Genomic DNA, 144179 nt, shown 5'->3' on the forward strand with positions numbered 1-144179 from the left:
GAATATATGCTCAGGGGTTTACTTAAATATATATTTTTTCATATCTATATAAAAGCCAGTGAGATGAACCAGTACAGTTAGTAATGTTCCTAAAATACTTAATCCCACATCATATTTCTGCCATACATAAGTTCGAGCAAGTAATTGTCCCTCAAGTCCAGTTCCCCTAGAAATTGTAATTGTAAATTTCGTTGTGCATGCACAATGACAATCAAAATGCTTATGCTTATGCTTAATGCCAGTTCACATATTCAAGTATATTCAAGTACATAACTTGATTTCTTGTTGGCAGTTGAATGGGTGAATAGAATCCACTAGATAGCATCACTTTTGAAGGGGTGTGACAAAATATGGGTATTCTATTTGTGGTAATTGATCTTTGACTGCACATGACACACATCATCATTTCTTTATATATCATTAAATGATGTATCAACATACTTCAGCCAGTCCATGGTGACCCTTCATGAAAGGCTGCTGTGAAAAGAAAATCCAGGTGGCAAACTGATCATATTTGAAGTTGTTTATATTATAAGACCTTTGGTTGGATATATCCTTCTTTTTTCAGTCTTAGAACATCTCCCTATTGCCCATGCATGTCCCATAATCCACAGCAGAGCCTGCTTTAGTGGGGGCGTCTTTCTTTTTTACCAATAAAATAGCTGGTTGGTTCCAGTACACAGGGCTTAAACTTGACAATCTCTGCATAGGAGAACAACGTAAGAGATAAGATATTATGGTGCTAAGTTGCTCAGCCCCCATGCTTCTTTGGAATACTGAATGTTCCTAGTTGTTCCTATAAATAGGGAAGGGTGTTCATACAAGGAAGGAAGGATGTAGAAACCACTATACCCTTGTTAACCCCATGTGCTCTCAGAACAAATAAAAGTGTTACCAGACTTCTCTTTGGTGTATCAGTTTTTGTTTTTTGTTTTGCACAAGAGAAAAGAATTTTTTAACTGGTTTGACTTTCTTATTCCAAAATCATATTTCACAGTTAATGATCTAAGTAGATTTGGAACAGCAGAGCAACATACAGAGTTACCCCAGTCTAAATCCATTGGGTTCACTGGAATTAACCTGGACTAACTCTGGCTGATTCCGCATGGGCCAAAAACAGTGGTGTGAAAATGGTGTGAAAACAGTATAAACCCTTTTACACCGTTTTAAACCCTTTTACACCATTTTCACACTGTTTTCACACCGCTGTTTTTGGCCCATGTGGAATGAGCCTCTGTTTAGGGTGGCACTGTTAATAACATGCTGGAATAGGAAAGCCCAGCCTGCCAGCCCTCTAAGAGATAATGTGCCAACGAAGAGTCTGATAATAGTTCAGTTCATTGGCCAAAGCCCCGCATAAATGATTTTGAAAGACTGCCTTTCAGCTCCTGTCTGTGAGCAAGAATAAGGACAGAATTTTTGCCTGATATCCTCCTCTGTTCTATGGATGGGGCTTGAAACCTTGGAGTTATTGCATCTTTTGGAAAGCTATTCCCTGATTTCTGATGAATATATTTTAAAGGAATTGTACTTAGTATCACAGTATTAGATTACAATCTGAAACCATATTAAAAATGGGGTGCAATCCAAAGTATGTTTAGGTTGCTTTAATCCCAAGGAAATTATTGGATTCTCCATTAGGGGACAGGTTGATTCATAAATTTCAGGAAGACACTTACCTGAATGATGAAGTGCAGGTGTGCAGCATAATTTTGCTGGCCAAGCATAGCATGATATTTGCAGAAAAATGTACCTCTTATACCTTGACTTCATTTTTTAAAAAATATACTTTTGTACTTTGAAAAATACAAAAGAATACCAAACCATCAAGTGATACTGCTGTGTATTTTTTGGGTCTTGCCAATCACAGGAATCAGCTTTCAAGGAATGGATGAAAGGAACAAGACCAATGTCCGCTATTTCATCCTGCTGGGATTTCCAACCTCCGCTGAGCTTCAGGTGCTGCTTTTCACCCTGTTCCTCTTGGCCTATCTCCTGACCCTCACTGAAAACCTGATCATCATTTTAGTCATCCGGCTCCACAGTAACCTCCACAAGCCCATGTACTTTTTCTTGTGCAACCTCTCCTTCCTGGAGATCTGGTACGTCACCATCATAGTTCCGAAAATGCTGGCTGATTTTCTCACACAAGATAAGCACATCTCCTTCCAGGGTTGCCTGACGCAGTTGTATTTTTTTGTAACCTTTGTGTGCAGCGAGTATATCCTTCTGGCTGTCATGGCCTATGACCGCTATCTGGCCATATGCAACCCGCTGCGTTACTCAACTATCATGACCAACACTTTCTGTGCACAGCTATGTGCAGGGTGTTGGACATGTGGCTTGATTACCTCTGCCATCAAGCTCAGCTTCATTGGCCAGCTGAAGTACTGTGATACTTACAAGATCAATCATTACTTCTGTGACATTTCACCCCTTTTGAATGTCTCCTGTACTGACTCCTCCCTGGCTGAGCTGGTAGATTTCATCTTGGCTCTTATGGTGATCATGGTCCCACTCTGCATTGTTGTGTTGTCATACGTCTACATTATTTCGACTGTATTGAAGATCCCTTCAGCACACGGCAGAAAGAAAGCCTTCTCTACTTGTAGCTCTCATCTGACAGTGGTGGTGCTGTTCTACTCTACCACACTCTTCACTTATGCACGGCCCAAAGCCATGTATGCCTACAACTCCAACAAATGGGTATCAGTGCTCTACACAGTTGTAGTGCCCCTTCTGAACCCTCTCATATACTGCCTAAGAAATAAAGAAGTCAAAGATGCCTTGAAGAAGACTCTGTCTTCCTAAAAACAGAGGCACAATTATTTGCATTTATGTTGTACTTATATTGCTTTATCAAAGACAGACATGAGTCTGGTGAATTCCTCTAGTCTTTTACATCAAAATTAATCCTCGAGTCTTTTACATCAAAATCCTCTAGTCTTTTACATCAAAATTAAGTGAAGTGAACCAAGGAGCTCTGGCAACATTTTTGACAATTGTGGTATAATCTTATTTGTTCCTGGTTGGCTGTTATCATTGTAATTATTAACTTTATGTTTATTCTTGTTTAAACAAAAAAATACAATGTTCTTACAATTATTGAGCATGAGGGGGAAAGGAAATCAGTTTTTGAAAATGATTGCATTCATTGTAGTTAAGTGTCCAACATGCTGATGATTAATAACATGTTTTAATGTTTTATTTATTTAGTTTCAAAGTGAGTAGTGGGGGTGGCACAGTTTTCAAATTGTAGAACAAGCCCTCTGGCTAACATCGTTATGGGAAGGGGAATTTCTCTTTTCTGAAATCCACTTTGCTAGATATAGTAATTCTCCTTGTTTTCTTGTTTCTCTTTTAAAAGTGACATGTCTTTGCACTCTGCTGTTGTTACCCAATGTAGTCTGGTCTGTTTCCTTTTTGTTAGCTGAAAACATACCTGCAATGCAGGAAGTGGGTAGAGGATCTCCACCAATTTTTACACATGTCACTTCCTGAAGAAATCTACCCAAAAGTCAGAACTTAAGGAGGAGGGTTACAATTTTATTTAAAGACTAAATATATATATATACACATGCAAGTTGAAACATACACACAGAGAGGTTTGAGAAGCCTTGAATATGAGAGGTGATCAATAGAGGAAATAGAGGAGGATGTTGAAGGAATGGTGATATTTACTGACTTAGAGGAGGTCCAAGGGAGCAAGGGACAGGGGCCAGTACTGCTCACAGAAAATGACGTAGGGTACAAGGATAAAGATCTGAGAGCAAAATGCCATTGATCTAGGAGGTCTAATTAGAAGGGGAAAAATTGATCCTCCGGCAATGATAAGGAACAAAGCAAAGTTCCATTCCCAGATACGGACAATGCTGTGGAGAAAACCTTGATTGGATTAAGATTTGGGAGCACCAAATCATAAATTTGGGCTGTTCTGATGAAATTAAGACTAGGGGCATTCCAAATCAGGATAAAGCTTGGAATGTTAAAAAAAAAACTTCCAGAAGGCTTTCTAATGGTTGGACAGGAGATTTAATATTAACATTTGGGAGAAAATGGTGCAGGATGATCTAGTCAGTTCACAGATGAAATTAGGGTGTGTGACTTTACAAGTTCTTTGTGCAGACTGAGCCAAGTGCAGTCTCAGGTTGGGTTGTTGTTATCCAGATCTGAGTGGCTGAACCTTCAGGGAAGGCATTGTCTAGTGCTAAACATACTTGATTCGGGATGGGGTTGGAAACTAATGTCATGTCAGGCAAACCCTGTTGATTTCAAAGCCCTTGAATTTAAATTTGAATCCATCTTACCCATAAGTCTGGGCTTGCATGCCTGTAACTACTTCCCTTGCAGCTGAATTATGTTACACACCACAAGGTGGTCCTGTAGTAGAATGATAGGAGTGTTTGGTAATAAATTGCCTGCTTCTGAGAATCTCCAGAGTGAAATTTTGTGAAACCTCCTGTCCCTCTTCTCTTTGAATTTCTCTGATTGAAAAAAAAAACATCCTGCAGATATTTTTTTAAAGATCTGTTTTGTTTTTTTTGTGTTCCCATAGCATGGAGAACACAAGTGTTGGCAGCCAAAACAGTTCTTTTTCTTGCCTGCTGGCCGATGGAGTTCTGGTCCCAAGGACACTGTTTTCTGCCGGTGCAGGAACAGCCTATCAATGAACCAGCTAAATCATTTGAATCCTTTCTTCCCTATCATTAATTTAATCTCAAACATCCTATCCAGCTTTTAAAGAACTATCAACCTACCCAGGTTTCTTTGTTTTATCATTCCAATGCTGAAGTTGAACAATTAGATTCCCTGGCAAATAATTTAGCTGCAAAAACTTGTTAACAGGGCTGAATATGAAAAGAGCAAGGGTATCATGGATGCGCCTTAAATATTACCGACTGGGTTCACATTTCTCTTAGATAAAACAAAAATGACCAAGGCCCCTTCCGCACACGCAAAATAATGCATTTTCAAACCACTTTCACAACTGTTTGCAAGTGGATTTTGCTATTCTACACATCTTCAAAGAGCACTGAAAGCAGTTTGAAAGTGCATTATTCTGCATGTGCGGAATGAGCCTAAGTTATTGAACAACCCTAATATCAAAATGTCTGACGCTGTAGCCACATTCTAATGTGTATTTTACATGATGTGCAATAGTGATGTGCAATCTTTCTACTGTAATTTAAATACATGATGGTTTTCATGCCTAATAAAGGCTTTTGATTGATTGATTGATTGATTGATTGATTGATTGATTGATTGATTGATTGATTGATTGATTGATTGATTGATTGATTGATTGATTGATTGATTGGTACACATTAAACTCTTTTGTCCCACACAATTTCCCCAAACAAAAAAGGCCCCCTGCCTTGGAGCATTTAAGCCCTCTTACAGAAAGAAGTTATATTAGTACAACTGGAAATACAGTCCAGATATATATTCTCTGATCTAATGAACAAGTGAAAAGAATACTGGCAATATGCTTTTCCTTATTGATTTATAAATAAATGTGACATAAATTAACTTTAAAAAGAATGAACACTGAGAACTTAAAAAAGAATGAATGGAGAGACCTGAAAGGACAAAATCCCAAGAGGAATCCATGATTTTAGCATTCTTCTTCTCTTTTTTTTGGAGTATTTGGGGCTCGTCTCTTGGGCTCATTCCGCACATGCAGAATAATGCACTTTCAAACTGCTTTCAGTGCTCTTTGAAGCTGTGCGGAATAGCAAAATCCACTTGCAAACAGTTGTGAAAGTGGTTTGAAAACATTAAACTCTTTTGTCCCACACAATTTCCCCAAACAAAAAAGGCCCCCTGCCTTGGAGCATTTAAGCCCTCTTACAGAAAGAAGTTATATTAGTACAACTGGAAATACAGTCCAGATATATATTCTCTGATCTAATGAACAAGTGAAAAGAATACTGGCAATATGCTTTTCCTTATTGATTTATAAATAAATGTGACATAAATTAACTTTAAAAAGAATGAACACTGAGAACTTAAAAAAGAATGAATGGAGAGACCTGAAAGGACAAAATCCCAAGAGGAATCCATGATTTTAGCATTCTTCTTCTCTTTTTTTGGGAGTATTTGGGGCTCGTCTCTTGGGCTCATTCCGCACATGCAGAATAATGCACTTTCAAACTGCTTTCAGTGCTCTTTGAAGCTGTGCGGAATAGCAAAATCCACTTGCAAACAGTTGTGAAAGTGGTTTGAAAACGCATTATTTTGCATGTGCGAAAGGGGCCTTAGATAAACAGACTTATGATGTGAGAGTAAGAAAGAAACCCCACAGATGGGCATAGAGTGTTAAAATAATTGATTATTAGTGAAAATATCCCACAGGCTTCTATGCAGAGATACAAGTTAGGTCTCCTGTGAACAGAAAAAAACACACCATTTAAATACCCTTCTTCATCACAATGCTACATTTTTTCCATGGCTTGAATTGTAAGGACTGAACACCATGAGGGGAAATTTTAGATTTCAGGGGAAAAATAAGGTGATATTTTGGAACAGATTGCTAGACTGACTTTAGAATAGTTTGGCAAAAATATATTGATTTTATGAAGCATTTGGACCTTCGAACATCATTTGATAGTAAGCTAGATAAAAAAAAATGTTTAAGATTTTGCTTTTGTTAATCTTAATTTTATTTTTCAATTGACACCTTGGTAGATTTTTTTTTGGTTCGTTTGTTTTTAATACTGTGGATGTTCCTTCTCCATTGACAGTAACTATGTGTGTGTGTTTGTGTATATATATTTAATGATAAAACATTCATCTTACAAATGGTTTCACTATGTTTTCTGTTTTATTGTTTAAATAAATATGCAAATGAATGTTGATAGCTGAACAATGCATAAAGAAAGGAAACCACAATCATCAGGGTATTGGAACATCTTCCTTAAAAAGTTAAGAGTTTGAGAACTATTTTTTTAAAAAAAATCAAAAACAGGAAGGACATACATTTAGAAAACTTTAAAAACACTAAAAACAGAAGCTTATTCCGCACATCCAGAATAATGCACTTTCAAACTGCTTTCAATGCTCTTTGAAGCTGTGCGGAATGGCAAAATCCACTTGCAAACAGTTGTGAAAGTGGCTTGAAAATGCATTATTTTGCGTGTGCGGAAGGGGCCAGAGAAATTATTTACCCAATGTACCACTGACTTATAAAGTTCACTGCCATCAGATGAGATGGGTCAGTGTAGATGGCTTTAAAATGGTATTAGAAAAAATTGTGGAAGATAGATGAAAAAGAAAAAGAAGAGTTTGGATTTATACCCTGCCTTTCTGTTCTGTAAGGAAACTCAAAGAGGCTTAGAAACCCCTTTTTCTTCGGCTGATTCCGCACATGCAAAATAATGCACTTTCAAGCTGCTTTCACAACTGTTTTTGCCATTCCGCACAGCTTCAAAGAGCCCTGAATGCAGCTTGAAAGTGCATTATTCTGCGTGTGCGGAATCAGCCTTCCTCTCCCAACAACAGAAGCTTGTGAGGTAGGCTGGGCTAATAGAGTTCTGAAGGACTGTGGCTAGCCCAAAGTCACCCAGCAGACTCTGTGTGCAAGAGCAGGGAAACAAATCCAGTTCACTAGATAAGAGTCCACCACTGAGGTGGAGAAGTGGAGAAGTGGAGAATCCAACCCAGTTCTTCAAAGGTTTATGCTAGATCTTTAAAAAAAAATGTTTAATGAAGCTCAATAATCATCCTTGGGTCCATCACTCTCTCACAGCCTAACTTATCACACTGATCTTAGGACAAAACCGTACGTTATTTTAAACACTTTCGATGAAAAAAAGTGATGAAACTGAGGGCCTTTCCCCACGTTTCCCTCGGCCACCGTCGCTGCACGCAATTCCCAGCACGCGGCATCCCTGGCCTTTGCAAGGGCCATGGGGGATGCCTACTCGCTGAAGTAGCGACAGCCCGGCACGGTGATGTCGGAGAGCTGACTGCGCTTCTTCTGGCTGCCCTCTGGAGTGAAGTTAACTGGGGACCCGGCTACTCTCACTCAAGAATAGCCTTGCAGCGCGGGGCTTAAGGTAAGTGGGGAAAGGCCCTCTAACAGAAAGGATATAGGGACATGCATAGTATTTGTCTGGGCTATCACAAAATCACATCTGATCATTAAATGTTCTATGGTCCCTGCAATAAATGTAAAACATACAGCATGTCAAATTCACCACTTGCTTTACAATATTAATGCTCTTTTCCTTTTCTTTCCTCTCCCTTTTCTTCTTCTCCGCAATTTCCCTGGCCAGAGATGTTGATATGGAATCCCACAACAGCAGTGTGGTAAAGGGTTTTATCATCCTGGGGTTTTCTGCTTCTCCTCTGCTTCGCATACTGTCATTTGTGCTGGTCTTGGCCACCTACATCCTCACAGTCACCGCCAATGTTATCATCATCTCAGTCATCAAGACAAACTGTAACCTGCAGCGCCCCATGTATTACTTCTTGGGTAATTTCTCCTTCATGGAGATCTGGTACACCACGTCTACTGTGCCCAAGATGCTGGAAAGTTTTCTGGTTGGTGGGAGTACTATTTCCGTGGCAGGCTGTATCTCCCAGCTCTATCTTTTCTTTGCCTTGGGCTCCACTGAATGTTTCTTGCTAGCGACTATGGCCTATGACCGCTACTTGGCTATCTGCCACCCTCTGCACTATCCATCACTTATGACTCTGCAGATAAGTATCTGGATGGTGGCAGCAGCCTGGGGGGCTGGATTCCTTGCTCCCTTGGTTCCTATTGTATTCATTTCTCAGCTTTCATTCTGTGGGCCTCAGGAAATTCACCATTTTTTCTGTGATGCTGGACCCCTGCTGAGACGGACATGTGGGGCTGCCTTTTTCAGCTCGACGCTGGTGACAGTCTTGGCCTCTATAGTCATCCTCAGCACCTGCTTGCTTACTGCCATTTCCTACACCTTCATCATCTTCACCATTTTCCGTATCCCTTCAGCCAATGGGAGGCAGAAGGCGTTTTCAACTTGTGGCTCTCACCTCACTGTAGTGGTCATTTACTATGCTACAGTCATTTTTATATATGTACGGCCCATCTCCCCTATTGCTTCTGAGCTGGACACAGTGGCATCGATGTTTTATGCCGTAGTCACCCCACTGCTGAATCCAGTGATTTACAGCCTAAGGAACAAGGAAGTGAAAGAAGCTCTGAAGAAGCTGGTGAACAGAAAGCAGGTGTTTGTGAAGAACATTGGAAGCATAATAATGGATGCATTGTACAGGAAAGAAATCATATACTCTTAGCTATTTTCAGAGGTGGGATCCAACCAGTGCTCACCACTTCTCTAGAAGTGGTGACTAATTTTTTCTGAGTGCCGAGAAGTGGTTACTAAAGCAACCTCCCTGCCCAATAGGGACTGGAGGCGCGTGTGTGCGGCGGCGCCACTGTTTGAATCCCACCACCATCGGAACCTGTAATTAAATTTTTTGGATCCCACCACTGGCTATTTTCATCACCCTTATGCAGCTACTGTTCCCAGAACCTTTCATAAAAACAGTGTCCCCTTCCGCACACGCAAAATAATGCGTTTTCAAACCACTTTCACAACTGTTTGCAAGTGGATTTTGCCATTCCGCACAGCTACAAAGAGCATTGAAAGCAGTTTGAAAGTCCATTATTCTGCATGTGCGGAATGAGCCTTTTTTTTGTGACATAGAACTAATTTCAGCTTATAGTGTAGGTAGCATCCTGCTAGCCCAGCCTCAACTGATCTTGGCATAAGTTGGAAATTTAAAAGGATCTTACCACCATGGTTAGTTCTTGTGTAGCAAACCACCAAGGAAGAAAGGCAATGTTATGCAGAGAAAGACAATGATAAATCACCTTTGTTCTAGTATTGCCTTGAAAATCTCATGATCCTGGGGCCAACCATGAGTTGGTGTCAACTTGATAGCACACAATTATTATTAATATGTTTGACTATACCACTGTGTACTGTTGGACTTGAATAAGCTTGATTTCCATCACTGGATGCCGGTCGCATCACTGCAAGGGTTTATGAAATCAGTGAAATTATTTACTTACTGATATGTTTTATTAAACGGAAAAAGTTATTTTGAGGTGATACAATATCTGTGTGGAGTGGCATTTAAAACTTCATCACGATGTTAATTGTCCATGATATTCATTAATGCATTCATTTAAGATTTAGTGTGCTATTTATTGGGAGTCTAGAAAGCTCAACATCAGAGGAAGAATAGTTGGTTTTTAGAGCCTCTTTTTCCAACTGAGGGTGGGACTGGTACTGCTTAGTGTCCCTGACCAAAATTAACGACACAACAGTCTTGTCCATGGGGTTATATTTTGGGCATAGCCAAACTGTTTTATTGACAAAGGATGAAAAGAAGCATGGGGTGCAGCATGGGAGCTGATCTGAACACTGGGCAGCCCAACTGCAGTCCCCCAGTGAAAACTTTCCCCCAACCCGCCTGTTGGAGGAAATTGTTAACCTTGTGCAGCAACCGTGGATCCCAGCTGGGTGGCAGGCCACTTTCTGGAGATCCATTTTGTGCAGGGCAGTGATAGTGGAACTCAGCTGGGTGGCAGGTCACTTTCTGAAGAACCATTTTGATTTCCCACTGTGGAGCTGTGGAGGCTTATCTGGTGAATTCAGATTAGCTTGTTCACTCCAACACGTGGCAGCTGGGTGACCTTGGGCTAGTCACAGTTCTTCTGAGCTTTTTCAGCCCCCCCCCCACCTCACAGGGTGTTTGTGGGGGGGGGGAGGGAAAGGAGATTGTCAGCCCCTTTGAGTCTCCTTACAGAAGGGGGGATATAAATCCAAATTCTTCTTCTTCTTCTTCTTCTTCTTCTTCTTCTTCTTCTTCTTCTTCTTCTTCTTCTTCTTCTTCTTCTTCTTCTTCTTCTTCTTCTTCTTCTTCTTCTTCTTCTTCTTCTTCTTCTTCTTCTTCTTCTTCTTCTTCTTCTTCTTCTTCAACATCCTTTCAACAGCTGCCCTGCAGTGGATAGCTTCAGGAGACTATTAAAAATGTTCTCAGTTGCAAAAACATTCAAGCTCAAGCAGTTTTAATAAGTTTATATTTAGGATACCTGTACACAAGAAAGGGTTCTATAGTGATATCAAAAGATGAAATTGTGGGATGTTTTCCTAAAATTAGAGCAATTGACAATTTCATTAACAATACCTTAATTGGAATCCTCTGTTTTCCCAATCTAATAACTTCTGAGTGTTTAGATTTATTCTGAGTTTGCTCCTTTCAGTTGTAGAGAATCTCTGTAGAACTTTGTTTCCATTATACAGGACTGTGCTTGGGAAAGTTTAAATTTGGAATACTTTATTCCAAATACTGGTCATCATTTGCTAAAGTAGTTGGAACAGTGCTGGTGCCCTTGGTAATGGGATACGATGCTTTTCTGAAGATGTCTGCAGTCTCTCCTGCATCCATGAGTAAATTGCATGTATTCCTCTAATGTGTGGGGTGTCAGATGCAGCAGTGGCGTAGTGGTTAAGAGCAGGTGCATTCTAATCTGGAGGAACTGGATTTGATTCCTTGCTCTGCCAACTGAGCTGTGGAGGCTTATCTGGGGAATTCAGATTAGCCTGTGCACTCCCACACACACCAGTTGGGTGACCTTGGGCTAGTCACAGTTCTTCTGAGTTCTCTCACCCCCACCTACCTCACAGGGTGTTTGCTGTGAGGGGGGAAGGGCAAGGAGATTGTAAGCCCCTTTGAGTCTCCTACAGGAGAGAAAGGGGGGATATAAATCCAAACTCCTCCTCCTCCTCCTCCTCTTCTTCTTCATCATCATCATCTTGGAGAGATAGATATTTATTATTACGGCCTTTTGGCCAGCCAATAGTTTAAAATCAGAGTACATGTGAATACATAGCACTCCACTTATACAAAAATATAATATAAATTAAAATCCATTATAAAATCTATTAATAAATAACATTAGCTTCAGGCATTATTACAGTCCTCATCACACAGTGCAGCTCTTTGTTTTAATAAGGAACTACGCTTGTTGTGCACCAGTATACAAATTTAGCAACTTTCTGTGAAATGGCAGAAACCACGATCTTCTAATAATATTCTTACAGAATTACTATTATCCTAGGAGTTATCTATGAATGGATATACATGGCGATGTTAACAATGGTTGGATCAACAGCTTCCCTTTCACCTTCATGTAACTTGCACATACAGTAAGATATGTGACATTGGAGTCTACTTCCCCTGAGCCACACACACAGGTTCTCCTGTGCCTTGGAGATATTTGGAATCGTCCCATCAGATTGGCTGACGGGAAGGCATCGAGAGCCGAGCCTAGAAAAGCCCATGACTTCTTGCTGATATGTTATGTACCAGATAGATAAGGTGCAGCTGAAATACCTATCCCATGATTTTAGTGGTTTATATAGAACAGGTAGCTTGGGAAAATCTGTTTGCATCTCAATGTCAGTAAGGCGTTGGTGGACCATACCCATTGCTCAGCTGCTTCCAAAATCTCTCAAAAAGTTGCATTGGATCAAGACCACACTGTCTAAGTTTTGATATAATCTTTTCTAGCCATCCAGGGTAGGGTGTTGCTGCCAATAATGAAGGCATTAATCCCTGGGGACAGGGAAAGAAGCACTTTAAGCCAGTATTTGATGGTTAATTTCCAAAAGATGGTCTCAACTTTGGCCATCCCCTGCTTCTGCTGCCTTAATACCTACATTGGCTGTACATTTGATTGTATTAAACAAGTTATCTCAGAAAAATCGATTAGGACTCTCTCCAATGGCACAAAATCTGGAAATGCATTGCCAATGGAGCACCATGGGATCAATTGGGCTAAGGCTTTGGCCTCGAGTCTAACCTGCACTTAGGATGTGAATCCGTTCCCCTGTGAGCAGAGAAAAAAACTTCAAGATTGACTGTGAACCTTCTTTGAGCAGATTGAATAACTGATTGTACACACATGGGCTGTGGGCTTCCCATTGATGGTATTGGTACACCACTCCTAGATATTTGAAACAATTTGTTTTGCTCTATCTGTTGCCCTTTCAGCTGCCATTTTAGATCTCTTGAGTTTGAGTGTTGCCAAGTGCACTATCTTGAGTCTTGAGTATAATTGATGTTTAACAGTTTCTTCTGTTGCACTTTTGAGGTCAAAATCCTCAGTGCTCTCTTCCAGTCCCACCCTTGTAAGAGATAATACCACTGCATCATCTGCATACATAAGAATGGCTATTCTTTGCTATTGGTAGGGAGTAAGGGAAGGTGCGTGGGTATCTGCCCTTGCTTGAGAAATGCAGTTATAAGTGTATTAACATAAGATGTTAAATAAATGAGAGAACTAGGAGACACCCTTGCCTCACCCCTTTCTGGGTAGGAGATGGGTGCTGTTAGCCTACCATCTATGTATAAACCTTATCCTCTGCACAGTTGTATTTTCTAGGTGTAACTTGATATTAATTAGATGGAGGAGGCCATTACCTATCAATATTAGTTTTCATTAGTTTTGTCCACCTAGCCCATTTCAGATGTGACATTATCCAGAAATGCAGCTCTAAGGTCAATGAGAAGGCTGCAAATAGAGAATCCTTTTTTAATATTTACATATTTTACTCCTATCAAATAGTTAGAGTATTAGGCACTGGTCCATTAAATCGACCGGCCTTTGCGGAAGCTCGCCTGTTCATCTGCCAATATATTTTTCCCTATCCATCCCATTCTAAAGTTTTGTACTCCAGATAATATTTTGAGTATAAAGCTTGCTCATTGACAGCATTAAGCAGAGCTAATTGGTCTATAATTAGCGGTTCTGTGGACAAACCTTTTAAAAAAATGGGAGCGATAGTTGCGGCATTCCAGTCTGATGGAATATGACCGGTGCTGCTATTAATATGGGAAAAAAAAGTTTGGCCAATATCAGTGCCCACCATTCTGCATTTGGATTTCCAGTAATTCTGAGTGGCATGGGGAGTCATTTTCCTGAAGGGCTTTACCCGCTTGCAGCTTTGAGATCATCGATTTAACTTCCTCTGAGTGTCACTGAGTGGCCACAAAGGGGTGTGTAGATTATGGCAAGATGTTGCCTTGTTTAGGGGCCTGCTGGTCTTTATAAAGATTAAAGAAAATATTTCTCCCAGGCATCCCCTGCAATTGAATACATGCCATCTTGAGGAGTTATGGAAGTTTTATTTAACTTTGTGATTAGACTCCAGAAAGTTCTGGAATCATTTGTTTTAGTCGCTCTTATTAAAGCCTGCCATTTGCCGTGGCTGTCTCTCCTTTTTTGTCTCTTATTAAGGCTTTATATGCTCTTTTCCCTTCTAATACTTGTGATTGTTCAATCAAGCCATCTTGAAAGTTGTTAAATAGTTTTAGAAGGTTATCTTTCGCTGATTTGCAATCATGATCGAACCAATGTTTGTTACGTGATTCTGGGTACAGGGTGTCTCTGCTATTCTTTGTAAGAAGGGGTTTAAGAGTTTGTACCAATTCCTCATAACCTCCCACCACTGACCCTTTATAGGCTTGTTCTAAGAACTTGTCTTTCATCAGTCTGCCAATATCTGGCTCATTCCGCACACGCAAAATAATGCACTTTCAAGCTGCTTTCACAACTGTTTTTGCCATTCCGCACAGCTTCAAAGAGCCCTGAAAGCAGCTTGAAGGTGCATTATTCTGCGTGTGCGGAATGAGCCTCTGAGTTAAACCACTCGGTAAATTGTTGTTCTAATTTGCTGTTCCATTTTATTCTCAGTTTATTTGACTCCACTGAGAGATTTAAATGTAGTTTCCTAGTGGGTCTCAGCTGTCCAGTTGTCATTTTCAACACCAGGGGAAAGTTGTCACTTTCTATCCTAGGGACAATAGTAAAGTGTCTAATTCTATTTAGAATTTCCTGTGAGCCCATCATATAATCAATAGTAGACACTTTTGTTCCAGACCAAAAAGTAAATTGCCCTGGGTAATCTCCTGGCTGGCTTCCATTCATGATAACTAAGTTATATTTGTTTGCTGTCTGGTATAAGCACATTCCAGCATAATTTATTGCTGAATCCAGATTGTTTCTCTGGGTGTATCTGCATGGTTTCTCATTGTGATACCAATGCATGCCCCATATCTCTCTAACAACCGTTCATCGTTCTGTCCCATTTTTGCGTTGAAATCACCTGCAATAACTATTTGGACTGTTGAGTAGTTCAATAGCAAAAAGCCTAGCATTTCATCTACCTTGGCCCACTTTTCCTCAACCTGTGCCTTAGATTGAGAAGGGGGGAGGTAGATGTCCACACAGAGAAAGCTAAATACCTTATTATATAATAACACCACTAGGGCCAATGGGCAGTGGCAGTCAATTCTTTTAACTTGCACCTGTAGACTGGTTGAGATGAATATTCCCAACCCTCCTGATGGTCTGCCTCCCCTTATGCTTGGTGTTGCTTCAGATGTTATAGAACAAAAATTAGGAATGTTGAAGGTATCAGTCATCCATGTCTCCTGTAAAAACAAAATGTCAGATTAGTTAAGAAAACTGATAACATTAGCATCTTGGGCCTTGGCATCTTGGAGAAGATTATCCTGTTCAGGCCTAAACACATCAGCCATGCAGCTAAAGTTGATGTTAAAATTTGAATCTCAGGCCATAACTGGCAGAGGCCGCTTCTGCATGGCCTCCGGTCGCCCCCACGCCGGCGAGAGTTCCGCCGGCGTGGGGGCGACGGCCCATTCGCATGAACGGGCCGAGCAGAGGCCGCCAGACGACCGGCGGCTCCACACGGAGCCGCCCTCCCCCCTTCTCCTTCCCACTTACGAAGTTCCCTGTCGTCGCCTGCTGCCCGTGGAAGCCCCGCCCACGCTGTCCTCCGACCCCTGGAGGTCGGAGGACAGCGTGGCAGCTCCTGACAGGCTGGCGCAAATAATGAAGGAAGAAGACTGGCGTCTTCCGGCTCGCGGCGGTTCGCGCCAGGAAGGCAGCTTCCTGCAAACAACAACCGCTGGGAGTTGTTGTTTGAAATGACGAGCCGCCCTGGGGAAAGGAAGCGAGTCAGGTCGCGGCTGCTCGTTGCAGCAGCAGGGCCGCAATGCGGCGACACAAGAGCCTTTTTGCGCCCAGGCGATAAGTAAAGCGGCCGTGCAGAGCGGCCAGAGAATGTGATACTTTCGGGACATTGTGCCTCACATGGAAACCAAAGAGTATAGGAAGTGAAACAGGCATATTGGTTGGACCAGAGATAAAATAAAAAAAAAGAACAACAAATGATGTGCTATTTTTAATGCAGAAGAATACCATTTATTTCTTTTCACGTTTCCTATTTCGGCATTAAAACAGAAGCACATGCGGCTATGTCGGTTTGTGAACTATTTCAGTATGAGGAAGCATGTATTACAATTCGTTAGGTGACCAGAATTTCCTGACCCACTTTCTCAGCTTCCTTCACCTCTTTGTTCGTAAACGGTATATTGGGGATTGATCGCCGAAGGTCATGACAGTGTAAGAAAAGGAGAACTTGCACGATGACCTTCATGGAGGTCTTCTGGAAGAATGCACAATCATTAAAGTGACATGAAAATGGATTTACAACAGAAGGTGGGAGGAGCAGGTTGAAAACGTCTTCTGTTTCCACTGTGGTTGTGGGGATTCTCAGGACTGATAGGATGCAAATGTAAGATGCTATGGTCAGCAGAAATGGGTAAAGTGAATATAGAACACAACAAAGGCTATCTGCATAATAGGGATATGTCACTACAAGCTAACTTGCTCAATTGGTACAAAATCACAGTAGAAATGGTCAATTCATTGAAGCCACAGTAGGTTAACTGTGACAGCCCTTATAACCACAACTGAGACTGAAAACAACCACTTATCAGAACCAGCTGCTAAAGAGATACATGCTTTATTTATTCATATGGAAGTGATATTGCAATGGTTTAAATAGCTAAATATCGGTCGTGAATTACAGATAGAGACAGAAGTTTCTGCAGTCACAGAAAGCCAAATATAACTGTAAAACAAACAAGCGAAGACATGGCTCTATTCCTGTCAGGAAGCTTGCTAGCATTCTGGGCGGGATGGTTGAGGTGTAACAAATCTCCAAAACAGGACAAGTTCCCCAGGAAGAAGTACGTAGGGATGTGAATGCCTGTCAGTCACAACTGCACAACTATAAGGAGATTCCCCATTACAGTAATGACATAGATGACCAAAAACGGGTGGAAGAAAGAATCTGCAGTCCAGGGTTATACCCAAAGCCTTGGGAGGATGACCTCTGTGATGACTGTTTGTGGATCAATGAGTTTACCTGCAGAGGTGAAAACATTATAATTATGCTTTGAATATTCATCCGCTGTGTGGAAGGTTTACTAGCATTGCAACCTTTAACTGGGATGCTCACAAAGGTATATAAGCAGTTTTAGTCGAACAAAGGTGTGGTTCATCAAAATTTTATATAACAGTTTTTGCGCAAAGCTAGTTTTTTTAGCCTGATAAAAAGTTGATCTGCAGCTGTGTGGGATAGGCTAGAGTTGAAAATGCCTACCTGCAGGGGAAGCTAGAGACTTTAGCCCTGTGGTTGCTACCTCCTCTAAATGGAGACAAATGAGACTCTTGGGGAGGATGGCACCTTTGGAGGGACGCAGTGATAGTAACTGCAGTTAGTGATGTTAGCCATCACTATGGCACAGCCTTCTGTGCATGGGTAGTGTGGTGGAGTTGTGTAATACTGTATTAGGTAGCAAGACTGTTGCAGCTGATATTTAATTTGGAGACTATTGTCATGTTACCACCATGTGGACCAGTTATTTGTGTGATATGCTTATCTCCAACTAAAACAGTCTATCCATAAGCTACAGCATTGAAATAAAACCTTTGGGAGGGGGGGGCAATTTTAGGAGGGCAGGAATGATCCATTCTCCTGGCCTAGATGTGGATACCTCTATCTCATCACATCTCAGAAGCTAAGAAGGGTGGACCCTGGAAGGTATTTGGAGTGAGACCACCAGGACTACCAAGGTCACTATGAAGGCAGGCAATGGCAAAACACCTCTGAAGTCTCTTGCCTTATAAACTGTGTGGGGTTACCATAAATCAGCTGTGACTTGACAGGAAAAAAAGGAAAGTCATATAGCATCTATTAAGCGTGGCAAAAGTACTTCATGTTGCGGGGTAAAACAGTAGTTACCGTCACCAGAAATAAATGTATAAACTGTTATGGGAGCAATTCACAGGTGAGGGGCACCGTTTTATGACACCTCTCATGTCCTTATCCATGTTAGCTAAAAGATCTTTCAAGGAACATTCCTCAAACCTTTTGTAATATTTATCAAATGGTAGTAATTCAACAAGGACTGTGTACGTAAACAATAAATATATCAGTAATTTCCGAAACTAAAATGAAAAAGAAATTCTCGACAGGCAATCTGGTTTGAATGCAATGGCATTTGTGGAAGAGTGCTGAAATTTTAGTGCTGCGTGTCCAGTCTTATGTAAACCTCCACTGAATATATCACAAGTCATAAATCTTTATCTCTTAAATGTATACTGCATTATCTGGGCTTTAGCCTGGATGTAGATATCTGTTTCATATGCTAGTCTAGTTATCTTCCTCCCCAAAATGTTAGATTTATAGTGAAAAAGGCAAACTCTATGCTGGGGATCATTAGGAAAGAGTGAGAATAAAACTGCAAAGATTGCCATGCCCATATATATATAAAAGCAGTGATGCGACCGCTTGCTTAATTACTGTGATTCTGGTCGCCGCATCTCAAAAGAATATTGAGGAGATAGAAAAGTGCAGAGAAAAGGGCAACAAGGATGATTCGAGGACTGGAGCACTTCCCTATGAGGAGAGGCTGCAGCGTTTGGGACTCTTTAGTTTGGAGAGAGGAGGCTGACTGGGGGGATATGATTAAGAGTCTATAAAAATTATGCATGGGGTAGAAAATGTTGACAGAGAGAAAGAATTTTACTCTCTTTCTCACAATACTAGGAGCAGAGGGCATACATTGAAAATGCTGGGGAAGAATTAGGACTAATAAAGGAAACACTTCTTCATAGCGATGTGATTTGGTGTTGAAATATGCTACTTACAGGAGGTGTGGTGATGACCCATAACCTGGATAACTTTAAAAGGAGGCTTGGACAGATTTATGGAGGAGAAGTTGATTTATGGCTACCAATCTTGATCCTCTTTGATCTGGGGTGCAAATGCCTTAGCGGTCAGGTGCTGGGCAACAGCGCCAGAAGGCCATTGCTTCATACATCCTGCATATGAGCTCCAAAAGGCACCTGGTGAGCCCTGCGAGTAGCAAAAGAGCTGGACTAGATGGGCTCTGGTCTGATCCAGCTGGCTTGTTCCTTATGCTCTTATGTTCTATCAAAATAAATATATATCTGGTGGAGTTGTCCTCTGCACTTGGCATCTTAAAGAGTTTCATTTTAAAATGCCTAACATTTCCAAATCTTTTTCCCTAAAGCTGTTATTTTAATTTCATTTGTTTTTTTAGGCTATATATGATGGGATTCAACAGTGGGGTTAGTGTGCTATACTGGATTTACATCAGTTTGTCCAGATTTCTGAGCGACTCAGAACTAGGATTCATGTGCGAAAAACCTGTGGAGTGGAAATAAATTGAGATTGCAAATGCTGTAGAGACCAGGTGCTCGGGAACTAACAACCTTGAAGAGCCATTGCTTTCACATCCTGCATGTGGGCTCCCAAGGCACCTGGTGGGCCACTGCGGAGTAGCAGGAGCTTGGACTAGATGGACTCTGGTCTGATCCAGGCTGCTTATGTTCTTATGTTCTTATAGTTGAAAGGAAATTTAGACCAGATTTCCAAGATTCAAGTCTAACGCGGAAATCTCCACCAGTGTGACCATAATAGTTTTTTAAAATGTGTGTATTTCCTTTGTTCTCCAAGGTGAAGAAACACTAGAAAAGATCAAGTGTGTACATAGATGCTTGTATCTACCTAAGCCATTTTACCAAATCTAACCAGCTGAAGAAATCAGCTAACAACTTGATTATCCCAATACATTTGGTCTGATGCTAGCCTCTTAATGAGATTCACGTTCATATTTTTGTCCAAATGCTTACCATTCATTGAGATGATAATCAAGTATGTGTATCAGTAACATGACAGGTTGATTCCTGGGAAGGAGAAATATTTTCTAATGTCTTGATGTCAGATGTTTTATAGTATACAAGGAAGTAACTTTGTCTCCTGTGTCAGACCTCATAGAATTCAAAATGATTTATGAGGGAATTAGCTGAAGAACTTTATCAACTATTCACCTACCATGCCAGGGGCAGCATCATGGCCTTCACTTGGACTACAGATCTAATGAGTGATCCTGAACACCAACCATTCAACTAAAGTGCTCTGCCTGACTTTACATTGTCCTGGAAATCCTGGAAAAAAACAAATAACACAAACAAAACAAACTCCCATTCTTCGATATATTTCTGGTGTTTCTGTCTCTTGAGGAAGTGGAAATATTTTTTTTTTTCAAATCAGAGAAGTCTAGAAAGAGTAAGATGGTCTCTGAGTTATTGATTGGATTCATATTAAGAGACCAATTTGATTGCTGCTGGTCTTAATGCACTCTCTATTATCAAGCCATCCACTGGTCTTTGGACTTTCTGTTATTTTTCTAGCATCAGCGTCGTGCAGGTACTTACCATTAAAGTTAGTAGACTTTCAAGGGAGATTCCTCCTATGGTGCCTTGCATTTATTATCAGTTCAACTACTGTGGTGCTGACTCAACAAAGCAGCAGTGGCTTCGCTCCAAACAGGGGATCATCTCATCTTAGGTTAAAAGGTCTCAGTTAAAAGGTTGTCTCTGTGTCATTCCCATGTAGGTCATTAGACCTCAGGCTGGACACAAGGGAAGATAGTCCTCAAATAATAATAATAATGAAAGTTTCCTAGCAATTCCACAAAACAAACAAACAAAACACAACCTCAAATTGTAGGCAGGTCCTCAGTCAGGAAAGAGAGAATGTCTACATATTTCAAGTACTTAGATTGAGATGTAAGCGATTCATTGACATAAGAATATCATTTACTTTTTTTTGTTTTCCTAGTTTCTATAGTTTCAACCCAACCCAGATTGGGGCTGGTGGAGAGGGATGACATGCTCCAGCACCTCCTTGCCCACCTCCAAAGAGGCTTTTGTGCCATGGGATGCTTGAAAATAGAAAACCCATAAAGGATATAGGACAGATTCCATCAGTGCTCAGGGTCTTGAGGGGCAGTAGAAGCTGACTAGATTGAATCTTCCCCTTGGCCCACCCTTGGACATGCCCCCCAAACATGCCAGTGTAGCTTTCTGTGTGCCAGTGGGCCTAAGGAAGGTCAGCAGCTTCTGGATCAGGTGCAGGTGGGCGATGCTTATCCAACATAAAGGGCGAGTAAAGAAAAAACAAAGTTAGTTCATACAGAGTATAGATCAACCCAGTGTTTCTCGTGACAGGTGAATAGGTCTCCTTGAGCAATTAAGATTATCGTATTTGTGACTCGAGTAGCTATGGAGATAGGAGTCATCAACTTTTTTTAAAAAAAATAGGGAACAATATCTATTGCCATCTATCTTATGCCATCTAAAAATATCTATATACCTTTTTTGAACTGAAAAGGTATCACTCAGGATTACAACCTGCCAAGAGTGAACATCCTGGGGCAAATGTTAGTAAAATGTCAGTAGGGAGAATCCACTGTGTCTCTTGCTACCTCCTAGTAGCATTTTCAAAAAAGATGAGGAGTAAAGGCTGGAAAACAATTGGATTTTCACTCTTCCTCCTGTCCAGAAGAAGAAGAGTTTGAATGTATATCCCCCCCCCTTTCTCTCCTGTAGAAGACTCAAAGGCAGTGATGGCGAACCTTTTTGAGACTGAGTGCCCAAATTGCAACCCAAACCCCACTTATTTATTGCAAAGTGCCAACCTGGCAATTTAGCCTGAATGCTGAGGTTTTGGTTCCCTCTTCCTCCGCCCCACCAGCTTGAGCAGGAGCCAGCCTGCTCTAGCCTCTAGCAAGTCCCTTGCGCACCGCTCTGTACCTCTCTAGCATTTCTGCCTCCTCTGTGCCCGCCCCCTCGGGCAGCAGTCATTTCAAGAGCACAGGCACCAGGCCCGCCAGTCGAGTCCTCCCTGCTCACTGCAGTGTGCGCATGTCGTGCTCAGTGGCCCAGGCAACTGTGTGTGTGTGTGTGTGGGGGGGTGATTTTCCACCCCCACATGACAAACTCTGTGTGCACGTGCCCACAGAGAGGGCTCTGAGTGCCACCTCTGGCACCCGTGCCATAGGTTCGCCATCACTGCTCAAAGGGGTTTACAATCTCCATTCCCTTCCCCCCTCACAACCAACACCCTGTGAGGTGGATGGAGCTGAGAGAGCTCTGAAAAGCTGTGACTAGCCCAAGGTCACCCAGCTGGCATGGGTTGGAGTGCACAGGCTAATCTGAATTCCCCAGATAAGCCTCCACAGCATAATCAAACCTGGTTCCTCCAGATTAGAATGCACCTGCTCTTAACCACTATGCCACTGCTGCTCCAGAGGGAAAAAAATGGTTAAAACATTCCATTCAAACACCGAGAGGGGATTCTTCATGATCATCATCCGCCTGGTGGTGCCTCAAAGGTGCAGTTTCCCCTTGTTGCATTTTCTAAAAAAAATATTAAAAGGGATATCTCAAAGCTGGTCAATTACACATTATTGCCACTATGGGGATGCCTTGGCCAGGGATAACACAAGTAAGCAGCAGTTCACAAATAGATGGAAGGCAACTGGATCAAGTATTTTTCAGAGGCCCATAGAAAATAGTTGGAAACCATGAAAAAAAAGATTAAGAAATAACACCAAGAAATCGGAAGGTAAGTATTTTATTTTGCCCTTTTCCTCTCCTTCCATCCTCCTTAATTCTGTAACGAATGGGAACTGGGTACTTGGATTCGGCTGAATTAAATGTTGTTGTTTTCTTTTTTCTGTTTGAAACCATCTTCATTCATTTGAATGAAGTTTAGAAGAAGTAAACCCATAGGGGATTTATAGATTGTGCTGAAGGTTAGAAGTAAAATATCAATGGGGAAATAATGCTCCGTAAATGGGGCGATTAAGGACTGAACCAGCGTTTTTTGGTGGTGAAAATGACAACTTGCTGTCTTTGTATTTTTGTAATCTCAGTCCACTTTCAAAATTTCAAGGATGACACACATGATTCTCACTTACTTTTTTTAATCAGTTGGGCACAATAAATGACAGACTCAAGGTTATGAAGTGATCTGTGAGGCTGAGCAGAGATTCAGTCCTAGGGCTTCCTCACACAAGAACAATACTTCAATTCCTCTACCACATTGTTTCAGTTTCTTATTACTTGATACATGAGAGGATAACATTGTTGGGTGGGGTGTTTGCCGTGTTTTCCTAAATTTAAGCATAATCTTGGGCCGTTTCCGCAAATGCAAGCGTGACGGCTGGGTCGGCAGCACCAGCCGACCGAAACATGCTTTGGACCGTCCCGCCGCGGACGGTCCTGGGAAGAGGCGGCAGCCGGCACTGCATGAAGCGCCAGGCGCCTGCGGCGCATTGACGCCGTCCTCTGGGCCTTCCGGGCAGTAGTGGCCGAGGCCTGGGGACATGCCCCCCCCCCTGGCCCTCTTGGCGCTACTGCTCGAAGCGGGCGCGGGGCAGAGGCGTCCTGATCTCCCAGCCTCGGCGGATGCCCAGGGACAAACCGTGAGTGTCGGGCGTGGGGGCGCCCGTGAAGCCGCTGCCGTTAATTTCGGGCAGCGGGCTTCATGGCGTACAGATTCCAAAAGAGCGCTTCTTGGCGTTCTCCAGGAATCACGACTGCTTGAACCAGTCACCCGGCGGGCAGCGGCGGAAGCGGCGCAGCTGGCGGCTGCAGCTCGCGCCGCCCGTCGCGAAATCAGCAGCCTGAGCGGCGTTTTACCGTCTCCAGGTCAGCCATTTTCGTCGCCGATCGCGGGAAGCGGCCCTGGCTTGCTGGGTGCTACAGAGCTTTTCAAATAGACTGTCACCAGTTTAACCAGCTTACATTTTGATTCCTATGCAGCACTGGGGGTGGAGGGGGGTGAGAATCCCACATTCTAAAAATAACATTTTAAAAAGTAGCCATAGGTACTTTGAAAAACATTTTTTTGGGAAAGCAAATGCTAATTTGGAAGGATTTTTTTCCTTTTCCATTTTTGTATATCATAGAAAAAACAAACAAGGCACTCTTTCAAACTAGCAATCTCTGCACTGAAAACCAAGAAATAAAAACTATCCTTTCAGAATACAAAGGATAGGGCTTGCTGTCTTTCTTGAAGAGGTTGTTCTTTGTTTCCATCACAGCATATACATTACTACAATCTCAGCATCAAGAAAGTAATTTCTTTGAACTTACTACCTTCTATAAGAAAAAATTGGGGAAAACTTTGCAGTGAAGGGAAAATTTACTTCAGACTGTTCAAGGGATCTCCTGTGGGTCAAATTTAAATTTGGAAGGTAATAGAGATGAGAGCAGAGTTACAGTTTGGTTTTGAAATCCATTCTAATCAGATTTTTCCAAAAATTTCTGGAAATTTACACATACTAAAACACCTACCCAGTTAGTTCAACTTTGTACGGTATGAAATATGAAGTTAATCACCTCAGATGGTCCGTACTGAGAACACAGAAATTTAAATTTTAAGACTGTTCAGCCAATCATTTTTCCAGTAAATAGTCTGAATTTGGTGGGGGGGGGGGAGTGTTACTTAGAATGCTTAAATGAATTATTAGATTTGACAAAATGTGGTTGAATTGGGTCAGTGTTGAAAGCACTTCATGGACTTGCTAAGAAATAACAAATGTCAAAAAGGACTGGCTCATGAGGTTCTTTGTGACATGACCAATGAATATGTAGTACATCTCCACTTTTAATGGAAACTGATGGAAATGCAAGTGCTTATGACAACATACAAATGTACATGGTTGACTAAGAGGTTGAACAATAAATTTCAGAACTGTTTTGTGATTTCTATAGGTTTATAAGTGGCTGATGAAGTTAAGAATTGTTTCCTTACTTGTTCAAGAAGGAGGAGAGGAAGCATGAAGAACACAAAGATGATTCAAGCTTGATAATTTATTGGTCTAAGTTAACAGCATCAGATATATTAAAATAAAGTGCCAATTGCCCAATTTAGGACTTATAAAAGAAGAGGGAGGGCTAATGAGGTTATTTATAAATGGTTATTTATAACAGCGCAAAAATAATGCTCTTCATTCATCTAGGGCAACAAGATGAAACATACTGAAATAAAGAACCAGACTGTCATTACAGAGTTCCTATTAGTTGGTCTAACAAATTCCTTTGAAATACAAACTCTTCTCTTGTGGGTATTCATATTAATATATGCTATGGCTCTAGCTGGCAATTCTCTCCTCATCTTTACCATATGGAGATGCAGGAAACTTCATACTCCTATGTACTTCTTGCTCCTCAATTTGTCCTTTGTAAATGTGTTCTCTATCTCCATTACAATTCCCAAACTTATCCAGACTCTTTTGGTCCATCATAAGAGCATCTCATTTTACGGCTGCATTGCACAGGCATATCTGTTCATCTGGGCTTTAGGAACTGAACTTCTCCTTCTATCGTTTATGGCATTTGACCGCTATGCTATGCTGCTATCTGCCATCCTTTGCAGTATACAGTCATTATGAGGAAAGAACTATGCATCGTGATGGCAGCAGGAGTGTGGGTTGCTGGGATGGTCAATTCAGCAGTTCATGCGGTACTTCTATTAGAGCTGTCATTTTGCAGCTCCAATGTCATCAACCACTTTTTCTGTGACTTACCACAACTTTTTAAGCTCTCTTGCTCTGACACCAGCCTTAATGAGACCATGACATTTGCCTCAGATGTGGTCTTTGGTATTGGTTGCTGTGGGTTGACCCTAACATCATATTGGTTTATTCTGAGAGCTATCTTCCGAATCCGCTCCACCGAAGGAAAGAAGAAAGCTTTCTCAACCTGTTCTTCCCACCTGATTGTTGTCAGTTTTTACTTTTCAGCTGTCATCTACACATATATCAGGCCAACCTCTGTATACTCTTTAGACAATGACAAGCTAGTCTCTCTGCTTTATTCTGTGGTAACCCCAGTTGTTAACCCCATCATATATTCCTTGAGAAACAAAGAGGTCAAGAAAGCACTCAAAACACTTATTGGAAGTGGTCAACTGCTTAACAGAATTGAAGACTGATGCACTAAAATCTCTAGAGCATACTTCAATACAGAATTGCAATACTTCAAAACAATTAAGTGAAAAAAAATGGAGCAAGGGAAAATCAAACTGATTCATTTTAGCTGATATGAAGAAGTATGTCCTATTTTAGTACTTGGGAATAGAGTTTATAGCATAAAATGCCTACATAGAATCAGTTACACTGGGCTTTTGGATTTGTGTCGAAGTCACAATTCATTAGAACATAAGAACATAAGAACAAGCCAGCTGGATCAGACCAAAGTCCATCTAGTCCAGCTCTGCTACTCGCAGTGGCCCACCAGGTGCCTTTGGGAGCTCACATGTAGGATGTGAACGCAATGGCCTTCATTCATCCGGCCCTTTCCACACATGCTGAATAATGCACTTTCAATCCACTTTCACAATTGTTTGCAAGGGGATTTGGCTATTCTGCACATCTGCAAAGTGCATTGAAAGCGGATTGAAAGTGCATTATTCGGCATGTGCGGAAGGGGTCATCCAACTCTTACAATTAATTGTTGGAAAAACTGTGATGAAAGCTGATCGTTGATAATTGATAGTATCAACTTCAAAGTTGATACTATACTAAAGCCTTTAGATTTCGGCTGTGTCTTCATTATCTTCCATATAATTATTCCCTTGTTTCCTTAATACTTTTAGTTAATCCCTGGTTTTCTCTGATTGAAAAGAAAATTGTATCTATTGGATTGTCTTTTAAATCACTCTACTCTCTTTCCTGTTCAGAAGCATAAAAACTATTCAAAAGCTGACTCTTAGATTGGGAATTTGCAGATTTATATCTAGCAGCTAAATGAACTTGTTCTCATACACAATATCTAATTCCACTTGATCAGGGTCGCATAGCCCATTACTTATATTTTCTAACTAACCCCTGCTCAAGGAGAACTTTCACAATTGCTAGATTTAATGTCATGCCATCTGCCCTACTAAATGGCAGATTTTATAACCTACAAAAATCTAAAAGCTTATGTAGCTGTAATACCAACATAGTTGAAATACTGGCTCACCAGCTATTACATTGCACTGGTTTTGCCAAAATTAGATCTAAATATGTTAATTTACATCCTCTCTTCCAACCTCAGTTAACAGATTTGATTAAATTATTTCTCCTGCTGAATAACTCTGGCCGTTTCCAATACCGAAGGTGGAAAGCGGCTGGAGTCAACGTTTCCTCGAGACGTACACCTCGACCAGCCGGCAACTAGGACGATCACGGACGGTCCTGGGGCTAACCGGGCACCCAGCTACGCGGAGTGCTGGTGCTGCCCAACCGATCCAGCGCAGGCGCAGGGTAAGCATGTCCCAGGCCTCAGCGGACGCGCCGGAGGCCCGGGGACAAGGTTAGTGCCAGGTGGGGGAGGCGCCGTGGAAGCTGCTGCCATTAAACCGGGCGGCTTCCGCGGCGTTTCCCAAAAAAAGAGCACTGGGAAGCTCTGGGGAAGCAAGCCAGGCTTCAGGCGAGGCGGCGGCGAGAAGGCGTACGGCTGCGTTGCGGCAGTTGCGCCTATTGCGGTGCAAATGGTGGCCTGGAGACGGCGTTTTTACCGTCTCCAGGCCACCATGTAATGCCCGTGCGGAAACGGCCTCTGATTCTGTTTTTTTTTGTGAAGAGGTTGTGAGCTTTGTTATAGAAATAATCCAGAGTCAGTAAGTCTGTGGTTACCGCCTTCAAAACGTTATTGTTTGTTGTGTTTTGTTGTTGTTGTTCTGTTCATCAAGAGAAGAACATAAATAAAAGGCTTTGCTTTTCTTTGCTTTGATACTGCATGTTTATCTAGAGTAAACGTGTACATCAACCCTACTTGTTGCTAGGTGTGACGTCAAATTTAAATCTTGCTTGGTCCAACAATCAGTAAAGGAGGATGAAAAAGTGAAAAGAATGCATTTATAATAATTTCTAAACCTCTTAATTACAGCATAAGTATCAAACTAATAATGCCTACAGCTGCATTAATTCATTTGGCTTGATACTATTTTAATATTTTGTAAATAGTTTTGTAAATAGTGTAATAGTTTTTGTTCAGACAATCTCTTTTCTTCTTTTTGGTTAAATATTGCAATTTTATTTATAAACTGCTTTCTTTCCATAGCTCTTTTTTGTCATTTGGAAAAAAAAGGAAAATAATTTGACTTGTTCCCTAAATGCCTATTGGCTACTAACAGAATAGTGCATACATTTTAAACTGTGGTAAAACAGATTTTTCATCTACCTGAGTTCATGTGCTTCATTTTCAGTTTCTTAAATGTATGACTTGTATTGTACTTCTCCTTTTGTCCCCTGACCATAAACAATTCCCAATTTTAGGACCTTTTTGGTAATTATTGTTATTATTAATGTAATCATTGTTATCTTTATTGTCATAGATTACAACTTGACATTGCTGAACTTGAATCATTCACAAATTCAGAAAAAATAGACACCTCAGGGCCAAATAGGAGCAGAGGATTCTTACCTTGCCTGCATTTTGTACTTGAAACCATTTCTCTCCTGTTTTAATCAAACTGGTTACATTTTGCACTGTACCTTAGCATCCTGACTCCCTTTGGGGGTGAGTTATGTCTGCCTAAGACAACCACAGTTTCCAAATTGAAAAAAGAGGCTGTAATTGAATCAGCTTCCTCCCACCTTCAGATACTCTCTGACTTAGTAACTAAGCCAAGTGACACAGTCATTAGCTTAGCTTTCCAAATACTTAATTTAATGGTTCTTTCTTGCCTTTCCTCCAGAAGACTAGTGCTTGCTTTGTCCTGGGAGATCAGGGTCACTCTGCATATCCTGAGAGCCTAATTCTTCCTATAAATAGACCCTTCTCCAAGAACCTAATATTCTCTGGATATCTGTCTGTCTAGTCAATATTATCCCCAATGTATTGCTTCTTCTACTACTATTGGAGTTTAGTGCAGATCACTGGACTCTGTTTCTCAGACAACTCCTCTGAAAGATATGATAAATATTGCCTTAATTTCCCCAAACTTTCTGCTTTTCCACACAACACTATCTAAATCCTAGCCCTGTGTGAACTCTGCTGCTTTGATTATTGTATGTTTATACATTATTATTTTACCTTAATAAAATTGTTAAACTTTTACCTCATTCTCCTGTGAATTTCTTACAGGGACTCATCTCCATAAAAGTTGGCAACAAAGATTTTAATCTTTCCAGACCTTTCATTAAGCCAGGTCTGCCCCTTGCTAATTCCCCACTCCAAGAGGGAACAGAACCCATCAGTTTGGGGAACACCATGTTGTAGAGGCCCCTTCCGCATGGAGGCAGAAGGGGTTGGGTCGGCGTAATGAACGCTGACCCGAAGAGCTAAGGACCCGTCCATGGGCGGTATATCCCAGAGCTGCTGGGATAGCGGCACCGTCGCAGTGCGAGGCGCCTCGGCCCGACCCACCTCTTCCCCGTCCTTCCCCACTTTCACCTGCGTCAGCCGTCGTTGGCCCACTGTCCTCCGTGGAGCCATGCTCCTCAGACGCTGCCCTCCGACCTCCAGGGGTCGGAGGACAGCGAGGGAGGGCCTTCGGAGGCCAGCAGGGCGACGACGGCGACGAGGTGAGTGGGGAAGGACGGGGACAACAGCGCATTCCTGGTGGTGCCATTCCTGGGGGAGGGGGAAGGGAGCCAGGTCGGCGCTGCTGTGTTTTGGCAGCGCCGCCTGTGCGAATGGCTCCCTGGGGATGGCGTTTTTGCCGTCCCCAGGGCGTCGTTATTGGCCCGTGCAGAAAGGGCCTCAGAGAGAACAGGGCAGTGAAGGCAGATGATGTCCTTTACATTGTATGAGACTTCCAGTACAACCGTGCTGGGGCAGGCATGAACATCAGCACTGATCCTCTGACTCTGTGCTGCTCTGCTTGTTGCAGTGTGGGAACTTCCAAGTGCTTCGTGAATATCTTCAGTTTTAAGAGCACCCAGAGTTCCCAAGCTCTTTCTTTCTTTCTTTCTTTCTTTCTTTCTTTCTTTCTTTCTTTCTTTCTTTCTTTCTTTCTTTCTTTCTTTCTTTCTTACAAAATCCCTCTCTCCTTATATGTGTGGGTGTGCATAAAATGACATCAAGCTTCACCCAACTTAAGATGATTCCATAAGGTTTTAGGGCAAGTGAGAAGCAGAGTGGGTTTGTCATTGCCTTTTGTTTGCAAAGTCCTTCCTGGTGGTCTTTCATTCAAGCACCATCTCTGCATAGTTTCCAAGATCTGATGACATCTGGCTATACTGCACCATTCCACCACCCTCTCTAAAGCAATCACAAATATATGAAAGGAAAAAAACACTTGTTGTGCAAATTAATAAATTAATTTTTTTTAAAAAAATCTATTTTGCTTCTAATCACATTTAGAGTTTAGGGGGGCTCTCCTTTTTCTGTGTTTGTATTTTTGTTTTAAGCAGTAACCAGAACCATCTTCTTAAAGCAGGGATCTCTGCTTTAAGATTACATGCTAGGGTATAGTGGCGGGGGGGGGGGGGGTTAAGCACAAATCTTTTTGCCTTTTAAAATTTCTATGTTTGTTGTGTTTTGTTGCTGTTGTTCTATGTATGCCAATAAAGGCTTTGCTTTGCTTTGCTTTCCTTTGCTTTGTTTTAAGCACAAATCCCCTTAAAGTGACATGGTTGTAAAAAAACCCCTAACAGTATATTGCTTGGTTCTGCCATTTCTTCTTCCCAAGTTCCCTTTGATTGTAAGTCCTTCTCCAATCTTTTTTGGCAAAGAAGAATTGCTCTCAAAAAGTGACAGGCATCTGGAAGGCATCTGCTGTTTTTCTTCTTTTGGGGGGAGTTTGCGGCAAAGCCTTGTTTTTCCTTCTCCACCCCAGATGCTTGTTCTCCCCTACCACCTTTCTGTCCCTATGTTTTTGGATCTTTACAACATCATATGGCTCAGGCAGATTACTGCTTGGATGAAACTTCCTCAGCTGAAAGCTTCTGGAGTGGTTTCACTCCAACATCCAGGTCATGAGTCCATCGAAATGTGCTTCCTACGGCAACTGCCTGTCAGGCCTGTGCCATGCTTGGTCTGGCAGCTCGCAGGTACACAGCCTTGGAGCAACTATGAACATCGCCCAAGGCTATGGGACATCTGTCATTCACTCACAAGTAAACTAGCGATAGTGCTTAACTTCTACTTCTTATCTGCCTTCCTGAAGGAGTAGCCTGCCTGTCCCAAAAACAATGTCTCTTTCTCACTGTTCTTTCACATGCTGATATTATGGGAATGCAAGGGGGGGGGGTTCTGGGGTGAGTCAAACTGTAACTTACAGGTATATACTTGGGGTCAGAGAGCCAAACCTCAGTTTCAGCTGTCTGGCCATTGGGCTGACACAGTTCTAATAAAACTCTTGAACCATTCTTGAGACTTGTTATTGACTGGGGTAACAGACCCTTATACTGCCCCATCCTCTAAGTGAGTACAAGCTGAGGATGGAATCAAGAATAAGGGCAGACCAAGATTGCAGGAAGAGTGTCAGGGCTGCAGACTCAGATGAAGTCTGATAATGTGAAAAGAAGAGTCTACTTCCTTTCCTCAACTTTCAAAATGAGTTGAAGCGTTGACTGTCTTCGGACATTTCCGCACGGCCAAAAAACAGTGCCCTAGGGATGGAAAAAACACTGTCCCAGGGGTGCTGTTCGCACAGGAGTCCTCGCCCCGCACATTCTCGCCCCCCAAGCGATGCAAAGACACCACTTTCAAACTCGCTCGAGGGGCGAGGTTTTTGGAATATGCCAGCTTCCACTCGTTGCTAAGCAAACAGCAGCGGATGGAAGTCAGTGTATTCCCTGTGCCACTCCTAAATGGCTTCTTACCTTTTCCTGGCTTCTGTCACTCTGAGGAGGCCACGGGACATGCCTCATGGCCTCCGTCGCTGCAGCCGTTGCTGTGGCTTATGGAGGCATGTCCCCTGGCCTCCTCAGAGCAATGGAAGCCAGGACAAGGTAAGAAGCTGTTTGGGGGGGCTGTGTGGCTGTGCGGGGCCTGCTCCACCAGCTGCGCAGCCCGTGGGGCCGTTTGTGCGAATGGCCCCAGGGCTTGCATCCGCATGAATCATGCTGATGCAGCCCTGCAAATCTGGCTGTGCAGAAACAGCCTCAATCTCTATATACACAAAATCCTACAGTGTCACTTCCATGGCCACAATTTTGACTCCGCTCCAGAATTTAATTGTACTTAATTAGAAGATACTGTACATTTATATGTCTTGTACTTTCTCTTTTTTTCTGGAAAGTCATATATATATATATATATATATATATATATATATATATATATATATATATATATATATATATATATATATACTATATATATATATCTATCACTATATATATATATATATATATATATATATATATATATATATATATATATATATATATATATATATATATATATTTCTTTTTGTGATTTTCTTGTGGCTAATTTTTTCCTCGTTTCTCTGGATAGTGCACTAGTTATTTACTATGTTTATCAATTTTATCAGCTGTTATCAATTTCCTATTTTAGAACTGTGTAATCACCCTAGCTTTTTTATTGGCCTAGTGCCGTGGTGGTAAACCTTTGGCACTCCAGATGTTATGGACTACAATTCCCATCAGCCAATTGGCCATGCTGGCAGGTGCTGATGGGAATTGTAGTCCATAACATCTGGAGTGCCAAAGGTTCGCCACCACGGGCCTAATGGAACATTTCATTGGCCTAGTGGAATATCCAAATTACACATATTCTGTCCTCCTTAGGTGATGATTATTATGTTAGAGTCTCTATAGAATTTTTGCCCAATGGATTAATACCTACTTTAAAGACACATTTGGAAACACCTCATTTCATTGCACATTTGTCAAATAAGAAACCAGATGATTTGGCTTTCAGTTGGGTGGAAATGGTCATCAGTAACATCACTGTTATCACCGTCTGTCAAATTTACTGAGCATGACCACTGATGCTTTTCAGAAGAAGAGGTACTATAAATAAACAAAAACTGAATATTACTTCCTGAGAAACAGGAACTGAGGTGAGTTTTTTATTTTTCCTTCTTTTTGAATTTAGGTAGACAAATAGTCAGCAGAAGTTTACCTTGGTGTAGGATTTCAAAATATTGCAGATTATAGATTGCATCCTAAAGGCTTTTCCATTGAAGAAAGAGGAAAGGGAAGGCCCCTTTTGACCTCTGCAAACATTCTGCCAGGAGTGTCAATGGGGGCTACCTATCTATTCCTATAGATGCACAGAAAACGTTATAAAGATATCCAGAAAACAGACCTTACATCAGAAGAGAACAAAGCAGTAGGTGTTGAGTTAAACTAAGATCAGGGAAAACCAGGTTGGCAACCTCACTCTGCCATGAAAATTTGTTGGGACAATCACACATTCTCAGCCTAACCTTCCTCGTAAAGTTGTTATGAGGATAAAATGGAGAGAAGGATGATTTCAGATACTTTGGTTCCTCATTATGGAGAAAGGTAAATATAAATGTTGTTTTAAAAAGCAGTTAAAACCTTGGGTAAAAAGAAAAATTTCTGCATGGTGCCTAAAATACAGTATGGTAGTCCAATGCAGAGCATGCAGCATAGGAGAGATATGATCCCTATCACCAAACCCCATTAAGGGTTTCACAGTATCTTATTATTTATTTATTCATTTATTCATTCATTCATTTGTTTGTTTTACTTAATATACTGCCCACTCCTGAAGGGCTCTTGGATTTTGGATCAATTAAAATGGTTGTTTCTTTTTCAAAAGGAGTCCCACGTCAAGCACATTACTTACTAGATTATTTGGTGAAAGGTTTTGACTACAACTAGATACACTATTGTTTTTATGTTTGCAAAAGATTATGGTACATTGTGAGGACATGTTTTGAATAAAATATCAGTAAAAGGTTACTTTAGGACCTAGACGATTTTATGCCTGGCTTGTAAGCAAACTCCAATCCCACAGTATTGGTAAAGTGCTTTTCCATATTGGACATGATAATTTTTTTGCGGGGGGGGGGGGGGTCAACCTACGGAGACCTTCACCATTCAGTGAACTCTCATGCCCCGAATCTTGTCATTTCTTGTTGCAGACAGATGTGAAGAGCTCTTTACTGCTGATAAAAAACACCACACCATTGCTGGAATAAATTGGGCCGCAGCCCTTTTTATTGCCTGAAAGTATAAGAAGCTGGACGAGCAAGAGGAACACATCCTAGCCATCGGGGCAGCACCCTTGCTGAGCCCGGAACCATTCCCAATCTGTATTGGGGAATGGGACAGGAAGTTACTGGATGTCACCTGGGCACAAACACATTCGTGACACCCCTTCCTGCCGGGGGTAGTGGGCTCGCTTGCAAAGGCTCCATGGCTTGCACCATGAACCTGCCCCCCCCCAAAACCTCTTAATGACGTCCCCAACTGTGGAGAGGTCCAGCTCGCAGGCTCGGCCTCTCCATAAAGGATGTGATCCTCTGCCGAAACCCGCCAAGGCTGCGGCAAAATATGCATAAGAACAATAACAGCATAACTACAACATTTGAAAACATGGGAAGGGAGGGTGGGTCGTTCAGATTTTCCTCGGCCGATTAGGAGAGGCCACGGCAACCAAGGCAACATGGGAAGGGAGGGTGGGTCATTCAGATTTTCCTAGGCCGATTAGGAGAGGCCAAGGCAACCACGTGTTGCCTTTTATAGGCATGCACACCCCTATGGTGAAGTGCACAGGCCCCTGATACATGACTTGGGTTCTCTTCTCGAGCCCCTTAGATGGTGCGTGTGCACATGTCTAAAGGGATGGTGATTTTGCTGCCTGTCTCCTCTCCTGTCGCAGCTATGGCCCCCGGTGCATCTGGGGCCATGATTTATGAACTTCAAAGTATTGTCTCAACTGCCTTCATCCATAGTTTATGCTCCCCATCCCAATCTTTTACTTATTGTGCAAACATTTGTCGATGTAAGAGTTTTCTTCTAACAACTGAAGTACTCTTTTCACAGATTTATTGCCTAGGTCACCAGTGGTGGAATCATCAAAATGAAGAACCATTCTGCAATTCAAGAGTTCATTTTGGTAGGACTTTCCAGTTCTCCTGAATATAACATGTTTATCTTTGGGGCCTTTTCCTCCCTTTATGCAGCTGCTCTGGTAGGCAACATCCTCATCATCCTTGCCATCAGCCTCTGTAGCAAACTACACACCCCCATGTATTTCCTGTTGATCAACTTGTCCGTAATAAACGTGTGTTCTATCTCCACTACCATTCCCAAAATGCTACAGAGTATTTTGGCTCAAAGAAAGACCATCCCGTTTTCAGGCTGCATTGTGCAGGTGTATCTTTTCACTTGGGCCCTGGGGACTGAGCTTCTTCTTCTTGCCTTCATGGCTTTTGACCGTTATGCAGCTATCTGCCAGCCTTTGCATTACGCAGTCATCATGAGGAAAGATGTCTGCACTGGAGTCATGACTGCACTCTGGCTTTTTGGGGCAATAAATTCTTCAGTTCACACTGGGCTTGTACTCCAGCTGGATTTCTGTGACTCTAACATTATCAATCACTTCTTCTGCGAGCTGCCCCCAATGCTCAAGATTTCCTGCTCAGACACCAGTTTGAATGAAATCATGGTGTTTGCAGCTTCCGTCATCATTGCAATGGGTAGCTGTGGGTTGACTTTGACTTCCTATTGGTTTATCTTGAGAGCTATTGTCAAAATACGTTCTACTGAAGGGAAGAAGAAAGCCTTCTCAACATGCTCTTCGCATCTCTTGGTTGTCACTTTTTACTACTCCACCATCATCTATACTTTTCTTCGGCCTGCCTCAGCCTATTCCCTTGAAGAAGACAAAGTGATAGCTATCCTTTACTCTGTAGTTACCCCCATCCTTAACCCACTTATATATTCTTTAAGAAATACTGATGTGAAAGAGGCTCTCACCAAGCTGATAAGCAAATGTTGGAACTTCAAGAACAGTTAATTCTTACCTGTTTCCTGTCCAGAACTTTGTTTGTTGGCAATGTATCATAGAATAATTTGCTTATGTAAACCTGAGTGCAACATTAAAACAGCTAAACCTAAAGGCTTGAAATATTGTATATAAGAATATGGCTGATTCCCCACAGTCAATTAATTGCGTGATACTCACACGAAATATCAAGGATTCAGGAAGAACTCCCCACTGCCTGATAGACGAACAAGGATTCATCCTGGTTCTGGCGCTCATTCTCCCCCTTATCCGGCATCTTTGCCAAACCTGCTTGAAAGTACGACTTTTTTAAAAAAAACATGTCTTCAATCCAGTTGGCAGAGGAGGATCAGTGGTCTAATCCTGGTTCAAATTTCCTGCCATGGGGTGTGACGCAAATGCCTTACAACCAATCAGTGTGCCTGGTGCTGTTATCGCAAGAGCACAAAAGAACGATAACCAACCAGAAACTTGGATGGGGGAGACGTGCTGACGTGTTGACATCATAACGTAAGCATGTTTTTGCAGGAGAAAAAAAAAAGGTCCTGTCCCAACACAGCAAAACAACCAATCAGGAGAGACCCACCAAGCTGATCACGTGGTAGTGGGGATTGTTACATTTCTTGAATCCGAGACAGGCCTAGATGTCTTCACTGGAAAGAGGCTGTGGTGGGGAGGTTGAAATCTCGATGAAAAGGTGCAGTTTATTTTGAAACTTGATTTAATATAGATTGAATTTTCCAGTGGGGATTTGGCCCAGGATGACTACAATGTGAATTGGATTTAACCGGTTTTTCTAATGACATCATTGAAAGAAGGGATCCCCTTTGACTATCAAATAAGATTAAAAGAGTAGTGGTTTTTTTGTGGGGTCCTATGCTGTGATATTATAATTCATTTTAATAGATGTCTATACACAAATGTTGGGTTTTTGTCTTCATTAGTAGAATTATCTGCCTTCTCGGTGAGAACCAGTGTTGTCTGTTGGTCAGAGTACAGGACTGGGGCTGAACAAAATTCACATTCAGATCCTCAGTCTGCCATGAAGTTCACTGGATGACCTTGGGCTAGTCATGCTCTCCTTCCTCAACATAATCCACAGCATTGTTGGTAAAATACAATGGAGAAGGAAGAACCACTTGAGCGTCCCCTGAGCTTACTGAAGGAAGGATACAATTAAAATGAACTATGCAGATGCATTTTTTTCATCAAGAATTCTCACTTTGGGGAAGACTAAAATCTGGCAGGCTAATGTAGAAAACAAATATTGCGCTGGATGCTTGGTCTGACCCAGCAAACCTTTTCTTATGCGCATATGTTCATGGTCTAATAGAGGCAAATAGCCACAAGGTGGCACATAGACGTCAATTAAGGCCCCTTCCACACATGCAGAATAATACACTTTCAATGGTTTGCAAGTGGATTTTGCTGTTCCACACAGTATAATCCAGCTTCAAGATGCATTAAAAGTGGATTGAAAGTGCATTATTCTGCATGCGCGGAAGGGACCCTGGTCACAGCTTCACCACGCATCTACTCCAAGTTACAGTTACTGGATTCCCAAATCTGTTGGGCTTGCTTCCATTTCTTATGCTTTACTGCCACCACATGTTCAGCCTGATTCAATGCACTGATTCCAACTGTTCCATCTCTGCCCCCAGGTGAACCCTATTACTTTCTGAACTTAAGCCACTAAAATGGGAAGCAGATCAGTTCTGCCAGAAGGAAAAGTTTACGAATGTCAACATTCTTCCCAGCATAAAACTGTGCTCCTGCCTGGGTTTTTTCACTTATTCATGCTGATGTTATCTCTTCTCTCAGACTCGTTCCACACATGCAGAATAATGCCCTTTCGAGCTGCTTTCAGTGCTCTTGGAAGCTGTGCGGAATGGCAAAATCCACTTGCAAACAGTGGTGAAAGTGGTTTGAAAACGCATTATTTTGCCTGTGCGGAAGGGACCTCAGCCACAGTTGGACTCATTTTTGTATGAGGGGCTCCACTCACTAATTCAGGAGCTCCAAAATTTAATAGTCTTTTGAATACTGAGTGAGAAATTCTGTCTCCTGCTAACAGGGTTGCAGCAAGACCAGATGTAGCAACAACAAGAGTGATCATCTTTTTTTTATAGCAAGGTGTAGTCAAAACTAGGTTAAGAATAAACACCATGCTCCACCCTTATCACTAATGGGAAGGCAGAAAAGGATGAATCAATGTATGGCTCTTGTGGCCTTTTCTTATAGGCCCAGGGTAATGCTGCTTGCCACTTTGGGGTGAGGAAGGAAATTTCCTCCAGGACCAGTCGGTCAAGGAGGTGTTTTGCCTTCCTTTGGGCATAAAGGTCACTGAGGAAATGGGAGAAAGTAGCTATGAATTTCCTGGGTTGTGCAGGGGTTAGATTAGTGTGTGGTTTTAGACAGAATGGTAGTAGTGCCTTCCAAAGGTGACAGTAGTTTTAACATCTAGCCCCAAGCATGATCAGTCTGCTTGGGAGAGAATGCCTGATCCACTTGTATCACACTAGCCCTTAAAACCTTCACACATTAAAACAATCTTAACTCTGATGTGCGCAGTTTAATATACACAGCGCGCCCAGACCTATTTGCCTCCAAATGGTATCAACTTCTCAAATCAACAATTTTTCTCAATAGGTTTATTACTGGAAGATCTCTGTATGCTGACACCCAGAGAAATTTTCCAAACCTTGAAAAGTAAACTTCTAGAACAGGAATATCATATCTTGTTGGGGCAAGCAAATAAATCATGCTCACCCCTCTCTGTCGGAATAATACCGGAACAGGGGCACATAGCCAAATATCTTGAATTATTAACTGAACCCCAACAGAGATGGATTATCACAAGGGGCAGATCCAATACCTTCCCATCGGCCATTACGAAGGGTCGCTACTTATCCATACCTCTTCAGGATCGGGTTTGTCCACACTGTAAAAAGCAAGTGGAGACTCTTGCTCACATTATACTTGACTGTCCAAGATATGTGGGCATTAGGATTTTCTCTCCCAGGTTGGCCCTAGACAAATCTGAATGCGACTCTGACTGTTCTGTTGTGGAGCTTCTGTTAAACAACACAGATGTCATGCTCTTGGAAAAAGTAGCAAAATTCCTTTTACAAGTGACCGAACTTTCTAAGTAATGTATACTGCTATATAGTCTTCCTGTCTGCGCTTTGAATGTACTCTTGATTTGTATTTCAAAAATGTCTGGCAATGCTCTAGAACCTATATTTAAATGCCAAATAAAGGTTAAAACAATCTTATTCATGGTATGATTTCTGAGGGTGGCAACTCAAAAAACAACATGTGCATCTGTACTTGGACTTGGCAACAATAATAAAGACATTTGTGTAAGTCATGGTTAAATTATTGCTATTCCTTTCATGTCAGGGAATCCCTCTGGAAAACTGAAACCTCAGCATGTGGAGAAACCTGTCTATAGGCCCGGCGATCACACCTACAGAGCTTTGTGATGAACAATGATGCCCAGAGAGCTGAAAATGTCTTTTGCTAACTGCATGGAGACGTTTGCCAAAGGAGTTTCACTCAATTGCAGTGGAATGTTAATGCAAACATTCCTTTAGTTTATGGCCACCTAATGGAATTAAAGAAAGGAACTATTTGCTGTACACAAGGGACACAATTAAATGACCTGACACCCGTACCATTCCAATCTCCCTTCTAAATTCACACTGGAGCTGCTGATTCTGCTGGGTGTTTTGCTCACCCATGTTCAATTAATGAAACTCATTTTAATTTTTAATCACCCTCACTGGGATCTCTTCTCAGAGGTTGACACTGCTCCTATGTGGATTTTTGAATAATGGTTCCCTGTGGGCTCTATTAGGATTTCATGTAACTTTGTTTCTAAACTTGCCTTTAATTTCTCGAGCAGGAGAAATTAATGCTTTCTGGGATTCCAGCCAGTTTACAGTCCTTAAAATGAATATCAATTAATTAACAAATTGTGAACATAGAAGGTAGCTTAATTGCTGGAAAATAGAGGAGTTTTACCAATGATTTTCAAATTTGCATGGGCTGTGCTATAGCTGGCCAAAGCCTGTGACCTAGTTGTAACCATACAGAAACCCCTAGGACTTTAAATGGGATTCTCCTGCTGCAAAGTGTCTCCACTTGAGCTGATCCACTATTTTACCAATCCATTCTCTCCATGAAAATGGAGGTTGCTCTCTGCTGCCTGCTTTTGTGTGTCATCTGGGGTCTAACATTATTTTGCTGGACCATGTAAATGTCATGTAGATTTTACAAGTCTACTGTTCCAGCAATAGCCTGGCAGTGTTAAAATAATAATAAGTTACAGTGACTATGGCACAAACCAGCTTAGGTTGTCCCAATGGTAATCAGCACCCTGGCTGCCATTCCAAAAATGCAAGGGAAGTACTTGAAACATCTTCAAAGGGACAAAATCAACATCTGTCAGATTCAGAAGGCAGCCCAGCTGGGATCCATACAAATACTATGTCAATACATTAGAACTTCCTAGGTGTCTGGGTCGTGGTGGGATATAGCAGGTTCACACCACTTTGGCAGAACCGGTTGTTAAAATTGTGCTTGTAAACAACCAGTTGTTAAATTATTTGAATCCCACCACTGCATCTGGGTGAGGCTCCAATTGTAATGAAAGGCCAACAACCCACTAAAGTACTGACAGCTGTGATGATGATAATAATAATAAATGTTCTTAAACATAAACATAAACATAAACATAATGATGATGATGATGATGATGATGATGATGATGATGATGATGATGATGATGATAATAATAATAATAATAATAATAATAATAATAATAATAATAATAATAATAATAATTGTTCTTCTGAAGAGTGGGAAGAACTGCTATTGGGTGGACAGGGGAAGGCAAAGGAGTGAGGAAAAAACCAATGCAAGCCAAATGCATGCTGTCTCCCTTCACTTTCCCTGCCAAGGGAGAGAAAAAGTTGCACTTTCAGAGGTTTCTGAAATGACGAAGATTATCTGATCTGTGACACTGTGAGTTCAGGAGAGGGAAAAACATGTGCATTATGGAGAATGTAACCTGAAAGGAATTTACAGTCAATGAGAAGGTGACCACAAGCATTTAAATGGCCTTAAACAACTTCTGACTTTCTCTGTTGGCCTTCCTCTTCCCCTCCCCCAATTAAAAGGGCAATGCAGAATTAGCTGGCAACATTGTTTTACCATAGGCCCTTTCTTCATGGGTCAAAAAACAAAGGTTAAGGGTGGGATAAAACCTGGGTTGGGGGAAACTTCGCATGGATCCTGCTCCTGAAGCGAGTCTGATCCACGTTCCCCCTCAACCTGGGTTCATGGGACAGCCAGCCATGCAAACGGCCCGTGGTTATGCCAGGTTGGTTTATTCCAGCTGCAATCCAGCCTATATTTGCTGTGCAGAAAGGGCCATAGTGTTTACAGCTATTCCTTTGCAGGCATGAAAGAAATCCAGAAGTGATGTCACACATCGACATCTTCCCCCCACCCCAATGTACTTGTCTCATTTCCACTGTAAAGTCTTCAGCTAGTTTCCAGTCCCTGGTCACCTAACAGCAACTCTAGTTGATCAGCATAGTTTGAAACTTAATGCTGACCTACAATGGGGTGATAGTGATGATGCCATGTTCCTCCCCATGTACATGCTATGAGAAATGAGGCACAAAAACACTGCAGTGATACGGTTGCTCACTTGCTGGTAGCCTTAGTGAGCATCACTCACAATCAAAAGGAGAGTGACGGGGAAAATACTGGTTAAGTATATCAGCTTAAGTCTCATGACTTTTATATGGGTCAGGTGTACAATAATGCCATTTTGAACAGTAATATCTATGCCTATGAAAAGCACGTTGGAAATCACATAATTTCTTAGAGTTGTAGAATAATCAGAAACCCAGTGTACATAAAAGCCAAAAACATATTTTGGGTAGATACTTGGGGTTGTTTCTTTTTTCTACTTCAATCTTAATAAGGGAAATGGCATGGGAGAAGGGAGTAGGGGTGTAAATACCTATTTCTCTACAAAAAAACCCCTATTTACAAAAAAATACAAATCAATATTCACAGTCATCCGTCCCTACAAGTCTTCAAATATTCCTCAGAGACCCAGTGTGGTATAGTGGTTAAGGGCAGATGGGCTCTAATCTGGAGAACTGGGTTTGATTCCCAAGTACTCCACATGAACAGCAGACTCTTATCTGGTGAACTGGATTTGTTTCCCCAGTCTTCCACATGAAGCCTGTTGGGTAACTGTGGGCTAGTCACCGTCCTTCAGAACTCTTCACCTACCTCACAAGGTATCTGCTGTGGAAAGAGGAAGGAAAAAAAGAGTTTGTAAGCTGCCTTGAGATTCCTCACAGGAGAGGAAGGCAGCACATAAATCCAAACTCTTCTTCTTCTTTGGAAAAAAATGGTACCAGAATTAAGAACTGCTCATGATTTCCCTTTATCCCAATAAGTATAGTCTATTGGTATGTGCTTTGTTGCTTTTTTAAATGGATTGCCCTAATTTTTGTTCATTGTCTTGAACCTCTGACTAAGGCAGAAAGGGGGCCTTAAAAATGCTCTAAATAAATAAATACATAACACATACTTCATGTAAGGCCAAATGATTCACAAGAGAATTCCAGCTTCATGCACAGATTGTGTCTGTATACTTGGATAGAATCACTGCTGGAGTGGACAAGTGGCATGCGTGCTACTGTACTATTTTTTATCATTGCAGAAGTAGGAACAGAAGAAGACGGTTGTGGCCATTCCAGGTGGGGTGGGAAAAGGGAATCAGGGAGGCTATAATCACTGTAGACTGTAATTTGCCATTCCTTTAACTGCTGAGTTGTGTGACACATGAATGGGAATATCACTGCACAAAAGTGGAGAGAAAATGTGCTGAGACATCCACCCGCAAAGACAAACAAAATGCAAGGGGTGGTTGACGTCAATATAACAATTTCTTTTTTTTTGTCAAACTTTAACCAGTGTTACCAGTTTTATGTTTTAACTGAATGAAATAGGATCTTTACTTAGAGCTGGATTTCATGCTGAAAGAGTTTCCTTGCTAACAGCTCCCTTCGGGCCCCATTAGAGTTACAGAAACTTCATTTCCTGTGGAGATTTTTATTCCTGGAGAGACCAATCACTGTCTCAGTGTTTCTGGCCCTCACGGGAGTCACTGAAGTGATTTCTGTGGACCTCATCATGACAAATTCTCAGAAGGGTCATTAGTTAACAAGGAATATTGAAGACGAAAAATCACCTGGGAAGAACCGCATTTTGTTGACACCTAGGCAATCCTCCCCATGTGACTAATTGGCAAAAGAAAAAAAATCTCTTTTTTGTAAGGAGTTACAACTAAGATGAAGTGCTAATGAAGCAGGCTATAATGATTTGGATTCTATATTTTTTTTAATCTTTGAATTATTATGTGCCATAACAGTTGCTAACTTATACAAAATATTGTTGAAACAGAAGATGTATTCAATGAAGCTAGTAAATCTATCTTTACAAGAGTACAAATGCTTGCATCAGGTCAGGCCTGGGGTTATTTCTGAATTACAATTTATCTTCAGACCATAGACAATGGAGAAAATGGAAGCTTCAGAGGGTAGACTCTGTGGGGTATCGTAGACTCTAGATGAAATCCCTCCCATAATTCCCCTCCACACTCTCTACCCTCAGATCTCCAGGAATTTCTTGTGCTACAGCCAATGAAATATAGTGGTTAGCAGTGATGGACTCCAATCTGGAGGACCAGGTTCGATTCCTTGCTTTTCCATGTGGAGTCTGCTGGGTGATCTTGGGCCAGTTTTGGCTCTCTTAGCACTCTCTCAGCCCACACAGAGGCAGGCAATGGCAAACCATCTTTGAAAATCTCATCTGGAAAACCCTATGGTGTTGCCATAAGTCCATCACTTTCCACTACCAGAGCTGGCAACTCTAGGAGCAATCCACCAATCCTTCATGACAACTGTTCTGTCTATCATGTAATGGCACACAGCATTCATTATTTATGTATTTTGCTATATCAAATGCTTTGAAGAAGGTCATATTTCAATATCTGGTTATGTTCAGCTAAGGAAACTCAGCTAGTTAGTGCTGAGAAAGAGCAGACTGAGAGGACTGCCGTTCAAATTTGTCAGTAACCAGTGGTTTGAATTGTTACATGGCATTTTTTCGTATTCTTTTTTAGGTAGTAGCAGCCAATGTATGAAATAATCATCTTGAAAAATAAACCATATGTACGTATTTTCTGATCTTGTAGCCCTCCAAATCATGTTCTGGAACATCCCTAGAACAATCAAACTCCACTCATTGTCAAAAATGGAAAGGAGCCAGTCAGCACCTTACAATTTGTTTTAACTTGCTGGTAGTCATTTAACTCAAAAGTGCCCTGACACTGCAAAAGTATTTACAATATTTACAGACTTTGTTTAAAAAATTGTGAGTGCACATTCATGACACAAGCACCAGGTGGAAGCAGAGGACAAACCATGGGACGTGGAAACATATAGCTACATCAATTCAGTTGTTGACATCAAGATGCCATGTAAAATGCAACTATCAAATAAAATACTTGTTGCAGTTCACAGTGAATGGTTCTTACTAGACTATCTGAATTACTGTTGTTTCATCTTACCTACCAAACCTATTGTGAAGAATTCTGCTCCATTTTGGCTTGTTTTACCAATGGAGCTCACAGTTATGAAACTTTTTGTTATATTTGTCCTTGTTTTTGTTAACACACTAGTTATGTGAATGCTTTCATTCGCTGCCCCCATACATACTTCTGCCTTCCTAGGCTCTGGCAAAGCGCGCCCCAGGCTTCAGCCTGGCGGCGCCATTGCAGCAGGGGAGGAAGGAGTGGAAAGCCTCCCCTGCCTGCCGGCCGGCCGAAGCAGTCACGTGGCCGGGTACCGGCATGTGACTGGGGCCAGGCAGCCTATAAGAGGCTGCGCCAGCAGGGACCGTCCTCTTTTGAGGCCGACAGCAGCAAAGGCCCTCCCTTCCCTCCCATTTTGAATGGTTATTGGGGTTTATTTATTGTTATGCTTTGTCGCAGTTCACTAGGCGGTGTGGGCATAAGAGCACATCCTATTTTGGGAAGGCAGTAGCTTGCATGCCGGTCCTTCCCACGGGGGCCTCCATATGAGGTCCGCGGTGGCGATAGAGCTCGTGAAGGCAAGTCTTGGGGCCACACTGAGAGCTTGCTGCCTGGCAGGAAGGGGTGTCACAAAATGGGTTTGCGTCCACGTAGCACCTAGTAACTTCCTGTGCCAGTTCCCTCGGGGGATGTGCCGGACAGGGGTTCTGTCTGAAGGGCCTAAGGGGTCAGCTTGGGCTGCCCTATAACCAGGTTCAGTGGCTTGCTACCTGGGGGTCAGGATGTGCTCTGTTATGCTCGCCCAGCTTCAAGGTTATAGTATATGTTAAATAAATTGGGCTGCGGCCGATTTCTTTTCCAACAAAAAGATGTGTCCTGGTCATTATTGGAACGAGTCTCCACACATCCGCATGCAATGCATTAGGGCACCCACTGTGGTTATGTGATGCTTCTAATTTTTTAATGGCTGTTTTATGAATGGGCTGGGACATTTATAGCTCAGACAGGATTCCTGTGGTGTTTGGTGGTGGGTGATTTGTTGGTTCACTTTCAAAGCTCATACTGGCATTCAAAGAGTTGAGGGAACAGTGTGGCAGGGATGTGATTGCCTTTGGTAAACAACTAATAAAATAACATAGCTCTTATACTTGTTTACTAATGCTATTGAGCTCTAAAGCCGAAAGCAGACAGCACTACACAGAGACGTGAACCATTTTTACATCCAACTTCTTTCTGCAAAACTCATTGTGAGTACCAAATTTATTCAAGTAAAGAAAATGTCTTCCATCATTTTTCTAAACCAACTAACTTAAACAGGGTAAGAAGGTTGTAACTGTGCTTACAATGGTTACTGTTGTATATTCCATATTGGGCTTGAAACGAGACAAAAAAAATGGCCCTCAGGGGATATAAGCAGGCACTGCTTTTCTTGAAAATGTTCACTCTCTGAGGGCCAATCTTAGCTCTTTGTGCCTGCTCTGGACAGCAGCTGCAAAAAGATGAACAAACATTTCTTCTGTAGCTTTGTGAATGTGGCAAGGTCCTGTAATTTAAAAAAATGCAAAACAAAACATGGTAATTAATTTATCCTCTTGGACCAAGCATTCCAATATGTGATTTGCAAAACTTTGGATACCTGACGGTAATATCACATTGGCAAGGCCTTAAATATTGTTTATTTGGATACTCCTTAGCAGCTGAGCCAGTAGCCAAATACATGTTAAGACAGAGTCTCTTTGCAGTTGGCCATAGCATTGACCCAGTTAGTCTGATATATTGTATTCCAACGGGAACTTATTCTCCAAACTTTCAAAGCTGAAAGTCTTTTCCTTCTAGTTGTTCTGCCTGGGGTCATTGAGCTAGAAATTCCAGAGACTGAATCTGGAAATTGTCCATGCCAAGCTTGTTCTCTGACAGAAGACAGCACAATGTTCATCATGTTGCCAGGAATGCAGAACTACTGCTCTAGCTAATACAAAGAAAAAAGAATAACTGATTTTGTCACAGAATGTCCTTTTTATTGCTTCTGGTGCTGCTGCAGCTTCCTTGTGTGGACTGCAGGAAAGTGTTGACTATGTGTATACTCAAAAATGATTTTTCCAATTTCTATCCATATTGCAAACCAGGTGATTATATCATTGGGGGCATTCTGTCTCAGTTCAAGTCCACACCCACCATGGAGACCTACAAGAAACTCCCAAAGTCTCCACGAATGACTTCTGGCATGTAAGTGGGTCTATTTCTCATAAGATCAAGCCATCAATGGGGTGGGGGTGAGAATCCAGCTAGCTTTTTCACTCAGTCTCCCCTTGATGCTACAACTTCTATCCTACATGGATTTGTCCATGCTGGTCTTATGATCTCTAGAATACGCTTGATGGAGGGGTGAAAAGGACCTATCCTCTCCTTTTTTTCAAGCAGAAAAGCTGGTTGGATCTCACCCATGATATAAAATAATGCAATATAATGTAAATTGAGACTTGCTTTTCATGTTTTGTGTATTTTAATGGACTGTCTTGGTTATACAGAAGCACTGAAATGAGAAATGCAAACTTATAATGAGGAGACTGGACATAATGATGAAACAACAGTCTCTCCAGACAAATTTGAAATATGTATTTCTTTACTTATTTCTTTAGAATATTTAGAATATTTCTGTGTTGCCTCTTCAAAGACCACTTATAGGCATCTTACAATTATAATATTGGTTATAATATATACATACCGCATTTATCTTAAGCTTCTCAGGACCCAAGTGTTTATTACTTCAATACAGTTAAGGTTCTTCATTCACATGTAATACAAAAATGTAATAACCATTTAAAAATACCTTCTTCTGCTTCATTCTAAGACTCATTTTATTGCTGAACTTTTATGGTGGACAAGCATTCCATCCCACTGATCACTGGTTCTAGCAGTCAGCCATGCTTCATTTACCTGCCCATTTCTTTCCCTACTTTCTGCTGCAAGCATTCAATTCCTCCTCCATCAACTGAGTGTCATTTGTTTATTTACAACATGCATATTCCACTTTTCTCCCAGTCATTAAAAACTAGCTTAAGTCTCACACTACAGAAATATAAAAGGAGTTATTCTCTTCTAATCATAGAATCATAGAGTTGGAAGAGACCACAAGGGCCATCAAGTCCAACCTCCTGCCATGCAGGAAGATACAATCAAAGCACTCCTGACAGATGGCCATCCAGTCTCTGTTTAAAAGCCTTCAAAGAAAGAGACTCCACCACATTCCAAGGCAGTGTATTCTACTGTTGAACAGTCCTTAATGTCAGGAAATTCTTCCTAATGTTAGGTGGAATCTCTTTTCCTGTACTTTGAATCTATTACTCCACATCCTAGTCTCTGGAGCAGCAAAAAAAGCTTGCTCCATCTTCAATATGACATCACTTCAAATATTCCAGCATATCTATCATGCTATCCCTTAACATTCTCTTGGAATTCAGACCTTTTACCATTTTGGTTGCCCTCTTTTGGTCCTGAACCAGCTTGTCAATACCCTTCCTAAATTGCAGTGCCCAAACTGAACACAGTATTCCAGGTGAGGTCTGACCATTGCAGAATAGAGTGACACCATTACATCCCTCAGTCTAGACATTATACTTCTGTTGATGAAACCCAGAATTGCATTGGCTTTCTTAACTGCCACATCACACTGCTGACTCATGTTCAGTTTGTGGTCTACTAAGATTCCCAAATCCATCTCACATGTACTGTTGTCAATCTGGTGTCACCCATCCTAAATCTGTGCATTTCTTTTTTTTTCTGGCTAAGTATAGTATCTTAGATTTATCTCTGTTGAAGTTCATTTTGTTAGTTTTGGCCCAGCTTTCTAATTTGTTTTAGTCAAATCCCTTTACCTAATTTTGTCCTAAATGATTGGATCCAGTCAACTATCTTGCTGGTAGAAGAAAGATTCTCTTTGATATCTTAAAATTCTATGCTGGGGATCAAGTGAACAGCAGAAGCAAAAGCCATGTGGGACAAGGGATGGAGTAAAAATGCAAATGTGCAAAGAATGAATGGATGGATGGATGGATGGATGGATGGATGGATGGATGGATGGATGGATGGATGGATGGATGGATGGATGGATGGATGGATGGATGGATGGATGGATGGATGGACCCAGCCCTACATATGCTGTAGTGTGTATACTGAAGTCTAGCAGAACAAATAACTAAAGATATGATGAAATCTCATTGCAGAATGCAGACCAAGAACTACCAGCATGTCCAGGCCCTGGTTTTTGCTGTTAATGAAATCAATGAGAACCACTTGCTTTTACCAAACATATCCCTGGGATTCTGCATATATGAGAATACTTTTGATTTAAGGAAGACCTACGAGACAACTCTGGCTGTTCCCTCAACCCAGTTCACAATGCTTCCAAATTACAAGTGTGATCAGAAAGACAAACTGTTGGCTGTTATAGGAGGAATAGATTCACAAACATCTGTTCAGATTGCTAATGTCTTACACCACTACAAAATTCCACAGGTAGGAAAGCTCCCTTTACTTTCCCAGTTTATCTGAACTAATTAATCCAATCCTGGCTACCAAGAACCATCACATCTTCCCTGAGATTCTATCTGATCCCTCATGTTAAGAAGAAAAGATATGTAGGACGCTTGATCAAAACAGGGCCAGGACAGTGCAGCGAATCACGATCAATGTTGAATTAGGATTCCAGAGATACATATTCTTCAACAATACACTGCAGAGATAAACATGCTTCATGCATTCAAGCATGGCACTGACAGGACATCCCTTCAAAGCTGAATTAATTGCACAGAGTTACTGTGAGGACACAACTGAAGAGACAAGAACCACATAGGCTGCTCCTGGGCTCCCTGGATTACTAGATAAAAAGACATGAAATCGGTATGGGCAAAAGTGAGATCCAGCGCTTGGTTCAGTTCCACAGAGCCTTTGAGAAGCAGATTTTCTGCCAGGCTGAAGGCTGAGGGCAGTGACAGTGGCAGAAGGCATCTTGGCCTTCCCTGGTGGGCCTTTCTAGTGCTTTTATCACCTGCTTGCTGTATCCCTTGTTGCTGTGGTTATTGCTGCTTACTCACCCCTATGACAAGAGGGTTATTATTAGGACATCATCTTTTATTTCAGATAAGTTGTTAATTGAGGTTTTCTATTGTTCTGTGATTTTTATGTCTTTATAGGTGATTATGGGGTTAGCGTCTGCTAGCGGAAAAATAATTGTATCATAAGCATAAGCATTTATTGTCATTGTGCACGCACAACGCAATTTACAGCAGCATTCCTCGATGCACACAATTTCAGACTCATACCCCATCCTCACATTCCCCTTCCTCCACCCATCACTACACAGCCCCAAACACATCAACACAAAGCCCTGGAGTTCAGCATCGCCACAGCTCTAGAGTAGAAGCTGTCTCTAAGCCTCTTTGTCCTGGTTTTGATAGACCTGTATCATCTGCCAGATGGTAACAGTTCAAAAAGAGAGTGTGCTGGATGAGACAGATCTCTCAGAATATTTTGGGCTTTCTTTAGGCTTCGGGAATTATAGAGTTCTTCCAAGGAGGGGAGAGGGCAGCCGATAATCCTCTGTGCAGTAGTGATCACCCTTTGGAACGCCTTCCTATCCGCCACTGTGCAACTGGAGAACCATACACAGGTGCAGTAGGTTAAGACACTCTCTATAGCACAGCGGTAAAAGGACACCAGGAGTTTTCCATTCAGTTGTTGTTTCCTTAACAGTCTAAGACAGTACAGTCTTTGCTGGGCCTTCTTAACCACCGTGGCAGTCTGTACACCCCAGATCAGAATCTGAAGTTAAATTTTGATTCATAAAGCATGTTGGTATAAATTTAATACAGTGGACAGGATAACATACCATCTTTTACCACAGGTTCTCCACAAACACTTAGTCAACAAGATACTGGTATACAGAAATAATGATCAATAAATACATTTGATGGAATTGTTTGAAAGTGCAGTTGAGGAAAAGCCACTTGGATACTTTGTTTTGTTAATTTTTATCAAATAACTTGAATCTCCGGTGTCCTTTTGTTTAACAAATGAAACAGTGGGGAAATTTTAGATTACTCAATTGAAGAACTATCAATCCAAGCATCATTTTTGAATACCCAGTTTCTTAGATCAAAACCTTGTGCTAAGGTTCTGAGTAGGTCATGCGGGATGGAATAGTAAGCCTGAATATTTTTATAACAGGAAGATCAAAAATGTATTATGATGTGTTCTGAAAGGAATTGCAACATTAACCACAGAGTATTCATTCATGATTTTTACCTCCTCAGATCTCCATATCTTTCTTTTTTAGTTAGCTTATGGTCCATTTGACCACTTACTCAAGGATAAACACAGGTTTCCTTCCCTCTATGTGATGGCACCAGACAATGTTTTCCAGTACGTGGCTATAACACAATTACTCTTGCATTTTATGTGGACATGGATTGGAATCATTGTTCCAGATAATGACAGCGCTCACATGTTTCGGCAGACCTTGGAGCAAGTCTTCACCCAGAATGGCATTTGTATTGAATTCACAGAAACCATTCCAATCTTGACCATGGACTTCAAAGGCCTGGCCCTTACAAAACGAATTGAATCTGTGAGCAAAACCCTCACACAGGGGAGAGCAAATGTGATCGTTCTTTCTGGGGACTCCCATTCCCTTTTTGAGTTTAGACTCCTATTGGCTTCGTATTTACAATGGTCAATGAAGCCCATAGGAAAAGTTTGGATTTCCTCAACTGACTGTGATATCACCTCCCTAAAATCTCAGAATGTCATGGAGCTGTTGAGCTTCAATGGGACCCTGTCTTTTGCAACTCAAATTAGTGAAATTCTGGGATTCAGGGAGTTCCTCCACACCTTGAGCCCTCATCGTACCTTTACTGATATTTTCATACGTCCTTTCTGGAAGGAAGCATTTGCCTGTGTGTTTGGAAGGGTTGGCTCTGCAATCCCAAAGAAGCTAAAATACTGCACAGGTGAGGAAAAGCTCGACACCTTGCCAAGTTCTGTATTTGAAATGAGCATGACTAGTCAGAGCTACAACATTTACACTGCCGTTTATACCATTGCTCTAGCGTTCCATTCTATGTACATTTGGAGAACCAAAAGCATGTTGACACTGGGCAGAGCACACTTGGAGCCTTGGGATATGTCACCATGGCAGGTATTGTTTTTTCCTGAAAATCTGGGTAGCCAACAGGTGTGATGGATGCTCCTAGAAGTATTTAGTATGCTTTTGACATTTTTTTTACACAGGAAATGGAGGGGGCTGTAAGAAGAAGGACAGCTGGCCAAGACCAAGGGCACTTTCGCACATGCAGAATAATGTATTTTCAATGCATTTCCACAATTATTTGAAAGTGGATTTTGCTATTTTGCACAGTCAAATCCAGCTTCAAAGTGCATTGAAAGTGGATTGAAAGTACATTATTCTGCATGCACAAAAGTGCCCTGAGAGAAAAAATAACCTGACTGGATCTAACCTTTGGGTGTGTGGGTGTGTGTGTGTGTGTGTGTGTGTGTGTATGATTTGAGCAAACTAGTGTAGGGAGTGTGATTTGAGCAAACTAGGAAAAAATTAAGCATCCCTGCACTGTAAATTTATCCCAAACTTTTCTTTTTTAAAAAAATTAAAAGGTTGAATTTTAATTAATTTGTCCATGTCCCTTATCAAGTTAAGCATCAGCTTATGAGTTGTTTTAACTCCACATTCCCAGTTGTTTCCTCCTTTCTGGTTTTTCTCACTTTTCTCTACTGAAAGGAGTCTTAACATTACCTACCCTCCCTTCCCTCACAAAAGGCACTTTGAAAGGTATGTGGGGCTAATGAATTAGTTATGAGTGGTATATGTATCTTAGGCCGTTTCCGCACGGGTGGAATATTCGCACAGGGGGCGCAGCTGCATCGCAGCCGCGCCGCCCTCGCCCTGCCCGCCCGCCCGCCCGCTGCGAACGGCAGCAACTTCCCGGCGCTTCCCTCCCATCCCCTCGCTTCCCTTACCTGCTCTCCGGCCCTCCAGCGTGTCACCAGGGCCCGGGGACACGGCCCCCTGCTCTGCGTCCCGGAAGCAGGCGCGCAGGGCAGGGGAGGCGTGTCCCCAGGCCCCGGCGACGCGCCGGAGGGCCGGAGAGCAGGTAAGGCAACTGGGCGACGGCGCCCAGCGGTGCCGTCTCCCCGGTTCTTTCTGGGACCGGTCCCAGCGTCGTCGGGTCGGCGTCAAGTACGCCGACCCAGCCGCTTCCGCATTCGTGCGGAAACGGCCTTAGTTTGTTTTCTTAAGCCACAGTGTCACATCAAATTATGATAGTTACAACAATGTATCCAAATACTGTATCCAAGTCATTAGAGGGGCCCTTTTTTCACCAGCATGAAAGCTAAGAGGACCCAACCCCACTGTTGCTTCAGACAATGACAAAAGGCTGGCAAAATTTTTGCAAGACGCCATAAAGCTGCATCAAAACAAAACCGGGAGATAAATTGTCATTTACTTTTCCTATTTGTGCCTTGTGGTTATGGCTTGCTCTTGGTCTTATTTTGGAACGTTTCATATGCCCATAAAGGTTTCTGTCTGTCAAGAATGACAAGGACTTGGATCTTGCAAACAAGTTCTGAGCATGCTAGATAATCACTGCTATGAAGTATATTTCCTCTTGTGATAGCATTTCCATTTGCACAAGAGCTCAATGAAAACCATTGACCTTGTGCAATTGCAAATGCTGGAATGCAATAAAATGCATTTCTTTGGCAGAGACTACTTAATGCATATGGAACTTATTCATAGGATCAAAGCCACACAGAACCCCAAATAATGACATTGTAAAATTTATTATACAATATGGGAAACAATCGTTGGTTGCTATATTGCAGGAAAGCAATAATGATTCTCAAGAAAAGGAGCTTTATAAACCATCACCCTCATGGCATATTTAAAATGTTGCTATTATTTTCTTATATTTTAGCTCCATCCATTTTTGGAGAAAGCACTTTCTACAGGGAAAAATGAATCAACAACTCAATATGATATTGTAAACTGGGTATTGTTCCCAAATCTGTCCTTTAACCAAGTGAAAGTGGGAAGAATGGACTTTGCAACTCCTGGAAATCATCACAATTACAATATTGATGAGAGTGCCATAGTATGGAACACTGTATTTAATCAGGTGGGCATCACACATTCTTTGGACTTCATTTAATAGGAATGTATCTTTTTGACTGTGGAATATCAGTTCTCTTTTGTCTAGTTAATTCTTGTAGTGAAACTGCTACCATAATATAGAATATTGCAAAATAACAAAAGAAACAATCCTAAAACCATAGAACATTCCAAGTTCTGAAACTCCCACCCCAACCTCCCTCAAAGATAGGCAGAATATAGAGGACACCTCAAGGTCCACCCCCCATTTCAGTAGGGGGAATCAGCCAAATGCCGGATGAAGGAACTGGTCTTTGCCAGGTGCCAAAACTTCAAGAAAGTAGGTACCAGATGGGTCTCTAGTGTGAGGGCATTCCACAGTGCAGGGGGCCACTGTTGAGAAGGCACTCCAGGTTGCCTCCACCTCCTCTTGTTTGAAAGGGGCAGGACAGTTAGGTGGGCCACCCCCTCCAACCTCAGTATCTGAGCAGAAATATATGATTGTCTTTATTATTAGACTGTTCCGTATTCTTGTCTTTATTATTAGACCACTCCACATTCTTTGTGCACTGAAAGATGTCATCCTGGTCACAGAAAGATGCAACAAGAAGAACAGCCAGTTTGCTGTTACGAGTGTGTTCCATGTCCTGAAGGGACAGTTTCTGATGAAATGGGTAATATATTTCAAAATAATGACCGTAATTTGTTTTATATAAATCATAAAGACTCATCACTGTCGGTAACAGTTACACAGCCAACTTAGGTCCAAAAAGTATGGCAGGCATAGGATTGGTAAACAAGCATACATATATCACTTGAATCCTCTGGACATTGGCAGGGTCATAAATTCATGCAGGCCTCTTCTGAGAATTATAGTGCACAGCCAAGTGAAATATAGGAAGCATAGGATGCTCTGAGCCCACCAATCATGTCTACGTATCAAAAGCTTTGCCAGAGATCTCCTTTAATTGTATGGGTTAATGATTCAGAACTTTGATTGCTAGTTGGGATATGCCACCGGTTGTGATTTTCCAAATACTTGCACTGCTTTTTTTTTCCTATTGCATCTCCTTGGTCATTGCAAGAAGCTAAGGCACCATTAAGCCATGCATCTGGACTTCATTGTTTGCTCTCATGGCAGAAGGATCTCAATTTTTTGTCTGAGACACTGTCATAGTAGACAACAGTAATCTTATTCTGACCAAATCACTGTCATAGTAGACGAAGTGAGCTATTCCACACCGTGCAAGCCAGAATCACATGTTAATATATGTTAATCTCATGACAAGATTTCTTATCTGTATTCATATGCTAAGAATCCCCTTGCATATGGCTTAGGTTGTTGTTTGTGGTTTGCATTCCTCATCTATTAATGACCAATAGGGTTGGCCTGCACATGAGCATATACTGCTTGAAGTCTCTAGTGTTAATTATACTTGATGGACTGAAAGAACAAACTGTTTGAACTTGGTTTGGGTAGGAAGGGAATATGTGGTTTTGTTCTGTGATATACCTGTAATTCATACATCCAAAACATTATGAGATATTGGCAGTGTTCAGATATGTAACCCAGCTTATTTTATTTATTTATTTATTTATTTATTAGATTTTTATACCGCCCTATCCCCGAGGGGCTCCGGGCGGTGTACAACAATAAACATAATAAAATGGCAAAATCTTTAAAAGCTGCGATAAAACAGTAAAAGCTAAGTCTTATAAATACAATACAATAAAATACAATAAAAATACAATAATAAATATAATACAATAAAAATACAATAATAAATATAAATGGCATCCAGCTGCTCCGTATTTGAAATCCTCTCCCCAAAAGGGAGGAATGGCAGGTCCCAGATGTAGAGGGCCATGAGGCAGAGGGCCATGAAAGGGGGAGGCACCATCAGCGGCCGGTTCCTCCAAAGGCCCGGCGGAACAGCTCCGTCTTGCAGGCCCTGCGGAACTCACCAAGGTCCCGCAGGGCCCGGACAGTTGGAGGAAGAGCGTTCCACCAGGCCGGGGTTAGAGCCGTGAAGGCCCTGGCCTGTGTGGAGGCCAGCCGCATCACCGAGGGGCCAGGGACCACAAGTAGGTTGGCCTCAACTGATCGAAGAGGCCGTACAAGGACATATGGGGTGATGCGGTCTCGAAGATACGATGGTCCCAAGCCGCGTAAGGCCTTAAAGGTCAACACCAACACCTTGAAGATGATCCGGAACTCTACTGGGAGCCAATGCAGCTGACGCAGCACAGGCTGGATGTGTTCCCAGGTGGCGCTGCCAGTGAGCAAACGCGCCGCTGCATGCTGCACCAGTTTTAGTCTCCGGATCAAACGCAAGGGAAGGCCCGCGTAGAGCGAGTTACAATAGTCTAATCTGGAGATGACCGTTGCATGGATCACTGTGGCTAGATCCGCTTGGGAGAGGAAGGGGGCCAGCCGCTGGGCTTGGCGAAGATGGAAAAAGGCAACCAGGGTTATATGGGCCACCTGGGTCTCCATTGAGAGAGACGAATCCAGGTGGACCCCCAGGCTGCGCATGGAGGGGGTCGGCGCCAATATGGCCCCCTCCCACACCGGCGGCTGAAAAGTCCCACCTCCCCCTTCACAGCCAAGCCAGAGGATCTCCGTCTTTGATGGATTCAGTTTTAACCTGCTCTGTCGCAACCAACCAGCAACCGCCTCCATACAATGCTATAGAGCCGCAGGGGCGGCGGCTGCTCTCCCCTCCATCAACAGAATGAGCTGAGTGTCATCTGCAGATTGATGACAGATCAGCCCAAAACTCCATACCAGCTGAGCAAGGGGTCGCATGTAGATATTAAATAACAGCGGGGATAATAATGCCCCCTGGGGTACACCGCACTGAAGCGGGCACTTCCGGGAGGCCTGATCCCCGCACCTCACTTGCTGATTCCGACCCCGGAGAAACGAGACAATCCACTGAAGGACAGTGCCCCGTACTCCGGAGGCGGCCAGGCGGTGGGTCAAAAGGTCATGGTCGACCACATCAAACGCTGCGGTAAGGTCTAGCAATACCAGCAGCGCCAATCCACCTTGGTCAAGCTGAATATGGAGTGTGTCTGTGATGGCAACGAGAACAGTCTCCGTCCCATGCCCAGCACGGAAGCCAGACTGGAAGGGGTCGAAAGCCGATGCGTCATCCAGGAAACCTTGAAGCTGCTCCAACACCACTCTCTCAATTACCTTCCCCAGAAACGAAAGATTCGAGATGGGGTGGTAATTGGCCAGATCACTTGGATCTAATGATGGTCTTTTTAAGAGTGGGTGGACCACTGCCTCCTTCAACCCATCCGGGAAGACTCCTTGCTCAAGGGAGCCATTGATTATACTCAACAGATGGGGTCGTAACTCCGCCCGGCAGGTTTTCACAAGCCAGGACGGGCACGGATCCAGAGGACAGGTAGTAGGTCTAACAGCAGCTAAGGTTCTGTCGATAGCGGCTTCAGAGAGCAGGGAAAACTGGGCCAAACAAGGGCCTGAAGACGGCAAGGGAGTCTCCAGTTCACTAATTGTAGCCAACGTGGGTGGAAGGTCATGGCGGAGCGACGCGACCTTGTCCGCAAAAAAGCTCATAAATGCCTCACAGCTAATACTCAATTGAGGATTTGAAGAACTCTCCGATAAGGAGGTCAATGACCGAATTATACGAAACAATTGTGCTGGGCGGGAACTAGCGGATGCGAGAGAGGAGGAGAAGAAGGCCCTCTTCGCCTCCTTCGTTGCCATCTCATAGGCTTTCATAAACGTCCTATAAGATGTTCGCGCAGCCTCGTCACGAGATTTCCTCCACACTCGCTCTAGACGTCTAAGCCCCCGTTTCATACGGCGCAGCTCCTCCGTATACCATGGAAGCGTCGAGAGCGAGAAGGCGTAGCGAGGACGCTGGGGAGCAACAACTTTGATGGCACCAGGGCGCCGGGAACTCCAGTCCTCCACCTGCTCATCGAGTGTGCCGGCAGGTTCAGGGTCCCGCAGAGCATTCAGGAAACCAAGTGGATTCATGAGTCTCCAGCGGGCTGGCGTAAATCAGCCGATGCGCCTAGACAGGGGTAGTGCGGCAAGTCCATCCGGACCTTCAAGGCATAATGGTCGGACCATGGCACTCTATCAATAGAGGATACGACCAAGTTTATCCCCGACCGAAGACCAAATCCAGCACCTGTCCGGCCTCGTCCGTGGGACCAAAATTTACTAAGGAGAGGCCTAGCGTCGCCATGGATGACACTAGGTCCGCGGCCGCCGTACATGAGGTGACATCGACATGGACGTTGAAGTCACCCAAGACAATAAGTCTGGGGAACCGCAACGCCCAATCCGACACCACCTCCAGCAGCCGTGGCAGGCCGTTTCCTGGTGCGCTAGGCGACCGGTATACCAGAAGAACGGCCAACCTCTCCAAGGCCAACCACTCCAGGCCGACACATTCCATGCCGGTGATCTCTGGGACGGGGACTGCCCTGAAGGGAATAGACTCGCGTATGAACAGAGCCACGCCACCCCCCCGGCCCTGAGTTCGTGATTGGTGGAGGCACGCGAAACCGGGTGGCGCGACTTCGCCCAAGGCGACGGTCTCACCTTCGCGCACCCACGTTTTGGTGACACATGCCAGGTCCACCTGCTGGGCTCCAAGAAAGTCTTGGAGTACTATGGTCTTATTGTTGATGGACCTGGCATTAATCAACACCAAAGACGAAGGAGGGTGTCCCTGATCCCCGCCACCATCGTTTCTCGGGATAGGTCGGAGGTCAGAAGGCGAACGAGCATAGCCATATCTCATGCGCCTTCTATCATATTGCCGCCACCTACCGCAATATCTACCCCGTCCCATCAACACAGGGATCCCAAGCCCCAGAATCGGTGCCCCCATGACTCTGCCAACCTCCCTCTACCCAAAAAGCCTGACCCCGCCAAGTAGTAAATCCAGCCCAGCCAGTCAAAACTAATCCAGGTGGACCTCTGCTTGGCTGGCAGGCAGGCAGACCAACAGGAGGATCTGTCCCAGGCAGGGCTGAACCGGCTGGCTGCCTTGGGCTGCTGGTGGAGCTCCTGTTGTAGCTGCCAGGCCCCACCCCTGCAGGTGTTTCCAATGGGGTGGGTGGGGAAGGACTCTCACTCCTTCCCAGTGGCAGCAGGCGGCAGCTCACCCGGTGGACTTCTGCTTGGCTGGCAGGCAGGCAGACCAACAGGAGGGTCTGTCCCAGGCAGGGCTGAACAGGCTGGCTGCCTTGGGCTGCTGGTGGAGCTCCTGTTGTAGCTGCCAGGCCCCACCCCTGCAGGTGTTTCCAATGGGGTGGGTGGGGAAGGACTCTCACTCCTTCCCAGTGGCAGCAGGCGGCAGCTCACCCGGTGGACTTCTGCTTGGCTGGCAGGCAGGCAGACCAACAGGAGGGTCTGTCCCAGGCAGGGCTGAACAGGCTGGCTGCCTTGGGCTGCTGGTTGAGCTCCTGTTGTAGCAGCAGGCGGCAGCTCACCCGGTGGACTTCTGCTTGGCTGGCAGGCAGGCAGACCAACAGGAGGGTCTGTCCCAGGCAGGGCTGAACAAGCTGGCTGCCTTGGGCTGCTGGTGGAGCTCCTGTTGTAGCTGGAGCTCCTGTTGTAGCTGCCAGGCCCCACCCCTGCAGGTGTTTCCAATGGGGTGGGTGGGGAAGGACTCTCACTCCTTCCCAGTGGCAGCAGGCGGCAGCTCACCCGGTGGACTTCTGCTTGGCTGGCAGGCAGGCAGACCAACAGGAGGGTCTGTCCCAGGCAGGGCTGAACAGGCTATCAAGTACATGAATGACCATCCAAAAATTAGAGCTGTGCATTGCATTAGTCCACTTTGAATTAATCAAATAGTTGTTGCTGATTTCTTTTTGCTCTTTGTTTTCAGATCTAGAGCAATGTGTATATTGTCCAGATGATCAATATCCAAACAAGGATCAGAAAAAATGTCTCCCTAAGTGGATCAGTTTTTTGTCCTATCAAGAGCCCCTGGCAATTGTATTGGTTGCATTTGTTGTTGCCTTTGCTTTGATCACAGCTTGTGTATTGTGGGTCTTTGTGAAGCACCACAGCACACCTATAGTGAAAGCCAACAACCGAGATCTCACGTACACGCTTCTCATCTTCCTCTTATTGTGCTTTCTCAGTTCTCTACTCTTCATTGGCTATCCTGGAAAAGTGACCTGCCTTTTCCGACAAAGCGCTTTTGGTACCATCTTCACTGTTTCAGTTTCTTGCATCTTGGCAAAAACCATCACTGTGGTTCTGGCTTTCATGGCCACCAAGCCGGGAAGCAGAATGAGGAAAGGGATGGGAAAACACCTGGCAAAATCTGTGATCATTTCCTGCTCGCTCATACAACTTTGTGTCTGTGCTGTGTGGTTGGGAACCTCTCCTCCATTCCCAGAGCTTGACATGCATTCCCAAAGTGACCAGATCATAGCAAAATGCAATGAAGGTTCTGTCAGCTTGTTTTACACTGTCTTAGGTTATATGGGTATTCTTGCACTCATCAGTTTCATTGTGGCATTCCTAGCCAGGAAGCTGCCTGATACTTTCAATGAAGCCAAGTTCATCACCTTCAGCATGTTGGTGTTTTGCAGTGTTTGGCTATCTTTTGTTCCCACCTATCTGAGCACCAAAGGGAAATATATGGTAGCTGTAGAGATCTTCTCCATTTTAGCTTCTAGTGTTGGATTACTGAGTTTCACATTTTTCCCTAAATGCTATATCATTGTTCTGAAATCTAACATGAACACAAGAGAACTTCTGATGCAGAAAAGAAAGAGTGCTATGTTTTGACCTTTTTTATGACTATTTATTTGGGTAAGTCATAACAGTTCCTGGCATGGAATTTAGTTGAAATGGCGGTGATACACAAATACACATGCAGTCAACTACATCTGCAAAGTAATATTTGATATGGACTGTGCTTATTTATAGGAATGGACATACATGTTAAAATAATTCAGAATTTCTAAATGTTTGGAATTTCGTTGAAGACAATAGGAACCTTCCACCTCCCACTAGAACAAGACATACTTCTTTTTTAAAAAAAGTTTTCCTCATCCTCTTGTGGAATTCTCAATGCTTGTGCCAACCTCAAACAGCTTAGTATAAGGGAGACTAAGTTCAAAATGGGAGGGGGGTACTTTAAGTCAACTACATCCCTCTTGGAAGTATATGGAAGTAAGGACATTTGGTGATCTTAAACCATCCAGTCTGTGCCCAATTATGTCCTGGAATGCCAACGATTCCTTGATTGAAGGTTAGATGCTTAATTTAGGCTTCAAGTACTCAAAAGGACTCACTCAAAAGTGATGACTCCATTTCTAAAAGGAATCCACTTCTACAAGGAGCTTTTATGTGTAAAACAGATGGGGAGGGGAAGGAATGGATGCATTTTTCTCCTGAGAGGTGTGTTTTATCACAATTCCTTATTTTTACAGGAATAATTTAAAAAAACCTTTCCAATTGTTCAAGAGAATGCTTGGTAATGTCTGTCACCTAAATGAAATAGTGTCTGTTTTTAAAACCTAATAAAAGCAATTGATCATTTTTTTAAAGAGCAAATGTAGCAAATGCACAACAGGTATCTGTTTTATTTTTATGTTAACATACTCTAAAAGGGTTCCATACTAAATGTAAGATATAAACAATACCAATTAACCTAAAATCTACTAATATACTATTTGAAATTCTTCTTCTTCTTGAATATTTTGTAAAAAAAAATATATATGGCATTGAATTAACATGTGAATGAAAAGTTGGATGAGGTGTTTGGAAAAGTGAACTGAGAATGTTTTAGCTAAGGAAATTTGGAAGATATCCTCAATTCACAAAGTCAAGGTTCTCCAGGACAGTAGGTATTTTTGCAGAACCTCCTTCCAATGAAGGAGCCAGTTCTGAGAAGTACTGTTCCTAAAAATAACACAGGACATTGAAAATGCCATTCGCCAAACCTATTCAATGTCTTGCCAAAAATAACTTTTAAATTACTCAAAGACACGTGTATGTACTTTAATCAATCATGTATGTGTAAAGTACCATGAATTCTCAGGTGACTTATAAAAATCCCAGGTAGAGCATGTCAAGGCAAGTGAACAAGCAGATGGGTTTTGCCATTGCCATCCTGTGCAGAGTTTTCCTTGGTCGTCTCCCTTCCAAGTACCAAACCAGCTTAGCTTCCAAGATCTAATGACACTGGCACATTGCACACCCCAACCAAAGTCATAATCATGTACAATTTAGACATTTGAAGGTTAATTAGATGGAATTTGTCTCTGCAGTATTTAACAGTAGCATCTCATAATCTTCCCACTACTTTCCTGTCACCATTATTGGAAAATGTTCCAGAATGCCACAAATCTCACACAGTCCCTAATTTAAAAAAAATGGAGAAGGTCATGTCAAACCCTGCATTTCCTGATGAGTATGGAAATCAGCTTCTCAGAACACCTCCTACCTCGCAAAGGAAAATACCATTAAAATTTGTCTGTAAATATAAGCCATCTCTCCCTCCCCACTTTGATGGCATACCTGGAAAGTGACCTAGTGTCTCTTTGGAGTAATTACTGTTTATAAGAAATTTAAAGAGTAACTATATGAAATGTGTATATAAGCACCTTTGGATCTATCATTTTGATTTGTTTTGTCAGTGTTTTAATGGTAACATATGGACTGGGCTCTAGAACAACTTGTTGAAAATCAGTCACACATACACATCAAACAGATATATATTTCTGAAATTAAGGCATTATTGGAACCAGGTTGCTTTTGATAATAGGTCTGAGTAAACATTGGGAAACATTGGGAACATTGGGAAACATTGGGAAATGTAGCAAAAAATGGACTTGGTTTTTGACAAGCTGCCACATTCTGTTTTACTTAAACCATTCAGAGTAGTACATATGATTGGATCAAACCTGCTTTTTCACTCCATCTTACTTTATTACCTTCACATCACACACACAGTTTTTACCCACAAGTTCTGTGATCTTAGCACAGATTGTTTGGTGATCAAAAGGGATCCCCTCCTATCTTTTATTCCACTGGAAAAAAAGACACATGTAGCCACCCCTTGTGTGCATTTTCACAGCTTTGTCACTGCAAAAGCAATCATGCTGTAAGAGGAAAAATAGTGGCATAAAGCTAGTCTTGTTTTACCACAATACGTTTCAGTTTGTTTCTGGTAATTTTAACCTTTTTGTTTAAAATCACCTTGAAGGAATTGCTTTTCTCTGCATTGCTTTGGTTAAGGTCTCTCTTACTTCCCTGTTCCGAAGGCCGTAGATCATTGGGTTAAGAAATGGAGCCACCACAGTGTACAGGATGGACACCATCTTGTTGAGGTCAAAGGTTCCAATGGCCTTTGGCCGAGCATACATGAATATGGTGGTGGCATAGAACATGGAAACAATGGTCAAGTGTGAGACACAGGTAGAAAAGGCTTTGCGTTTCCCCTTGGCAGAAGGGATTTTTGCCACTGTACAAAAGATGCATATGTAAGATGTCCCAGTCACTAACAGTGAAGTCATCAGGACTGCTAGAGCTGCCACAAAATCCAGCAGTTCAATTAATGAGGTATCTGTGCATGACAGCCTCAACAAAGGAGAGATATCACAGAAGAAGTGCCGGATGGTGTTTTTATTGCAAAACTGCAAATTGGACATCATAATTACAGAAGGGAAACAAGCCAGAAAACCCCCTAGCCAGGAAGCGAGGCTCAGAGTCATGTAGGCTCTGTGATTCATCAATGATGTATAATGTAATGGACAGCAAATGGCTAAATACCGATCATAAGCCATTGATGCCAAAAGGAAACATTCAGAAGAAGCCAAGGATAGGAAAAAATACAGCTGAGTGAGGCAGCCCCCCAAAGTGATAATCTTCTCACCCAATAACAGATTGGAGAACAATTTGGGCATTGTTACTGAGACATAAAAGATTTCTAAAATTGAGAGGTTTCCTAAGAAGAAATACATCGGAGTGCGAAGATGAATGTTCAACCAAATTGTCACAATGAGAAGGACATTTTCCAGAAGAGTTAAAAGGTAGATGGTGAAGAACAATGCAAACAATAGTAGCTGATGCTGTGGGAGCTCAGAAAAACCCATAATGATGAATTCCAAGTGTGAGGTTCCATTTTTCATTTTCTTGTGTGCACTTTCTTACTTCGTCAATGTTTAGAAAAGAAAAGAACTTGCTGAACAAAACAAAACAGAGTGTTAAGCATTTTGTAATTATGAACATTCATGAAGTTGTTGATCAGTAAATGTATACATATAGTAGTGGGGAAAGGCAAAATAATAAATGTACTCAAATATGAAATGCAACACATCAAATAAGTAAGTACAATATTTTTGAATTAATCCAACAACTCCCTAGCACAATGTGAGTAGTCTTATTGCAGCAGTGGGAACCTTGTTTTGGAAGAGAAGGTTTGCTCCATCTGGACATATCTCCTTGCTTAGTAGAGGAGTATTGTGACTTGACTAGCCTGTTCTCATCAGAGATTAGAAGCTAAGCAGTATCAACCCTGGTTAGTACTCTGATGGAATGTTACCCAAAATGAAGGGATCTGGCCCCTTTTAGAGTGGGGAATTAGCAGGAGCAGACCTTACAAAAGTCTGGGTAAGCTTGAGACCTTTTCTACCAAAGTTTACAAATTAGTGTCCTTAAGAAATCCACAGGAGAACAGAGTAAAAATTTAACATTTTTAAAGGAAAATAATTCAAATACACAAGCACACAAAAATATACCAGCAGAGAATTAATATGTAGATAGTAGATAGTATTGAAGGTGTAAGTTTGGAGAACGGTAGGAGATTTTGGTGATTTTAGAGTTGATATTTACCAGATCCTGAGGAGGCTTTGGTTCAAGTAGCAGAGGCCAGCAGCCTGCATTGATAGAAATTGGCTCCACCAGCCATGCCCCTAGCCTGCCCCTGCTGCACACTGGCAAGGGCAAGAACATAGGGATGCTGATGAACCATGTTCTGTACCATGTTCCATTGCTGGGGAGAGTGGTGGCAGCAGCACACTAGTGTGTGTAGCCACATGTTACTTTCATCAGTGGATTTGCCCCCCACCCTGGATGGGGCCATGAATCTTCTGTGAAAATACTAGAACTGTTAACATTGGTAGATACTTTATACATGAATATCATGTAATAATATAACAATAAAACTAAAGAACTGGGCAAGTTATGCTTTTCTATTCTGGCTGGTTTCAACACAGTTACACTGCAATCCTAAGCAGTTATACCATCCGAGTCAATGGACTTGAATGGACAGGGGAAAAAATGAAATGCTTAGAAGGGCACTGTAAACATATTCTGTGGGTCACGCCCTCTTTTGAAAACACAAGTCAAATAAAAAGAGCAGTTTGTTTACCTACACAGTTATGCTGTAAGGAATCCTTCGGGAAAGAATAAATCTTTGTCAATTGTTGCACCTGTTTTCCAGGAGCAGCTGTAAACAATAGCACAGATTCAGCTCTATGTAACTCTGAAGTTCCATAGATCTACATATTCTATCCTCCCTTTAAAAAGGCACAAATCAAGAAATGACTTTTCAAATACAGATTGTGGGTTCTACTTATACTTAATTTCTAAGAAACATTTGGAATGTAAATGCTAATGAATTAAAAGATCTGGCACTTTCCCCCAGGGATAATTTTTCACATCTCATATCAATCTGCTAATAAGTCTACAAGGATACTTAGAATAATAGCACATGATGTTAGCATAATTTTCTCTCCTAATCCCTTTCTTCTCTTTTGTCTACCTTGGCCTTTTTACAGAATTGGTGAGATGTATTTATAGTTTCCAGGGGCTGTCTTCTGAAGTGAAGGCCACTGAGAGCAGTGGGGCAGGCCAGTTATCACACTGCAGTCTGCATCAAATGAATCCAGGATCCTGTGTAATAGCCTTACTTGAGTTTCTCAGTTCCTACACATATAATGCTCAATTCAGAGTGGGACAGTGGGACACAAGGCAATGAGGCTCAGTCTTGCTTTGTATGACTTTTTCCTGACCTGAAATGAATAATTGGGGCAGCATTATTGGACATGGTGGGAAAACCCACATGAACACACAAGTTTCCCCAACAGCAACATTCCTGCACCAGTTCAACCTAGGCCCCTTCCACACATGCAGAATAATGCACTTTCAACCAACTTGAAATGAAATGAAACTTTAAATGCACTTTGCAGCTGTAAGGAATAGCAAAATCCACTTGCAAACAACTGTGAAAGTGGATTGAAAGTGCATTATTCTGCATGTGTGGAAGGGGCCCTAGTCTCTAAGGTCCCTTCTGCACATGCAGAATAATGTACTTTCAACCCACTTTCACAATTGTTTGCAAGTGGATTTTGCTATTCTGCACAGGAAAATCCAGCTGCAAAGTGAATTGAAAATTCATTATTCTGAATGTGCGGAAGGGGCCTAAGATGCTTCAACCCTCTTGTGTACAAATGTCTCACTACATTATGCTCTCTACATTATGTATACATTATGCTTAACTATACAACATTTTGCAAAATCTATTTTTTTTAAAAAAAACTCTCTGGATCTTAAAATTTGGAGCCTATCCAACTGCAGAACAAGCAACCCACCCAGAATGTGTTGGCCAATTTAAAAAAGGAATCCCCCAGAAATTCAACTTCGAAATTTTGTTAGACAGATGGAAAGAAAGCATTTTATCTTCCTTTCAAAATTCTCAGGAGTTTTACCCAAATAATCTTCTTCTTCTTCTTCTTCTTCTTCTTCTTCTTCTTCTTCTTCTTCTTCTTCTTCTTCTTCTTCTTCTTATTTATTTATTTATTTATTTATTTATTTATTTATTTATTTATTTATTTATTTATTTATTTATTTATTTAGCTTAATAGACCACCCAACCCTGAAGGTTCTTCAGATAGTATCTTAATGATGTGTTGAAAAATATTTAATTTATAAGGGCAAATCTCTAGACTGAGCATGAACTGAGGGGGTTTTATGAAAGGCCCAGGTCTTTTTTTTTACGACAGTATTTTAAAAGTGTGAGAACATGTTTGGATGGATAGTTAATAATTTTAATTATACTCTGAACCACAGCCCAGTATATAAGAAGCTATGGTATAATCTTTGGTACAAGAGGAAGGGGATGATTGAAGCCCCTTGTTTGTCCTCTCCTTTAACGTATCTGCATAAAAGGGAAGGTTGGATGGTATAGCCTGATCTTCTCAGATCTTGGAAGCTAAGCAGGATCAGTACTTGAAAGGGTGACAGGAAGGAAGATCTGCAGTGGAAGGCAAAGGAAAACTACCTTTCTTGCTGGGGTCACCCTAAATCATCTGCAACTTAACCACACCTTACACACACCATTTATCTGCATGTGGCAACTGTACACAGTCTTACTATGTGTGTTTAGCAACACATGCATTTGATACATGTATTTGACATGCGATGAGTACAGAGAAACATACCTTTTCTGCAACCACTGCCTCATGGTAGGCCTGATAATGAGCTCTTGCCAGTCTCTGGTCTGATCCACACCACAATTTTTGCCACCTAGCTCAAGCCATTGCCCCTCCTGCTTCATTACACTCAGATCTTTAGTGTACCATGGTCTTGAAAGGGCTCTGCCAGCATGGTAAGGGTGTTTGGAAGTAATTGTGTTGATGAGCCTTCTGATCTCACTATTCCAAAGTGAGGCCAAAGTCTCTACAAGTGTGCCAGACATGTAACCCAGAAAACCCACCAGGGCTTGCCCAAGGTCACCCAGCACCATGTGTGGGAGTGGGGAAACAAACCTGGTTCACCAGAGTAGTCTGCCACTTGGGGAGAAGCAGGGAATCAAAATCAGTTCTTCAGATTACAACCCATCATTCTTCACCACTATACCACGCTGGATCCAGGAACCAAATTGAAGTGCCAAACAGTATTCAAGGTAAATCTTTATTTACCGGGGGGGGGGGTAGAGCAGAATACAGGTTATGCAGTGTATTATGGGTGGGGTTTTTTGAAAAAAAATTGGTCCAGTTGCATATTGCTAAAATCTCATGGTTTTCTCTTTTTTCGATCATCGGTAATAGGTCACATGAGGTAAGTCAGTAACATCATGCATACATAAAAGGTATCGTGGAAATCTGGACACTTTGAAAACTTTTTTTACTTCAAAAGATGATTAATTCTTCGGGGGATGAAATAGCAGAGCCCCTGAAGCACTTGTTAAGTTAGAAATGAAGCCTCAAGAGAATCTGTGCTGTAATAAAGGTTCTTCTTTCAGTCTCCTGCATCTCCATTCAAAAGAATCATATAGGCGGACTTCTGTCCTGGAACGGAAGAAAAGAGATAGTGTTTCTCTCTTCCCAAAATACTTGGAAATAGAAAGAAGATTGGAATAGTGTATGACTGGATGGATGGATGTCTGAATGAGTGATCACAATCAAAGTGATACGATTAGGTTAGGGTTGGCATATCAATCGTTGTCATATTGTGTCTAGAAAATAAAGAAGCAAAGAGTTGGTAAGTGACTCAATTTTATTTTTATTTGTACCTATGTAATTTGGGATAATGTACACCTTTCATATTTTAATCCATTAGAAGATACTCCTCTGTGTAGCTTGTTGCTATATCCTCTGAGCATTTACTTAAAAAGTCAATGACTCTAGAGAAAATAGAGGGAATTGATAAGGTGACGAAATGGCATATTTAGATAGATAAAGGGTTGAAACAAAATTTGAGAATGACAGATGATAATAGGTCTTCACATCAAAATCCACCAAGTTGAATGTAGAACATTGACCTTATAATATAATAGAATTTGGAACTTGGAATTTCACTCTGAACAGCTATCAAGAAGGACTGAAATTTTAATTCAATCTAATTTTATGGCCCACATTTTCAACATGACCCCAGCAAAACCAAATGAAGAATACCAATTACGTTCTGGATCATTAGGAATATCTGTTTGATTCTCCTGAGTTGGATCCAGCCAGCTGTTTACTCAAGCTTTCCTAATACTCTTCTCCTTACTATAGTCCCTATCCCTCTTGTCTGTACAGCTCCTATGATCAACAGTGCAAACTTTTTGGGGAGTCAAAGTGTTACCCCAAATGCTGGGATGTGTCCCTTTTAGAATGGGGAATTAGCAGAGTCAAGCCCAAGTAAAATGAGATCTTTACCACCAAAATTTACAGAGGTTAATTCCCTCAAAAATCCACAGTAACCCAGAGTAAAGGTGTAACAATTTTATTAGGAGGTAAAATAACATCAATAAAATAATAAACAAATACACAAATCAAAGCACACAAGAGAATTCACACCGTCCTGTAATACAGAGGTCATGTATAATGCAGAGAAAAACAATTCCTTAAACAAGCCTGTTGAGTATACTGTCAGAAAAGGATGATGGAGACCCAAGTTTAGACCCCAATTCTGACATGGGAGCTCACATGGGGGCCAGTCATGTTCAGCCTATCCTGGATATTACTTCGTTCAGCAGACATTTCTTCTTAGCATCTGCTCTCTTATGTTTTACAATTGGATGATAAAAAAGAATATCCAAATCTGGTTTAATATCACCACTCCACATTTTGGTGATTTACAATTTGGTGACTGCATTCCTATGCAAGTTGGGACAGATGGCAGAAAAATGAAATACATGGAAAAAGGAAAATAAAAATGCACTTGGGTGGTCAAAAATACCATCAACTATACAACTAGCATAATATACTATAATGAAATGCAAATACTGCAAATTCCTATACAAATATGCAACATATTCCTATGCAACATATTCCTATGCAACATATAACAGAATGCACATTCCTATGCAACATATAACAGTCAATGTAGGTGTCCTCAGAATTATACTACAGATATCGTGACATCTACTACCCAATTGAACTTCCAATGTTCGGCATAGGTGTTGCCCTGATTGCACAAATTTGTGGGGGGTTTTTGTCACTATCTGATTTTTTAAAGTATCTGGATAAGCCCAGGTAGCCTGATCACATCAGATCTCATGAGCTGAGCAGTATCAGCCCTGATAAGTATTTGAATGGGAAACCACCAAGGAATATGAGGGTTATTATGTCAAAGCAGGCAACGGCATCTCTGAATGACTCTTGCTTTGAAAATCCTAAATCCTAAAGGATTGTTATAAGTTGGCTAAACTTGACAGCAAAAACCCGCAAACATGATTACCGTTCTTATATTATGAAACTCTGCATGGGACAAAAACAGCAGTGTGAAAATTGTATGAAAATCGTGTAAACCCTTTTACACCCTTTTAAACCATTTTCACACCACTATTTTTGGTCCATGCAGAATCTGCATAAGATAGTAAACTGAAACAATACATGTAGGATCCCCATATCCTGCTAGTAATTCAAAATGGAGAAGTGGAAGTGTGCTGAGAAGTGTTTAAAAATGTGTGTTTTATGCCTTTTGATTAAGGGAAAGAAACACATTTTGAAACAATAGACTGAAGAGTTCAAAAATTTGCTGTTACTAAGCTTGAGAAGCAAGCCTTTATTGGCATAGACAACAGTACAACAACAATAAAAAAATGGATTTAAAAGCCTATACAATACAGGAAATACATGTTAGGTCGAAGGAAATCTACTGGCATTTAGAAATTTCCAGTCTGCCACTATCATACAGAGAGAAGGATCAGGGTTGTCCAACAAGTAGTGTAATCTAATTAAATTGGGGAGAGCGGGTAAATGTAAAGGAGTAAGATTCACATACTTGGATCTGATTTCCTTGAATCTGAGACAGTGAAGTAATTGGTGGGCCAGAGATTCAACTGAGCCATCATTACATGGGCATAATCTTTTAGCCTTTTCTTGCTTAATATCCGTCTCATCCAGCACACTCTCTTTTTGAACTGTTACCATCCGGCAGACGATACAGGTCTATCAAAACTAGGACAAAGAGGCTTAGAGACAGCTTCTACTCTAGAGCTGTGGCTATGCTAAACTCCGCGGCTTCGTGTTGATGTGTTTGAGGCTGTGTAGGGATGGGTGGAGGAAGGGGAAAGTGAGGATGGGGTATGAGTCTGAAATTGTGTGCATCGAGGAATGCTGCTGTAAATTTCATTGTGTGTGCACAATGACAATAAATAATTATGCTTATGCTTATTAAATCTGTCATGTAATAGGGCAGAAGGCATAACATTAAACCTGGCGAGCATTATGGCTCTCCTTTGAACAGGGTTTATTGAGCAATACAGGTAGTGTGCCATGTGGCCCCATTCAAATGGGAAAGAAAAATACAGGGGGGAGCACATTTTCTTGGCTGTGGTGATTTGGGTAGAGAACTCTCTATCCAATAGTTGACCTTTTAATTTCCTATCAGCTTCTGAATAGGACAAAGGGCAAAGTGAATCCATTGACAGTCCAATAGAGGCAATTTTTTCTTCAATTATGTAAAACCAGGGGTTGGAATGGGTGTCAGAGAGCAGACGGTGGACCAGGGAATTACAGTCTGAGAGAAAATGAATTCGCAGCCAGAATCTAAAAGTCCTCACCCAAGCGGCTGATTCCAAGGAGTTTTGACCTAGCTCCAGACAAAGGGCTGCATAGGGCATGCAATTTGGGAGTCCAGTTATCTTGTGAAAAAAATTGGATTGAAGAGAATTCAAGGCGTGGTTAATAGCTTGAATCTAAATTGGGACTCCGTAAAGCAATCTCGAGGCAATTTGGGCATTGAAAAATTTGAGGGCAGGAGGGATAAAGGAGTGGCCACTGCTGCAAAAGAAACGTAGTAATGCTGACATACTGTTAGATGTAGCTAGGAGAGCGGCCTTCCTCTGGGTTGCCCATGAGAGGTTAAAGGAGAATGAGAGGCCAAGGTATTTATAGCACTTAACCTGTTCAATTTGGGCGCTGTTCATTGCCCATGTGAGCTTCTTAAAGCACCTAGAGAAGACCAATAACTTGGTTTTTTCATAATTAATTGTCAGTCTGTTGGATTCACAGTAATCCACAGAGTGCTTCATTAAGCGTCTGAGGCCAACTCTGGATCGAGAGAGATGGACAGTGTCATCTGCATAGACCAGAATTGATACATGGGATGTACCCAGTTTTGGGGCATGGCTGTTCACTGCTGAGAGAGCAGAGGGGAGGTCACTTAAGAAATGATTGAAAAGAGTGGGGGCCAGGACGCAGCCCTGTTTGACCCCTTTGGAAATTGGAATACTGTCTGTCAAAAGGCCTAATGCTGTCTGTCAAAAGGTTACTAAGCTGATATATTAGGGCCACCATATCTCAAGATAAACAGCTTATTACACTAAACAGCTAATTATATCTCAAAAGAAAAATAATCTAATTGAGATACCTCTAACTTTAGTGGCATTGACTCTGAGATGGTCCCAGCAAGGAATCCCTACTTGCAATGAATGCTATGCCTCTAATAGTGCGAAGTTGTCATCTTTGGATTGGGAAATTCCTGTAGATTTGAATGTGAAGACTGGGGAAGTTAGAGTTTGGGAACAGAAAGTTGCTTGTCACAGTGTAATACCATAGAGTCCACCCTCACAAACAACCATTTTCTGCAGGGGAATTGATCTCTGTTGTCTTGTTTCCTGAAATTAAAGAAGTCTTTCCCATTTTAGGTCAGAGTACTAGCAGGGACAAACCTTATCATGTGAGACTATGGGCGATGAGATCTTTCCCACCAATTTACACAGGGATTTTTTCCTGTAGATTTTGGAGAAGGTTTAACAATTTTATTGTTAAATCAAAAATCAAAAAGTACATGCACCATTTTTTTGAGAAAATACAGACAAATTAACACCACAGATTCAAGGAATCTAGGATTTATATAGAAATGAAGGATAGGTCTGTAATAACAGAGATTGTTGTGAGAACAGTGATATTTACCTGGTCTAGAAGAAGAATGCTATTAAAAAGGGTCACCTAGAGTAGCTTCATAAGAGCGGAGGCAGATTTGATCATACATTAAACTCTGAAATTTCAGTTACTGGGTTTCTAGTGATACATATATATGCCATTTTTAAATAATTCGGGAGTGGGGTGGCAATTTCACATGGTTCCAAACTCTGGATTATATCAAGCCAGATTTTTCTCTCCTCACACACTTCCCATGGTAACTTCTGCCTCATCTTACATGGGTTTTGCCCTTGCAGATCCCATAATCCCCATATTGTCTTTGTGGGTCATCAAATGGAACTCTCCCTTTTTCACAGCGGAAAAGTTGGTTGGATCCCACTTTGCAACAATAAAAAAACTCATATATTCATTGCATGAACTCTTCCAATATAGCATCACAGATTTACCCATTTGCATTCTTTTATCATGCTTTCTTTAAAATACTATTATTACAACCATTTTTTTTGTGAAATCTGTAGATATGTTTGTATCTTGGATTCTTCAGAAACTCTTCCTACCTTTATGAAGTTAAGGCTCATTCCGCACACGCAGAATAATGCACTTTCAAGCTGCTTTCAGGGCTCTTTGAAGCTGTGCGGAATGGCAAAAACAGTTGTGAAAGCAGCTTGAAAGTGCATTATTTTGCGTGCGCGGAATGAGCCTAAGTGTATGCAACTGCTTGCATTGACTTAGCATCATTAAAAGGATAAGTGTTTTACTGAAAAAAGATAACATTTTGAACTGAGTAAAGACCTTTATGTGATATTTCACTTTCTTGTTTCCACATAGAAAGGGGGACAAATGGCATACCGAAATCAAGAAGAACATAACGAAACGAGAGTGACAGAATTCATTCTTCTTGGATTCCCTGGGTCTCCACGTGCTCAAATGTTAATCTTCATTGTCTTTTTTACCATGTACATCTTGACAGTTTTGGGAAATGCATCCATTATCATCCTAGTGACAACTAGCACCCGCCTCCATAGTCCCATGTATTTCTTCCTATGCAATCTCTCTTTTCTGGAGATATGGTACACAACAGCCTCAGTCCCCAAGATCCTTGCCATCTTTATGGGTAGGAGCAGAACCATTTCTTTTGCTGGCTGTTTACTCCAAATGTATTTCATTTTTTCCTTTGGATGTGCCGAACACATCCTGCTTGCTGTCATGGCTTATGACCGGTATTTGGCCATATGTTACCCATTGCACTACCACACTATTATGGATATGAGGCTCTCTGGCAAGCTGGCAGGTGGTGCTTGGCTGGGTGGATTCGTAGTTGTTATTTTTCCATCCTACCTAATTACAGGGTTGTCTTTCTGTGGGTCCAATGTGATCAACAACTTCTTTTGTAACATTGATAACTGGATAGTTCTCTCCTGCACTAACACATCTTTTCTTGAGAAGACAGTTTTTATCACAGCCACATTTGTCATCATAGGCTCATGTGTGGTAACCCTCCTTTCATACATGTTTATTATTTCTACCATCATACGCATCCCCTCTAGAGAAGGACGGAAGAAGGCTTTTTCCACGTGCTCCTCCCATTTTGCTGTTGTGATCATTTGGTACGGTTCCACCGTCTTTCTTTTTGTCAAGCCTTCTAAACAAACAGCTTTAGAAGTGACCAAAATTGTCAGCATCTTCAACCTCATTGTGGTTCCAGTAATGAATCCTTTCATCTACACACTGAGAAACAAAGATGTGAGGGATGTGTTGAGAAATAAATTCCATAGGACATAAACTAGAACAGAGATCATTAATGGGTCCAATCATGTTCAAATCTAGATATGTGTGTGTATGTGAGCATGTGTGCTTATAAATGAAGCTGGCAAAAACAGTGAGTGCATGAAAATACCTACCTACATTCCAAAACTTCACACTATTCCTTACAATCTAATGAGAACTTAATCAGTCCCAGTCTTAATCCCGGTCACCGCATCTCAAAAAGGATATTGAGGAGATAGAAAAAGTGCAGAGAAGGGCAACAAGGATGATTGAGGGACTGGAGCACCTTCCCTATGAGGAGAGGCTGCAGCGTTTGGGACTCTTTAGTTTGGAGAGGAGGCGGCTGAGGGGGGATATGATTGAAGTCTACAAAATTATGCATGGGGTAGAAAATGTTGACAGAGAGAAATTTTTCTCTCTTTCTCACAATACTAGAACCAGGGGGCATACATTGAAAATGCTGGGGGGAAGAATTAGGACTAATAAAAGGAAACACTTCTTCACGCAACGTGTGATTGGTGTTTGGAATATGCTGCCACAGGAGGTGGTGATGGCCACTAACCTGGATAGCTTTAAAAGGGGCTTGGACAGATTTATGGAGGAGAAGTCGATTTATGGCTACCAATCTTGATCCTCTTTGATCTGAGATTGCAAATGCCTTAACAGACCAGGTGATCAGGAGCAACAGCCACAGAAGGCCATTGCTTTCACATCCTACATGTGAGCTCCCAAAGGCACCTGGTGGGCCACTGCGAGTACCAGAGAGCTGGACTAGATGGACTTTGGTCTGATCCAGCTGGCTTGTTCTTATGTTCTTATGTTCTAATACTAAACTTAGTTAAATCTAAACTATCCCAAATAAAGCTATGTGGGGAATGGGCACATATTTGTTCTCAGTCCCTATGCACTAGCTCATTCCATACTACTGTTCCATTGAGTTGGAGAATGGAGTAGCACTAAAGGGCAGAGGTACCATGCACACCAACTGCTTTTGTGCACATGAGACAATAGGTGGTCACTGGCATACATGAGACATTATGGGGGCAATATACATGGCCTATATGCAACCACCTCATGTAGAGCATCTGTCATCATTAACTTTTTATGAGGGCAGGAATAATAATTACCACCTCCAGAGTGAAGACATAGGGCAATGGATATAAGTTAAATTAGGCTTTAATAAGCCTTTATTATAAATAAGGATTTGAAGTGCCTGGCTGCGATGATTTATGTGGTACAAGTAGAGTGATGTACATGAGGCAAGTGTCTGAGACTGTAAAGGATGAAGAATAAATAGATTTGCACTGAACATCTGAATCTTTCTAATTATATTGAGTATCAATCATTCTTTTACTGAAATCAAAGATGAGCACATAATCAGGTAGAATACTGCTAGGAGTCATACATGCAAACAAAGAGAGCAACATTCCTCCTTTACCCTTGCTTCATCCAGCAGTTGGAGTATCATCATTCTCCTGAAATACTGGAAATGCCAGTTCTTTGAGCCATAATAAACCACTCATGGTCTTCTTCTTTTTTTTTTTTTGATCATCAGTAATAGGTCACATGAGGAGAGTTAGTGACATCATACATGGGAAAAAGGAATAATGAAAATCTGAAATGTGGAAACTTTGAAAACTTTTTTTCTTCAGAAGATGATTAATACTCTGGGGGAAGAATAGCAAAAGCCCCTAAAGTACTAATGAACATGTTAACTTAGAAATGAAGCCTCAGGAGAACTTGTGCTGTAATAAAGGTTCTTCTTTCAATCTTCTGCATTTTCATTTTAAAAAATCATGTAGGAAGACTTCTGTCCTGGAGTGGAAGAAAAGAGTTAGTGATTCCATCAGTCCAAAATACTTGAAAACAGAGAGAAGATTGGGAGAGTGGATAACTGGATGGATGGATGTCTGAATGAGTGAGTGATCATAATACAAGTGATACCATTGGGTTAGGGATGACATATCAACCATTAGCATATTGTGTTCTAGAAAATAAAGGAGCAAAGAGTTAGCAAGTGACTCAATTGTACCATTTCTTTGCATCTGTGTAGCTTGGGATAGTGTGCACCTTTCATATTTTCATCTATTTGAAGATACTGTTCGGTGTAGCAAGTTGCTATATGTGTATCATTTACTCAGAAAGTAAATAATTCTCAAGAAAAGAGAGGGAATTAATAAGATGACCAAATGGCATATTTAGATAAAGGGTTGAAACAAAATTTGAGAATGACAGATGATAATAGGTCATCACATCAAGATCCACCAAGTGTGATGTAGCACATTGACCTTATATTAAAACTGGTAAAATGATACAATAACAGAATTTGGAATTTGGAACTTCACTCTGAACAGCTATCAAGAGGCTGGATAGGCTGGATCCAACCTTTTTTTTTTTTTTTGCTTGTGAGGAAGGAAGGAAGGAAGGAAGGAAGACACCTTTTGGGCCATCAACAATGCTATTCAGAATCATCTAGCTTTTGGGAAAATAGGGTTCAGCACACCAAACCTTTTGGGTTAATCTCACTCAACTCTCCTGTTTCTTACAGTCTCCTCTTTATCACAGATTCCAACCTATTTGACTTTTATCAGTGCATGTAAAAAAAAGATGAAGAGATTGGATTTACAGGATCACCTCCATAATGCAGAACATGGTGCGGAAACAGAGATAAGTGTAAGAATCCATGACCTTACGTTCTTCAGTACACCTACACATAATTTTGAAACTTTGAAAACACTATACTTTTTATGATGATGATGATGATGATGATGATGATGATGATGATGATGATGATGATGATGATGATGATGATGATGATGATGATGATGATGATGATAGGCTGTTTTTACATGACACAATTACACTGGGGTTGAACCAGGATCATATATACCTGGGCTTTTTTATCCCAGGGTCTGTCTACGCATGGCTCCCCTCTTCTGTGCAGGAGCAGAGTTAGGACCTCTGAAAATGCTGGGGTTTGCTCTGCATGAGCCAGACTTCTGTATTTACTTCAGAAGCATATCTGAGCATGCCCAGTGTCCTGTGTGCTGTTGTTTTTGAGTGGCAGCTGAAAACACCTTTGAGCTTGATGTCCCACATTCTGATTGATTGTTGTTTTTGAGTTGCAACGTGAATGGATATCAGACAGGGAGATCAGGCGGCTGGATGGGGAAAATAAACTTGGTCTGCTCCTGATTGGTGTTTTTGTGTATCTGCTGTGGGAATGGAAGAAATTGATCTGCGTTTGTAATGCTTTAAAATAAGATTATACTGTCAGAGGGAGAAAACTAGTGAATAGGTCTGCTAACTGATTTAAAATACAGCTTGTACTGAGGAAAATATACCAAGTGATTGTACTGATTGGCTGTTGCTTTTGAGTGGAAGCTGTAAGCTCCTGTGAGCTTATCTAGCATCCTGCATTCTGACTGGCTGTTGTTTTGAGTGGCAGCTTGAGTGCACATCAGGTGGTGAGATCAGGTGGCTGGGCGGGAAAAATAAATTAGTCCTGCTCCTGATTGGTTTTTGTATGGTAGCAGCCACAAGCAGGGTCACACCGGGATTTTTTAAAAGAACCTCCAAATTGGCAATGTTTGAATATCCCAGGCTAATGTAAATATTGCAGGGCAACACTGAGGCAGACTCTGAGGCAATTTTGGGAGCCATGCAGAATTCCAGACTGCACAAGGACATTTTCTGTGCTCACCCTGAAATATTTTGACTGTGCAAAAATGGCTTTACAAGGCCAAAAAAAGAAAAGAAAAGAAAATGTCTCTGTTCTAATTCATTTTATACATATCTATGCTGGATCATGAAACAATGCTAGAAAATGAAAACATATTACAGCTTCTGAAAGGAAATGGAAAATTAACTCGGTGAACACAGTGGTTTCACTTCATGAAGTGCTCTAAAACTCAGTTCATGCCAGTAACTATTTCACTCCTGCTCTGTCATTGAAACCCCATGTTCTTTACTTTAACAAATCATTTTTAATCATTTTTTCCTCAGCAGATAAATCAAGAGATGGAATGGAATATTCAAACAGGAGAAAATGGAACAAGGGTAATGGAATTCATCCTTCTTGGTTTTCCTGGGTCCCCATATTTGCATGTATTCATCTTCACAATCTTTCTTATCATGTATCTCCTGACAATTTTGGGAAACATGTCCATCATCATTCTAGTAACAACACAATGCTGTCTCCACTCTCCCATGTATTTCTTCCTTTGCAATCTCTCCTTCCTGGAGATGTGGTACATCACTGCAATAATACCAAAGACTCTTGGAATCATTTCAGGAAGTAGCAGAAGCATCTCTTTAGCTGGCTGCAGTTTGCAGATGTACTTCACTTTTTCCTTTGGATGCACAGAGTTTTTCCTGCTCACCGTCATGGCTTATGACCGATATTTGGCTATATGTTTTCCACTGCACTACAGCACCATCATGGACATTAGCCTTTCAAGCAAGTTGGCAGTTGGCTCTTGGCTGTGTGGTTTCCTTATTATTTCTGTAATAGTAATTCTCATCTCAAGACTTTCCTTTTGTGGACCCAATGTGATTAACCATTTCTTTTGCAGCATTGATTCCTGGATAATTCTGTCTTGCACTGACACCTATGCAGTTGAATTGGCAAGTTTTATTATTTCTGTCTTTGTCATCTTGGGCTCCTTTTTGATAACACTTCTCTCCTACATATTCATAATCGGTACCATTCTACAAATGCCATCTGCCAGAGGACGGCAAAAGGCCTTTTCTACGTGCTCCTCTCACCTTGCTGTTGTAGGCATTTGGTATGGATCCACCATCTTTCTTTATGTTAAGTCATCTAAGGGGACGTCTTTAGAAAGCGTCAAAGTAGTGAACATTCTGAATACAATTGTGACTCCTCTACTGAATCCTTTTATCTACACATTGAGGAACAAAAAGGTTAAGGAGGCTGTGAAAAGTTTGTTGCACAAGGCATGAGGCAGAGCATGTTGTACGCCCTGCATGAGGATAAAACATGCTTTAAAATCTATGGGAAGTGTGTGGCATTAGGATGGAGAAATGTTTTGAAGAGTGCTGAAAGTATGTTGAAAGAATCCTCATTTCAAAAACATGCAAAACAATGCAGAAAAATGTAAAAGTCAGGGTTGGATGAAGATTAATAAAACATGAAGACAGAGAAAGCCTAATTACAATTACAGACATTTGCTCAGAAATATAGAATATATATAAAACCAGGCTCTATTCCAAGTTCAGACAGTATCATATAGGATTAGGGCCTGGAAGACCCTGAATGTCCCTTCAGCCATGCAACTCACTGAATGACAAAGTCATTCTATCTCAGCCTACCTGCCTCAAAAGATTAGTTTGAGGACAGAATGGAGAACAAAGAAATGGAAACACATCAATGGTGCATAATTTTTCACCAACTGTGGTTGTTGTGCCAGCTGCATTATTGTCTTGAAAAATTACATGGGATTATCTCTCAGAAACCTAGCCCTGCTATATACCTGCAACAACTTATTAATTACAATTGCAGATGGGTCGTGACTAGAGCACGGTGTAACTCTTTTCCATCAGTACATCTTCAAGGTCGCTTCTCTGGTATTCCACAAAATGAGCGTCGCTGTCGATTTTGTCCTGATACAACCGATACACTTTCTCATATTCTGCTTCATTGTCCAAAGTACAACAACGTCAGAACCGATTTGAGAACTGTGTTACCAACAGGATTTATGCTCCTTTCTGATAAAACAAAAATGGCCAAGCTTCTAAATAGCTCTAGTGTTGAAATCTCTGAAGCTGTTGCTATGTTTTTGCTCTGTGTACTGCAAGTTGAGCAATAATGATCTTTTTATTGTTTTTGAAATTCTTGGCACTGGTTTTATGCCTAATAAAGGTTTTGGATTTGGATTTGGAATGACATTTAGGATAGAGCATTGCAACCAGTCCCCACTCCCATTTCCCTCAGCATTTTCCCTCACTGACCAGCTCAGGCATGGTGGGGAGGTTTCTTGTTGGAGTAGTGGACCCTGCATCCCTATGAAGAGATCAAGGAGGCAAGTTAGACTAACAATTCTGGTACTCATGACAGAAGTGGAATATGGTGCATGCCGCAAAGGGCTCGGGGTGCATGCTGCAAAGGCCTCTGCAGGTGAGCCTGACCCCCCAGCAGTGTGGGGGCCATGAAGAATGGGGCAGACCCCCCATGGCCCAGTACCTCTGTCTTCCCCAATAAGAATTGGGTTGAAGCCAGGATCAGCCAGGGATGCTGACTGGCAGATAAGATGCGCTCCTCTTGCTTGACCAGCTTCAGTATAATAATTATAGTAATAATAAAGGGCTGCATGCAGCCCATTTTCAATCCAAACCATGTCTGTTGTTATTACAAGGACACCTCTGCACATCTGGCCGCAATAAGCAGTAATAAACCTAACATTATAAACAGCAAACATCAATAACTGTAACAGCATATTAAGGGGCCACAATAACATGATCAACAACTAAGTAATAAAATATAATGGCATAATAATATGTTACTAAGCTCTTTGGAAAAATGGGGTAATTCAGTAAAATAAGTGTATTAATTCATAATTGGAATTCTAGTGGGGTAGCCATGTCAGTTTGTTGCAGCAGAAACAAATAGAACCATTTGTACACTACAATCTCCTTTCTCAGAACCCAGAAAATCCCCAAGAACTATCCCAACATCACCAAGCAGTCATGTACTCGAGTGAGGAAACAAACCTGGTTCACCGGAGTAGAGTCTGCCACTCGTGGAGAAGCATGGAATCAAACCCAGTTCTTCAGAATACAGCCCATCATTCTTAACCACTACACCGAGCGGGATCCAAGAACCAAACTTAAGTGCCATACAGCATCTAAGGTAAAACTTTATTTACAGGAGGAAAATAGAACAGAATGCAATGTATTATGGGATTTTTTTTGAAAAAAAAATGGTCCGGTTGCATATTGCTAAAATTGCATGGTTTTCTCTTTTTTTTCGATCATCGATACTAATAGGTAACATGAGGTAAGTTAGTAACATCATGCATTTTGGAAAAAGGAAAATCTGAAATATGGAAACGTTGAAAACTTTTTTTCTTCAGAAGATGATTGATTCTCTGGGGGATGAATAGCAAAAGCCCCTGAAGTACTAATGAACATGTTAACTTAGAAGTGAAGTCTCAAGAGAACCTCTACTGTAATAAAGGTTCTTCTTTCAATCTTCTGCATCTCCATTCAAAAGAAACATGTAGGAGGACTTCTGTCCTGGAGTGGAAGAAAAGAGATAGTGATTCCATCAGTCCAAAATACTTGAAAACAGAAGGAAGATTGGGAGAGTGGATGACTGGATGGATGAATGTCTGAATGAGTGAGTGATCACAACCAAAGTGATACCATTGGGTTAGGATTGACATATCAATCACTGGCATTTTGTGTTCTAGAAAATAAAGGAGCAAAGAGTTGGTAAGTGACTCAATTTTACCTTTTCTTTGTACCTGTGTAGCTTGGGATCGTGTGCACCTTTCATATTTTCATCCATTAGAAGATACTGCTTTGTGTAGCTTATTGCTATATCCTCTGAATATTTACTCAGAAAGTCAATGATTCTTGAGAAAAGAAAGGGAATTAATAAGATGACCAAATGACATATTTAGATGGATAAAGGTTTGAAATAAAATTTGAGAATGACAGATGATAATAGGTGTTCACATCAAAATCCACCAGGTGGAATGTCACACTTTGGCTTTATATTAAAACTGGTAAGATGATTCAATAATAGAATTTGAAATTTGGAACTTCACTCTGAACAGCTATCAAGAGGATGAATGGGCTGGATCCAACCTTTTTCTTTTTGCTTGTGAGGAAGTAAGGAAGGAAGAAAGGAAGACACCCTTTGGGTCATCCACAATGCCATTCAGAATCATCTAGCTTTGGGGAAAATAGGGTTGGACACACCAAACATTTTTGGTCAATCTCACTCAACTCTCCTGTTCCTTACAATCTACTCTTCATCACAGCTTCCAGCCTAATTAACTTTTAACAGTGCATGTAGAAAAAAAGTAGAAGAAGAGTTTGGATTTACCATCACCTCAATAATGCAGAACATGGTGTGGAAACAGAGATAAGTGTTAGAATCCATGACCTTACATTCTTCTCTACACCCACACATAATTTTGAAACTTTGAAAACACTATACTGATGATGATGATGATGATGATGATGATGATGATGATGATGATGATGATGATGATGATGATGATGATGATGATGATGATGATGATGATGATTTTTAGGCTGTTTTTACAAGACACAATTACACTGGGGTTGAACCAGGATCATATATACCTGGACTTTTTTATCCCAGGGTCTGTCTACACATGGCTCCCCGCTTCTGCACACAAGCAGAGTTAGGACCTGTAGGAAATGCTCCAATTTGCTCCGCATGAGCCAGACTTCTGTATTTACTTCAGAAGCATGTCTGAGCATGCCCAGTGTCCCACGTTCTGATTGGCTGTTATTTTTGAGTGGCAGCTGCAAGAACCTTTGGCTTGCCTGGCATCCTGCATTCTGATTGGCTGTTGTTTTTGATTTGCAGCTTGAATGAATATCAGATGAGGAGATCAGGTGCCTGTGTGGGAAAAATAAACTTGGTCTCTCCCAATTGGTGTTTTTGTGTATGTGCTGTGGAAATGTAAGAAATTGATCTGTGTTTCTGATGGTTTAAAATAAGATTTTGCTATCAGAGGGAAAGAATAGTGAACAGATCTGCTAATTGATTTAAAATAAAGCTTGTACTGAAGAAAATATACCAAATTATTGTTCTTATTGGCTGTTGCTTTTGAGTTGAAGCAGTGAACACCTGTGAGCTTGTCTGGCATCCTGCATTCTGATTGGCTGTTGTTTTGAGTGGTAGCTTGAATGCACATCAGGTGGTGAGATCAGGTGGCTGGGTGGGAAAAATAAATTGGTCCTGCTTCTGATTGGTTTTTGAATGGTAGCAGGCACAAGCTGGGTCACACTGGGATTTTTTTTAAAAAAAAAAACCCTCCAAATTGGGGTGCTCTGTGGTCTCCGGGCTGTATGGCTGTGTTATAGCAGCATTTGGAGGATCATAGATGCAAGCCACAGATGTAGGCGAAAAGTCAGGAGAGAATGCTGCTAGAACATGGCCATAAAGCTTGGAAACCCCAGTGATTCCGGCCATGAAAGCCTTCGACAATAAACCTCCAAACTGGAGATTTTTGAAAATCCTGGACTAAGGTAAATATTGGGGGGGGGGGCAACACTGGGGCAGACTCTGTGCAGTTTTGGGAGTCATGCAAAATTCCTGGCTGCACAAGGATATTTTCTGTGCTCATCCTGAGATACTTTGACCGTGCAAAAATGGCCTTAGTTACAAGGCAAAAAGAAAGAAAGAAAATGTCTATATTCTAATTTATTTTATACATATCTACACTGGATGATAAAACAATGCTAGAAAATGAAAATCACATCACAGCTACTGACAGGAAATGGAAAATTAACTCGGTGAACATAATGGCTTCACTTCGTGAAGTGCTCTAAAAGTCAGTTCATGCCAGTAACGTTTCACTCCAGCTCTGTCATTGAAACCTCATGTTCTTTACTTTAACAAATCATTTTTAATTCATCTTTTCCTCAGCAGATAAATCAAGGAGATGGGAGGGAATATGCAAACAGGAGAAAATGGAACAAGAGTGGTGGAATTCATCCTTCTTGGTTTTCCTGGGTCCCCATATTTGCATATATTCATCTTCACACTCTTTCTTATCATGTATCTCCTGACAATTTTGGGAAACATGTCCATCATCATTCTAGTAACAACACAATGTCGTCTCCACTCTCCCATGTATTTCTTCCTCTGCAATCTCTCTTTCCTGGAGATATGGTACACCACTGCAATAATTCCAAAAACTCTGGGAATCATTACAGGGAGTAGCAGAAGCATCTCTTTAGCTGGTTGCAGTCTACAGATCTACTTCACTTTTTCCTTTGGATGCACAGAGTTTTTCCTGCTCACCGTCATGGCTTATGACCGATACTTGGCTATATGTTTTCCACTGCACTACAGCACTATCATGGACATTAGCCTTTCAAGCAAGTTGGCAGTTGGCTCTTGGCTGTGTGGTTTCCTTATTATTTCTATAATAGTAATTCTCATCTCAAGGCTTTCCTTTTGTGGACCCAATGTGATTAACCATTTCGTGTGCAACATTGATTCATGGATAATTCTGTCTTGCACAGATACCTATGAAGTTGAATTGGCAATGTTTATTATTTGTGTCTTTGTCATCTTGGGCTCCTTTTTGATAACACTTCTTTCATACATATTCATAATCGGTACCATTCTACAAATGCCTTCTGCCAGAGGACAGCAGAAGGCCTTTTCTACATGTGCCTCTCACCTTGCTGTTGTTGGCATTTGGTATGGATCCACTATCTTTCTTTATGTTAAGCCATCTAAGGGGACGTCTTTGGAAAGTGCCAAAGTAGTGAACATTCTGAATACAATTGTGACTCCACTACTGAATCCTTTTATCTACACACTGAGGAACAAAGAGGTTAAGGAGGCTGTGAAAAGTTTGTTGCACAAGGCATGAAAAAGAACATGTTGTATAATGTATTGTCGAAGGCTTTCACTGCCGGAATCACTTGGGTGCTGTGTGGCTTCCGGGCTGTATGGCAGTGTTCTAGCAGCATTCTCTCCTGACGTTTCGCCTGCATCTGTGGCTGGCATCTTCAGAGGATCTTCTGGTTAATGAGTGTCATGGTGTCTGCTATGGGGACCTTGGTGAATAGGGAAACCACATCAAAGCTGATCAGTTTGTCATTGGGGTTGAGTTTGAGTTTGCTGATTTTTTCAATGAAGTGAGTTGAGTCCTTAATGTAATGTGTAGTAAGTCCAATATGGATTTGTAGTTGTGTGGCCAGAAACTTTGCCAAATCATATGTAGGAGATCCAATTGCACTCACAATAGGTCTGAGTGGAGTGGAGTCCTTGTGGATTTTTGGGAGTCCATACAGTCTAGGAGGGTGAGCTTCAGATTTGCAGAGATGTTGGCAAATGATTGGATCAAGTGAGGAGTTTTTAATCAAGGTGTTGGTTTTCCTGGTGATTTTGTTGGTTGGGTCCTGTTTTAACTTTTTTGTATGTTGTGGGGTCCAAAAGTTGTCTGATTTTTTCTTTGTATTGGTCTGTTTCCATGAAAACCATGGCATTACCTTTATCTGCTGGTAGAATGATGATTTCTGAATCAGAATTGAGATCTTTGATGGCTTTTCTTTCTTTCCTTGTTATGTTACTGGAGGGAAGTTTTGCCTTTTTCAGTACCTCTGAAGTACCTCTGATCCTCTGAAGATGCCAGCCACAGATGCAGGTGAAACGTCAGGAGAGAATGCTGCTAGAACACGGCCATACAGCCCGGAAACCACACAGCACCCAAAACATGTTGTATACTTTGCAGGAGGATAAAATATGCTTTGAAATCTATGGGAAGTGTGTGACTTTAGGCTGTAGACTCATTTTGAAGAGTGCTGAAAGTACGTTGAAATAATCCTTCAAAAACATGCAAAACTATGCAGAAAAAGGTAAAGGTCAGTGTTAGATCAAGATTAATAAAACATGGAGGCACAATGACGCCTAAAGGAGAGATTCAGAAGACGACCACAGTAGGCAGTCTTTCAGACATATTAACCGCAAACCATGCAGGGCTGAAACCATAAGCTTATGGCAGAGATATACGATATGACCGACATTGAGGGAGGACTTTTATAAAGAAAAACTTTATTACAACTTCTATTAAAATCAACACATGAATATAAAACCTATGAGTATATGACATTATTAGCTACCATATCACACTGAAAATGGTTCATCATTCTGGAGATCTTGCAAGATGTTAAAGTAAGCACTTTTAGTTGAATCCATCCCTAAAGTTAATAATACATCTTTCATTTAAGAAAACACAAATCAGAAGATCTGCTGAACTTCACACACAATATCTACTGGAAAGCCTATATATATATATATATATAAAAGACTAGCAGGCCCAGCCATGCATTGCGGTGGCAATTGTCCTTCTCATCACAGTCCACAACCCACACAGATGTCCATGAAGGTCCAATGATTCCCAGCATAGCCTTTTGGGGTGATCAAATGGAATTCCTCTTTCCCTTTTCAATGCACATTGTTATATGTTGCTGTCTTTTTTTTTAGTATAATGTAACCCTTCCCATTCCACAACGGAACTGTCCAGAGTGTGAATCCCGCTGTCCATGAGGCTGGTTGACATGCACAGTCCTGGCTTGGGTAAGGCAGAACTGGGGCAAGCAGGCTATCCCAGTCAGGCAGCAGAGCAGGGTGGTGAGGTGCTCAGATCGAGGCCAGCTCCCTGGGTTCGTAAAGGGCCATGTGCAAAAGAAGCGGAGCAGGTAGTGTAGGTTCGCCCCCACCCCACGGATTTTCTTAGAAGAAAAAGGCAAACTCCAACTCACTTTTAGTAAAAGAGAGCTGCGGCGAATATGGGTGAGGAAGTGGGTAAGTGGTGGTTGGATGTGAGGGAGGGCAGAGTGAGGTGTGTGAGAATGAGCTGGATGTGTGTTGTGTGGTAGCAGTGGGTGAGGCACAGAGAGTGAACTCTACTTACTAGAGTTCTTTGAGGGTGTAAACAGGCATGTGGATAAGGGGGAACCAGTGGACATTGTCTACTTGGATTTCCAAAAGGCTTTTGACAAAGTTCCTCACCAGAGACTATTGAGAAAACTCACCAGAGACTCACCAGAGATTATTGAGAAAACTCAGCAATCAAGGAATAAGAGGGGAAGTCCTCCTATGGATTAAAAACTGGTTGAGAAGCAAAGAGTGGGTGTAAATGGGAAATTCTCACAATGGAGAGATGTAAGGAGTGGTGTCCCACAAGGATCCGTTTTGGGACCAGTGCTCTTTAACCTATTCATAAATGACCTGGAAGTAGGGGTGGGTAGCGTGGTGGCCAAGTTTGCAGATGATACCAAATTATGTACGGTGGTGAGAACTGCAAAGGATTGCGAAGAGCTCCAAGCGGACCTTGATAAATTAGGTGAGTGGGCTAAGAAATGGCAAATGCAGTTCAATGTAGCAAAATGTAAAGTGATGCACATAGGGGCAAAACCGTAAACTTCACATACACACACTACAGGGGTCAGTGCTATCAGTTACAGAACAGGTAAGAGATTTGGGTGTCTTAGTTGATAGTTCCATGGGAATGTCAACTCCAATGCATGTGGCAGCTGTGAAAAAAAGGCAAACCTCTATGCTGGGGATAATTAGGAAAGGAATTGAGAATAAAACTGCAAAGATTGTCATGCCCTTATATAAAGCAGTGGTGCGACCGCACTTGGAGTACTGTGTTCAGTTCTGGTCACAACATCTCAGAAAGGATATTGAAGAGATAGAAAAAGTGCAGAGAAGGGCAACGAGGATGATTGAGGGACTGGAGCACCTTCCTTATGAGGAGAGGCTGCAGCGTTTGGGACCTCTTTAGTTCTGGAAGAGGAGAGACGTCTGTGGGGGATATGATTGAAGTCTATAAAATTATGCATGGGGTAGAAGGTAATGTTGACAGAGAGAAATTTTTCTCTCTTTCTCACAAATACCTAGAACCAGGGTGTACATACATTGAAAAATGCTGGGGGGGGAAGAATCTAGGGACTAATAAAAGTGGAAACACTTTCGCACGCGAACGCGGTGGATTGGTGTTTGAAATATGCTGCCACAGGAGGTGGTGATGGCCACTAACCTGGATAGATTTAAAAGGGGCTTGGACAGATTTATGGAGGAGAAGTCGTGATTTCCATGGCCGTACCAATCTTGGATCCCTTTGGATCTGCTGAGATTGCAAAATGCCTTAACAGTCCAGGTGATCGGGAGCAACAGCCACAGAAGGCCATTGCTTTCACATCCTGCACGTGAGCTCCCAAAGGCACCTGGTGGGCCACTGGGAGTAGCAGAGAGCTGGACTAGATGGACTCTGGTCTGATCCAGCTGGCTTGTTCTTATGTTCTTATGTTCCTATGAAAGTTACCTGCGTGTCTGTGGGGGGGACCCAACCTGACGTCTCACACGGCAAAGTGTGTATGTGTTTCACTTCCACTCGTATTACCTAACAGTATTACCTATTTACTGTTTCCACTGCTCATCTCTGCCCACCTGCACGAACATTCCAAGCCCTCATACCAAGCCCTCAGGCCACAGACAGACAGGCTGCACGAACATTCTAAGGGTGACAGTTAAACAGAGGCTTCATGGCCTGGTGTGCTAAGAAAAAGATGTTTTACCTGGCTCAGGAATGGACTTTCAGCGGTTTGAAGGTCCCAGTACCTGCCAGCAACAGGGTCAGACGTCCTGTGAAAATTTGGGGGCGATCCATCGAGCAGCTTCTGAGGGAGACCATCAGGGACAAACACACTGTTAGATTTATATATAGATAGATTATCTTATGTGGCCAGGTAATGCCAGGCTCTGCTCCAAGTTAAGACAGTATCATATGGTATTAGGATTAGGATCTGGAGACCCAGAATGTCCCTTCTGCCATGCAACTCACTGAATGACCAAGTCATTCTCTCTCTCTTAACCTACTTGCCTCAAAACAATATTGTTTTGAGGTCAGAATGGAGAACAAGAATATGGTGACACATCAATGATGCATATTTGTTTTACACTACTTCAAAATTTTTACACATGTTTGCCATTTTCTCCAGTGATTCCAAGACTACAGGTAGAGGATTTTTTTAGAATGCAAGAGAGGATTTCCATTAGACTGCTGGAGGGACCTTTCATGGCTGAATTACCAGGTGGGAAATGTGACTGGGATTAAAGAATTACTGGGAGAAAATCCATATTGCTTCAAGAAGCTTTCTTTTTGAATAAGCCATAAAGGCAGAGGTGTTTTTTTTTTTTTTTTGTGGCTCACCCCAGAATTAAGAAGCAACATTGGGACTGAATGATCTCCTCCATTTTATGCTCGCAGCAATCCACTGAGGTAGTTTAGGCTGAGAGTCTGTGGCGAGTCCAAAGTCACCTAGCGAGCTTCCATGACAGAGTAGAGATTTGAACCAGGATTCCTCAGATCCAAGCCCAATATTGGCCCGCACATGCAAAATAATGCGTTTTTAAACCACTTTCACAACTGTTTGCAAGTGGATTTTGCCATTCCGCACAGCTTCAAAGAGCACTGAAAGCAGTTTGAAAGTGCATTATTCTGCATGTGCGGAATGAGCCATTGTAACCTTCAGCGGGGATATTCAGATTCCTTTCATTTCTGGCCCTGGGTGATCCCATGATCCTTGTAAACTGGAATTTGAGATTTCTAGTTTTATTTTCTGGGGAGTTATGCCTGTCACAAATGAACACAACAATGGACATGTAAATACTTTTATTTACCTTCACAGGCAACACCTGTGCTCACATATAGAAGTCACAGTAAGGTTTAAATGCAGTTTAAAAGACCCCATTCCTCATGGCAATCAGTTTAAAAAACTGAATTCCTATCTTTCATGTTGTCCTCAGAAAAACTGAGGCTCAGGTGTGCGGAACTGATATTAAAAATTAAATCCCAGCCAAAGTCTGTACAGTTTATGCAGATTTTAAATTTATACTTTTGCATAAAACCACATAACACATAATAAACTCTTGGTTCATCTCCAGTGCAAGCAATTTCTCAAGGCCTCCTTCACATCTTTGTTTCGTAGTGTGTAGATAAAAGGATTCAGCATTGGAGTCACAATAGTATTTAGGATGTTCACAGTTTTGGCTTCATCCTCTTGGAAAGGATAATGTCCGCTAGAAGCTGGCGCTCTTTGACAAACCAGAAAGATGCAGTGGAGCCAATACCATATCATCCCACCAACCGCAAGGAGATGCTTAGAGAGCATGTAGAGAAAGCCTTTTGCCTGTCCTTTGTGTAGAAGGGATGACGCAGAGATGCAGGAAATGAGTGTATATGTAGGAAAGAAAGGTTATCAAGCTAATGAGCCCAAGACTGACAAATGAAACGATATTCCACAAATACTGCCATCTCAAATGGCATAGGTATCAAAGTACAAGAGAGGGACTATCCAGCGAACTCCATACTCGCAGTAAAAAAATGGTTAATCACATTGGAGCCCACAGGTGAGAGGATACAGTGCTTGTGGATGAGGAAAAAGCTGGTATGCGTAAATAATATGAATCCACACAGCCAAGAGCTGGAGTGCCCAGTTTACCAGAGAGGCTAGAGGTCCATTATATGGTGCTGTAGTGCAGAGGGTAACATATGTGCACAACATCGTAGGTCATCTTAAGCCATAGCTGATAGCAGAAAATATTCTGTGCACCCAAAGGAGAACACAAAGTACATCTGTAGAATGCAGCCAGTGAAAGAGATGTCTCTGCTCCTCCCTAGGGGAATAATGTAGCCCAGGGGACTCTTTAGGAATAGAAGCTAAGTTGTGTACACCAAATCTCTCAAGAAAGAGAGATTGCAAAGGAAGAAAATACATGCAGGAATGTGGAGGCGCTGGTTTGGCTATCGCTAGAATAAAGATGGTCACATTTCCCAATACAGTCAGGATATACATAACTGAAAAGAGTGTGAAGATGAACAGTTGTAAATATTGAGACCCAGGGAAGCCAAGAAGGATAAAACTCAACACTCTTGTATCATTCTGTCTATGAGAGCTATGCTCCCTCATTTGTCCTTTTTTACCTGTGGCTGCAGTGGTAACAACAATGGATAACTGTATTAAGATACTGGCATTAATAAATCACGCCTGTATTTATGATACTAGAGGAAAGCATTATTTAACAAAACATACTCTTATAACCTCATGAACAGAGATGGTTTTAACCAAGTTAAAAACATGGGGTAAAGATGAAATGTGTTAGGTTAAGAGGATTTAACATCAAAACTGATCACCTGCTCATAGGAGATAAATTTCAGTGGATCACTGATAGACCAGGTGTATTGCGAGAGGATTCTTAGACTTGCTCTAAGTGTTCTTAATTCCTCATGTGAATGTTACTTCGGCCATTCTATGGCCCGCTTCAATAGGGAGTGCATGGAGGCCCGTGGATTGGCAAAAAAACACTCATCCCCAGGCTGCCATTCGGGACAGGGGGGGCACAGGGCTGCTTCACAGCTCGCGAGACTGCCCCTCACGCTTCGCCCATCTCCAGCCCCAGCCGGCAAGGTTTCCACGAGTGCTTTGGAAGGCGCGACTTTGTTATGAAAACGCTGCTGGAAGCCGCTGCCTGCGTCTTAACGGGCTGGCGCCTGGCGGGCGCTTTCCCACACTCCCTCCCCTGCGCCCACCTTGCATCTATGGCGGACATTCTCCGGTTCATACCGCCGAGGTTCCTGGGGACATGTTCTTCCGCCCCGCTCGGGCGACGCTGGAGCAGCGTATGCCAGGAGGTCAGGGAGCAGTGGTCCTCCAGGTCTTCCGGTGACGACGCTGCCGAGGTCTGCTCTGGAAATCGATGCCGGGTCGGTTCTGGCTTATTTATGGCGTCTGCAGCTGGCTATCCCGGTTTCTTTCTAGAGACAGTTCATGCTTAAGCGAAAGACGGTCCCAAGCGTTGCTGTAATCCTAATAGTCGGCCTGCAATGAAATCGCTGGACTCCAGCCAGCTTCCACCTCCATGCTGGAAACGGCAGGCTCATGTTATTTTGACTGGCACCCGGGTTGTAAAATGAACTCAAAATCTCTTCATGAACTGAGGTACGCTCCTGGAAAATTCCCCCATAAATTCCAGATGTTTTGTGAGGGCATTATATTTCTAGATGTGGACACCTAGCTGTTAGATTCAAGTACAGTAAAACCCACAGAGATCAACTAGGTTTTCACAGAGATGCAAAGCTCCTTGCATTAGGTGTATCAGATACTCCTATCTGATACTCCCTTTAATATATGGTATCTCACAAACGGTGCTTTGACTCCTGAAACTGATAGCTTGAAAATCTTGTAGGTGTCTAAGCTACAACTGAACTCAATTCTAGTTAAGTTCTTTGTTTCCAGCTGTAGCATGAACTTATATATCTCTTCATTAATTGAGGTAATCTTTTAAATAAAACTGACTGCAGCATGAATGGTAGCTCAAATCATAGCGCTTTAGCAGCTGGGGACAGTGTCTCTACCACACTGCCATGGCATCTCAAAAAGCAACAACAACCAAAAATCCCCCAGCCATATGGAAAGTTCTTCCTAGCCCAAAATAGAGTTACACTGCCCTTTTGGGTGACATAACTCCGAGATTTGTTCCATGGCATTCCTATCTCCAAAACCCATGTGGGAGCTGTCTAAACTTGGCTCCTTCCCAGGGACTGCCCCATTCCACCACCCCCTCACTCTGGCACCCACTTGGATGCCAGCCTAGTGGCATGGTTGTGACCACTTCCAGGCTTTGCCACCACAGAGCTGTGGGGCACCTGGAAGCCAGCATCTTTGCCATCTTCAGCAGTAGGGATGCCATTTCCACTGGCAAAGAAGGCAACGATACTGGCGTGGTGCTCCACCACTCCCAGAAGCTGTTTCACTTCCTCTCCCAGATCGGGCTGTAAGAGTTTTACATTCTATATATGCAGAGTTTTTCTTGATTCTTTCCCCCCTTATTTGTCAAAAAATAGAAATAGAATACTGACCTCCCCACGCTGTCTTGCAATTAAATTAAAATTAAAGTTAAACTTGTCGTCACGATTCTATTTTCTGCACAAATATATGTGTGTGTGTGTGTGTGTGTGTGTGTGTGTGTGTGTGTGTGTGTGTGTGTGTGTGTGTGTGTGTGTGTGTATGTATATATATATATATATATATATATATATATAAAAGAAGGAAACCAGGAGTCCTAATAGGCTTTAAAAAAACATGAAAAACAAAATGTGACATTTAGTCAGTTGGGGAAATGACTTAATTTATATGATGCTGGTTTACACTTAGACTCCTTCCACACATGCAGAATAATGCACTTTCAAACTGCTTTCAATGATTTTTGAAGCTGTGCGGAATAGCAAAATCCACTTGCAAACAGTTGTGAAAGTGGTTTGAAAAGGGGCCTTAGGCTGATTCCGCATGGGCCAAAAACAGTAGTGTGAAAACGGAGTGAAAACAGTATAAACCCTCTTACACCGTTTTAAACCCTTTTATACCATTGTCACACTGTTTTCACACTGCTGTTTTTGGCCCATGTGGAATCAGCCTTAGATTCTCAGAAATATTTTTATCAGAGGCCCCTTCCGCACAGGCAAAATAATGCGTTTTCAAGCCACTTTCACAACTGTTTGCAAGTGGATTTTGCTATTCCGCACAGCTTCAAAGAGCACTGAAAGCAGTTTGAAAGTGCATTATTCTGCATGTGCGGAATGAGCCAGAGTAAATTAGGGTAGGTAAGTTCCTGTCTCCCATTTTACAACTGACAGTTGCATAATGTTGATTTAAACACCTATTTAACTCTAGACTTAATTGTTTTACGCTCTTCCCTTTAGATAGTAATATCTACTTCAAATGCAAAGCTACAAATGGCTTATGGAGGGATTCTGCTGAGGCTGGGTGCTGGGCTGGCATTGCTGATAATTCATGCAACCTCTTAGAGTTTGTAGACAGAAGAAATAGAATAGAATCACTTACCAGATATGTGGCGATTCATCCCATTGGAGCAATATGCCCCCCAAAAAACAAACACCCTTTGATTAAATGTCCAGAATGGCCTATTATTCCACCCATGCAATATTTAACTCAAACACTTCCAGTCTCCATTTTTCTAAGTATGCTTGCATTGATTCATTTGTCCTTTCTTCTCACCTAGGCTACACCATGACAAAGAAGACGCACTGACACAATGGTTTCTAATTCGTTTAGGTCCTTTGTATTACCATGACCAAATGCTTCCTTGAAAGGTTATCTCCAAAGACTTGACCAACTTGGGAAAGCTTTTCTAGTACAAACATGAAAAAAAAAACATTCCCAAAAAGTACTGAAGTTTTCTGAGTTTATTCTCTCCATGGATTTGCATTTAAGCAATACTAAGAGAATGCCTCTGAGAATCAAACCATAAATGAACTTAGGAAGCATGTATAATTCACAATTATTAGAGTACGTTCCCTCATTAAAAGCTATTACAGTTCAGTTGGAATTTAATTTTAATTTTTCCGTCTACCATGTTTGACTCATTACTGCTTATAATTTGAAAATTCTGATCATGGATATAGTTCAGATCCTGATGTATTACTCTCACAGTTTTAGCTATAGATAATCATGCTCTAGCTTGGAGTATCTCGGGAGTATTTAATGGGCAGTTGGTGTGTTATCACTACCAGTCATAGAATTCTAAATAAGCAGGTAATATAGAAAAATTAAAAATTTCTGTGATATCATGCAATGTATAGCAGAATGTGTATTAGGGGTGAGCACCATTTTTTTCAGAATTTTTCAGATTTAAGTATAATTGACCCCAACATTTTTGGTAAATCTGAAACAAGCCAAATACCGTACTGATAGGTTTTGTGTGTGTGTGTGTGTGTGTGTGTGTTGGCTTTTTTCAGATATGTGAAATTTTTCAGATCCATTACACTCTATGGGAAATATTTGCAGAGTTTGTGGTGGGGGGAGGGCATTAGAGGTAGAAGCACCAAATTTACAGCTTAACTGCTGGTGACTTTTCATATGGGCACTTCCAAGCATTTCCATTTTCCCTCCATTTGGGGGACAATAAAATTTGACCTTCTGACCAAATCTGGGAGATCTTCCAAGTCACCAGCATCTATGCTGCAATTTGTTGGGGGGGGGGGGGAAAGCCCTTCCAAGAGCCCCAGAAAAATTGCCTATAATCTATAATAGAGCAGAGGGGTTTAAGGGTTCCTTTTGAAGCCCATGAAAAATCCTGAAAAGCTGAAAAAATCATTTTTGTTTGTTTGTTTTGGCTTTTCAGCTGTGGCTTTTTCCAACTTCTATCAAAATCCATCTTTTTAAGCTAAAAACAAAATTGAAAATTGAAATTCAGGTTTACTTTTGTTCATGATTGCCTAATTCTCATCCCTAATGTCTGCTGAAATAGTAGTGTATATCTAACTGCACAGGCATTGTAAACTGAATGAGTAACTGTATACACTAAGATTTCAGTCCAGTAGCACTCAGAGACCAACTAGTTTATTGGGATATCAGTTTTTGAGAGTCAAAATCCCCTTTATCATGGATTTCCTCAATCAGAAAGACTGAGGATCGTGTGTGTGTAATTGACATTACTGGAACAAAAGTTTCCTCACATAAAAATAATACCGATAGCTGATTTCAGTGCAATAGTGGTTAATGATATCTCATATCTCATTAGGAGATCAGGACTTGACCAGGAAGAGTTACAAGTAATTTCCACCCCTTCTTTTAGGTGATCAAAGCAGAGGTGGGATCCAACCAGTTCTCACCACTTCTCTAGAAGTGGTTACTAATTTTTTCTGAGTGCCGAGAAGGGGTTACTAAAGCAACTTCCCTGCCCAATAGGGACTGGAGGTGTGTGTATGCAGTGGTGCCACTTTTTGAGTCCCACCACCATCGGAACCTGTTATTAACATTCTTGGATCCCACCACTGGATCAAAGGATATTGTCTCTAGACCCTGCTGGCATTAGTCTGGCCAGATTTTCTTTTTTTCAATTTAACAACATTTGGCTAAATGGATTAGTAAATTTTGAGAACTTGGATGAACTTGGAATTAACATTAAAAACTTCGGAAGATCCAGCCAAAGTCTGTACAGTTTATGCAGATTTTAAAATGTATACTTTTGCATAAAACCACAGAACACATAATAAATTCTTGGTTCATCTCCAGTAGAAGCAATTTCTCAAGGCCGCCTTCACATCTTTGTTTCGTAGCGTGTAGATAAAAGGGTTCAGCAATGGAGTCACAATAGTACTCAGGATGTTCACAATTTTGGTCATTTCTGAAGATGTCCGTTTAGAAGGCTTGACAAACAGAAAGATGGTGGCACTGTACCATATCATCACAACCGCAAGATGCGAAGAGCATGTAGAGAAAGCCTTTTGCTGTCCTTTGGTAGAAGGGATGTGCAGAATGGTGGAAATGATGTATATGTAGGAAAGAAAGGTTATCAAGCATGAGCCCAAGATGACAACGAACGATATCACAAATGCTGCCATCTCAATGGCATAGGTGTCAGTGCAAGAGAGGACTATCCAGGAATCAATACTACAGTAAAAGTGGTTAATCACATTGGGCCCACAGAAGGACAGTCTTGTGATGAGAAAAGCTGGTATGCAAATAACAAGGAATCCACACAGCCAAGAGCTGAGTGCCAGTTTACCAGAGAGGCTGAGGTCCATTATGGTGCTGTAGTGCAGAGGGTAACATATGGCCAAATATCGGTCATAAGCCATAGCCGATAGCAGGAAATATTCTGTGAGCCCAAGGGCAAAAACAAAGTACATTTGTAGAATGCAGCCAGTGAAAGAGATGTTTCTGCTCCTCCCTAGAATAATGGCCAGGGCCTTAGGAATAGAAGCTGTTGTGTACCATATCTCCAGGAAAGAGAGATTGCAAAGGAAGAAATACATGGGAATGTGGAGGCGCTGGTTTGCTATCACTAGAATAAAGATGGTCACATTTCCCAATACGGCAAGGATATACATAACTAGAAAGAGTGTAAAGATGAACTGTTGTAAATATTGAGACCCAGGGAAACCAAGAAGGATAAAATAGAGCACTCTCGTATCATTCTGTCTATCTAGGTTGTGCTCCCTCATTTGTCCTTTTTTACCTGTTGAAACAAATACCTGAATTAACATACTGGCATTTATAAATCACACTTTTATTTGTGACACTGAAGGAAAGCAAAGTCTAACAAATCTTCCTCTTATAACCTTATGAACAGAGGAAGCTTTAACCTAGTTAAAAACATGGTGTTATGCTGAGATTTATTTGGGTTAAGAAGATGTCACACCCAAACTGATCTCACCTGCTGAGAAGAGATACATTTCAGTGGATCACTGATGGGCCAGGTGAATTGGGAGAGGATTCTCAGACTTGCTCTAAGTCAGTGGTGGCGAACCTATGGCACGGGTGCCAGAGGTGGCACTCAGAGCCCTCTCTGTGGGCACATGCAAATAGAATGCCCCACCCCCCACACATTTAGGCTGGCCTGGGCCAATGGGCTCAATTATTAGCATTAAACCTAAGACCTAGTTTTGGGGAAGCAGTGTAGGGAACCCTGTTAAGCACTTTTAAACCCCACTGATTTTCATGCGAAGACCAAAACCGCAATCCTTTACACCTGGGAATAAGCTCAGTTGCTGGCAATGGGGCTTGCTTCTGAGTAATCCCTCCTAGGGTCGTGATTCACCCGTTGGAAGACTTGCATGGTTGCTTCAAAGCAGCCACCAAGTGACTCCTGAGTAATGCACACCTTGGAGCCAACCATTTTTTCTAAACTAAAACCTCAGTATTCAGGTTAAATTGCCGTGTTGGCACTTTGCGATAAATCAGTGGGTTTTGGGTTGCAGTTGGGCACTCAGTCTCAAAAAGGGTCGCCATCACTGCTCTAAGTGTTCTTCTTCTCATGTGAATGTTTTCGCCTCATTCTATGTTATTTGACTGCAGTTGTAAAATGAACTCACAGTCTCTTCATGAACTGAGGTAATGTTTTAGCAAATTTCCTTATACATTCCCGATGTTTTGTGATTGCATGTGATTGCTCTGTGTGGACATCTAGATGTTAGATTCACCAGATAATATCCTGCCACTCTTGTGGAGGAGTGGGGAATTAAACCCTGTTCTCCAGATTGGAGTCCGCTTGCTCTTAACACCTGCACCATGCTGGCTGGGTCACTGGCGTTATTGGTAATTTTTGAAACCTCTCTGAATTTGTAGACAGAAATGATAGAATAGAATCACTTAGGCTGATTCCGCACACGCAGAATAATGTACTTTCAAGCTGCTTTCAGGGCTCTTTGAAGCTGTGCGGAATGGCAAAAACAGTTGTGAAAGCAGCTTGAAAGTGCATTATTCTGCGTGTGCGGAATGAGCCTTACCAAATATACGGTGGTTAATATAGAGCAATATGCCAAAAAGAAAAAAAAAAGAGAGCAATATACCAATCTTCCCCCTTTGATTTAATATTCATAATGGTCTATTATCCCACTCATGCAATATTTAACACAAACACTCCTGGTCTCCATTTTTCTAAGTATGTTTGTATTGATTCATTTGCCTTTTTTCTTACCTAGTCTAAATGGTGAGCGAGAGGTCTGCCGACACACTCGTTTCTAATTCGTTAAAGCTCTTTATATCACCATAACCAAATGCTCCCTTGAAAGGTTATCTCCAAAGACTACATCGACTTGTGAAAGCTCTTTCTAACAGTTTTTGCACAAGTATAAAAAATAACATTTCCCATGAAGCTCTGATGTCTTTTGAGTTCAATTCTCTCCATGGATTTGGATTTAAACAATACAAAGAGAATGCCCGAGAGAATTACACAGTAAATGCTATGGTAGTATGCTATTGAGATGTAAGTCGCTGTCTCCCATTGTTCTCAGGCTGCTAGGAATGTCATTATATGAGTATTGTTTATAATTTGTGATGTTATTTTATGATTATTGTTGGTTATTATGCGATGTTATGGGATGTAGTGATGTATTATGTTGATGCTGTACTATTATAAATCCAATGTCGGCAAGCTGTATGTATTACAGCTAGGATGTTGGGTTAAAATACTATGGCCGTGTCTGCACGGGCAATTCAGGGCGGCCTGGAGACGGTAAAAACACCGTCTCCAGGCCGCCATTCGCACAGGGGGCACAGCTGCAACACAGCTGCGCCGCCCTCGCGCCGCCCGGCCGGCCTGAAGGCGGCGTTTCCCCAGAGCGCTTCCCAGCGCTCTTTTGAAGCCGCATGGCGCTAAACGCTACCCGGCCGAATGGCATGACTTCATGCGCCTCCCCACCGGCACTCACCTTCTCGGGCCTCCGTGGCGCCGGGGACTATCACCTCGCCTCTGCGCCTGCTTCAGGCGGGCAGGGCTAAGCGTCCCCAGGCCTCGGCGACGCCAGGCCCGAGGTGTAGAACCCGAATTCGGCTGCCCAGTTGCGCCCGGCTCGTGGCGCCGGCTGCCCAGGCTACTTCAAGGACCGTCCATGCAGGCTCGTCCCAGCGTCGCCAGGTCGGCGCCAACGCCGATATTCATTTATTTATTCATGCCATGTTATGCCATGTTATTCAATTCCTGTTTATTTAATCATGGACAATCTAAAGTAAAGTATAATCAAATCTCTCAGCAAGCATGTATTGTTCGTAATTATTATTTATTTTATTTATATTTATATTTATTTATATTTCAAATTTATAGGCCGCCTCTTCCCCAAGGGGCTCGAGGCGGCTTCCAACATGGCTGTTCTCTGACAGCAGCTCCAACAGCATAAATTAACACATTTAAAATCCAGCATAAATTAACACATTTAAAATCCAGCAACAATCATATACAATTTAAACAATAAACCAATAAAACGGTAAAAACGGGCGCCCAATCCCAAGGCTAAAAGGGAGAATTAAATAATAGAAGAGGAAAAAGGGGGGAGCGGCGGCCCCAGATAGAATCAACAGTGTTCCTTATTACTGTTCCTTATTAAAAGCCTGTTCAGTTGGATTTTAATTTTAATTTTCCAGTCTGCCATGTTTGTTTCATTACCACTGATAATTTGAAATTTCTGATCCTAGATATAATTCAGATTCTTCAGTATAATTTATTGCTCTCCCAGATGGGCAGCCTCACCCAAGGTGCCGGCCACCTGGCCTTGGTGACATGGCTGTCCCAACCCATCAGTACCAAAGTGGCTTCCCAGCAACATGGGGAGACTTAAAATGCTGAAAGTCTCCCTGCCACCAAAAAGACCCCATTGGGCTGAACAAACCTATGTCAACCTTTATTATTTTTTAAAAAAAGTTTTGTATTAAGTTTTTAAGCAACTACACAACATAACTAAAACAATATATGCAGTTCTATGGTGAGCCAGTCACCCTAATACTAAAAAACTATGGTACTTACACAGTAATACCAGAAAAACAACAACGATTTGACTTCCTTCCTAGGACGCATTGCAAAATCTATTTTCTTTTTATCCTGTTATAGGAGTTAACCCACTGATTTAGTTCTTCTTTTCCTGTTTTGGTTGTTCTAACTGCCATCTATTTATAGATTTATTTGTATGATTGATACCATTGAATTCCTTTGCTTCGTGCTATGTTGCATATTTGAAAAACTTTATTATAGTTTGGGTGCTGTGTGGTTTCCGGGCTGTATTATATTTTTATTATAGTTGACGTTCACCACTTAGGAAGCATGCTTGAAATATATTGGGTAATGGCTCTCCTTAAAGTAATTTTATCTGCTGTTCAAAGATAATATCTGATCAACTCTTGGAAACTAGAGGCTCCAGACTTATATGAGCCCTGGGTGTAGACCTTCAGCTGGTGATGAGGGAGGTGACATAGCTTGGTGGCTTGGCCTGGGCTGCCTTTTTCCTCTTTTTTCTCCTATGAGCACTTTGCCTCCAATCTTCAGGTATTTTCTACCTGGGAGCTGGAAACACTATCTCTTTTCCACCAACAGTCAACATACCTTTATCAGTCTGTTTTAAGCTTTCCCTCTTTGCACTCTCAGCAACCTGTATGTAGGAAAAATGGCTCTTTTTTTTGGTGGCAGGTGCTGGACCAGGCCTATTTACATGGTAGGGAAACCTCAAGGACCTGAGGGGAGGTATCTCACTTTCCCCTCTGTCTCCTTGCTACACTAGTTGCTCTTCCTGTCCCTGTGACATTCTCTGCTTCTTAGCCATTCACTTTTATCTGCCCCCATCCTCAGCCATATTTATTATTTATTCACTTATTTTGTACCTTTCTTCCCACTAGAGACCAAAGCAGCTTACATTATTTTTTCTCCTCCTTTTTATTCACACAAGTTTGTGTGGTAGGTTAGGCTTAAAACATTTGAATGGCAGCCAATCACCCAATGAGCTTCCACAGAAAGATGGACATTTGAATAGCAAAGTGAGAGGCTTGGATTCTGATCTGAACTGATTTTTACCAGGATTTTCCCCCTTAGAAATCCACAGGAGACCAGAAATTGGATAAGTTTTAATACTTTTATTGAACAAAATAATAAATGTTATACACTCAGGTTGTCAAAAATACACATGCTTAAACATACAGAGAGACAGAGACAGAGAGACAGAGACAAAGAGGGAGGGAGGGAGGGAGGGAGGGAGGGAGAAAGATATTCAAGAAGTCCAGGAGTTAGATTCAAAAGTAATTCCATTGCTGGTTGCTCCTTCATGCAAGGAGATTTCCACTGGAGAGCTTCACTGTTCGGAGAACAGAAGCACCTATTTATTAAAGATTTATGTCTGATTGAAGGTCAGAGACCAAATCTTTCTTAGTGTGACTAACTAGGGAAGTGGAGATAATATCAGGCTTCCGAAGCAGTTGGGAAGGCAGCTGGCCTGGACAACAGATCAACCAATTGATTTGCAGCAATCACCATGTTATCACCACCATTCATAGGTCAATAGACTTATCAAGGAAGGTCAAGGGATCTATTGTCTCTGGAAGAAAAACTCTGGAAGGTAATGTCTAAGGCCCTATCTGCACATACAGAATAATGCACTTTCAATCCACCTTCAATGCTCTTTGCAGCTATGCGGAATAGCAAAATCCACTTGCAAACAATTGTGTGGAAGGGGCCCAACAAATGGAAGCAAGCTGGAACACTCATTGTCTGTCCATATCATGCAGTCTCGCAACAAACAACTGCCTACTGGGAAATCTGTGAACCGCCTCTGGTCTTTTCTTCACAGCACAAACAAAATGTTTGCAGGATGTTGGGGAGGGGGCAGGGACAGCTTTTCTGCAGGTCTTTTTCCACAAAACTGTTTGCAAACATTTTATTTTTGCTCAAAATGGTTCTTTCTTCTGAAAACACTAAACTAGGGTCTGTTTCACTAGGACCTGACATTTTGTGTTTTCCCACAATATGATTCTATTTTATCAATATGTTACATGCTTTAATTTTAAAAAAAAATGTTATGTTGCAGTACAAATCTCCCATCTGAAACAGCAATAAAGTATTTTACATCTATTCTGATGATTTTTGTTAGCCTAGTATGTTCTGAGATGGCTTCACAGAGGGAACAACCCCAAGCAAATCTACTAAGATGTATACACCATTTAATTTGGTGGGGCTTATTCCCAGGAAAGTGTTCTTAAGAAATTTGAGGGAATATCTGCTATCACAAGTCCCACATTTTAAAAATCTGTACACATTGCTTAAAAGTTTACAAATAATAGGTTGGGGGCCTGCAATACATTAGGCTGACTAAGGGAGCAGCAGTGGCATAGGAGGTTAAGAGCTCATGTATCTAATCTGGAGGAACCGGGTTTGATTGCCAGCTCTGCCGCCTGAGCTGTGGAGGCTTATCTGGGGAATTCAGATTAGCCTGTACACTCCAACACACGGCAGCTGGGTGACCTTGGGCTAGTCACAGTTCTTCAGAGCTCTCTTAGCCCCACCTACCTCACAGGTGAGGGGGGAAGGGCAAGGAGATTGTAAGCCCCTTTGAATCTCCTGCAGGAGAGAAAGGGGGGATATAAATCCAAACTCTTCTTCTAATTCTGTATTGGCTAAAGGGTGAACTGACCATCACTTCTCTTCATAAATCTTTTGAAGGTGGTTTCTGAAAATTCTAAGGTTCTCATCCTAATTCACTTAAAGGAATATCTGAAAGCGATACAGAGGTACTTTCTCAGTCAATTTTAAAAAATCACAAGGAAAGACACACAAGTTTTGACAGAAATAACAAGAGTTCTTATAAGGGTTCCATACATAGTAAATGTTCATTTGCTAGTGCCAACATGATGTAGTGGTTAAGACTGGGGAATTCTAATCTGGATAAATGTTCCCCTACCCCACTCTTCCACAAGAAGTCTACTGGGTAACCTTGGGCTAGTCACAATTCTCTCCAAACTCTCTCACCCCCACTTATACCTCATAAGTTGCTTGCTTTGGGAAGTCTACATTCAGTGCTTCATACATGGTCCTTTGATCTGATTTTGCTGTACAACTTCTCATACAAATTCCTAGCTTCATTTATTCTTTTTTACACGTTTGGATAGATGACAAATAGTACTGAAGGTTTGAGAAAACTGAACCTTTACGCAGAAATTTAGTTAATACTTCTTGGACCTCCTTGTTTCTTAAACTGTACACAATAGGGTTAAACAGAGGGGTCAGAACAGTGTACAGTAAGGAAAGGATTTTATTTAATTCCACTGACTGAGTTCCTATAGAGACACTGTATGTGACCCCTAGCATTCCATAGAAAATGGTTACAATGGTAAGATGAGAACTGCAAGTGGAAAAGGCTTTCACCTTTCCAGAGGAAGATGGGATTTTGAGAATAGTTGATATTATCTTTATGTATGATGTAATGGTCAGGAGAAAAGGAAACAATGATACAGCAAAGCATGCCACAAAGATGGCCATCTCTGCTGGGTGAGTGTCAGAGCAAGACAGTTTCAACAAGGGGGTCAGGTCGCAGAAGAAATGATCAACTTGATTGGGTCCACAAAGGGTTAAAGATGTGGCTACAATGTAGTTCAACCCAGCAGCTAACAGGAAACCCCATAACCAGGTCCCAGCAGCTAATTTAAAGCAATAGCTCCAGTCCATCATTTTGGCATAATGCAGAGGGTTACAGATGGCCAGATAACGATCGTAGGACATCAGCAACAGGAGGAAGCACTCAACAGTTCCCAAGGCACAAAAAATGTACAGCTGTATAAAACAACCTGTCAATGAAATGATTTTCTCCTTTCTCAGTAAATCCACGAGCATCTTGGGAGTGAGGTTCGCAGTATACCATATTTCCAGGAAAGACAGGTTGCCAAGGAAGAAATACATGGGTGTATGAAGCTTCTTATCCATAGATATGACAACTAAAATGAGAAAGTTTCCTACTAACGTTATAAGATACACAGCCAAAAACAATGGAAACATTAAAAGCTGCCATTCCTGGAGAGTCCCAAAGCCGAGGAGTATTAACAGATTCATTGCTGTTCCATTGTGCTGCTCATTGTTTTCCATTAGGCAGACCTAATTTGGGGATGAAATTAATTTTCTTTTTAAAAAATTCGTCAAATATTTTACATGATGCAGTTATATTTATTAATGTAGATACCTAAGAGTCAGTTACACACTGTAAATAGTGAATAATTGAAAAGGAAATGGAAGAGAAAATTAAAAGTATGAAGCAGATGTTACCTTTTTATGCCTGTCATCCAGCTTCTATAAATGTGCATTCTTCTTCCTTCTTGTATTTCTACTAGTTTCAGACTTTTCCACTTACTTGGGTTCTGGACCCCTCAAATTTTCCGAGTTTCCTGCCTCTTCCAACTCGCTGATATTAATTGCCATCTGTTCTTTATCATATCCCTTACCAACTCCAATAACTGTTTCCCAGTTTTATTGCTTGCAATGATTGCTTTACATATTTGCAAATAACAGTAACCAATCTATAATTTCATTATATATGTTGTAAAAAAATTACAACAGAGATTTGTCATGTAGACAAAGATATGTTTACACAATAAGGCTCTGGGGAGTATTATTGAATCAGGAGACTAGTTTATCTTTAATATGCTGCTCACATATGAGAAAAACAGTGTTGCTAACAGTAACTATTGTTCATCTAATAGTCCTCTGTGCAGGCACACATAGGACTGAGCTTGTGCAGGCCATCCATAGATCACAAAAAAAATTCTGATGCCAAAAAAATTGAGCTTTAGGTCAACATTTGGGTGGTCTCCTTTCCTCCATCACAGCCTGGACTGGCCCAGTCCCCACCCAGGTCACAGGACTGGGGAGGAGAGGGGCACCCTTCCCTCTGGATCTTCCCTCACTGCCATGAGGAGACACCACCCAGGAATGATGATGACAACCCACAGAAGGGAAGGAGGGAAAGACATGTACCTATATTGAACTTATAGCAATACCATTTTTCATCTGTGTGGCTTCTGTGCAGTCCCATGTGGGAGAATAGAAAGCTTACAACTGTGAAGCACTGATTGCAATACAGCATGGCCCACATTCATCTCAGCCCTAGCATCGACATCCACAGCTTAATGGTTGATGAAAATCAAGGGAGTAGATCACATAGCTGCTCTTCATACCCTGCCAATAAAGCATCAGTAGTCACCAAGATAGATGAGGCTTGTGCCCCTAAGGGCAGGTTACTATTATCCAGTCATCATTTCAGGGACTTAAGAACATATCTGGGAATTGATAGTCTCTACCATTGAAGGTTCACCTTGATTCTGAAGGCTCTCACAAATCAATTTTGTATGGGGTGCATGCGAAGCCTAGCGAAGCACACAGTGGACACAGTCAATGCCATTAAAACCAAGTAATTTCTGAATGTTCCTCTGCCCTCCCCCAAGATATGAAGGCCCAGGTATATACCTGGGCCTTTATATCTTGGGGGAGGGCAGAGGAACATAATAACGAGTTTATTTGGTAAAGTATTCTGCTTGGTTTATCCTGGATTTCATGTTCATCTGTTTCATTTGATTGCCCAGGGTTTTTTAATTTTTGAGCATGAGAACCTTTAGTGAATTCTTTGCAGACCTCAGGACAGAATGGATTATAGCACTAATTTCAGTTAATTATATGATATTTATCCACTGAAAAGACTTTCCCTCTGATGCAAGTGGTCCTGGCACTGACAGAGAATCCTCTTGTGTCTGAAAACAAGTTTCTTGCATGAGAAAGATGCTCCACCATTTCCTGAGCAGTGTGGTAGTAATCATAGAAGGAAAGCTATCCTCATATTCTATTTTTACACTAAAATAACAACCCTTGCCCAGATATCATTTAAACAATAGACTTTTCTTCAGTTTTTTTGGAAGTGAAAGTATTTACTAGTGAATTTCTTGAAGGCAGCATTCACTTCTTTATTTCTGAAGCTATAGACAAGAGGGTTAACCAGCGGTGTTAAAACAGTGTAGAAAACCGAGAAGATTTTCTTAATGTCCGAAGTTGAAGGTGAGGATGGCACAATATACACCAAAATCAGAGTCCCAAAGAATGATGTCACCACAATCAGATGAGAAGAGCAAGTCGAAAATGCTTTTTGTCTGCCTAAGGTTGATGGGATCCTTAAAATAGTAGCAATGATACAAATGTAGGAAGTCAGGGTTAAAAGAAAAGGAGGAAGAGCACAGACTGTAGAGAATAAGAGATCAACTAATGTAATCAGGGATGTGTCACTGCATGAAAGCTTCATCAGTGGAGCAAAATCACAAAAGAAATGGTCAATTTCATTGGGCCCACAAAAAGTTAATTGGGACATGAAAGATACTATGACTGTGTTCACCGCAAAGCCACCGATCCAAGAACTGGAAGCTAAAATAAAACACATCTTGTTATTCATGAGATGTGGATATTGGAGAGGACTGCATATCGCTGAATACCGATCGTAAGACATGGCTGATAACAGAAAACATTCAGTTCCTGCCAAGCAGCCAAAGAAATAAAATTGTGCTATGCAGCCACTAACAGAAATGGTTCTGTCCCCATTAAGGAAACTGACTAGTAGTCTAGGTAGGAGGGTTGAACTGTAGCAGGTTTCTAAGCAGGATAGGTTTCCTATGAAAAAGTACATTGGGGTGTGCAGGTGCTGATTAGCCACAACTAGAAGAATGATGAGGAGATTCCCAGTAATGGTCACAATGTAGATCAGTAGAAACAGCAGGAAAAGAAGAATCTGAAGATGGTGAAGCTCCCCGAATCCCAGCAAGAGGAATTCAGTGGTAACTGTGTGATTTTCCATCTGGTAAGACACATTTCCTCTGCTGTTCATTATGATGATCAAAAATATGTTGTTGTATTACCACTCTGGAAAATAAAAGATCAGATGTTAGGATAGTAAGAGCCATTGTCTTAACCGACACAGATTATGATCAAGTACAATGTTCATTGATATCTCAATGGAGGGAGGAAGTAGATCCCTGGGGATATGTCACACAATTCAGTTTGCCAATTCATTCTGTAGCAGAAAGACACGTTGTGCCCCTCCTCTGGTCATCATACATTATATGCACAGGACAGGTTTCAACCTCAGTATAAGGCCCTCAGATATTGCACATCTCTTCATCAGCTTCAGGTGGAACTATTCACTAATGTGAGAGAAAGTAGTGTGGTTTGGAACAGTTTTGGGTACCCTTTACCCCACTGAGAATGAATTCTGATTCTGTCTTTAAAGGGTTACCCTAAATTCGGTTTCTTATTCAATAACAGTGAGACAGTGTCGGGTACAGATTGTCTGTCTGTCTGTCTGTCTATTTCAGTAGCATTAGCTGCAGGAAAAACAATTTATTATTGCCCATATCCTACTGCTCTTCTCAGTATAGTCAATCAATCAATCAATCAATCAATTTTATTGAAAGCCATAGGCCATTACAATATTACAATATTATTACATTAAAACTTCTGAGCCAACTTGTTATTCCAACAGGTAAGAAAAAGAAAAAAAAATTCACTAAAAATCCATCATGTGAACACTAAGTCTTTCACTTTCCCCCCCTACAGTATGTCTAGATTGTATTCCCACCTAACTTATACCAATTTAGGTTTGATCATTTACTTTATTACGTTGTTGGAGCGAATCTTTGTAGCTGCCAAGGCGAATAGGCCAACCCTATAGGATATATAGGGATCCAAATCCGCAAGGAGAAGGTATAATTTGTCTGACTCATAATATACCTGGGACAGGGATATGAAACTATTCAGAAACTTAGCCCTAGGCTCTGCGTACAGGGGGCAGTTCAGAACATAATGAGGTAAATCCTCTACTTCCTGTTTGCAGATACAAATTCGTTGTTCAACTGGTATTTTGGCATATCTGCCTTCTAAATAATTTGTTGGCATTGTTTGAAATCGTAATGCTGTCATAGCCTTCCTTATCTTAAACTGAGTAATGCCAGCAAGATAGGAGGCTCTATGATGATCCTTTTTAAGGTGACTATACCAGGGAGCAAACTTGGAATGTAAAATTATATCTCTGTCCATACAGTTATCTCCTTTGAATATCCAATCCCGAAGGTCGTGATTTAAAATTGGTGAAGAGAATAAATGATCTGGAACAGAATAACTGAGCAATATATTATTTAGGGAGGTATTATGTAATTTTGAGGCCTTTAGTAATATCTGCAGACTTTGATTCCCAAACGAAGTCGGTTTTAGTGAACTCTTTAACGTATTTCAAAATTGCCAATTCAGCTCGAGCTTTAATAGAAGGCAAACCGAGTTCTGCCCTAAGGAGGGCTGCTGGCGTTCCTTTAGGGAGTAGGAGAATTCGTTTAAGGAAGGAGTTTTGAATAGTTTCTATTTTATGTAGGACTTGGACATTCCATCCCCAAATCTCTGTAGCATACAGTAACATAGATATAACTTTAGTTTTAAAGATTTTTAGGGCTGGATCAACTAAATGACCTCCTTTTGTATGATAAAATCTCAATATTGCCCCAACAGATTTTTGGGCAGCTGCTTTGACCACTGCTAAGTGGGCATTCCAATTTAGTGAAGGGCTGAATGTAACACCTAAATATTTAAAATAATTGCATTGCTCTATAGGAATATTATGGATGTTCCAACTGTATTTTCTTGGTCTTTTCTTGAACACCATTACCTTAGTTTTGGAATAGTTTATGGAGAGGGCCTCCTCTCTGCAGTACTCACCCAAACTATATAGGAGTCTCCTTAAACCATTCCTTGTAAGTGAAACTAGGACCATATCATCTGCATAAAGCAGAATTGAAATTTTCTGTTTTCCTAGCGAGGGGGCAACAAATTCATGGCCAGTCAGCTTAGGAATTATATCATTAATATAAAGATTGAATAAAATGGGGGCAAGTAAACAGCCCTGCTTGACTCCTTTCCCTGCTCTAAACCCATCTGTTAGAGAGCCTGAAAGTTTCATTTAGACTAAGGGGCTTCCTTCCAGTTCAAGCAGCTTTTCTTATTTTTGAAGGTTTTTGATGCTGGAGGAAATCTTCAGACTTTGATTAGTAAAGTATTAGCATAAGGAGCACCAAGATAAATTTCAGTGGGCATGCTCAGGAGGAAGGCTCTAACAATAGCATGTCTTCAAAGGAATTCCTGCTACATTTGTGGAGTAGGGCATATAAAATACAGATGAAATACAGATAAAATACAGATGAGTCCTGAAAAATAGAACAGATTGGAAGAAAACTATTATATGAACTATGGATAGGCATTCTACCATAATTCTTGAGTTGATAAGATGAAAGTCTTACGAAAAGCTTATAAAACCAAAGACTTACCTTCATAAACAATGCAATTTTACTCTCATTGTATCCTTCCAGACGCTCACCATATTTTTCAACAATCTAAATCTTTCTTCTTTCTAAAATTATTAAAATACATGAATGTATCTTGGCAATTTGTAACATGAAGGCTACTTATAATATGTTCTAATCTGTCCATTAGTAGTAAAGGATACATGTTTGCTATGTACTTAACATTCAGTCTCCAATGGGCTTTTACAGAAGTGTTCCGTTTATCCCACATGCACACTATAAATCCCCAAATGATCAAAACAGCAATGCAAACCCCAGAAGAAATGTTAGTCTTCAGGAAGTCCCAGATTTATTTTAACCAGATTCCCAAGTTAATCTATTATATCAAAAATATTGTTTGGCTTTGTACAGCATCAGACTATTGATCTATATATCTCAGCAATATTGGTTATGAATGACAGCAGCTCTCAAGGTTCTCAAGCATGTAAGATCACTCCCCACAAGGCTAGAGGTAGTCAGAGTTTATTTGCCAATTGCCATTGCCTGCCTCCACATAGGTTGAGAGACTTTTGAGAGAACTGAGACTGGTTCAAGATCACCCACCAGGGTTCATGTGGAAAAGTAGGGAAGTGAACGCAGTTCTCCAGATTATAGAATGACACTCTTAATCTACTACTAGGGTTGTGCAATCAGATAAAGCTGAGCCAACCTCCATATCAAAATACAATTTGGAGGGGGGGGGTGGAGGTTGCAAAAAAAAAGCTATCCAAGCACGACCAAATATCCAAAGCCTAAAACATGTCAAAAAGTGTTACACTTTTATGGTTTTCTGCTATCTCTTCCCACTGTCTCTGCAGGGGGGCCGGCCAGCAGAGCTAAAGGCAGGGATCAGGTCACCCAATCCCTGCACTGAGATCTCCCCCCCCAAAAAAAAATTTGAAAGCTGAAAAAATTGGCATGGTGTTCCAGCTTGTTTTTTGTGGGTTTTTTTTTAAAAAAATCCAGATCTTGTAAACCTGAACCCAAAAAATATTGAAATACAGCTGAGTTAGTACAGCTGAGTTTCCCCACTTATAGAAGAGTGATACTGAGTGCAGTAAACAAATCTCCCAAGAAGTATATTGTAAAAAAGTAAAACTTTATTCATGTAGATTCAGTTCCCATTCAGGTTGCAGTCCAAAGGAAGCAAGAGAAGTCATGGCACTTCCCCTATCTCAAATGGCCAGCTTGTTTGACATCATGTATATGGAAGTATGAGGCATTGTTTTTACAGGAGAGACTTTTATGATTCCATAAAAAGTCATGTGGAGAGTGGGAACAACAATGGACACAGAGAGACAGGAGGGTTCAAAGGGCAGCTCCCAGATTAAGACAAAGGGAGTGTGTGGAGAAATTGTCTTTTTTAGCTTAATTACAGCCATGTTTGAGAGACCTTTTCCTCTTTAAGATAAAAATTTGTTTTCTGATTCTGTTCTCTTTAGACTTTGCAGCTGTAAAAAACCCTTTTTATCATCCAAGTCCATTGTTCTTAGAAGCTTTTACCACCTGAAAATTGTTAAGTGATAATGTCTCTAGACTGTGCTCAATTGGCTAAATGATTTTATTGGCTTGTAGTGATCACCTGATGTAAGTTTGTTCTATAACTGTATTTCATTATTGTAATGACCCTTTTCTTCTCAATTCTATGGAATTTATTGGGTGCCAACCTGCTTTAGCACCTTAGAATGATTTTTTTCTTGATGTTCTTGCTGTATGTGACTTGTGGTTATGTAATTATGGATTTCTTTTAATGTTATTGTTTTATTTTTATTTTTTATATTTATAGCTTTGGCAGTAACCCAACATTTCTTTTGAAAGTTTTGTGCATGTTGTTGGAAATGTTATTCAGGTTTATTTGCCTCTTAATGAACAAAAAAAATTATATGAGAGGTTCTTTCGCTTTGACTGCTTCTGTTACAAACCAAGTGAAACTTTCATGGTAGAAGGTGCAGCCTTGCATTACAGAGTGACATCCCATTCAAAGAAGAAAACACTTCTACACACTTGGCAGGATGTAGCACCCACCAGTGTCTAAGCATGCTGATTTATTCACTCCAACAATATCATGATAGTGGGAATAATGCTCTACTATTTGGTTTTCTATAGAGGTTTTTTGAAGAAAATTCTATAGCAACACCCAACTGTTATTACAAAAACTTCCAGTTTCTGGCAGAAGTGATGTCACACACCAACATGATACCAGTCTGTCTGTCTCTAACCCCCAAATTCTGTCAGGGTATTAGGTGATAGCCTGAGACCCCTAACTAGAAGCTTTTGTTTTCTGTGGCAGGTTTAACTCATCCAAAAATAAAATTGTATATTACTTGTTGATGTATACTTTCCCCAGAAAGTTGCTGAAGGATAAACAAAAATGCAGACATTTCAAATCTGTTTTATTAACTCCTCCTCTCTATTATCAACTTCCTGGAATTGAGATCAGGTCTTAGAATAATTATGTAACATTTGGGGAAAAAGATGCAAGTCAATAGCCCACTGTTAGAAGCCAAGATGGCAAAAATCTCTACAGCCACAATATGCTTTCCTTTAGTGCTCAGGTAAGCTGGAAGGAAAGAGATCCAAATGCTGCAAAACACCAGCATGCTGAAGGTGATGAACTTGGCTTCATTGAAAGTGTCTGGCAATTTTCTGGCTAAGAAAGCTACAATAAAGCTGATGATGGCCAGAAAACCCATGTAGCCCAAGACACTGAAGAACATGGTGACTGAACCATCATTACATTCAAGTATGATCTGCTCAGCCTGTGAGTGCATGTCAGCATGTAGGAAAGGAGGAGTGGTGGATGCCCACGCAATACAAATGGCCACCTGAATGAGGGAGCAGGAAAGAACAATGAAGTTAGCCACACTTTTCCCTAGGAATTTTCTCAACCTATTGCCTGGATTTGTGGCCTCGAAAGCCAGGACCACTATAATTGTTTTTGCCAACACACAAGAAACAGATACAGAAAAAGATATGCCAAAAGTCATTTGTCGTATGAGGCAGGTCTCCTTGATTGGTTTGCCAATGAAGAACAGGCAAGAAAGATAGCAAAGCAGAATGCAGATGAGAAGAACGCAGGTCAAGTGCCGGTTGTTCACTGTGATGATGGGTGTATTCCAGTTCTTCAGGATGATCTGCACCACCAAACATGTGATCGCAGAAAAGGAAAAAGCAACAGAAAGTAAAACTGTTCCCAAAGGCTCTTGGTAGGATAGGAAAGTGATGACCTTTTGACTGCATTGGTCTCGGTTTTTGTTTGGATACTGATCCTCGGGGCACTTGACACAGTAAACTGCATCTGGAGCAGACAAAGGCAAACAAATCTTTTACTTCCTAGTGGTGCTCTTTGTTTTTGTTAAACAAATATAACAAATGGTGGCTGAACTGATCTTCTGGACACTTGTAGCTGATAAGGGTAATTTGCATTTTTATAACTTGGCATGCATAGACATTACTATAAAGAGGAAGAGGAGGAGGAGTTTGGACTTAAATCCCACCTTTCTGTCCTGTAAGGAGATTCAAGACGGCTTACAAGCTCCTTTCCATTCCTCTCCCCACAACAGACACCTGGTGAGGTAGGTGGGGCTGAGAGAGTTCTGAAGAAGGACCCTCTGCCACTCAGGTGGAGGAGTGGGGAATCAAACCCAGGTTTTCCAGATTAAAACCCATCTGCTCTTAACCACTACACAATTCTGAAGTTTGTGTATGTAATTCTTTGGGACTTTTTTTTAATCCTGCAAGGATACATTGCTTTCTTCTTCACCATCTTAAATTCATGACAACCCTATGAGATAGAATAAGCCTACAGAGAGTATTTTATGTAGGATCACCCAGTAAACTCTGTGGCATACTGGGGGTTTGACCCTGGGTCTCCCTGCTTGTATGAGCAGATTTCAGCCACTATACTTCACTGACTCAAAAAAAGAGAGATTATTATAAAATACCCCAATGACTGCATGTGAAAGTATACTCCCCTTCAGAATCCATGTACCATCACTTACCAGTGCTATTAGAAATCATGTTTTCAGGGCATGGTGCACAATCATAGCAACAAGGTGATTTCCCTTCCTGAATTATCTGGCTGTGCCCAAACTGGCAGCTCTCAACACATTTGGATTGTGGCGGCATCTATGCAGAAACAATTGGAACCATTATTGTGCCAGTGTTTTAGGTTCATTCCGCACATGCAGAATAATGCACTTTCAAACTGCTTTCAGTGCTCTTTGAAGCTGTGCGGAGTGGCAAAATCCACTTGCAAACAGTTGTGAAAGTGGTTTGAAATCGCATTATTTTGCATGTGAGGAAGGGTCCTTAGTCTTGGTTGCCGTGTACGTCCTGCTTCATTCACTCTCAAACAGAGGCTGCCCATGAAATCTTTGCGTTTACGTCATTTCAGAGTTTGCAAAGGATATTGGCCTGACCTTTTATTTTTATTAAGACTTGACAGACATGAGGTACAAAGCCTCTGCTGATATTCTGGCTGCACCTGCCTCATTCCAAAGTTGAAACTTTTTTTATTGTTCAGAACTTAGCATAAATGTTACCTGTGCCCAGATGAAAGAAAATGTTTGAATCATATTTATTTAGACCAGGTCTTTCAGTTGATAATATAGTGCCATTCCAGGACTGGGAAAAGAGATGGGATGAGTGGCCTTCAAAGTGCCTTTACAGTTCTAAATTTCCATGTCTCACACAGCCAGAATTAACTCAGGCCGTTTCTGCATGGCCCCCTCGCGCCCCCACGCCGGCAAGCGTGCGAGCAGGCAACAGGGAGGCCGGCAGAAGGCAGGCGGCTCCGCACGGAGCCGCCTCTGCGCCCTCCCCCGCCCCACTTACGGTGTCCTCCTCGTCGCCTGCGGGGCGTCGCAGCCCCGCCCACGCTGCCCTCCGACCCTGGAGGTAGGAGGACAGTGTGGGCGGGCTGCACTTCCCGCAGGCGTGAGGAGGACACCGTATTAGAGGGAGGAAAGCGTCTTCGGCGTGGCGGTTAGCACGCCAAGAGGGAAGGCGATCCTCCCAACAACAACCCTTTAGCGAGGGAAGAGGTGTCCGCCGCTGCTCGCGTTGCAGCAGCGGGCGCTATTTAGGCGGCCTTTTCCCCCAGGCCGTCGTTAATTGGCCGTGCGGAAACGGCCTCAGTTTTTTTAGCTATATTTCCCCTACTTAATTATCTTCCAACACTATACTGGTCCTTGCTTCATTTACTATCTTGGAGCCACAGTTTTGGGCAGTAGAGGAACTGTAAAAAGAAATTCTTTTGGTATCTGCATATTTAGCAGACACAAAGGAGAGGGGAATAATTAAGGAGATAAATCTTCTATACTACTTTCTCTATAATACTGCTTATTGGAAACGTCATATATTTAGATTGAAGAACAGTCTGTGTGTGTGTGGGGAGGGGGGGCAATTTAAATCCATTAATGAAATTTATTAAAACAGGATTTTTTAAATCATTCCTTTACTGTAACAGTCTTTCATGGTATGACTGAACACTTATAAAACTACAGCCACAAAACTTTCCCTTGTGCATTCAAGAAAAAAAAATGGTAGACACATCATCTCTCTCTAAAAGTGTGCAATGGACTTAATCCAGTCAGTTCTTCTGCAGATGAAAAAGAATGATGCGTATCCATTTGGTTCACCTAAAAGACTCTCTAGGGCTTATTCCGCACATGCAGAATAATGTACTTTCAAACTGCTTTCAGTGCTCTTTGAAGCTGTGCGGAATAGCAAAATCCACTTTCCAACAGTTGTGAAAGTGGTTTGAAAACGCATTATTTTGTGTGTGCGGAAGGGGCCTAGGAGTCATTGGAGCAGCATGCAGAAAAACCATGTGGAGCAGGGGAAAACTGGGCTAGATTAAATAAAAGAGCTAGCTGCATCTAACCCAATATGTTTATTAACACCATATTCATTGGTTTCAAATATGTTGTGTTTGCCAGAAGGAAAAAATAACAATTGCTTTGCAAAACAAGCCATAGTATATAACCTACCTAGGGGAAAGTCTGGCATGTGATCTATAGCTATTCACCCACCTGGGCTTTTTTCTTACCTGTTGCAATCTGTTACTCCACACAATGGTGTCCTCCCTGATGAAGAACTCATGACTTGGTAAAATTTTTCCAACCTTGACTTCAAGGAATGATTGATTAGGAAAAGTGACCCAGTTGATGATATCATACCCAATAGATAATTCTCCACTTTCGAACAGGATTTCATGCAAAGCTCCATTGTTAAAATAGATATTTTCCAGGGAAGAGTGAAGCTAGATTAGGAGAGAAGACCTGTGAATATTGATGATGGAATCCATACATACAATGTTCCATTCATTTTGTCATTAGATGAGAAATTCAAAGAAATAAAATACACTAGTTTTTTCCCCTCATCCAACGTGAATGAGAGTCTGTGGCCCCTTCCGCACATGCGGAATAATCCACTTTCACTCCACTTCCACAACTGTTTGCAAGTGGGTTTTGCTCTTCCGCACAGTAAAACCCGGCTGCAAAGTGCATTGAAAGTGGATTGGAAGTGCATTATTCTGCATGTGCGGAAGGGGCCTGTATGATCGGAGTGCTGGTGTGATGTAGCGGTCAGAGCATTGGACTTGGATCTGAGAGACCAGGTGTGATTCCCCATTCAGAACCAGTCACTGGCTCTTTCTGCACAACACAAATAAAACATTCTGAGGAAGATAATTAAAATGTTTCCTGTAGGACTTCTGCACAGCTTTTTCCTTAACATTTTTGGTGTTTTATTTTTCCTCAAAGGGTTTTGTTTTGAAAACAGTAAACTAGCATCTTTTTTCCCTGAAACTGTTTTTAAAACATGTTCTGCTCACTGCACAGAAATCAGGCAATGTTTTAATTTTTCTGCTCTATTTTGAAGTTCGCACTTTTGTTTCTCTTGCACCTCCCATTTTTTGCTCAACACTTCTGCACCACTGTTCATTATTCAATTCAGCTTTTCACTTAAAGAAAGTTTCCTAATGGTCATTTTAATTTTCCAGCTTCAACACAAATCCATGCTTATAAAAATCCATATTGACTATACCTGCCATGGCTGAACATTCAAATCCTGGAACTTGCCTCTATGTGACATGATTCCTTGTTTGGATAAGTACATGAAATGTAAAGCATGAGCCACAGCATAGACAGCATTGTAGATTGCATAGCTCTGACCATTCATATCCATCTCAAACCTCCTTATAGAAAGACTCTCCAACTTTTCATTTCCTGTACATTTTTCAAATTGTCCATGACTTTCACTGGACAGATGACAGTTGAAGGCATCTTGCCAGAACAAACAGAGAAACTGCTTCATTGATTCATCTAGTTTGAAGTTCTGAAGAAAGTCCAAAAATCCTGGCACACTTTTAGTGCTGGTACTGAAGGACAAAGCACCCTGAAAATATTGTGCACCAATAAGTACCCCAGGCCTTGAGGTGCTGAAATACCATTGAGGTGGCAAAATCCAAACCTTTCCTATATAGATCTTGGTGATGGATTCAAAAACAACTAGCTGGATTGTTAAGACACAGATTAAGTGAGAGGTTTCCTGGAGAATGATCACATTGACTTTAGTTAAAAGGAATGCAAGTCGGTGTTTCTCAAGAAGGTCGATCTTTAATATGTGCTTATGCAGAAAAGCAACACAAATGTTATTCTGGGCAAGGACAGGTGTGAAGTTCTGGAAAAAGCTTTCTCCTTCATCATCGTCTGAAATAATGAGACCAACCCATCTCCACTGGAAATGCAGAAGCAGCTGGACAATGCCCATGTGATGAGTGGATTCTTTTGGTGAGATGCAGTGCAAAGACAGAGATCCAGTTTTCCCACAGAATGAACTCTTATGTGTACCATAAGTAAACTAACAGGAAAACCAAAACTGGTTAGAGTTGGGAAAGTATCAAGAATGTTCTAACTGATTTATTTTGAAATCTTTTTTTCTGTCCATCCTCCAAGATGCCTATACTGAGTCAAGCTTGTATGTAAAATGCATAAGGACCAAGGTCAGCAACAACCACTGGTTGAATTGCTACTACATGACTAACCCAGCCCTGCCTGCTCACTTTTGTTCAATAGCAGCCACCACAAGAAAGCCATGGTGGCTTGGGGTTTCACACTTATGATTCGGGAGTCCAAGGTTTGAATCACCACAGAAGTCCACTGGGTGATCCTGGGTCTTTTACACTTCCTAAATTACCTCACCAGGTTGTTGTGAGCATACAATGAAGGAGCAGAAAGCTATGTAGTCTGCTTTGGACATGTTTTTTTGTGGAGAAAGGAGGGGTATAAATGATGTAAATAAATAATAAATTTAGCTGAAGACTGTGGGTGGAATAAAAGAAGCTTGATTGGTGAGTGGGAAAGAGATAAGAGAGCAGAAAAGGAAGGAAGATATGGAAGCTTTCAGAGGTGGGAAAGTGAAAATAATAACAGGGAGGAAATGAGATATGGCCACAAGTCCTTGAAGGTCTCCTTGTTATAAGTAATCTCAGATTGTATGGCAGCTAATATAGGCCGGTGTCAAGGTACACACAACCTTGCTCTTCCTTTTCTATTGCAGAGTTTTTAATTTCCTAAGTTTGAAGATAAACAGCATATTTTTACCAAGTCACTAAGAGGCATCCTAGAGTAACATCTCTAGATTTTCTCAATAATTTCAACCTCTACATATTTAGACACAGGGAGAAATAGTCAGCAACAAATTAAAAAAATGCTTGCTTCTCTAGCCCAAATTATCTTTACGCTGCTGTAATAGTTTTTATTCATCTACCTTTTTTGAGAAATGTAACATTAATTACAACTACTGGAAGAAGAAGAAGAAGAAAAGGAAGTAGAAGTGGTAGTAGTAGTAGTAGTAGTAGTAGTAGTAGTAGTAGCAGTAGTTTTGGATTTATACCCCACCTTTCTCTCTTTTAAGGAGACTCAAGGTGGTTTACATGCTCCTTTCCCTTCCTCTCCCCACAGCAGAGACCTTGTGAAGTAGATAAGAGTTCCAAAGGACTGTGGGTAGCCCACGGTCCCTCAGCAGGAGTGTAGGAGAGTGGGAACACATCTGGTTTATCAGAGAAGCCTCTGCCACTCAGGAGTGGGGAATCAAACTCATTTCTCCAGATTAGAATTCACCTGCTCTTAACCAGCACAACACACTGGTAGAATATTAATGAATGAATGTTTTAACTAAGAAGCTCTATTAAAAACCCCACAATAGTTCAGAAAATAAGTATTCCATCCATAACCAAATATACATGTACTTACCTGAGGAATCTTGTAGGTGTTGAAAATGCTGGCTATCTCAATCATGCTTCCAGTGGGGAACTCCCCAATAACAGAAAGTGCACCATTTTCCCTATCACACTTATAGTTAGGTGCATGCCTTTGCTGTGTAAAAAGTAGATCCAGGATGACTTCATGTGTAGTTTTTGAATGAAAGAAATTGTCATAGATGTGAAATCCAAGGCTGACATTGGGCAAGAGTTTGGGATTCTTGTTGATCTCGTTGATGGCAAAAAGCAGGGACAGGACAGCCTGATATTTTCTCATTTTTATACTGCAGAGATATGGACAATGAGATTTAGAAATGGTTGTCAAAAACAAAATCTAACACATTATCAGTAATGTGTAAGGTCTGCTGAGTCTGTCTGCTAGAATGAGAAGGGAATGTGAAGATGTGAAGAGTGAATATGAGGAGGATATTTTTGTTCATTTGTTTATTTTCATTTGTTAGTTTTATATGTAGCTCTTCCCCTTATGGGCTCTGGGAGACTTCCAACATTTATACATAAATACAATACAATACATATCTAAAACCAGACAGTGATTTAATTACAGTAAAATCAGAATACAAGGAGGGAACTGAAAATGTGAAAGAAGAGGGAAGCCAAGATGATTAAAAAACTGTAACTCCCTCAGTCACATGCCTGGTGGAGCAACTCTGTCTTGCACGTCCAATGGAATTGCATCAGATCCTGCAGGACCCAGCTCTCACTTGACAGAGTACTCCACCAGGTTGGGGCCAGAATTGGGGCCCTGGCTCTCTTTGAGACAAGCTAGACAATTTTCAGGACAGGGATCACCAGGAATTTTTCATTCACCTACTGCAGCTATCTTTTCTAGAAGACAATTCTTCTTCTTCTTCTTCTTCTTCTTCTTCTTCTTCTTCTTCTTCTTCTTCTTCTTCTTCTTCTTCTTCTTCTTCTTCTTCTTCTTCTTCTTCTTCTTCTTCTTCTTCTTCTTCACCATCACCGTCACCGTCACCGTCACCGTCACCGTCACCGTCACCATCATCCTTAACTCTAATGCAACTATTAGCAATCTTAACCATCTTCCAACAAACAGTATTAGTACTAAAGAAGAACTTACAGAGAAGAATAAAGTCTACTGTCTGGAGGTGTTGTGTAATTGAGCAAAACCCCCAAACTCTCTGTTAGAGAGAGGACCCCACCAATGATGGCTTCTCCTGATTTGTAGAGGTTGTCTTGGATAGTTCTATAAAGACTACATTTGACTTTCATATCCTGTACACACACAAAACTTGGGAAAAGCAGCCATAACAGCCAACCAATGACAAATACATGTCTACCCATGCGATAGTTGCACATGTGCATTCTTAGAGAATAATCTTGAACAGGTTTACTCAGAATACTGCTCAATGATCCTTACTCCCAGGAAAGTATGCTTAGGGTAGCACAGAAAATCATGTCCTCTGCTATAAGAGCCTAACAGGAAAGAGCTTACATCAATTCAGTCTTACTCCTCTATGCAGCAACAACCCAGATTTAATATGTGTATTTGAGATTAGTCATAGAAGTAGATTCAGAAGCTAAGCATCAGCAGTGTAATTTAGATTGTTCTTTGACTATAATTTTACAGGAAATAAAATTAGTAATCATGATTTTGATTGCCAGCCACAGATGCAGGCGAAATGTCAAGAGAGAATGCTGCTAGAACACGGCCATACATCCCAGAAACCACACAGCACCCCAATGATTTTGATTGTTAGATAACAACAATTTTGATAATTACAGAGTAGAAAATTCCTAGATATCACCAATTTTCTGTGAAACTGAAAAAAATATTTTCCAAGTTTCAAAAAAAGTTATTGCAGGTGTTTCAGAGAGCTAGTTGGTTCTTTCTGCAGTGCTTGTACTAAATATGCAACGATGAAATGCAAGGATTGCCTTGGTATGTGACTTGGGTGGGCACCTCCAAAACTGTAAGGCAAAAACATGCACAAAAATCACTCTGTAAGTTATTACTAAGGCCGTTTCCGCATGAGCCAAAAACACCGCCCCCAGGCCGCCGTTCGCACAGGCGGTGCTGCTGAAACACAGCAGGCGTCAGGCCGCCCTAAAAAACAACCCTTTAAAGGGTTGTTTTTGAGGGGACAGCGTCTTCCTGGCGGCGCGGTGCGAACAGCACCGCCGGGAACACACTGTTTCCCCTTCCCTCTCCCACTTCCCTCGTCCCTGTCGTCGTCCTGCTGGCCTCCTAAGTCCCTCCCTCGCTGTCCTCCTACCCCTGAAGGTCGGAGGGCAGCATGGGTGGGGCTTAGGAGGCCAGCAGGACGACGACAGGGACGAGGGAAGGGGGGAAAACGTCTGCGGCAGCCTCTGCTGGCAGCCCTCTGCTGGGCCCACTGCAGCTGGTAACGGGCCTCCACCCCCACACCGGCAGAATTCTTGCCGGCGTGGGGGCGCTTAGAGGCCATGCGGAAACGGCCTAAGATTTTGAGAATAGTAATAACAAATCCAACATTTGGTTTATTGGTCAGTTTGCTCCCGAGCCCCATTCACCCTGCTCCTCAAAGATTGTGATTGGACAGTTACACAATTCTAAGTCCATTGAAGTGAATGCAATAACTTTGGTAGGTAACAAGACTCTTGTGGATGTACCAAAAGAAGATGTAAAAAATACTTTTAAAAACCCAGACTCCATTCTTATTTTGAAAAAGTCTCACGCTGAAAATAAAATATGCATATTTTCTTTATTAGAGTACCTTAAAGAAAATAAAGACATTAGTCAAGAGAAGAATTCCATGGGGGACAATTATCTGCATTATTTATTTATTTATGTTTCTCCAATGCTAACTTTGCTGGCATGGCAACCAAGTTCTGCACAACTGAGCTACTGAAAACCTTTTCTCTATGTTGCTCTGGAGGTTTTGCTATAATATTTATTTGAGTGTATATATATATACATATGTATATGGATAGATAAGTCAAATGGTTCTCACTACAGTTTTACAATTACAATTACAATTACAATTACAATCAGGCTTACACTTTAAGGAAATATATCATCAATAGCATGGGAATCTGTAATACATCAGGATTACTTCAATCTGGAGAATGATTTTTTTCTGATTTTAAAAGGGTATTTTAAAAGGTTTTTTTTCTGATTTTAAAAGGGTTTTAAAAGGCAAGTAATGCATTATTTTTCCTCATTTTAATGTTAAGCTGTCGAAAAGTAACAAACTTTTAATGTTTTTGTCATAGCACAAGCTTTTATGAAAATATTATAGATTTTAGACTTTTAAAAGATCAGCTTAGAAGGCTCTTTATTATAGTCTGCAACAGAAGATTTGAGGATTTCATTTTGTGGTAGGCAGTAATTAAAATTCAAAACCTAAGTGCTCAGAAGTAAGTCTGGCTGTTGTGTTATTGGGCTGGTTCCTAAAGGCAAAGAAAATTTGCCAAGGGCAAAATTTGCAAATTTAAAAACATTATCTTTTCTTTCTGATTATGTCCCTCACTCCAGATCAGCCTCTATGCAGGAAGTAGGAGCAAATGAGACAGAAGTGACTGAATTTATCCTCATTGGCTGGTCAGGATGCCCCAAGCAAAGGATGGCACTAATGATCTTCTTGATTGTTGCTTATGCTGTAACAGCTGTTGGAAATGGACTCATTGTGTTAGTGGTTGTATCTGATCCACGGCTTCACAACCCCATGTATTTCTTTCTGTGCAATTTGTCTTTTCTTGATCTCTGCCTCATAACAAATGCAGCTCCACAATCTATAGCCAACTGTTTAGTGGATCGGCCTATTATGTCTTTTCCTTTGTGCTTCATCCAAATCTATTTTGGTTTATGCTTTGGGTCAACAGAATGTTTACTTCTGGCTGTCATGGCTTATGACCGTTACATTGCTATCTCCAATCCACTACGCTACACTCTCATCATGAATATGAGAGTTTTTATCATATTGGTCACTGTGACGTGGACTAGTGCCTTTATGCTGACCATTGTCCCCTGTCTGGCTAAGCCAGCCAGATTTTGTGGAAACAACGAAGTTGATCAATTGTCATGTGAATTTAAATCTGTATTTTAACTCATTTGTACAGATACATCTTTAAGCCAAATAAGCATTTACTTCACCAGCAGCTTTTTGTTAGTTTTTCCCCTAATCTTTATCCTTCTTTCCTATTTGCGCATTCTTGTGGCCATCTTGAGGATGCATTCAGGTGGCAGGATGAAGGCTTTTTCGACATGTGGGTCCCATCTTGCTGTGGTGTCCATGTTCTATGGCACTTGCATCTTCTCCTATCTCCTTCCTCAAACAAAGAGCACAAGTAACATTGAAAAAATAGTATCTGTATTTTATGGAGTGGTGGTGCCCATGTTGAACCCATTAATTTACACCCTCAGAAATCAAGATGTCATGGGGGCGTTGAAGAGACTGCTAAATCAAAAAAGTATCACATAAGAGCTGATCTATGCCAATATATAATTTCCCCCCTCTTAATTAAATGTAGCAGCATTCAGTCATTTTATTTCTGCAACATAATTTGTTTTCATCCCTCTGTTTTGACATATTTGTGCACACATTTTATTAGATTTCCTGTTCAAGTGAAAAAAAAAAGTACTGTTGCAATAACCTGGGTTGAATCCTTCCAGCCTCTTTCGTTGCCCTTGTCCAATTTCCCTTCTTCATGTGGCTTTTTCCCTACATGGCTTTTGTTTGGGCTTAATATTATAACATCTGCAAAGCTTTTTTTTTGCTCAGAATTGGAAGAAAAAAATGACCTCAAAGAAGGATAGGTTAGCAAAAGTAACAGAATGTTTTCAGCTATTTAAATTAACTCGTTTATTACAACACAAAATGTATGATAAATTTGGGAAATGGAATTCTTTTTGTGTACAATGAGAAATTAATTTTAAGAGTGTATATTTGATTTTTTATAAATAGTTCTATCATTTGTGTCTTAGGCTGATTCCGCATGGGCCAAAAACAGCAGTGTGAAAATGGCGTGAAAATGGTGTAAAAGGGTTTATACCATTTTCACGCCATTTTCACACCGCTGTTTTTGACCCATGTGGAATCCACCTTAGAAATTTGTATGTATAAGTTTCAGGTTTATATTAATAAATATAACTTTAAAAAGAGAATGGTCAGTGTTTAGTGTTGTTCACATGTGTTGTTCATTTTTATAAAATAAAATAATAATAATGAGGGATGCAACCTACTGCCCCTCACCTCAGAATGCACTACATAGTAATTTATGGCTCATTGAGTCCACCCTGAGATATAGAATAATAGATTTTAGAAGTTGGATGCTCTTTCCCATCTTCCACAATTTTGAAACATTCTGAGACAGGTGGGGGGGATTGCAAATGATTATGTTTCTCCTCAAATGAAACTTCCAAGGAAGTTTTAAGTCTAGTCAAATGTTATTCAACAAAAGCAGCAACATTTTCAGCTGCATCCCATCAATCTTGTTTTGTATTTATGTGTGTGCATGTTTTGCCAAAGAAAAGAAAATAATTATTCCAAAACACCTAGTGGAATAATTTTGTTTTGTTTGTTCTGTAAAACCTAGGAAGATGTGAGGAGTGTAATCTTCAAGTTCATGTACTTAATAGGTATAGATTATGCTTAAGTCTTTTTTAACAAATTACTCCATGGGGATTATATGAGTTAGAAATGCAAGGTAAAAACACACACATACACACAAGCACATGCACCCCCCCCCCCATCACTCTAATTCGTTCTTGGCTTCTCTGGATGAAACCAGTTCAGTGAAAATGACTCATAAGTAGCCCTTGTGTTAGCGATCCAAACTCAAATTTTCTTTATAAAAACAGCCATTGAAAAATTAGAAAGCTAAATGTAAACAAGGGGAACTCAGAAAGCAGCAAATTCATTTTAGTGAAGTGAAGACTGAGAATTTTTTTTAAAAAAATCCTTATTGATGCTGATGGACACTCTGCTTTGAATTTATGACTAGCTATTTTTAAGCCACACAACTCTATTATCATTCCAAATTTTGCCTTCCAACTTTACTCTGATCCCCACTTTCAGTGAAACATTATTATAAATGGAAATGGAAGTCCTTAATGACTTAATTAAAAGAAGTACAAATTGTACTTCAGGATATTAAAAAACACACACAATGATTTTTCAGTGTTCCAAGGAGTGACTCATACACATACATACAAGGTAAGCCACTTTTTTGTTTGTTTTCTTTGGCATGGTGTTTTTAATGCATTTTCAAAACATTACTATTAAATGCATTGGAATTATGCTAGTACCAGTAAATGCTTGAACACTTTTATTAAACCTCTAATAAACTTGGACTGAATCATGGCCATTGTAACGATCTTTGAACAAAACATGCGACTACAATTTGATATACATATTTGGTTATACATATGGCGTATAAATCTATGTGTTTGCTAGATTTAAGCAAATGATTTAGAGGAGGGTTGGTGGACAGCCATAAATTGGATCCAATCGGTTATTTCACTCAATCTCACCCAATCTTACTCCAAACTACCCCCTGCCCCCAAACCTTGCATGGCTTTTGAACATGCAGTTTTTATTATTCTCAGCATATCCACTTGGGGTGGTCAAATATTATGTCTTCTTAGTTTTTTACCAGCTGAAAAGAAAGCTGGATTCAACTAACTGTCTGAAAAAAAGAATCAGGAAACTTTCTCCCCTGTCAATTGATTATGCACACAGGATTGTTTTCTTGTTAGAAATTGAGACACTTCCCAATGTGTTCTAAATGGAGTCAATTTATTCTTCATGCCAACTGTAATGCAAGAGTGAAGCTAAACCAATTACCGAAATCATTGGGCTTTGACTGGACAAACTACATATGGTCACACTGCTGCTTATGCCAAAATCATGATCATAGAGCAGTTGAATGGGCTAAATCTCACCATTATGAAGATTATGCAGCAGTTCTATATCTCTTATGTGTAAGTAACAGTTAAGTGAAATCTTCTGGGGCTCTACTTTTTGTATTTGAACAAAGCTTGGATGTTGGAGTCATAGCTTGCCTTAGAGATTCAGCTGGAACCTTCAGCAAAAACTAAGCTGGTAATATTCCTCGTAAGAGTATTGGTTATTATACCATGCTGATGGTACATTTGGCTTGACTTTCCATCTTTACTCTATGCCCAGCCGGATGCTACAGGGGGCTTTGCAATCATCTTTCCTTTTCTGTTATTCCTCAGTATCCCATATTGTCTACCATTTGCTTCAATAATGTATTTCTCTAGCACAAGACCTTTCTCTGATACAAGAGACTGATTTTAGCAGAAAATAGGCTGTCCAGATTAGAGGAATTCACTGTAGGTGACAAATCAATACAAGCGTCCCATAAAGGATTCAAGACTATGGATGAAAGAGGCAATTTGCCACTGCCTGCCCCTTCATAGCAACTCTAGACTTCCTTGGTGGTTTCCCATCTGAGTTCTGACCAGGGCCAACCCTGCTTCCAAAATCTGATGAGACTGGTCTAGCCTGGGCCATCTAGCTCTAGGCGAATATTATGTTAGATTCTGTAATTTCTGTGGCAGAGGAAAAGTAGTTGACTCTCATTGGGAGCAAAAAATTCTGAAATCTATTTTTGTGAGAAAGAACCAAATTTCAAACTCCCCCTAATTTCAAACCTCACGAAATATTAGCCCAGTAGAAATTTGAGGATTGTATGCATTGTGAACTTAGAGCCACCTAAGATCACATGAAGATCCTTGGTATGATTTCTTGTCATAAATACTTTGCAGGGCAGCCTAATCAGAACCCCATCCCGTTAAGCCCATTGACATCAAAACACTTCAAACACTTTTCTTTTAGGTCTGCACTCTTGTTGAATTGAGATGCGTGGATGTGTGGATTTGAAGGTGGGTTATTTTTGTAACAACTGTTTAAAAAACAGGCAAGACATAAACAAGGCAAAAACAAGGAGCTTTACACTAATAGAAGTTCTTCACAGAACAAAGTAATATGGTACAACCCATTGTTTTTGATGCTGGTTGCAATTTTTTTAGAAAAACTGTTTAAACTATGTATTGAAGATATTACACGTCACATCAATAGCAATAGAACTGACATTTCATTGCTGTTAACTTTTGACAAGGAGCCCCATGGTGTGGAGTGGTAAACTGCATATAGAGCTCCAGCTTGACTCAATCTTTTATGCTGCTGAGGTCAGTAAAACGAGTACCCACTTTGCTGGTGGTAAAATGTAGATGACTGGAGAAAGCAGTGCCTAACTATCCTGTAAACACTGTATACCTAGTAAACGTCCGGTTGTGACATCACCCCATGGGTCAGTAATGATCCAGTGTTTACGCAGGGACTATCTTTACCTTTTTACCATTTTATACTGAGACTACAAAAATGTAACATGTTCAAGATAGTTAATTGTGTTCTTTTCCTTTCTGACCAGGTGAAGTCCTCATGTCAGAACTAGGAGAACTGAATGTTACTGAAGTAACAGAATTTGTTCTCATTGGTTTCTCTGGGAAGCCCAAGACCAGGATGGGTTTAATTGCCTTTATGACAATTGTCTATTTGGTGACCATACTAGGAAATGGAGTCATTGTCTTGGTGGTCATAACTGAGACCCATCTCCACAACCCAATGTACTTTTTCCTTTGTAACTTATCCATACTTGATATCTGTTTTTCTACATCTTCAATTCCTCAAGCTATTGCCAATGCTTTGGTGGACAGGCCTATCATGTCTTTTTCCATGTGTTATACTCAGATGTATACTGGTGTCTACCTTGGAACAACTGAATGTTTCCTGCTAGCTGTCATGGCTTATGATCGGTATGTTGCTATCTCCAGCCCTCTGCGTTATATGATCATCATGAACGGGAATGTTTGCATCATTTTGGCTGTTTTTGCATGGTCAATTGCCTTCACTTTATCCATTCTTCCCGGCATTGTTAATCCAGTACAATTCTGTGGTCACAATGAAGTGGATAATTTAACCTGTGAGGTCACTGCTCTCTTAAAATTGGTCTGCTCAGATACTTCTGTGAACCAGCTCATAATGTATTTTACAAGTAGCTTTAGTCTGGTTTTCCCTTTCTGTTTTATCCTCTTTTCTTACATGCGGATTATTGTGGCCATTCTGAGAGTCGATTCTTCAAATAGTAGATTGAAAGCTTTCTCAACCTGTGGATCTCACTTGGCTGTAGTCTGCCTCTATTATGGAACATGTATGTTCTCATACTTAAAACCTCAACCTAGGGTTAGGCAAGAGAGAGACAAAATTATTTCTATATTTTATGGAATAGTGACACCCATGTTGAATCCTTTAATCTATACACTGCGAAACCAGGATGTGATAGGGGCACTTCAAAGACTTGTAGGGAAGAAAATGTGATCCTCTGTGTTGTGTTTATTGTAATTTGCACAAACTTGGAACTACTTTTCATCTGGGCTGACATTTCCATCATTTTTGTTTTCCTGATTTTTTTTCATGCTGTTTCATTATTTAACCAATAAAACTGCCTTTGTTTAACTGAACTCATGTTACTACCAAAATATGAAGACAATAACTTCTTCAAAAGTATGTGTAGCAGGTGATGAAAGTTGAACCTGCTGAATATTTTCTGATCCATCGCTCCTTGTGCTCATTAGCATAGATGGTTAGATCATTTTATATACATAAATAAAAACTCAAAATAGTTTTATTAGTTTTTTTTGGGGGGGAGGAGTCCTGTGGCACAGAGTGGTAAGCTGTTCATGATCCAAGTTTGATATGAACCCAGTTTTGATATGAACCAAGTTCATGATCCAAGTTTGACATTGATGGAAATCAATTTCAGGTAACTGGTTTAAGAAAGAGTCAGTGTTCCATCCTTCCAAGGTTGGTAAAATGAGTACCCAGCTTACTGGAGCTAAAGTGTAGCTGACTGAAGAAGGAAAGGGCAAACCACCCAGCAAAGAGAGTCTGCCTAGTAAAGTTAAGGATGTGATGTCACCCTATGGGTCAGTAATAACCCAGTGCTTGCACAGAGGGTGACTTTTACCTCTTTTGTGGTGGATGGTGAAATCAGGTTTGGAGGAAAATTGCATAAAAATAAGCTTTCTGTAACAAAATTTCAAATATTGATGGAGCCAGGAATAAAACACACATTTTTTTCCAATTTTCTTTCATAAAACTAATAGCAGATTTTCTCCCTCCCCCCATTCAGCCTTCAGAGCTATTGATTGACACTAAAATCACTTCCATCATACCCAGGATCATTCTTGATACTAAAAACAATAGAAAACTGTGTTTCTCTCACTCCAACTGCCAGTCTACCTGCCAGCTTCAGTAGTCAGTTCCTATTGTTGAAATGATAAATATGAATTAGTAATAATCCTCTAACCTTCTATTGAACAGTCTTAAAAGGTGGCGAAAGTTTCAAATATATCATGGATAGAAGATTATATATACTTTTATAATAGAAGATTATATGCTTACTCATCATTCAATATCTGTCAAGTATTTTTTTAAAAAAATATGATAATAATCACCATTGCAAGCTTTTTAAAAAAAATCTATGAGAATTTATTATATAATATTGAATAACATGATCATGTCTATCAAATATTGTATATCTTATGATTCATGCTAACAGGCCGAAAGATAATAAGTAGGCGAACCCACGCATATACGAATAATTTTAACTTGAGTGACTCATTTTAACGCTAAGTTATGGATTGGAATCATTTTAACGCTAAGTTATAGATCGGATTTATTTTAACGCTAAGTTATGGATTGGATTTTTTTAACGCTAAGTTATGGATTGGATTTTTTAATGCTAAGTTATGGACTGGATGTATTTTAACGCTAAGTTATCGTATGTATGGGACAAGTGAAACAAATTAGGCCTCAGTGTTGATTTTAGGGTATTTCATATATTACAATTACACTGGGAATTACAAGGTTGAGAGTGTGTATAGAATTTGTTGATCCTTGACTGTAATTTGCTGTATAGAATTTGTCGGTCCCTGACTGTAATTTGCTGGTCTTTGACTGTAATAATAAATTGATTGATTGATTTATGCTAAGATTTATGATAATCACCATTCAGTGCTGATTATATCTCTGCTTACTGCTCGTAATTGTTGCCATCATCATTTATTTATTCATTGTTTATTGTATGTGTATTCTCCTCTTTTATTTTTATTTTGATGTAACTCTAAATGATGCTGTGATATTGTCTCTAGGGGTCTCTACCATTTTTTCCGAATATTTTTCGGGTAAAGTTTAAAAAACAAACAAACAACAACAGTGGAAACCCCATACTGGCATGATGTGTTCCTCAGATTTTTCCCCCCTTCAGGATTTTCAGGTCTATTAAACTCAATCCCAAAAAAATTCCAAGCCTCTGAAGTCCACATGGACTTTGTGGGTGACAGGGAACAGCCAAACACTTTGTTTGGCATGTCTTGGCCAAGCCTATTTATCTGCTCCTCCCCTCCCCTGAAGTGCATGTGGAGCTGAATGATGGGCCCAGCTGTTTGCTACTTACTGCCTCCTGCAGCCTCTGAATCTCATGTGTACTGTGGCTGGTCAGCCTATAATGGAAGGGGAGAAAGGGGTAAATAGTTCCCCACCTTTTTAAATGGTGGCAGGGCTAAAGCGACTAGAAATATGCTGAAAAAATGCCAGATTCTTTTCAGGATTCACTTTTTTAGCTTCATTATATTACTGTCATTTTGGGGGCAATGGCGAAAAAACCCAACTACAAATACGGTATTTTTGAGGTCAACTTTGATGAATTCACACCCCTAATTATTTCTATTTTGGGCTTTTTTTAATGTTCTGCTTTTTTTAATGTTCCTGCTTCAAACACTCCACTATCGTCCCAGTGCCGAAGAAGCCTTCCATCAAGGAACTGAACGACTACAGACCAGTTGCTCTAACATCTGTAGTTATGAAAACTTTTGAAAGGCTAGTGATGTACCATTTGAAAACCATCACGGATCCACTGTTGGACCCCTTGCAATTTGCATACCGAGCAAATAGATCGACAGATGATGCTGTTAATATGGCTTTGCACTATATCCTACAGCATCTTGAATCGCCAAAGACCTATGCAAGGGTCCTCTTTGTTGACTTTAGTTCAGCATTCAATAGTATCAGACCGGACATTCTTCTAACCAAACTAAATCAGCTAGCAGTACCTGAGCATATTTGTAAGTGGATCACAAGCTTCCTAACAGATAGGAAACAGCAGGTGAAGCTAGGAAAAATTACATCAGACACCTGTAAAATGAGCATTAAAATTTCAAGGCTGTGTGTACTTTCAATTACTTCTCTTCTGTATACCAATGACTTACCAAATGATCCATCTGTTAAAAAATACTGAAATTTGCAGATGATACAACAGTGATTGGTTTCATCTCGGAGACAACTATGAAACCGCGATACAGACGGGAGGTTGAACAACTAGCCTCGGGTGCCACTGGAACAATCTAGAACTGAACACTTAAAACTATAGAAATGGTGGTAGATTTCAGGAGAAACCCTCCCATCCTACCTCCTCTCACAATACTAGACAAATCAGTATCAACAGTGAAGACCTTAAATTTCCTAGGCTCCATCATATCTCATGGACCTAAAATGGACACCTAATATCAAAATGTCATTAAAAAGCACAACAAAAGAATGTTCTTTCTCATGTACCAACTCAGGAAGCTCAAACTGCCCAAGGAGAGCTGCTGATACAGTTCTACAGAGGAATCATTGAGTCTAAGTTATCTGCACCTCTATAATTGTACTGGTTTGGTTCTGCAAACCCAACAAGATCCTTACATGACTCCCCAGAGAGAATAATCAGAACTGCAGAAAAACAATTGCTATTAACCTGCCTTCCATTGAGGACCTGTATACTGCAGTAATCGGTCAAAAAAAAAAAGGGCTGTGAAAAATATTTACTGACCCCTCAAGCATCCTGGACATAAACTGTTTCCAACTCTTACCCTCTAAACGTCAAGCTACAGAGGCACTGCACACCAAGACAACAACTAGACATAAGAGAACAGTTTTTTCCTCACGCCATCACTCTGTTAAACAAATAAATTCCCTTTGATAATGCCAAACTATTTATTATATATTTATTATATAATTACTGTGCACTACTTTTTTTTTCTATCATTCCTATTACCTCATCTCCTCCCACTATGAGCTGTATTGACTATAGCCTGTGCTGACATTTCCCATTTTATTTTATGATTTTACATTTTATGTTTTATTACTATTGATTGTTTTCCTGATTGCTTACTAGGACCTATATGACAATCATTATGCTGTACCTTATGATTCTTGACAAATGTATTTTTTCTTTTTTATGTACACTGAGAGCATATGCACCGGAGACAAATTCCTTGTGTGTCCAATCACACTTGGCCAATAAAGATTCTATTCTATTCTATTTATATTTTAAATGATTTTTACAAATCTGAACAAAACATAGAAATGCAAAAAAAAATAGATTAGTTCCCATCTGTCAGTTTCTAATTATCTTTGTCAACTGCCAAGTGTACAATACTCAGGTTTTTTTAAAAAAAATATAACCTGTCACTCAAAAGTTTGTGTCCAAGACAACTTATCATTATGCAACTGCCCACGACACAAGGAAACCCTGGAATTCCAGACTGGGTTCTTTAATTTTAAAGGGCTGGGGGAGTGGGCAGACCCCTTTTCAAGACTATTACCCCCAAATCTCCATAAATTTCTCAAGGCCCTGCTGGGAACCTTAGCTCCTAGCTACTCAGGGGAAAAATGACTTTGTAAATTAACTGAAAGAAAAAGAACGTAATAAACACAAAGTCCTATAGAGGACTTGAAAGGCTCCCAATGGGACAGAATGGGATTCTGAACAGGAAGAGCTTGTTAAAAGAAAAAAAGTGAGAGTAGAAAGAAGAAACTGTAAGCCCAGACCTATGAGAACTTGGAGTATCCTGGAGAGAGAGATGGGTGGTAACTACAAAATGTCATATTTACTCCTATACATCATGCCACCAATATACTGGCTAATGCCATTGAGTAGGTCAGGCCCTTTCTACACACGCAGAATAATGCACTTTCAATCCACTTTGCAGCTGGATTTTACTGTGCGGAATAGTAAAATCCACTTGCAATTTGTGAAAATGAATTGAAAGTCCATTATTCTGCATTTGCGGAAGGGGCCTCAGTGAAACAAAATAATCCACTGACAAAATAATGGTTTCTGCATACTCAAGGGACTTCTCAGGTATTCAGAAAAATAACTTTTAAAAAAAAATCCACTAAATTTCTACAACAGGACCACAAGTTTAGAAACGACTGAAAAATGCCAAAAACAAAACAGCTTGCTCAGGATAAAATATGCTACAGGAGACTTAAAATTTGAAAGTGATTGAAAGTTTTGGTTAGTAAGTTGCATACACTGAAATTACTAGTATGCTCACACCCCTAAGAAATCAAATAATTTACACTGATTGCTAGTATCCATTTGCTGCTACTTTCAAAATATGACTTTAGTACTGACAAGCCTTTTCAAGGCACTACACACTTCTCTGTTTCGTAGGCTGTAAATCAGGGGATTTATCATTGGGGTCACAATAGTGTAGAACACAGAGGATATTTTGCTCATATCTATAGACCGTTTAGCAGCAGGAACCACATACATTGAAATCAGTGTCCCATAAAATGTAGTAACTACTATGAGATGAGTGGAGCAAGTAGAGATGGCTTTTTTAGATCCTGTGCCAGAAGAATGTTTCAGAACAGCTGACAGTATAAATATACGATACTACGGTGAGTAGAAATGGGACCACTGTTAGACTGGAGGAAAGGATGAAAGAAGTCTTTTCAAACAGGTAAGTATCAGAGCAAGCGAGCTTCAAGAGCGGAGAGAAATCACAAAAGAAATGATCAATTTCATTGGGGCCGCAAAAGGTTAAGCTAATCATGAGAAGCACAGTGATTAAGGTGATCAGAAAACCACTGATCCAAGAACCAGCAGCAAGCCAAACACACGCACTGCTCTTCATAATGGTTGCATAGTGGAGTGGATTGCATATGGCAAGATAACGATCGTAAGACATCACTGATAACAGCAGACATTCGGTACCACCCAGTGATCCAAAGAAATAAAACTGGGTCATGCAGTCACTAAAAGAGATGGACTTCTCCTCCAAGATCAAGCTGGTGAGCATACGGGGGACTATATTGGAAGTGTACATGATCTCAAGGAAGGAAAGATTTCCCAGGAAGAAATACATGGGTGTGTGCAGGCTACGATCAGCTGACACAGTGATCAAGAGTAAGGAATTGGTAGCAAGGGTCACCAGGTAGACCATCAGGAACGAAGCAAATAGAAACCCCTGAATTTCAGGCATGTCCGAGAATCCTAGGAGTATAAATTCAGTAACCAGTGTTCCATTCCATGACATCAGGTATTCCATCTAGAGGGAATGATAACAGTTAAAGGCAGCAAAATTATATTAATGGGAGTTTAATAACTACATCCAAGTGACTGAGAGGACCAGAAGAAGAGGTCTTTGCTGCTTTCCTGTTCCTTCTGCAGCCCTCAGCCCATTATTGAATGTTGCTGAAGGACATAGAGGCATGATTTTCTTACCAGAGGATATCAGGAAGGGGTGATGAAGCACTGGGGATGCAGGACCACGCAAATGCACAGTTTCTGGATGGGTAGAAGAACCCAACAGAGGCACAAGGGATAAGATCATTTGCTGTCACCAGGTTCTGCTTTCCATTAGGATCTTTTGTGTGTAAACTTAATGGTGGTCACAGCCTTCCAACAACCTCATCACTACTTCCTGGGCAACCTCTCTTGCTACTCCATTCTCCTCTACCTTTGGCCATGGCAGGGGAAATTGTCCATGAGCCTGATCCACTGCTGCTCCCTGCACTGTCTCAGAGGGTCAAATAGCCTTTAAAAGAGTGTGAGGTACAATATGTTGGAGTGCAATTGCAAAGGGGAAATTCCTTTTCCTTCTCTGTGTGAGCTGTTAAGTTATCCAAGCATTAGTGAAACTAATATGTTTGGGTGATTTGTGTTGTTTCAATATTCTCACTGCATTTTCCCCAATCTGGTTGAATTCCTTGCTGACGCACTCTTTCCTCTAGAGTTCACTGCCCCCTCAGAAGCAGGTTCTTTTATCACTGGCAAAAAAGAAGAGGAAGAAAGGAGTAAGGCATTGGCGAATTCCTCCCATGAGATCTGCTTTACAAGTGGTTAGGTGGATCAGGTTTGTGGACCTCCATCCAACACGGAGTTGTATGGTTGACTTCTCTGAAATCTGTAGGCTTATTCAGGCTTAACTCTGGTAGACTAAGTCATCAGCTTGAGACTACCAGGAGAGTTCTGAGGAAAGAAATATTTTGAACCACATAGGCCGATTCCCTAATGCACGCTATGGGAATAATGCATCTTTCAGCAAGCTGCTTTCAGGGCTAACTTTGAAGTTGTGGCGGAAATTTGGCAAAAACAGTTGTGAAAGCAGCTTGAAAGTGCATTATTTTGCGTGTGCGGAATGAGCCATAGAGAGTGTCTTTCTCACTTCCCACTCCTGCTATAACAGCCCAAAATGTACCCCTTCAAATGCCGTTCCCCAATGCATGGGGTAGAACATGGCAGATAAAATATAACTTTGGCTCATTCCGCACACGCAGAATAATGCACTTTCAAGCTGCTTTCACAACTGTTTTTGCCATTCCTCAAGACAGCTTCAAAGAGCCCTTGAAAGGCAGCTTGAAAGTGCATTATTCTGCATGCAGCGAATCAGCCTTATGCGGCAATTCTCCAACTAAGCAGGATAAGTGCATGGAAGTCTACACATGCTCACACTTCCTCTTTCAGCAACGAGGAAATCCCATTTCATGTGCCTTTAGCAGCAAACTGTTATGCAGAATCTGCTACTACATCTGGAGCCTAGCCAAAAAAACACACCCCTATTGTTTCATTGCTGCAAGGCACACAAAGATACATGATTTGAAACTGCTAACGTATACTCAAAACATGGCCAGTTTACATGAAAAGGCAAAATGATTCTAATAAGAACATATCTCTGTTAACTGAGATCTTTTCCATCATAGCAAGAATGAGGAAATAATCTTTAGAATACCCCTCCTTATTATAACTGTTTAGGCAGTTAAAGTTTTTGTTCTTTCAACCTTGTTATCTGTTTGAAAAATACTCTCATTCATTACCACTCATCTCATTACTTACCAAGAGAAGCCAGCCCTGCTTTTCATACTCTGAATGTAGGTAGGTAGGTAGGTAGGTAGGTAGGTAGGCAGGTAGGCAGGCAGGCAGGCAGGTAGGTAGGCAGGTAGGTAGGCAGGTAGGCAGGTAGGCAGGCAGGTAGGTAGGTAGGTTCAATTTCTGTCTGATTCACCTTTAGGCATTTGTGATATCATTTAAAGATTCCCAGCCAATGTGAACCGACTGAACTACTGCCATCTCAGAGATAACGTAACAGCCCAAATGCATCTTCGCCTTTTTGCAGCTGTGTCCCAATACATTGACTGTTACACAGCTCTCATGCGTTCTGTGTTCCGGGTCACTGTAATTTCCATTTTGGTGTGCTAATTTCGAGGATGTGAATATAGAATGGAAATGGTTGTTCGGCATCAGTTTTGAGCTGATTTATCTTCTGCTGAATTTTAAACGTTTGCTTCTTTTTTAACTATACCCTGTGGTGACTTGTGTCAAGGGACATTTTGTTTGGCCTGCCCAGAATTACACTAGATGACACCTTCTTCCCTCCCATGACTCTATAAGCAGCAAACATTTGTATAATCAAACGATACGCATGTGGGACATTATAGAAAAAATCTCAAATAATGAAATGAAGATATCTTCTATTAAATTGTAAACTTTGTGATATGCAAATAAAATGCTCAGTGCTGCATCTCTCTTGTATACATATTTTATTTATTTACTATGCACGGCCGAGAATTATTCTCAGTACATGCTCATAGGTCTGCCAAACCCCACAACAGAGTGGGGTATTCCCTGTCCTGACACATCATTGCCCATGACCACTTGGAAAGGCAAAAGGGGGGCGGGTTAAAATAATAATAATAAAAACCTGACAGTGGCTTGGCATTGTCCAAAGCTTAAATTTCATATATGCAATCTATGTTTTGAACTGTGCAAAGATGGCGTGACTTGGTTGGGTTCCAGAACATGAGTCTGGCATGATGCTGATAACATATAATGGGTAACTTTATTTAAGAAAGGTGTTCAGGCTGACTGTGTGAAAGAAAAAAATACAATTATTATGAGGCGTGGTTTTATTCACCATGTATTTACCATTGTCAGTGGAATATACATAGACATGGACAGTGGTGGGATTCAGCAGGTTTGCACCACTTCAGCAAAACTGGTTGTTAATTGTTGAATTATTTGAATCCCACCACCGGAACCAGTTGTTAAATTATTTGGATCCCACCACTGGACATGGATCCAATTATTGTGGTGCTTGTGCAATGAGATCTTTCCAATTGTCCTCCCAATGCAACCTATTGAGACCCTCCCTTCAATTTTGAGCCTGAAAGTCATCTGATCTTCCAGAATATCCTTTAGAGCAATCTTGGGATTTGCTAAACAAACAGAAAATTGATGGAAAATTCTGTACCCTCTACCAAACCCATCCCACAATACATGAACTATGAAGGGGGGAGTGGAAATCTTGTCCCTTAACCTCACTGGATTCCTTCCTTCCCTCATGCTTGGTAATAGATAAAGTCACATTAACGACAGTCCTGGCATCTACAGCACATTAATCAGTGTTGAGGTTTCCTCACAAACCCCCAAAATTGGCATAACATTTTTCTAAGAGTAACCCGTACGTCTTTGTTTCTTAGGGTATAGATGAAGGGATTGCTCATGGGAGTTAGGACTGTATACAAAAAGGAGAAGATCTTCTTCAGTTCTTTGAACTTTTCACCGGTTGGCAAGACATACATAACCAGTAAAGATCCATAGAAAATTGAAACAACAATGAGGTGTGAAGAGCAGGTGGAAAATGCTTTTTGTCGTCCGGTGACGGATGGAATTTTCAGGACTGTGATGATGATAAAACCATAAGATGTCACAGTTATAAGGAATGTAGGCAGAACTCCTATGGATGATGTTATGAGAGATGCAGTTTCAATAATCTGGGTGTCAGTGCAAGAGAGTCTTACAACAGGTGTGAAATCACAAATGAAGTGGTCAATTATATTTTGGCTGCAGAAGTCAAGTTGTGTCAATAAATATGTTGAGACAACTATAAGTGCTGAGCCAATTATCCAAGATACCACAACGAGTAGGATACACATTCCATCATTCATCAGTGTAGTATAATTCAGCGGTCTACAAATGGCTAAGTAGCGATCGTAGGACATGGAGGCTAAGAGGTAACATTCCGTAGCTGCCATTGTGCCAAAGACATGCATCTGTAGAATGCAGCCCCAAAGAGAAATGGTTTTGTCCCCTGTAAGAAAACTAGACAGCATTCTGGGCAATATAGATGTGGTATAGCAGATCTCCACAAATGACAGATTTGCCAGAAAGAAGTACATAGGAATATGGAGGTTCTGTTCAACCACAACCAGTGCTATAATGAGGAGATTACCAGATACAGTCACAAGGTAGATTACTAGAAATAACAGAAAGAGAAAAATATTCAAATGTTCAACATTGCCGAAACCCAACAGGACAAACTCAGTGATGGATGTTCTGTTACGCCACTCTGAATTCTTCATAGGCTGCATCTATAAGTGACAAAGTACATGAGAAAAGGAAAATATTAGTAGTGACCATTAGAATTTCCCCGCCATGCAAATGTCTGTCTGTCTGTCTGTCTGTCTGTCTGTCTGTCTGTCTGTCTGTCTGTCTGTCTGTCTGTCTGTCTGTCTGTCTGTCTGTCTGTCTGTCTGTCTGTCTGTCTGTCTGTCTGTCTGTCTGTATGTATGTATGTAGGTATGTAGGTATGTATTTTAATATATAGTCTGCCTTTCTCACTGGGAATCAAGGCTTATTAAAAGTATGATAGAAGTATTCAGACAATCAATACCCCCGTTACAAAATGTGATCAATTTTGAATGGTGGCAGTAATAGAATCTTAACTGCAACAGTTCCTTGTAAAACAAAACTATTCACTCAATCAGTAAGCGGACTACATAGTATAACAACATTTGAACAGATTACTAGTAAAAAACAACATAATGCAATGGGACCAGGATGGAAGAACTGAAAGAAAAATCACATACTATTAAGAGGATAGAAGAACTGGAAGAAAAAGCACATACTATAGAGGACAGAAAAACTGGATGAAGTCCATACAATAGAGAATAGAAGAACTGGAAGTGAAGAACTGAAAAATATATCATGAGTTACTAGAGCAGAATTTGGGAACAGATCTCAAATAGTTCGAATTACAGCATTCTCATCAAGCCTCTTACCAGCATGGCTGCTAATTGGCCATGCTGACAGAGGCTGATGGGAATTGTAGTTCCTGAACATCTGGAGAGCCTCAGGTTCCCTACCCCTGTACTAGAGGATAAAAGAATGGGAAGAAAAAGCAAATATTACCAGAGCTACCTCCCAAACTGATCCGTTAGATCACAGCCTACAGGTCCACTCCTCGACATGAACAAATTCCTGAACAATTCCGTTTTACACATTTTGTTAATGATACAAATATAGGGGCCTTCCTAATAGCCTCAGGCAGGCTAATTCATAATGTAGGAACCACCACAAAGAATGCATGAGAACTGGCAGGTGCCAATTTTACCTGTCACAGAATGGTATTTTCAGCAGATTTCACTGTAATGAGTGAAACTATCACAGGAGAACATAGCAGTAGGGGTGGTTTTGCCAGTATATTCATCTTTTGGACACAGGTGTGGAATGTAGATTGTAAGTAAATTAATTTGTTGTGAAACTATTTGTGAAACTGAGATGATATGGGGCACAATTTTTAAAATGAAAGAACAGTTTGCTTTTATACTCCACTTTTCTCTACTGAAAGGAGTCTCAAAGTAGCTTACAATGACCTTCCTTCCCCCTACCCCACCATACTATGCACCTTGTAAGGTAGGTGAGACTACGAGAGTTCTGAGGGAAGTGAGACTAGCCCAATGTCATCCCACAAGCTGCATGTGGAGATGAGGAATCCAATCTGTTTCTCCAGATTAGAGTCCACCACCTATGTGGAGGAGTGGGGAATCAAACCCAGTTCTCCAAATTAGAGCCCACCACTCAACCACTACACCATACTATCTCTCGTATGGCAAGACATATACCAATAGGCATATATTGTATGGAAAACAGACACTTTTGTGGGAGGAGAAAGAAGCAAAGTAAGAGTACTTGTGCTTTTCAAAGCTTGTGTGTGGTACTTGTGCTTTTCAAAGCTCAGGTAGGCAACCTATCTAAGCGAAATTGTTGATTTTCTCAGTAAAAAACGCCTGCTAATCTGAGCCACCCCAGAACTGACTGAGCACAATTATGCAATTCCTGGTTTAGGCATGTGAACCCAAAATCTAAGTGTGGGCACTGCTAAAGATGTGTTTTCTTTGTAATCATTTGTTAGAAAGTCATGTGAAACCTCTCTGACTTACCTGCTGAGAGCTATTTTCTAAGAGAAAAGAATACCAAGCAAAGACTCCTTTCACGGTATACATATATCCCAGAACTTGCACTAATTCAACACAGTTGCATCATGTTTTTATTCTCGAAGGACAACTGTTGAACAGAAGGCAAAATGAAGTCCCTCAGGACAATTGTTGACTACAGAAGACATTTATTTCCCAAGGGAGTCTGTCATGGGAAACTAACAGACTCTACCTCTTTTTCACACATATGTATAATACAGATGTTTTCTAGTCATTCAGACTGATGGAGTCACTGCCCCAAGGAGGTCATCTCTTCACCCTGCCTCATGAGCCCAGTTTGATTAACTTCTTTCATCATAAATTGCCTTAGGGTGGCCTCCAAACACTCCTAACCTGGTCAAAGGTTTACAGTGTTCCACCCAACCTTACTCGGGCACTATTGGTCCCCACCAGGCTTATTTACATGAATATTGCCCATCCCACAAAGTAGCAAAGTGAAGCAAGCAAAAAATAAAATGGTTGATCTGAAAGCGCGCCCAGATTCCTACTCAGTCTCAAAGTGACTAGTCTGTGCTCCATCTTGGGACACAGGGATGGACTGGTGGGCATGACATTCTGGGGAAAGAGTAAGCCTATAATGGGTGCTTGTTCTGGATCTTTCAGTGGATGAGGAACTTAGATTTCTCAAAATACTCACCCAATTGCTTTTGTCCTCCTCTTTTCCCAGACAAGATAAGTGGGCAAGGAAAGTTCCCAAACCATAGGAGGCAGATGTGTAGATAGTTTTCAATAATATTTAGTTGTGAATTTTTCAACCAATTGCCCCCAATACCTATCACGATGTTAAAGCATGTTGTATTTCTGTATCCAATTAGATAGTCTGGACTAAACAATGCTTTAAAATGTATCTATTTAAAACATTTAGAGGCAGATATCTCCAGGATCTATATAATGAAGACTGCCTGTTGACCTTTACATTTGATAGATTGGTTCACAACTATGTATAATACAGGTTTTTGTACTGAAATGCATTGTGATCAGGTGGTTTTATTGTTCATGGTGTACTGTGCTATGATGTTGTTGTTTGCTGTCCTGAGCTCAGCTTACCAGGATAGGGTAGGGTATAAATCTGAAGTAAAGTAAAAGTAAAACAGTACAAAAATTAGATAATTGTGACCTCTGTTCGTAGAACTAAGACTAGCAAACCAAACAGGAACTTTTCAGAGATTTTATTATTTATTGGGGGAAAAAGTTCTCTTTATTAGGCAAGATGATAGAAAATACAAGCACCTGAGAATCAACCCAATAGTGATTGTAAAAAACAAGCATTAGAGTATCCAAATTTCTTAACATCTCTTGAACATACTAGAGTAACTACAATTTAAAGTAAGTCAATTTAAAGTAAGTTATTGTATTAAAACTGTTCATAGGGATTTTCATATCAGGACAGATCATACATCCAGAAATCTCATCTAATCTGACTTCCATCCAGAGAAATCTGTTTTGCTTACCATGGTAATGCATTTTTAAAGAAAAAATAATAATAATATTATTATCTTATTCTAAAACTCTTCTTTCTTAATCATGTGATTATAATCTATATAAAGCACTGGTTCACAACTATGTATGAGATAAATATGTGCAGCTGAGAATATATCTGGTATGTTCTCATATTTTTGAAAGCAAGATAGGAAGGCCAAATTTAACTCAGGTTAATCTCCGTTCCATTAACTGTCAAATATTAAAGAAAAATCTTATGCAATGTTCAATGATAGTTGAACCTTACATGAACTCATAGATTTCAGGAAAATGTTCATGATTGGCAAGAAAAGTGGTGATATAATCAAAATAGTGGTATAATGAAGAGTACGCAATTTGTTACTCTGCTACTTTGCTAATCCAGTTCTGACTATATTCCGCCTACTGCCCCCATTGCCTCTGCTAGTTTGCTAATCTCATTACCAACCCTGTAACAAGAAAATATCTTCAACTATTAATAAACATTTGCAAGGTTAGAGTATCAAAAATCCCCCATTTTTTCTTCTAAGCTTGTCTGTTTTTAGATTCTTAAATATTCTTCTTTCCTTGAATCAACAAAATTTCCCAAGAGTCCATACTTCCAGTGGGTAAATTCCTAACTCTCCATTATGAAATATTGCTGCTTAAAAATATATCCTAGTACATTTTCAAGAGCTACAGATTCTTTCAAACAATGAACAAAAGGAGGTACCTGGCTTATTTCTGGAAAATCATATCCACACAATGACTGCTTAAAGAATAAACAATCAATAAGAATGCAAGCAGGCCAGCATGTTACTAGTAAGGAAGACTGTTTTCAAGGGCCCTGCCTCCACGATGAAGATATGAACATAATGCAGTTCAAGTGAGAGCATTCATAATTAGCCATTATAAAGTATTCCAATTGTGACGCCACTGTTCTCAAAGCTTCCTTTTCCTCCTTCTCTTCTGGATTTTAAGTTTCTGAAGTTTCCCAAAGCTTTTCCTCACTGCTTCCTTTACCTCTTTATTCCTCAAGCTGTATATGAGTGGATTCAGCAGAGGAGTAAGAAGTGTGTAGAACACAGAGAACAATTTCTTTACCTCACTCAGAGAGCTGATGTCTGGTAAGACATAGACAATCATCAGAGAGCCATAGAAGCAAGACACCACAGTGAGGTGTGAGGAGCAAGTGGAGAAGGCTTTTTGTTTCCCTATAGTGGATGGGATTCTTAAAATGCTATGGATGATGCACACATAAGAGGTGAGGGTGATCAAAAGTGGGGGCAGAGTGCATATAAAGGAAACTGTGAATGCTATAGCTTCAACCAAATTAGTATCATCACAAGAGAGCATTACTAATGGTGTGAAATCACAGAAGAAATGGTTGATTTCATTGGGTCCACAAAAAGTCAGCCGAGACACCAAGAATATTAGGACACTGATACCCAGAGATCCACATATCCAGGACACAGCAATCAGCAGGATGCACATTCTGCCGTTCATGAGCAACACATAATGCAGTGGTTTGCAAATGGCTAAGTAACGATCATAAGACATTACTGCTAGAAAATAACATTCTGTGCCTGCAAGAACCCCAAATAAATACAATTGTGCAAGGCATGCGCTAACCGATATAGTTCTGTCCCCACTCAGAAAACTAGCCAGCATTCTTGGCAGGATAGCTGAGCTATAGCAGGTCTCCAGACAGGAAAGGTTCCCCAAGAAGAAGTACATGGGTGTGTGAAGGTGGGGGTCAAAGGTGACTAGAATAACAATGAGGATGTTCCCCACCATTG

The 144179-nt window shown here is 41.1% G+C and overlaps 15 protein-coding genes and 1 pseudogene across 15 annotated transcripts in view; 8 read left to right on the plus strand and 8 right to left on the minus strand.

Moving 5' to 3' along the window:
• Positions 1-2811, plus strand: part of LOC125444759 (olfactory receptor 6Y1-like) — a 3014-nt gene extending 203 nt beyond the window's left edge. The window contains exon 2 of the mRNA XM_048517403.1: positions 1871-2811. Within this exon, the coding sequence (XP_048373360.1) occupies positions 1888-2811 (924 nt within the window). The 5' untranslated portion in view covers positions 1871-1887. The remainder of the gene's footprint in view (positions 1-1870) is intronic.
• A 5475-nt stretch (positions 2812-8286) lies between these two features.
• Positions 8287-9282, plus strand: LOC125444120 (olfactory receptor 6F1-like). Its single transcript, XM_048516558.1, has one exon. It carries the CDS (start codon positions 8287-8289, stop codon positions 9280-9282), a length of 996 nt encoding a protein of 331 aa, XP_048372515.1.
• Positions 9283-25284: 16002 nt separating this feature from the next.
• Positions 25285-30163, plus strand: LOC125444121 (olfactory receptor 13G1-like). Its single transcript, XM_048516559.1, is given in 4 exon segments — positions 25285-25659; positions 25662-26220; positions 27418-27564; positions 30138-30163. Coding segments are annotated over 4 exon segments (1107 nt in total).
• Positions 30164-35272: 5109 nt separating this feature from the next.
• LOC125444122 (olfactory receptor 13G1-like) lies at positions 35273-36211 on the plus strand. The gene has a single exon (XM_048516560.1). The coding sequence runs from the start codon at positions 35273-35275 to the stop codon at positions 36209-36211; it is 939 nt and encodes a 312-aa protein (XP_048372517.1).
• A 10790-nt stretch (positions 36212-47001) lies between these two features.
• On the plus strand, positions 47002-60790 carry LOC125444123 (vomeronasal type-2 receptor 26-like). The gene is made up of 5 exons (XM_048516562.1): positions 47002-47051; positions 49049-49340; positions 51160-51450; positions 54536-54662; positions 59877-60790. The coding sequence occupies exons 1-5, from the start codon at positions 47002-47004 to the stop codon at positions 60788-60790; spliced, it is 1674 nt and encodes a 557-aa protein (XP_048372519.1).
• Positions 60791-63204: 2414 nt separating this feature from the next.
• On the minus strand, positions 63205-64140 carry LOC125444124 (olfactory receptor 6P1-like). Its single transcript, XM_048516563.1, has one exon. The coding sequence runs from the start codon at positions 64138-64140 to the stop codon at positions 63205-63207; it is 936 nt and encodes a 311-aa protein (XP_048372520.1).
• Positions 64141-68359: 4219 nt separating this feature from the next.
• On the plus strand, positions 68360-74610 carry LOC125444125 (olfactory receptor 6F1-like). Its single transcript, XM_048516564.1, has 2 exons — positions 68360-68494; positions 73657-74610. The coding sequence occupies exon 2, from the start codon at positions 73669-73671 to the stop codon at positions 74608-74610; it is 942 nt and encodes a 313-aa protein (XP_048372521.1). The 5' UTR covers positions 68360-68494; positions 73657-73668.
• Positions 74611-76394: 1784 nt separating this feature from the next.
• On the plus strand, positions 76395-83184 carry LOC125444126 (annotated as a pseudogene).
• A 1088-nt stretch (positions 83185-84272) lies between these two features.
• LOC125444127 (olfactory receptor 6F1-like) lies at positions 84273-85202 on the plus strand. Its single transcript, XM_048516565.1, has one exon. It carries the CDS (start codon positions 84273-84275, stop codon positions 85200-85202), a length of 930 nt encoding a protein of 309 aa, XP_048372522.1.
• A 6572-nt stretch (positions 85203-91774) lies between these two features.
• Positions 91775-97367, minus strand: LOC125444128 (olfactory receptor 6F1-like). Its single transcript, XM_048516566.1, has 4 exons — positions 96459-97367; positions 94488-94549; positions 92976-93096; positions 91775-92140 (listed from the first exon to the last, which is right to left on the minus strand). The coding sequence occupies exons 1-4, from the start codon at positions 97365-97367 to the stop codon at positions 91775-91777; spliced, it is 1458 nt and encodes a 485-aa protein (XP_048372523.1).
• A 6392-nt stretch (positions 97368-103759) lies between these two features.
• LOC125444129 (olfactory receptor 10A7-like) lies at positions 103760-104722 on the minus strand. Its single transcript, XM_048516567.1, has one exon. The coding sequence runs from the start codon at positions 104720-104722 to the stop codon at positions 103760-103762; it is 963 nt and encodes a 320-aa protein (XP_048372524.1).
• Positions 104723-106559: 1837 nt separating this feature from the next.
• On the minus strand, positions 106560-107498 carry LOC125444131 (olfactory receptor 1020-like). The gene has a single exon (XM_048516568.1). The coding sequence runs from the start codon at positions 107496-107498 to the stop codon at positions 106560-106562; it is 939 nt and encodes a 312-aa protein (XP_048372525.1).
• A 4923-nt stretch (positions 107499-112421) lies between these two features.
• Positions 112422-119570, minus strand: LOC125444132 (vomeronasal type-2 receptor 26-like). The gene is made up of 5 exons (XM_048516569.1): positions 119286-119570; positions 117076-117891; positions 116078-116290; positions 114027-114153; positions 112422-113323 (listed from the first exon to the last, which is right to left on the minus strand). The coding sequence occupies exons 1-5, from the start codon at positions 119568-119570 to the stop codon at positions 112422-112424; spliced, it is 2343 nt and encodes a 780-aa protein (XP_048372526.1).
• Positions 119571-133774: 14204 nt separating this feature from the next.
• Positions 133775-134717, minus strand: LOC125444133 (olfactory receptor 10A7-like). The gene is given in 2 exon segments (XM_048516570.1): positions 133775-134051; positions 134053-134717. Coding segments are annotated over 2 exon segments (942 nt in total).
• A 3349-nt stretch (positions 134718-138066) lies between these two features.
• LOC125444134 (olfactory receptor 6C74-like) lies at positions 138067-139038 on the minus strand. Its single transcript, XM_048516572.1, has one exon. It carries the CDS (start codon positions 139036-139038, stop codon positions 138067-138069), a length of 972 nt encoding a protein of 323 aa, XP_048372529.1.
• Positions 139039-143322: 4284 nt separating this feature from the next.
• Positions 143323-144179, minus strand: part of LOC125444135 (olfactory receptor 11L1-like) — a 948-nt gene continuing 91 nt past the window's right edge. The window contains exon 1 of the mRNA XM_048516573.1: positions 143323-144179. This exon is cut by the window's right edge and continues 91 nt beyond it. Coding sequence (XP_048372530.1) covers positions 143323-144177 — 855 coding nt within the window. The 5' untranslated portion in view covers positions 144178-144179.

The sequence above is a fragment of the Sphaerodactylus townsendi genome, linkage group LG15 (assembly GCF_021028975.2).
Source record: "Sphaerodactylus townsendi isolate TG3544 linkage group LG15, MPM_Stown_v2.3, whole genome shotgun sequence".
In the NCBI taxonomy this organism is placed as follows: Eukaryota; Metazoa; Chordata; class Lepidosauria; order Squamata; family Sphaerodactylidae; genus Sphaerodactylus; species Sphaerodactylus townsendi.

Coding starts and splice junctions, on each gene's coding strand:
- LOC125444129 (XM_048516567.1), bottom strand. CDS start 104,722: ATGAATCTGTTAATACTCCTCGGCTTTGGGACTCTCCAGGAATGGCAG.
- LOC125444123 (XM_048516562.1), top strand. CDS start 47,002: ATGGAGACCTACAAGAAACTCCCAAAGTCTCCACGAATGACTTCTGGC. Junction 47,052..49,048: donor CCACGAATGACTTCTGGCAT/GTAAGTGGGTCT, acceptor ATCTCATTGCAG/AATGCAGACCAAGAACTACC. Junction 49,341..51,159: donor ACCACTACAAAATTCCACAG/GTAGGAAAGCTC, acceptor TTTCTTTTTTAG/TTAGCTTATGGTCCATTTGA.
- LOC125444128 (XM_048516566.1), bottom strand. CDS start 97,367: ATGAGGGAGCACAACCTAGATAGACAGAATGATACGAGAGTGCTCTAT. Junction 93,097..94,487: donor CAAGGAAGCATTTGGTCATG/GTAATACAAAGG, acceptor CTTCTTTGCCAG/TGGAAATGGCATCCCTACTG. Junction 92,141..92,975: donor CTAGGCTGGCATCCAAGTGG/GTGCCAGAGTGA, acceptor AAACCGGGATAG/CCAGCTGCAGACGCCATAAA.
- LOC125444120 (XM_048516558.1), top strand. CDS start 8,287: ATGGAATCCCACAACAGCAGTGTGGTAAAGGGTTTTATCATCCTGGGG.
- LOC125444122 (XM_048516560.1), top strand. CDS start 35,273: ATGAAGAACCATTCTGCAATTCAAGAGTTCATTTTGGTAGGACTTTCC.
- LOC125444124 (XM_048516563.1), bottom strand. CDS start 64,140: ATGAAAAATGGAACCTCACACTTGGAATTCATCATTATGGGTTTTTCT.
- LOC125444134 (XM_048516572.1), bottom strand. CDS start 139,038: ATGCAGCCTATGAAGAATTCAGAGTGGCGTAACAGAACATCCATCACT.
- LOC125444125 (XM_048516564.1), top strand. CDS start 73,669: ATGGCATACCGAAATCAAGAAGAACATAACGAAACGAGAGTGACAGAA.
- LOC125444127 (XM_048516565.1), top strand. CDS start 84,273: ATGCAAACAGGAGAAAATGGAACAAGAGTGGTGGAATTCATCCTTCTT.
- LOC125444132 (XM_048516569.1), bottom strand. CDS start 119,570: ATGAGAAAATATCAGGCTGTCCTGTCCCTGCTTTTTGCCATCAACGAG. Junction 116,291..117,075: donor TGAATGTTCAGCCATGGCAG/GTATAGTCAATA, acceptor CTCCTAATCTAG/CTTCACTCTTCCCTGGAAAA. Junction 114,154..116,077: donor GGAGTAACAGATTGCAACAG/GTAAGAAAAAAG, acceptor GTTTCTGCATAG/ATGCCGCCACAATCCAAATG.
- LOC125444131 (XM_048516568.1), bottom strand. CDS start 107,498: ATGGAAAATCACACAGTTACCACTGAATTCCTCTTGCTGGGATTCGGG.